The sequence below is a fragment of the Esox lucius genome, chromosome 1, assembly GCF_011004845.1.
Source record: "Esox lucius isolate fEsoLuc1 chromosome 1, fEsoLuc1.pri, whole genome shotgun sequence".
NCBI classification, from domain to species: Eukaryota; Metazoa; Chordata; class Actinopteri; order Esociformes; family Esocidae; genus Esox; species Esox lucius.
The window spans coordinates 18799931-18944109 of NC_047569.1; the positions used below are offsets into that span (position 1 = coordinate 18799931).

Consider the following 144179-nt stretch of genomic DNA (forward strand, 5'->3'; position numbering starts at 1 on the left):
ATATACTAATTTACAACAGATGTTTTAACAATAATAACAATTTATCAGATTTTGCTTAGCAATGTTTCTCCAAGAATGCAAATTCTTGGGTGCACTTTTTTCGTTCTCCATTTCATAGTTTTCTTGAAGACAGTGCTGACTGGTTCCTGAAGGAACAACTGTTATAGCAGGATTCGCAGTTTGTGGCCTCGTGACGGACTGAGACTCCAGTGAGTTTGCCTTTCCTGTGCAGTTGACCCCACTCAGTTCACCAACTTCATTTCCTACGCTGGGCCCTTATCCTAGAGCAAAGGGTCTTTCAAAGGATGTCAGACAATTCATGGTGAGAAAAGTTGCCCATGCATAGTATTTTACAGGCTCTTCAAAATAATTATTTCCAGCAGAACAACCAACTGACGTTTTAAATAGCTCTTTGCATTAGCCATATATGTCTAGCCAACATGTTGAAATCAATGTTGTGTAATGTCTAAATACTGATAAGATTTTCATTTTTTCCCCCAGCACTTTACTATTAATAACAACATTAGCAGCTAAGGATTGTTATTTCTCAGAACAATGACAGGACATTTTAACATCTGTTTTTTGACAATTTTCACAATGTTTATTCCAGTTAGCCTTCTTTTAAAACATCCAAGAGCCTCCTAGCGGAACAAAAGGAAAATAACACTATGGACTAGCCTGGCAATAGGAAGCCTCGTTAACATTTTCAGAAATGTTAAAATGTGGTAAAACTATGTGCTATGTCCTGTATGGCAATTGATCAAGCAAACTCGGTTTATGTGGCATAACCCCGTGTTCAAAAGCTCTATCAAGTGTAAACATATTTCATTGTTTGGCTGCTCATTTAGCATGGTGCAGGTGAAGCAAGCTTCTGTTTCATGCAGCACACAAGGGCCTTGTTTCTCAGCGCCATCGGGCGTTAAGATTGTCCATCGAAACATCTCACAAAAATATTTGTTGCAGTCAAGTAGTTTCTCAGACTTCTTTATAAGCCTTTGCACATCTCCAATTCATCCAGACCAGTCCTAAAGTCCCAGACTAGTTCTTATTGCACATTAGCCTATGGCTACCATCTAGCAAATGTTGGCACTGCAAAATAACTGGTGGCACTAGCATCACAAGTAGGCTTGTTAAATTTGCAGCAACCTGATACTGTTGCAAACACAATGAAGGAGTATTCTTAAAAAGAATACAGGTTCCCACAAAAGGACATTTCGCTCAATCTTGAGTCTCCCGCAATTAGCTAGCCAACCCATTCAAATGTTCCCTTAGTGCTGAGGTGCAGCTTCTAACACTCTTGTTGTTAAACAAATCAGTAAGGCTGTTGGTGAGGCCCTCTGTTGCTTGTCAGTGGATATGGACTTGTGGCTGCTCACCACCCCAAATATTGAACCCGCTGAAGTTACAGTACCATTCACTGTTGTTGCTCCCAGGAAGGCAAATGGTTTCCTCTCAACGGGGGTCAGGCCTAGCTGAGAAAATGTGTCATTTTTTTCACCCTCTCCCTCTTAAGGACAGTATTTATAATTATACATGTTTGGTCAAGTTAAAAAAAATGACATTGTTTAGGTAACAATTAATGGAAAAGAAGACCGGGGTCCAGATTTTGAAATCAATGAACATTAGTGACAGGGAATGTTTGTAGATTATTGTGCTACATTTCTTTAATCAAAACTAGCTTATAAAATATTGTGTGTTTGCCTTTGACTTATATTTCACGTAAATTTTGAGCTATTACTGGGTTTGCTTATGATGCCAGCAGAATTTCAGCACCAGGGAACTGGACAGCTTATCCAATCAGATCTTTGAAAACATGAAACATGCCACAACAATGTTTATAGCTGTCTAATTTACTAGTTGACTTGTAAATAATGCTCAATCTGGTATGATCATCTTGATGCTTTAGTTACATCAAAAGTTAGAAATGAGCAATTCTCCACTGTTGGAAGAAGTTGTTGTGCATATTAATAACTTAATTACAGTACATGCAAATAACTTTAAGTACTTTCACTCCACTCCACAACTCCACAACAAAAGCACAATCTGGCATTGGATTTGTAGGTGTCAGACATCTGTGAGAAGTTGCTGTTAAGACTGAATTAGATCGAAAACCATCAAGGAAGTCTGCTTAAGTGCAAAAAGTGAAAAATCTAGATGTTGGGCAAAGCATTTCACCCATGCCAGTCCATTTCTGTTCAATTCAACTTGCATAACATTTGGCATCTGAACTATAAACCTATTTCCAAATAAGTTGGGGCGCTGCGTAGAGGTTCTGGAGCAACATATGCAATATAGTATAGTATGCCCAAACTAAAACTGCTTGCAGTTAAATTGCAACAATTTCTGGTGCATTATCGAAATAACGCATCTGTGCATACTTTTTGGGTCAGGATAGACAAAAACTTTGCTGGCTACAACCTTCAGTAGCTACGTTATAGTAAGCCTAAAATAAAACTGTTCACGGTTATATTGCGACAATTTCTGGTGGATTTTTGAAATACGCATTTGTGCATGCTTTTTGGGTTAATATAGGTTATAACACAACCCCTTGAGCAGTAAAAGAGTAGAGGTTTCCACAATTCTCTCGTCTTTTCCCTTGATGAAAAAGTCAGTTATCGTCACATATATTGATAGTTATTGTCTCAATATCATTCATGAACGAAAGGAAAAACAAACGTTGCTGTGCCATGAAATGAAATTGCTTCGGTAGTATAAAGTTCATCTTCAGCTAGCAATTGCTCAGTTCTTATGACTATTCTAATAAGTAAGTTTACTAGAAACTCGTAAGCCAGTTACTGGCTAATAAGCTGTTAAAACAGCCAGTGGCAAAAGCCATACAGTTCATATATGCTATTTGTGGTGGAGGTAAACTTAAACATAAATGTTAATCAGTTTAACACCATGCTTAATGGTGTCTCGCAAAATATTCAAACTTGCCATGATGTCAATACAAAATCAAAAATACAATACAAAATCAAAATATCGAGATGCTATACTGACACTAGGTAAATGTAGAGCTCTGTGGCGTTATGGTTGAAGACACAGCCTTTCATGTGGGAGACCTGGATTCAAATCCATGGAGAGCCACAGCTTTCAATCGTGGGCCGGCTGAACTAGGCTTTTCTGGTTCAGGGAAGGATTTAATTATTTCAGCTAGACAATGCCAAACCACATTCTGCATGTATCACAACAGCATGGCTCCATAGTAAAAGAGACCTAAACTGGCATGCCTGTAGTCCAGACCGGTCCCCATTGAAAACATTTCCGCATTATCAAATGAAAATTACGACAAAGGAGACCCCGAACTGTTGAGCAGCCGAAATCCTTTATCAAGCAAGAATGGGAATATATTTCACATTCAAAACTACAGCAATTGGTTTCCTCAGTTCACAAATGCTTATAGAGTTTTGTTAAAAGAAGAGGTGATGCAATGCTGTGGTAAACATGCCCCTGTCCCAACCTTTTTTGAAATGTGTTGCTGGCATCAAATTCAAATAACATTTCTCAGTTTCAACATTGGATAGGTTGTCTTTGTACTATTTTCAATTAAATATAGGGATAAATGATTTGCACATCATTGCTTTCTGTTTTTATTTGAATTTTACGCAGCGCTCCAACTTTTTTGGAATCAGGGTTGTATATGAGTGATACAAATATTCTAGAATTAACATCAGTAATGGATTATAAACAATATTCTAACTTAATTGTCCCTTTTCAGAGAGGGCACTTGACTCAAAGTAGAGGGCACTTAAGACAGAGAGATGCAATCCAATCTGCATTCCAATCAAACTTCAGGAATATTTCCAAGAAAATATGTCATTGTGGACCAGAGGATGGTCATGGTGTTGTTAGTTACATGATCTGCATATTCCAAATTTTACAGAAGCTTATCTTTCTACTTCTATCACTTGGCCCTAGACACTCTCTGAAATGAATCAGGTCTGTGCCACATCTCTCGTCTATTGGCAGGCCCTGGCTGCGACCCCTGGCACTGTGACTGCTGTTAACATCATGGGCTGTATCAGAGTTCTACACACTCTCCTGGGAATCTAAAAAAAAATGTTGTATTTAGTACTTTATGGCAGCAATGCTTTACAGCCATCTCTGATTACATCGACTGGAGTAAATAAACTCTGTTACTGACTCTGAACTGTAATTTCTTATTTATTTAGTTTAAGGAGGAGGAGAGATGATCTGTAGATGGAGATACCTCCCATTCCAGCTCTGTTTCTAACTCCTCAGGGGCAGAGAAAATTGGAGCATGGCACCAGGGAAGGCAAGGCAGGGCGGAATATGACATATTTTCACGCTAGCTCCCGTCAAAACCAAAATGCAGTGCTGTTAAACACAAAGACTGAAACTTTTAAACCCTGATTTCAGGGGATAGTTCTGGTCTTTGGATGGTAATGAAGAGAGAGCTTGTGAGGTTGGGGATGGAGAAAGACAGATGGAGTATGTATAGTGCTCCTTAACTTCAGCGATATACTGTGAACTCCTGTAAAATGTGTCCCTATATTTGGACAATTCATTACATTACATTCACATTTTGTTTGTGTTCTGTATTTGATATATCGGAGTGTGGTGTTAAAGTGCAAACTGTCAGGTTTATTTTGAAGGTATTTCCATCTACATTGGCTAAACCATTTAGAAATACCTGTATAAATTACAGCACAATATGTACACAATCCTCACATTTCTAGTTACCCCCAAGGTATTTGCACATTAAAATATTTGTATGCACTTTGAATGATTGAAAAACATCAGAGCATATGAAATGTCCATACTATCGTGTATAGGTGCATGTCCGTTATTAGGAAACTGTAATATATCTGTGAAATATGGAGTAATTAGTTAATTGTTTTATCTAGTGGCACATGTCAGGATAAAATCATGTCATTATTTTCTCCCTGATTCCTTCTGTGTTTGCCGCACCATGCTTTTTTCGGTGCAGCAGAATCTATTGATTCAGCCGTTATAAGCCATTAAGGTAAATGCGTTACCAGAATGCTGCCTTATGTGGTCTTTTTGCTGAGGAAGTGTGCCTGGACGTGACAAAGGTAAAACATTTGTATGTAAATATTAAACCGTTTGTGCTAGCTTGAGCTACAGACAAATCCGTCACCAAGTCACTAGAGACCAGGTGATTGGTGCTACAGTCTAATTTAAATCTGTTCTAAACTGGAGAGTCTGTGGTATATGAGTCTCTAGAATGTGTTTAGTTTTGCTGGACATCCACAAGCCATTTTATCAACCAAAAGGTAACCTAAGGAGTTGCCACTTAAAATGGAAAATCACCTTCAATAGGTGCACTTTATAGGTGCAAATGAATTCCTTAAGAATTAACAGTTGGAGCTAAAAAAAAGTATTAAAATATATTCCACATGCAGTAGAGTCTCTGGAACAAGGAGGTTGTTTTGCTCAAGAATGCCCACAATCTGATCTACAAAGATTAAGTCAAGCACAGTACTGTCAGTCAAGTCAGTTACCTGATCTTAAGTAAAAAAAGGCACTAAGATAATCAGAAACTGAAGATTGCTGTAGTACAGGCCTGGCAGAGCATCACCAGGGAAGATATTCAGCATCTGGTTATGTCTATGGGTTGCAGAGTTAAGAAAAGAATTGCAAGCGAAAAGTTTGAGATCAAGGACTGAATATGACTGCAGTGCAACTTGACATGTATAATCTGTCCAAATACAACCTGCATAAAATGCAAATAAAAACAGAATACAATGATCTGCAAATCATTTGTTCCTATATTTAATTGAAAATAGTAGAAAGACAACAAATCAAAGGCTGAATCTGAGAAGTCTTAATTTTTATGTCCATTTTTAATTGGATGCCAGCAACACATTTCATGAAAGTTGGGACAGAGCCATGTTTACCACTGTATTGCATCACCTCTTCTTTAACAAGAGTCTGTAAGCATTTGGGAACCGAAGAGATCAATTACTGTAATTTTGAAAGTGAAATGTTGTCCCATTCTTGCTTGATACAGGATTGCAGCTGCTCAACAGTTCAGGGTCTCCTTTGTCATATATATATAATTTTTTTTTTTTTGCACAATACGCCAAATGTTTTTAATAGGGGACAGATCTGGATTACATGCAGGCCAGTTTAACAACTGGACTCTTTTATTACGGAACCATGCTGTTGTGATACGTGCAGAACGTGGTTTGGCATTTTCTTGCTTAAATAAGCAAGACCTTCCCTGAGAAAGACATCATCTGGATGGCAGCATATGTTGCTTCAAAACCTGTATATTGTTCAGCATTAAAGGTGCCTTCACAGATGTGCAAGTCACCCATGCCATGTTCACTAATGCCCCCATATTATCACAGATGCTGGCTTTTGAACTGTGTGCTGATAACAAGCTGGATGGTCCCTCTCCTCTTTAGTCCGGAGGACACGGCGTCCATGATTCCCAAAAACAATTTCAAATTCTGATTCATCAGACCACAGGACAGTTTTCCACTTCGCCTCAGTCCATCTTAAATGTTTTTTTTCTTTGCATGGTAGAGTTTTAACATGTATTTGTGGATGTAGCAACATACTGTGTTCACAGACAATGGTTTTCGGAAGTGTTCCTGAGCCCATGCAGTAATTTCCACCGCAGAATCGTGTCTGTTTTTAATGCAGTGCCACCTGAGGGCCCATAGATCACGGCAATTCAATATCGTTTTTTTAGCCTCATCCCTTGAATACAGAGATTCCTCCTGATTCTCAGAATCTTTTAATGATATTATGTACCGTATATGATGAGATCCCCAAAATCTTTGCAATTTTATTTCTGGTATGTAATGTACATTTACAGAGAAGAGGAATGCTCCTATCAATTCCACACTGTGTAAATAGACTCGGTCACGTGTGTCCAAATAATTGGCAGGGGGAAGTATTAAATTAAAAGGCTGCAGTCATTTTATGAGGCTAGCATTTAAGAAGGTAATGACATCCCTATAAATTCACAGGCCAGCAAGCCACCTGATTTGTTGCCACTCATCACGTTCCGGGCAAAAGCTTGTTCACTATTCAGGATGGAGACCTTCTTTGCTGACTGCCTATTTAACTGGTCCTTAATGCAGCTTTCAAGCCCAAAGTGATGACTATGTCATGCATGTCTTTACATTTCCACCGCTTTTCCTTTTCATCCCATATGTTTACATCTATGGAGCAATAGAGATGATGTCTCCATATATGGAACAGACCAGCGGGTTCCAGATATTTGATAAGCCCTTTGTAGGGTATATTGACACACGGCTTGAGCCCACAGTGGGCTGCTGGCTAGGACAGGAGAGGGTAAATAGGCTGCTGGCAGTCGCACATCTCCCAAGACTACTGAAGACTTTTCTGTCAGGATGGTTTTCCTTAGGTAGGATGCTGTAGGTCACCTGGTTTAAAAAAATTGTCCAAGTGAAGTAGTCACTTGAAATTAGACTCTCTCTCTATGCATACAACTCTCTCTCTCTTAGGGAGAGCAATGTTGAGCTAGCATGAATGCAGCGTCATCTGTCGCCACCAAAATTCTTTAATTGGGGAAGCCCAAGTGACAGTGGTACATACCATATACATTTTGAGATTTGATTTGATTAGGTTTTTTCCCCCTTTTTGCCACCCTCTATGAAGGCCACTTTTGTGAAGACTGTTGTTGCAGTATGCCCAGTGTCTCCCCGCTCAGCTGTAGAAGACTGTAACTCCTTCAGAGTTGTCATAAGTCCCCTGGTGGCCTCCTTGACTTCTCGTCTGGATAATCAATCTTTGAAGACAATATATTTTTGTTAGGAATTACTAGCCAACCTGATGTCATGTGAAACACCTTAACTGGACTCCATTCAACAAACTAAAGACAGTTGATTGCACAACAACTGATTCGGTGTGTCATTGCAAAGGGTGTGAATACTTATGTAATCAATTTAGAACAATTGTTTGCAATTTTTTTTTCACTTTGACAAGATGGCCATTACTTGTTAATCAGCAGCAAAAACTAATACAATTCCTTATGATTTCATGTTGTCACATAATAAACATAGAAATATTCCTATTGGGGCTGAATAGTTTTGAGGCACTGTTCCTGCATTCCACTTTGTAATGATGAAATCAAATAGTGCTCATCATGTGTGGGCATGTTTCTCGGTATGAGTATAAAAGTGTGAAGTGGGAAACAATTCTGCCAGACTGCTCAATGACTCATTTACTCTCATTACACAAACATAAGGGGCTGAATCCCAGTATAGGCCTAAGCTATGTGGATTTAAATAAAGACTTGAAGACATTTTCTTCATTAAAAAAGTTAGAGTGAGAAGTTGAGACTACTGCCTTTTAAGAAATCCTAAATCATCCCTGGACAATAAATCTGGAGACCGCTCATCATTCAACAGCATTTAAAAGAGCCCTTAAAAAAGAAAAACACAGTCTTAAATGAACATGCTGTCACCTCTCATTTGGGTCTAGCTGCTTTGCTCCATAAGTGTGCTTTTCCCTAAAAGAAGGCTGAAGGCAGTGGGGATCTCAGGTTTACCGTGCCATGCATTCTCAGGCATTTACTTTGGCCCCCGTCCCCCCAAGACATGTCTGACAGCCTGAACTCTCTCGATGTGGGCTTCTCACCAGACTACAAAAAGCATTCATCTGTGCCTTCAGACAGACAAATCTGGATCTAATAAAGGACCCCACTATTGATCCCCTTCTCTTAGGAATAGCTACAACTTCTGACCACTAGAGGTCTCTCTGGTCTCAACTACCGGAACTCAAACAGAGCAAGGACCGTGAATTTGTGTTGTTAAATGCTTCCAAATGAAGTTGAAGAGAAGAAACAGTACTAGGACTGGCGATTAAATGTTAACATTTTGTTTGTGTCATTATATGATCGGCAGAAGATTGACATTAAAGAATCCTGGTACCCTTTCACTAATTATATCCAAAAAGAAAGAGGATTCTGGCATTTGTGGATAAAGCTGTATGTGATCTAAAACAAGTCGCTTGAAATAAGGTATTCTAATCAACTTAAACATGAAAAGAGGGCAGCTGTTTCCTAGTTGACAGATTTTAACGTTTGAGCTTAAACTAAAAGACAACGCCAGCAAAAAGCAAAGCCCACCAGCTCGCTCTCTCTGACAGTATCTCTCTCTCTTCCTCCTTATTTGCCTGCGGCACAAACAAACATGTGAAAGGGGAAACAGACGGTGCAGTTTACTGATGCCGAGCCAGCCAGACAAGAGGGCAGAGCATTGTTTTTCCAAAACATTTCAGTAAAATTAAAATAGGTCGCAACAACAAGACACATTCTTCCAGAGGACAGGGAACAGATGACTTCAAAGGGGGAGAGAGATAGAGAGGGAGAGAGAACAAGAGAGAGAGATTAGTGGAGGGTAGGGTTTGTGTGTAAATGGGAGGGCAGTGCCCCGAACGGCTGGGCAAAACCATAGCATTCCCGTCACTGTCATCATATGTATGTGTATTTATTTGGTGAATAAAGTGTCAACACATGTGCTGCTCTCTGAGTCTGAAAGCAAAACACACTGAAGCCAGTAGGTGGCCATACAATTTCTTGTATTTTTGTTTGTTTGTATGTTAACATAGTATAGTAAGCAATCTGAGCTGTGCTGAGTCACATAAGTTATTTAGTGTAAAAAAAAAAAGTTTTGTGGGGTATACACTATGATTTATAACATGCATGCATCACGGTTTCCAAATGTTGCCTGCCACTTGAAACAGCACAACACCGTCACGCAAATGACAGGCTGAGAAATGGCTGAGAAATGGGGTGAGAAAAGGGGTAAGAAATGGCTGTTGTTTGGCATTCTACTGATAGAGGGCACAGTTGAGCTTTGAAATGAACCAAGAACCTGAAGTATGTCTATCCACTGTTACTAAGCCAGTCATAACAGTGCATCTTTTGATGTAATCCTTGGACTGCAATGAACTGGCAATTACCTAAAACAAACAGACCTCTAAAACATGTTACACTGAAATACTCATTTACAGAATTGACATGTGATTGGATTAATCAGACAGAATAATTAAATTATAATGTGGCCATTAACATACTAGTAGAAATGGGGTTTGAGTTAAAGACCAAACATGCCTAGAGTTGAATGTTTGATTACAGTTTGGAGAGGCGTCATCACAGAGTATAGTGTTAAGACATATTGTAGGACAATTGGATAACTCTAGAATGCAGTTGAACATTCAGAGGCAAAACAAGCTCACAAACGAAACATTGTGAAAATGTATAGACCTAAGGTGTTTGGCTTTTTGGACAGGGACTGATGACCCTCTCTGGTCCCCACAAACAGTTCTGGTGGTGACGACGAACAGGCAGAAGGATGAGAGGCCTAAATTAAATCAAGACAGAGAACAAAACACATTGACACCAACGCTGATAACAATTCTCACACTCAGCAACATAGAGAAAGAGCTTGTGTGTGTGTGTGTGAGAGAGAGAGAGAGAGAGAGAGAGAGAGAGAGGACTAAAAGGGCTGTAGATAGAGAACACAAAAGGGAACGGGATGGGAGGAAAGGAAGAAAGGGGAAGGACAGAGGGCAGCCCGTTTCCTCACAGAAAAAAAAAATCACAGCACAGGATGGACTTTACATCCTTAAAACATCAACTTTGTGCTAAAAATATCCCAGGCGCTTCACAGTACAAGGGTGGGGTGGAAACTGGGCTGAGGTGGGGGGTGGGGCATGGGAAGAAGAACCAATTGGAATAGTCAGGAGAAAAGTTAGGGAGACACACTACTCCAGAGAACCGTTGTGTTGGGATAAGGCTGTGAGTAGTGGTGAGGGGTATTGGGAGGGGGCATTATATATGTAGGTATAATCTTACCCTCTGGCTGTTTCTAACTCTTTAGTAAAGAACCATAACTCAAGTAAGATATCCTTCTGTAAATTTCAATCTCTGGCTTTATAAACACTTGGTCTGCCTGGTCTGGTGGTGGGAGCAGAGCGTTGGGAAGCCATGGGTTAGGGGCTGCTGCTGTTCTCAGGGTAAGCCTGGCAGGCCTCAATTGTTGGAAAAGTGTCTTGTTCTGAACTCTGCTAGAGCAGCTGGAGTACCTACAGTACAGTGCAGGGTTGTGGAGCTATGTTCATATCCATTCAGATATGTGGTGAGGGGAGGCATGTCTTTCCTTGGACAGACAAGTTGACAGACCAGCCTCTGGACTGGACACTACCCAGAACCTGGTAAAAATCACTCACTGACAAGCAGCAACGTCTTCCCTCTCATCGTCTTATAAGCCTAGCTGTGCCTTCAAAGATCACAGCCTAGATGAGTCAAGTGGGCCTGACAGATATGCTTGTGCCACTTATGTTACTATCAGCGTTGACATGTATTGTATGAGTGTCCAAAACACCCAGAAAAGAAAGTCACAAGGAAAGCTGAAGTACCTTGTCATTTGACTCTGTACAAAGCAGACAAGCCACTCCAGCTGACCCTCTGATCGGCTCTCTTACACCCCTCTTTAGCCCTTTTCTTTCTTCACCAGCTTTCTCTCATATCTCTAATGAGTGTATGTTTCACAGCATTCATCAAGCCCCTCTTCTAATTACATGACAAGCATCTTGTTCTGGGCGGCTAATGAAGAGGAATATTATTGTTGGCGCTGGACAGAACAGGAGTGGGGGTTTGCGTGGGTGTTTGTTTTAGACCACTGCCAGCAGCTTATCAAGGACACGCAAGGACTCAGCATCTCGTTCTCCCTCCGTTTTACTTCTCCTCATCTCCCCCTTCTTCACATTTGTGTGTTCTGATTCTTGTGCTAACATTTTTCAGCATTTTCTAGTTAGGTAATTCACACTGACACATTTTGGTGCTAACTCTCACATTGGTGTATGTGAGCTAAGTAATTCCGGCTTGAATTGAATTGTAAGAATAAACATATTGTGTCAAACTCAAACACAGTTATATTAAAAGTAATTGTATGTGTCTTATTACTTGCATGTGGCCTGGTTTTCATGTATTTTTAATAAACACCATCCCCAAACAAGCCAAGTACACACATTGCCTCAATAGGTTTCAAGGGGCACCGAAAGTACTTCAACTTTTGAAACTTTGCTCAAGCAGTGAGGTGGCCAAAAATGTAGAGGGTAAGTCTGGGAAACAGCCTGATCTTAAAACGTACATATTTTACACATTTCTTTCTATGTTCCACCCACTTGGATAAAGATTTGGGAAGCTTTGGGTGCCAGGACGTTCACCCAAAAAAGCTCAAAAAGTAGTCAGTTGTTCTCACTTCTGGTCCTCTTTCTCAGCAAAGATTCAGTTACCTTCTCAAATAATATGGTCAAATGATTACAACTGGTAACCAAGTTAAACAAAAAGCTGTTACTGTGTCCACATGCATTTTTCGAACTAAAAGATCATGTAGCTTGCTATAAACAACCAAGCCCAAATAGGTCACTCTGCAAATCTGTGAAAAACGCCAATACACAAAAAAAATAACAATACTGTTAATTACAAACTTTAAAGGACCGCTTAGGTTTTTGTTAAGATGCCATGGTAACTATAACCTATGCAGAAGAGACTGTAGCAAAGACTGTGAGTTGTGAATTAACACGTGCAGCGGGTCATCCACACACACACACAAACATACACACGCACAAACATACACACACACACACACACACACACACACAGAAGCTTTTGGGAAACTCAGGATCTGTCGCTCTAAACGTGGAGAAAGATCCCCAAAAAGCCACTGACCGGAGAGGGAAGGTAGGGAGAGAAAAGTCTGAATAGAGAAAGGAAGCAGACCTCTCAGACTGAAGATCCTTGTCCCGGGCCATCCCAAATCAAAACCTCCAGAATCAGGAACCATCTGGATCATTTGAATGCTCCCAAATCATCAAATACAGAGGATGTTTGTCTGATTTTGTAGGCCTATTTAGGCCTGTTGAGACAACTTGCAAAAGGGATTGGTGCTTTAATTGAAGATAATATCTAGAACTAACATCTCTCCCAAGACCTCTGCTTCAGTCAGCAGGCTACAAAGTCACATTTATTTGGGTCAGGGTGAAGCCTAACCAATGTCACTTCTGTATGAACCCACTCCAACTAATACAAAGGGCCTTTCCATGACACGAGTACTGCATTTATTTGAGGGTAGGAACCCAGTGTTGGACTTTCTTTTCTCTATGCCAATACAGTATAGCTTCCAGGTACATTTCTGGAAAATACCAGATAGTCTGGTCTATTTTTAGAAAAATAGGCATGTGTAATAAAATAAATGGGAAATACCAGAGACAATTTATGGTCCCGATATATCTTCCCAGATTTTTAAACAAACTAAAACTCTACTATTGTGATTGCACATTGAAATTTTGCTAAAATATAAAAATGTTACTTTAGTCATTGAAATGGGATTTTATCTAAAAATATATCTTCAAAGATAAAACAAGTCTTGAGCAGAAATAGTAGGTCTATACCACCCAAAGCATCACAGTACGGAAACAAACACACAGGGACCAAAATAGACGTTCTCTTCTCACAAAGAGCTCCTTCTTTGTAGTTGGTGTAGCAACATCTGCAAAGCAGTTTCTTTGGGGGAAAGGAAAGGTTTCGGGCATCATTTCAAAGAGAGTGGCCATCTCCTGTGTGAGAGGAGTGGGAGGCGAACTCCTGATTCTCTTTTACCCTACAGAATGCAGCACATGCAAGGAAAACCTTCAGCAATCAGAATGCTGTTAATAAAAAGCCATTAATATTGCCTGTCAGCTCTATCTTTAGAAATCCCAAAATGAGAAAGTGAGACAAAGGCTTCTTGGTCCACATCCACTCCCCACTACAGGACCAACTGGGGAAAGGAGGAGGATTTTGGGATGGGGTGTTGATTAAAAACTGATCAAACCTTCTGATCAAACCTTTTCGTATTGAACGATTGCAAGATTGATAGCTTGTCTATCAAAATTCACACACCATGAATTGAAACTGATTGACATCAAATTGTTAATGATAAGAATGTTGCTGCATGGATGTTAAAATTTAGCAGTTGTGTTTTTTGTCTAATAATGTTATGCTATGCAAATCATATTTGGTCCTATTATGTAGCCTATCATTTTGTGATCATTATTTGATTCAACTTTGAACTACCTTCATTAAACAAGCCAGAGTAGCATGCTTGGTATGGCAGACTAAAGACTGTGAAGATGTTGAATCTGTAGCCAAGGCCTTGATTAAAAAATACATATTGTAAATGAAAGATAAGAACAATACATACATTTTCTTGATGCAATATTTCTTGGTGATATTCTTAATGACTTACTGATGCTCTTCTAGATTATTTATTGCATTGAATGTATTGTAGGACCAGGCGCTTATTTTTCAATTCGATTAAAACCCCGTAAAAGTTTGTCAGATGTTGTTTATACTTTACTAGGATTACAATGAGAAAGTGCCAACCCTTATGAGCTCAATGAGGACTGAGGAATGCAAAACTTTATTGACGCCCATAGACAACAAATGTTGTGGAAAATTAGCTCAGCCGGACTTTCAACCACTTTTAAAATATTTAAAAAGTCTGGCCAACGTTGGGTGTAGAATTCCTTTAATTCCCCAAAGGGTCTGTCTGACAACTTAGACAAATTGAAGACAAATGATGGTAGGGTAGGATTGGAAAAGAATGTAACAAACCTGAAAGCAAAAAAGAGACATCTGTAAAGTAAAGAATGGTGAAATACATCATTACAATATATACAAATTCAGTTTTACTAAAAAAAAAAAGAAAGGAAAGTGAGAATGTCAAGTAACACCATGGTTTTAGTGAAAGGAACCGTTGGTAATAAAAACGTCTCACCCTGTGAATGATGGGATTTACAGGTGATGATAGTATGGGATTCCCTACCTGTTTTATGTAAAGCATGACTACAGCTGACTGAGAAAGAACGAGTGAGAGTAACTGAACAGAAAAAGGTGGCACAATAATGGGGAGGTGAAAGGCATGATGTCAAGTGTTGAGAGCTGCTTCATGTGGAACAGAAGTGTATCGGGGCATCGCCTTTGAACTCCCAATGCTGCTAATTGAAACAGCATTGAAGGGGCATCAGAAGAGATCTGGATCGCATTCATCCCCCTTTATTCAATTTAGCTTATCATAGGAGCTTGACCCAGCTCCTCTATCCACATGGCAATAACTCATCCCGACTTCTTCTGCCCCTATAGTGTTGCCCATGTGTGCCCCTGAGGCCAGATGAGAAGGGGGGTTATGTCAGTGCTTCAAACGGTGCTCTGAGAACGCTGCCTTCCCTGGCCCAACCCAGCTTGTCATTGGGCTTTTCATCGACCAGAGCTCTATCCTCAACTAACTTGAAAGGTCCTTGTGTTGAACACTTTCTAGTTTAAACAGCTGTAGGCCAGGAGAAAATACACAATGTCACAAGCTCATAAAAACCTTCTTCTGCCATGTCAGCATTATTTATTTTTTTACAGATATATATAGCATACTTAAAAAGCCAATGAACAAATAAATATAAGATCATGGTATTAGCAAGGGTGATGAGTGGCTCCTTCTTTTTCCCAGTGGTTAAGGTTTGGCAATCAGAGCTAATAGCTGGATTTTGATCTCATCAAAGACTCTGAGCCCCACAGGTAGCATGTCATGCCTTTTAGTGGCTTCTGTCTAGCCACTCTACCATAACGGCCTGAGATGCTTGTCCTTCAGGCAGGTTCCCTCATCTCTGCAAAGATACTGTTAGAGTGGCCTTTTAGTTCTTGGTTACCTCCCTGACCAAGGCCCTTCTTGCCCGGTTACTTGTCCAGATGGCCAGAAGTAGGAAGATACCTGGTTGTTCCAAACTTCTTCTATTTTATAATGATGGAGCCCACAGTGCTCCAGGGAACATTAAATGTTTTTGCATTCTTGCCAGACCACGTAAGCGGAACTGGCCAAGAAGAGTGAATGTCTCTTACTGACTGACTGGCTGACTGAATGACTAAATGAATACCCATTGTAAAATAACAGTGGTTAGAGACGCGAACTGCCATTTGTGTGACTGGTCATCGATCCTCGCCTATGACAGAATGAAGTATGCATTAGGATTTGTTCAGAATAGACAAAAACGTCGCTGGCAACAAGCTTCAATAGGCACGTTATAAAAAGCCTAAAATAAAACTGTTTATGGTTATATTGTGACTATTTCTGGTGGATATTCGAAGCACGCATTCGTGCATGCTTTTTAGAATAATATTGAATACAACCCTTTGCGTAGTCTTTTCACTTGACGAAAAAGTCAGTTATCATCACCTATATTGAAAGTTATTGTATGTCATTCACAAATGAAAGAAAAACGAACATTGTTGTGCCATGAAATGACATCTTTGGCAGTGTAAAATGTATCTTCAGTCTCACTAGCAATTGTTCAATTTTTATGACTAATCCAAGTAGTAAGTAGATACTAGTAAGCCTATTACTGGCTAATAAGCTGTTAAAATGGCCAGCGGCAAAAGCCATACAGTTCCTAGATGCTATTTGTGGTCAAAGTAAACTTAATAAGAAACGGTAGTCAGTATAATACAATGCTTAAAGATGTCTAGATAAATATTCAAACTTGGCATGATGTCAATGACAAAATGATCTAATGTCGAGATGCAATTTTATGACTAGGTAGTATGTCCCAATTAGTCCCCACAGTAACCTCTTTCTAATTTAACACATTAAATGTAGTGTATCAACACTGTTATACCTGTTGTTGGTTTGGATGTTAGCTAATGTAGGGAACTATTTTTGAGAACAATGGAGTTTCAACTAATTGGTTCAACAAAGCAGAACATTCAGCACATGTATAGCTTAGTGGCGTAGAGGTTAAAGACACACCTTGTCACATAGGAGACCCCAGTTTGAATCCTGCCAGGGCAACAACATTCCTTCCTTCTAATTGCAGGACAAACTAGCCTTGGTTCTATTTCTTGTTTTTCAAAACCTACCCCAGATTCATTCCTCCATACAATTTTGTCTCTGAAGTCTACAGAAAGGCCCTTGGACCACATAGCTGTTTTTTTGCTCTGATATGTAGTGTAGGACCTTATATAGAGAGGTGTGTGCCTTTCTAATTCATGTCCAATCAATTATATTTCTCACTGGTGGAATGAAGATCCATACCTCTAAATGATGATCAAAGGACACATGATCCTGGAGATCAATTTGGAGTGTCATAACAAAGGATCTGAATACTTACTATGAATACTAATGTACATTAAATATTACAGTTTTTCTTTTTCATCCATTTTAAATTAACTAAACGTGGAGAACACAAAGGGCTCTGAATACTTTCTGAAGGTGCTCTAGGTGCTTGTACTGTTTATGTTCAGGTGCAGGAACTAAATAAGCAATAACAGGAGGGGTGTGGTACAGGGTCAGTGTACCAGGTTGAGAAATGTTCTTATCATGTAGTGCCCTGTCACAGCTTAGCCATGGTGTATTGGCGGTATAACACAATCCCCCAGGGGCCGTGTTGTTATTAGAAGTATTAGCAATTATAATATCATATTACCAACACAATTAGAACAGGAACAAATATTAGACCGCATACCCCTAGTATACGGTCGATAATTTATTTTATAGTACTGTATATACGAATGAAAGCTCAAGCAGTAACAGATAATAAGTGTCTGTACTCTCAGCTCCGGTTGGGTCTCGCTCATGTCAAGCACAGGAAAAAAACATACGCGTTATTAAATGTGTATGCCAATATGCTTTCAAAACAGAAGGATATTAAGGCAAGTGAATGTAGATCTGTGGAAAACACCACGGAGATCTTGAGTGTGTCTCGGTGATTCGAGGGTGGGACTTAAATCCGACATGTGCATATTCCTTCCTCCTTGGACTCGCTGCAAGCCCAGGTACAGCATCAGTTCACTGAGGCTGTCTAACGCTGAACTGTCATAGCAAAGAACTCACCACGCATCCACCAGCACGAAGTTTCACTGACAACACACCGGGTAAGTTTACAGTTTATAGGCCTACTCTTACCAAGTTTACAAACCCAGTAGATAGGCCTATGTTGGTAGAAATTACATTGTTTAGAGAAAAAAATCTTGTTGTAAAGTTCGAATCGAAGATTTTTGCGTTAACCGATGGGAATGGTGTTATAAATAAACCGTAATATAGTGAGTTTTTAATTGAACCGAAAGATCAGCGTCCTTTTTTATCAAATAGGCTACATAAAAATAGTTTGTTTTTACACAGCTTAACAATGTGTGACATGTGCATTTGTATTATCAGGTGCTCCTCTGTTTGGAATCTCTGCTGTGCCACACCGACCCATTCATTTGGAAAACATGTTAATATAAATGTTATTATAGCTGTATACCCACGTTACCCTGTACATACCTTCGACAGATAACCGCTTTTTCTGTATGTCATCACCAGTTACACTAGGTGTAAATGATGATGACATTGTGTGACGTGTGCTAAATGTGGTCTAAATCCGAGGTCACTTGTCCTTTTTCAAATAGTCAGCTCCCCTGGAAACGCTCTCAGCTCAGCTGGATTCCTGCTCCCTCTATCTGTTGATTTTGCTGCTAGTAAACACAGATAATGAGATGCTCAAATTGAGTGGGAGGGAAGGAAGGAGAGTGAAAGACAGGGAGGGAGGAGAGAAGTAGGAAGGCTGTGGAACATCAGGCAATATCTCCACTCAACGCTGGAGATAGTGACTAAACACGATCCGCCATTATCAGAGGCCAAGCAGTTAAAATGTATATTGACATTTCCAAATGTGGACACAAAATCATCTGAAATGACAAATATTTTTAACCGGAATGTTTTAGGCTAGATTTCCACGTCTGTCATTCCGTTGTTGTCGTAAGAGGACACATTTCTATTGTAGTTTATTAAATGTCCTCTATTTAGAAACCTATTTCCATCAAGTAATCATTTATGCTAAAGGAAACATTGCGTGCAGGAAAAATGCTAACAATGTTGTTTGAAATGTCTGCATTAGTTGCTTATGTTACACAGGGCACTGCCAATAAACACACACACACACACACACACACACACACAAACACAGTGTGTGTGTAAACAGTGTTTCACTGATGGGGCCCCACCCTGGCTGTTTGTGTTCTGATTTCTTACACAGGCCTGTGACTCAATCCAGACCCCATGATGAGTTACTACATGGATTCAGTTTCCTCCTACCCGGCCCTTCACCCCTGTGACCGTCTGGGCGCGATGGTAAGACCCCTGGCCGCCATAAATCACAGCGCTGTTATAGCCGGCGGATGGCCTGGCTACTTACCACACGCCACATTGTAGCAGGAGTGTGCAGGAGTGTGCAGGAGTGTGCAGGAGTGTGCAGGAGTGTGATAGCATGAAGAATTAGATTCCATCCACCTACCTGCCGCAACACTATCCAAGTCAACGTATTTCAACCCTGAAATATGCTAGGTTTACACAGAATTTCGACCCCTTGATTTGTAAGAAATGCTATTTTATTCTAGAACAGTATGGAACAGCGGAGAATATAAGGTACACATCTTTGAAGGAGGAGGGATATGATTATGGAATAAAATATGTTAGAGGTTAGTGCATTCATAGAAAACAGAAACCTTGAAAAAAGACCAAGGTCTGAGTTGCAATCTGGATTACAAAAAGATCTCTGCAAAATAATGATTACCATCAACCATGTCCCCAGTATATACCAAGACATGTAAGTCTCAGTCATTGCTGTCGTACAGAGTCAAGCAGAGCAGCACCCAAAACAGCAAAATACTTTACCACGTAATTTCTACTTGATGTGCTACATAGCAGTCTATTCATAATCACACAGTCTATTTAACTGCATCCAAATGAAAGAACCATATGGATACAGGCTTGTCAGATCACAGCAGTCGGGAACATTGGGATTCCTGTCAGGTGAGCTCTGAAAGGTGAATGCCATGAAGCGCTGACGGAAATGTTACCATTTGTATTCAGAATGCAGGCCCATTAGACAAAGCAGACGAGGTCACATGCAAATAGCAACCCAAACTGCCCCCTGTACAAAACATGGAGTGATAAAGCTCGATCACCTCTAATTGGCTCAGGCGGTTCTGCTAGCATTTAGAATTGAGATAACTGTACACAGGGCCAGGTGTGGTCAAAAGGTGAACCCTCGTTTGTACTTCCTTTCCTATTTCCTTTTCCATTTTAGTAGGGAAAAAGGCTTTCATTTTCTTCCCCCTCTGCTTTGCTGATGTTATTATTTTGCGCAAAATGATGTTCATGTAAAATCAATGGATTGTCATGTTTTGTTAGCATGTGTTGTAAAATGGGACTATTGACGAGGCTGTAACTGAATTGCTCCTGACTCATAATTTCACATCATCTGTGCCTGAAGGTTTCGTCTGTACAGCGGATGGAAGATTCCTAGAAACCTACTTTTGATAGGCCTTTAATATCACGTAACAGTGCCCATAGGACTTCCTGCCTTCCTTGGTTATCACTCTCCTCTCCCCGCTAGACTAGACTGATAACAACGTCATCGGCCCACGTAACCCCTAGAGACTTGCATAGATTAGGCTCCCCAGTCCCCTTTCACTATTAGCTGGCTGTAAACCTGACTGCCTACTGACAAATCCACATCGCTATCCAGGAATCCTTAACAGATGGGCACTCAGTCAGGCATAATGATCTGAGGTCTCCAGGCCTAGTCTTTAGTGTAGACAGACTGGGCAGTAGCCAGTTAAGTTGTGAGATGACAAGAGCCATAATATAGAGACTATTGTCAGAGCCTGAGCTGATACATGCTGATACTATAGAGGCTCCTGTGTTTCCTACTACAGGTCTTCTCTTCCCTACAAGGTGTATCATGTCCAGAGTATTACTACAGCATGAGCACTTGTATCTTAGTGCAGGGCTGACAACAAGCAGCCTGTTTCCTGAAATCAGCCTGAAAGTAGTCTTTTTAGGCCTCCCCAAACATTTCCAGTAATATACAGAGCCTTCCTTAATTACAAGGAAAATGAAGTAGTTTTTAAACATTATACTCAAAATGTTTCTGTTTGAAATCAAACAATTGCTATGAGATTGAAGTATAGATTTTCAGCTTTTATTTGAGGGTAATTGTGTATATATTGGTTATGCCATTTAGAAAAGAAAACACTTTTATACATACTGATTAATATAACAACTAAATTAAACATGTTAAGTATTTCTTTGCATATCCTTTGCATTCAGTAGCTGCCTGGAGCCTGCGACCCACTGACCCAAACACTGGGTCTCTTCCCTGGTGAAGTGTGTACTGCAGCCATAATCAGCTGTAATTTTTTCTCATGAAAACAAAAGTAAACATACTGGAAATAGATATGTGCTATCGGATGGATGGTGATATTTACCTTTTGCCATTATTGGTATCATACATTTCTGGCTTCCCGACCATCTGCTCCTACGAAAAGACAGCCCAAAGATGAATCTAGTTGCCTGTCTCAGTGCATAATAAATACATTATAACTGCTCAATATTACATGTGGTTACTGAGTACAATTATGAGTCTATGGAAATTTCTCCTGAGTACTCCTTAACTTTTAATAACAGTAGTTGTTATCTACTGTCCTGCTATTTTCTGTATCCACATAGATATTATAATCTGGTACTTCTACCAACTATTCAGTTACATCTCCTCTATCCAATCTCAGATATAAACATGGATGTGACAACAGGATAAAACTATGATAAACCTATTAAGCCAAATTTAGCCGCAAAGGGAGAGCATAAAATCTAAATCACTCAAATATTGTTCAATATTTTTTTTTCGCTTTTTCCCCGTTATGACCAAGCTTGTTGGTTTTCTTATAATATGTCAGTAAGTGTTTTCCTTTAAGAAAGTACAGTGTCTATAGAAAGTCTACACACTCTTGAACTTTTCCACAATTTGTTGCGTCAGTGCTGCTGAGATTTATGCAAGTAAATTCTGATTTTTTTTTGTCCACACACCATTCCTTTTAAGGAAAAGGTTTATATTATTGTGAAATCATTTAATTTATATATACATAAAAATGAAATATCATAATTGGTTAATTCTTTACAACATTCTAATAGCAATCCTAAATAAGCTTTTGTTGGAACCAATCTTCAAAATTACGCACCAAGTTAATTGGATTCCTCCGTTATTAAATTGTGGACATTTACGTGATTTCAAAATAGATACAGCAGTTTATGCTGTTATTTATGCTGGGTATTGAATTGCACTCTACAATGCGCACAAAGGACCATTTAAAAGAACTATGGGACAACGGTTGGGTAAGTTGCAGATCAGGGGATGGGTTTAAAAAGACATCAAAAGGCATTAGAATTACCATGGAGCATGGTCAACACAGTAATTATTAGGAAATAATAATGACTACATCAGATTATTCTCTCAAAACTGGAAGACAAAGTAAGTAGCAGAATGATCAGAGGTGGTACCAAGAAGCCCATGGAAACTTTGACTGAGCTATGGGCTTTTATGGCCAAGACTGGTCAATGTTTGCATGTGACAACAACATCCCGAACACTCCACAATCAGGCCACCATGGTATGGTGGAAGAACATTCTTAAAATCTCTGAAGGAAGCTGAAACGCTGACTAAAGTTCACCTTTCAGCATGACAACAACCTGAAGCAACCAGCCAGCGTGCTTGTAAACGATACATTATCTTTTGAAAAATACTTGAGCCGTTAGAGTAGTTTGTGTTAATGACACAACTGAGTCGCCACCTTCTGAAACACCTTCTGAAATACATTCGGAAAGTACACAAGGCAATATACTTTATTTGTGAATTTCGGCTCAGTAGGGAGCAGAACCAGAGTTTTAACATCCTGTTGTATTGTGTCTATGCAGAGGCAGAGTGGAGGGGTGGCTATGGGACCACCAACCCAACTTCCTGGCGTGGTGGTTCACCCTCAGCAGCAGCAATACTTCCCCCCATCCAGACCCCATTACCCTCAGGATGTCACTCTGCAGGAGGTCCCGAACGGACACGACCTTGTACCAACAGGTAAGAAAGCATCTAAGACGGAACAATGTTTGGCCTGTTTGTTCATATCACTGATCTTAATACAGAGATTTAGGCAAACAAAGTCACATATTACTTTTGACCAGGCAGCACGTGTATACTATAAATTTAATCTACGTTGAGGTTAAATGGAAATTAGATTGGGGGCAAAATTGACTCTTCATTTTGAGTTGCATATTCACTGCAAACAAAGAACTTTGTGTGGAGGGGCATGGCTAAAATGAGCTTACCCAAAAAAGCACTTGTAGGCTTTCTTGAACTCTTTGCTTGGTCTTATACATGGTGAGCAAACTAACACATACTCAATCTATTTCCATTTTTAAAACGTACATATATGTAGACACGCAAGCACTCGCACACACACACACCACACACACTTACACGCCATTCCAATCTTGCTCCAGAGTGCTGCTTGGAGACCGACCAGTTGAGAGGCCTGGGTCTTATGTGGGTGTACTCCTCCCTGGGGACCGTGGGGACGTTGACCTGAGGGTCGATACCTTTACCAGATGCCTCCTCCTCTCTGGATGGCTACATGCCCCACATTTTTTCTGCCTGCACTTGTTTTTTTTCTTCTTCCTGACGTTTATTTTAAACTGGAACATTCCTCCCAGTACGTTGCCTCTGTTTGACTCTGGCCTCCCTCGTTCTTAAGAGTGATTTATTCACGGGACTGGGACACACGCCATGTGGGGGTGGAGGGGGGGGGGTTCTCCAGCCGGGCACCAGCTTTCCTCTGTCACCTCACATGCTGGATGCAGGGACACGGAGGGTACGAGGGGCCAAAGGGCGGCAGTCTTTTTTTCCCACGCCTCGGCGTCCCTCGGGGGGTTTGGGTCAGGCTGGATCTGATGGGATTTGCTGTTTGTTGCTGGAGACACACTCCTTTGGAGCCTCCAGTGGTTCCAGGGCTAAACCGTTGACATAAACATCGTCAAGTGGAAAAAAATGACCGCCAGTTGACCTCATCCTCTCGTTCATGATGGTGACCTGGCAAGTTACTAGTTTTCACAGTGCAACCACCTGTAGACACTATTACAGTCACTTAGTTACCCCAGAGAGTGTCATTGTTGTTGTAATTTGCGTATCCTTGCAATATATGAAGCGGGAACATCATATGCAGTTCTGTAACCCGTGAGACACTACACTCCCTGAAACGAATTAATCTGACCCACGTGTTTCTAAAACAGAACCATTTGCCCTTCTAAAATAGTCATTTTGAGTTAATCACAAACACATATCGAGAAAATCATCAAGTAGCGACAGAAATGCAGATATCTTCTTTGGTTAAATGTGCCACCAACAGATGCTCTTTCTTTTCTAAGGGTATGTTTAAGCTCTTTCTGTCTTTACCATGTGTAAGCTTGGCCCGCATATGAAGCCATTCTTGCAGCTTGCTTAACTTTATGCACGTTGGTGTGTGATTCCCTTTTATATCTTACATCAAAAGTCTCAGCACACAATTAATCAGTGCCATATTTTAGCTTTGGAAAATTAACCCATTTATGTTTCCTTTCATGGAACCAATGCAATTAAACCCAGATACCATCTCAACTGCTGATGACTCGTGCTTCTTTTATGAGAATGTCAGCTTTTGTGTCAGTATCTGTCTAGAATGTTGAATGAAATGTACCCTGTGGAGTATATGCTTCTGTTTCACTATATGTACATGCAGCACTAACTGCTGAAAATGCTGCATACATTTCAACACTTACAGCTTGGCCCGGGAGTGAAAATGTTCTCTACTTTTTGGAGAGGAACACAACTCAAACTTTGAAAGACTGGGTTCCTCATACAGTACCGTAAAATCCTTTTAGTTTACATAAGATGACTTTGTTAGACTTATGTGGATTTATAGCATGTTGAGAGGGCAAAGAGCAGATGTGAAGAAGGGATATGTTGTACGTGAACGGGTCTTTGCATACTTGGCCCTGAGTCTACTGTCATAAACGGCTTCCTGACGTCTGCCTTGCCCTGGCACTGTTTACAGTAACCCCCTGCTCTCCTTTCCCTCCACTCATCTCTTTTCCATTTTTCTCTTGTTCGCTCCTCTAATACACTCTTTACATATAAACCTGGCCATTCTAACAATGTCTGGTCTGAACATAAACGCCCACGTAGATATGCACAGTGTTTACATGCTTACTCAACTTGTGGTAGCTTCTCACACCTCACATACAGTACACCACACTTATCCACCCATTCAGTAAAGAAAAAGCCCTCTCACAAACTTCCACTCCCAGGCACTCATCAGATCACCGTATATATATTACATGCCATTTAGTACACACACATCTGTGATATTCCACCCAGAGACCATTGGTCTGTGTTTTATTGGTGTGATTTGACAGCTGGACAGTAGGGGGGGAGAAGTCACAGGGCCAGGGAGGAGAGTACTGCGGGGAGGAGGGGAGTACAGGGGAAGGAAAGATATTGGGGATGGGGGGGGGGGGGGGGTCGCCCCTGACGAGGGGCACGTCCTCACGAGCGCAGGCCCATTTTTTATTTTTTTTGTAAACTGGCGTCCTGCGGGGGCCTGGAGGTTATGGGAAAGGAGGAAACAGCGATGCTAATCAGGCCGGTGCACACTTCCCCCAGCAATAAAACAAAACAAGAGGGGAGAATGGAAAAAGGGAGACAATTCTGGAGTGAAGGGTCGCAGGGCCACACTGTTTGTGGTTGTAGTAGCAATGTTGCCGTTGTTTTTAGACCAGTGATAGTTGATAATGGCATTGGGTCCAGAGAAGGCACAGTTGTTAGGGAAGTGTAAACATAGCTACTGTGTCTAGAGAGCCTCTGTAGGTAGCTCCATAGACCCACTGTGGGAAGACTTGGTGGGATCAGTTCATCATGCAGTGAATAGCCAGTTAGAACTAAAGCCGCCTCATCTGAAAGGTGGAACGTAAGTGCATGATCCTAGGAGCTCCGCTGTAAAAGGGTTTTTGCTTGGTTAGTAATACCAGCCGTCATCCAATGCGTCAGAACTGAACAATGGCTCAGTGTGCATAACAGTAAATGTGTCTTAATATAGAAATGGTTACCATAATCACCATCATCATCATATGTAGACGTATGACTTTTTATAGTGTGAGCCAGAACCACATTGGCTTTTCCCATTTAGTGAATGTAAGTGAAGACCAGGTTATTACATACCGTTGTCTGAGTGAGGAGACGAGTGCCTTTCCTTCATCTGTAGTGGTGGGAGGAGCCTGGGAGGCTCAGAGACTGATGGGGTGGGGTAATTGAATTATCTGCACAATGGACTGATTGGGGGCATGTGGTGGCGATAATGGAGGAAGACACATCCTTTTTAGTGAGTCCAATTGTTCAGAAAGAGGTTGTCCTTTGTTCACGGAGGCCCAGAATGTCCCACGCATACTCAAAACATACAAGTTCACGTGCACACAGATCAGGACACATATCGACCCCCCCCCCCGACCTACCCACGCACACAAACACACCCACAAACATCCTGTTGCCCTGTCTCTACTGGAGTCCTGTGATCTCAGCAGGATAGCATCCAGCATACTGTGTCCCCAGATAGAGCATGAGACAAGGAACCCACAAGGATTCCACTGTCCCATGTGTGTGTGTGTGTGTGTGTGTGTGTGTGTGAATTTTCATGTGTGGTGTGCGTGAATGGGCGACTGATCAATTACTCTGTAAGTGGTGCTTGATACAATGGAAGCCAATCATGTCTTACCATACCCATTCCCTGGTTGTGACAAGAATATGGTTTACTTTGATAACTTTCATTGCAGCAAAAAGACAAAAAAGTCCCACATGTTGCATTTTTAAAGCAGATAAGGAAACAACAGCCCTTGAACAATTCTCCAACTCATCCACTGGTCTAAGCAAATCATCCTGGCATAGTGCACATTTTTTTATTCTCATGTTAACTAAAGACAAGAGTCTGGTCTAATGGATAACATTTAGAGAGGGTCAGACAAAAAGATGAACTTCAGTCACCAGCTGTATGAATTGAAGGATATAGGTCATTGGTAAACCTTTCAGTTAGGTAGCTGTCATTTAACCCAAGGTAGCAGCAGCAGATGCTCCAGTTACGTGTTTGTATTAACGACAGGGAGTCAGTGATCACAGATGTGCCCGAGAAGTAACTTTGCTTTATACAACTGCTAAACTGCAGGCTATCACATGAACCCCTAACTGTCAAAACCATGGCAACAGCATTTACCAGGTGATAAAGTGAGACATTGAAATCCAAGCGCACGTTGCCATGAGACTTGATGGAACAGCTGCTCAATAATATGAAAGTAAAATGTTTTTACTTGCAATTATTTATGCAGCCTTTTTAAATATCACAAAGTAGTTATTTTTTAATCTCACAAAAACTGTAGAATTTATTAATTATGGTGTCTGTTAATTGTTTTGATAATATTTTGGTGACGATTCCCTTTAATAGGCTTTCATAATAACCCTAAACACATCAGATTTACTCTCAGATTGTCTTTATAAATCATTGGTTTTATTAAAGTGCTCTTATTTCCTCTGCTCATGGAAACGAGTTTAGCCAGTAGAAATTTATTACTGAATGAAAACTAGGGTATTCACCTGTTTGAAAATGGAACATCCCCTCTAAACTTAATGCCACCTACAAAATATTTAACAAAAGTTATACAGATTTTGCATTTTGCAGGATGAAATCTCTTGTACCGTCTCATTTCAAGCATCTCCAAATAAAACTAAAATAAACTAACAATATATTGTATCAGTGGCAAACTGTGACCATTGGACCTAGGCCATCTGTCTGGCTTTCATTTGGCTCCAGTGCCACCCAATCTTAAGCTCTGGTCATTTCTGTCTCCTTCGTCAACTATCTTAAAATGTAGGCATAGCCAGAGACATGCTATTGAAATGTTAAGTCCTTCTAATCAGATGGCTTACATCAAATGGTTTACCACATAATCACTGAAGTAGATTGGGTGTTTGTTAAATTATGTTTCTAAACAAAACATTTATGGAACAAATATGGAGCGGACTGAGAAAATTTACATTGGACAGGGAGGGGGAGTTTTGACTGTTCACATACCCTGGCCTGAGAGTTGGGCTGCCAAAGAGACAAAAATAGCCAACCGGCAGAGAATAATTTGTTATTAGTGACAGGACACTTCATAGACACATTGAAGGATTTGACAGTTAGTGTTCTGAATAGACTGTTTACACTCCATGTAGTACAGGCAGATTTTATAAAACACATCTACCAGTGCGATAGAAAAAAACTGAACAGCAAAGAAACATCAAGATAAAAAAAATTGTTTTTGCCAGACTGCGTAAGCGGAGCCGGCCAAGAAGAGTGAATGTCTCTGACTGACGGAGTGACCGAGTGAATGACTGGTTAACAATTGTTAATTAATCAAGTGGTTGGAGAGGCAGTCTGCCAAACTGGAGAATGGGTATCAAATCCAGCCAGGGACAAAACTAATTAGGATTCGTTGAGGATTATCTAAAACTTCTACTTGAGTAGCTGCATATAGTAATTAAATAGAACAGGTTATGTTGCGTTGGACAAACTGCAACCGATATGGCTAACGTCATAAATTGCTGGAAGTGTTGGACTCTCTCACCGGTTAGAGCAGGTTAGAGTTAGGGCAATGAAACCTATTTCTCTCTCCCAACTATCCTGCTTGATAGAGGATTGTGAAGAAATACATTAACTATGTGAAAAACTAACAACAAAAATACATTATGTTGATTGACAACCAAGTAGTAGACATATTTATACCACCACTCATGATCTTAGACTTGATTTGGAGACTGCTATAGGACCACACAACACCACTGCTCTTGGGGGACAGCGTTTCTCATCCGCTCAATCCAAACTTGACTGAGTGAGAAATATACAAAGGGTCTATGTGCGCTCTGTGAGGAGGGCCAGGTGACTGGACCCTCAGAATGCAATGCTTGATGGGATAAGTAGTTCATGTTGCCACTCACTCTCCGAAAGTTACACAGTATTGTTCCCTTTTCTTTCTTCCAGTACCTCAACATTTTGTAAAAGTGATTTCCAAGCTTTGAAGGAGATTGATCACTTGATAGCTTTGCGGACTGATTGATCATTGCAAAAGTCCAGAACCAGTCCATTTCCCTGTTGCAAATTGACCTAATTAGTTTAGAGATGTTCCACCAGGTATTTTTTTCCTAAAATCCCAAAATCTCATGGTTTAGTTTTTTGCTCTGACATTCATTGTCAACTGTGGGAGTTTATATACACAAGTGTTTGCCTTTTGAAACCATGTTCAATCAGTTGAATTGATGGACTCTAATGATGCTGTAGAAACAGCTTATAATCAACAGAACAGAATGCACCTGAGCTCAATTTTGAGTGTCATAGCAAAGTATCTGAATACTTGCAAATTGCAAATGATGATACTTATGATATTTCAATTTTTTATATAAAAATACATATTTTGGAATAAGGCTGTAACATTACAACATTTGGAAAGGATTTTTTTTCCAGATTCAATGTACATGTGCTACCAGCTCTTACATACTGTACAGTGCATAGTAGTATTTGGACTATGGCACACATTGTGTTGTTTTGGCTGTAGCACACATGTGTCTGTGCTCTAAACGAGGGACAGCTCTAAATGCAATCCATAGACATCCCCAGACACTGTAGATATCTTCCCTGGTGATGCTCTGCCAGTCCCGCATTGACGCATCTTCTGTACCTGCTGGTTTCTTGGCATTTTTGCCATCAGTTCTGTTCTCAGCAAGTGAAATATATGCTTTGTTGCCATTACAGAACATTCCACTTTTCCTCCCTGTAAAACTCCTCAGTTGCTTTAGCAGTGTGATTTTGAGTCATTATCCTGCTGCAACGTGAAGTGACATCCAATGTGTTTCCAGGCATTTGCTTATCTTTGAGCAGACACAATGATTTTGTACACAAAATGTTTCATCCTACTGCTGCTGTCAGCAGTTTCATCATCAATGAAGACAATTGAGCCGGTTCAAGTGCCAGCCATAACTGCCTGAAAAAATACCCCCTTGCAATTTATTTTTACAGATAAGTTGGTATGCTAGTTCATTGTATTTCACCACACTTTCCTCTTGCCATTACTTTTGCAGCCCGGCATATCTAGTTCTGCTAGTGAATTATCCTGTAAAGTTATATAATGGCATACCCACGCCTATCTCCTGGAGATTGACCTGATCTATCTGCTTTTTACGTTATTTGAATAAAGACATCTTGCCTTTTTAACTGCTTGTTGTCTCATCTCTGTCTCGAGTCATGATCTAACAATAGTGAATTTTTGATAATCCACTGTAAATGCCTTCCCTTGTCAAACTTAATGGATCAAACGGTGGATTATAGCCCATTAAATGTGTAAACTATGTACAAAACATGCTCTTATTTCAAAATGGTTAATCTGATTTGGAAATAGCCTCCGTTTAAAGTTGACAGTCTGTACTTCAGCCCCATCATCAATGTATCATTTAAATTACAAAGTGCTGGAGTACAGAGCCAAAACAACAAAACTTGTGTCACTGTCTGAGTACTTATAGACAGCACTTTTAGAAGTGAACCAAGACTGTTCTCTGTCCAGTTTCAACTGAAATTGTACTATAATAATACTTTTAGCAAATATTCTGGTATTTTGCACCGGTTTCTCGTGCATTTCCGTGCAAATGTGTCACTATTTTCATCCCTCACCAGTTTACATTCCAGTGACATCAGTGCTGACCAGTGTCAGGTGTGGATTCACCATGTCTAAGGGTTTTTACTGCAGTGCATAAAAACTGATATTCACTGTGATGTTGAGGAGAACCTATGGCTAAATGTTATAGATAGACTGAACATTTCTTTCATTGTTGGAATTAAAAGTATATCTTGTTTATATAGGCTACTTTTAAGATTTGTATAGACAGAAAATCCATGTTGGAAATCACTATGATTTTGCATGCAATGGTTAGAGAAGATGGGATAGAAATTATGCAAATTACAGCTTTTCTGTTATTTTGATGCATGTTGTACAGTAATTACTTCCTGCATATCAAATGTGGATTTTTATACCTGTCTTGTATTATTTGCTATTGGTTTTACTGGTTGTTAGAATGTCTAAAGTGAGAGGATTTAATTATTTTGTTTTAGTGATTAAACCAATGTATTCATTATATTTCAGAAAACAAACAAGTGGTTTACCTATAGATGTTTCGGAACCAAATGAAAGCACAATCGTCATAAACATGTATGTTACGTATAATGGAGTAAGAGAGGGCATAATGCACCTCCAGTTGAACAGGCCACTCTGCTAGCTCAGATCCAGTTATTAGAAACACTATTATAATCACCCTTAGGCACAAAGGACGGGGCTGTCCTTTTAAGTGGAGATACAAGGAGCTCATTAAGCCAAAACAAAGAGGGGCAGTGAGAGGGAGAGGGGGGAGAGTGACAGACTAAAGGGAAGTGCGAGGTACCCTTCCCCCTAATACACACGCCTGTGATGGTCCCTTGTGGGCACGACCGCAAAAGCCACACCACTTCCCTGCCTAGCGTTTCCACTTCAGCTCATATCTGTACAGTGAAACATTATCCAGGTCTGCTAATGGTGTAGGATCCCTATTTAAAAATCCATACATGATCAATAACATGGCTCCCCTATCTCCCAATCTTATTTGGATATATTGCAAGGCATATGCATAATCATATTGCCTTGCATGAGCCATATTGACTTACCTAACTAGGTTACTTTGTGTATGCAGACCTGCATAGACTGGCTGCTTTAGTTGAATCCAGTCCTATTGCATTGTTTGTTGGAGGAATTATTTCTACAGCATACACACAACAAATAGCTGTCTTCTGCCACCTGTGATATTGTCTTGGACAGGTCTTCTTTGTGTTGTCAACATCACTAGGTTCCAGGAGAGACCTGGATGTGACAATTGCAATGGCAATCTGTTGCCATGGTAGGTAATTTCCCTTATGGCTGTCATTGTTTTAAGTGGAGCAGCAGCACTCCCTTCCCTCACTCAGTTTCAGACCTTCTACTAAGTTTGACTAAAACCTGTGAGGCACTACAAAATCTTGATTTTCCTTCATCAGAGCAGCCTACAAAACCAACAAAAAAATGAATGGAAGGATTTAAAGTGTTTTTCTTTTACTATGTTCTATGGATGTGTTTTTAATTTTTTTTAAATGCATCAGGTTATTTCTTTCCACAAAGTTTCTGCCACAAACCCTGCAATAGCGGTCTCTCGCAAAACGACATGTCTTCTCAAAGGCCTGAGAAGCAGTTCTGTAAAAGAAACACTTGTTTTTTAATGATCAGTACAAGGCGAACAGGATATACTCTCAGGTGTTTACGAGGGCAGGTTACAAGTTATGAGGACTCTTGGAACCTTTGAATTGGACACAGACAGTTCCCTTAGCTTGGGAGACTTCGTCTTCTGGTTTATACACTGGTTGATCTTACACACTTTAAAAATCCTTATATAATCTGACTGTACTGTATGTATTCTGTGACAGTCTATACTTTTTTGTAGAGTACTTTTTTGTAGAGTACTTCCTCTGTCCAGTGTAGAGCTGTCAGGATATTTGATTTTCACTACACGATTATCGTGGCCAAAATAATTTACGGTAACGATACTATGGCGGTATTTATAGAACATTTGAAGAACAAAAATGCTATCAGTCAAATTCATCTTAAACTTTGTTTAATGTTCTTTTTTTTCTCTTTTGTTGGAAAATGAATTACACTTAAAATACGAGTGTATGGAGGTAGAGACAGTCTGTAACAACAACTGTACAAATACAAAAATAAAAGCATACAAAAAGAACAATTACACTTCATGGATAGTGAAAAGGCAACCAGATGAACTGATAAACAAAAGATCCACAAGGCCTAACACCGAAAGAAGTTAGTAAAAATACAAAACCTTTTCACCTTGTGAATAGGCTATGAAAAGGCATTATTTAAAACGCTAGCATTATTTAAAACACTTTTCTTTTTATTGGCCAGTCTGAGTAGAAGGCCAGGATCCTGGAGTCGCCTTTTCACTGTTGATGTTGAGACTGGTGTTTTGTGGGTATTATTTAATGAAGCTGCCAGTTGAGTACCTGTGAGGTGTATTTTTCTCAAACTGGACAATCTAATGTTTGTCCCCTTGCTCTGTTGTTCACCGGGGCCTCCCACTTCTTTTTTGTTTTGGTTAGATCCAGTTTGCACATCGTTGTATGAGATCTTTAGTTTCTTTGCAATTTTTCACATTTTGTTTCTGGCCATTTTGAGCCTGTAATCGAACCCACAATTGCTGATGCTCCAGATACTGAACTAGTCTAAAGAAAGACAGTTTTATTGCTTTAATCGGCACAACAATTTTCAGCAGTGCTAACATAATCGCAAAAGGGATTATCCTTTTCTAAAGATCAATTAGCCTTTTGAAATGATAAACCTGGATTGGAACACAAGAGTGATGGTTGCTGATTATGTGCCTCTGTACACCTATGTATATATTCTCTTAAAAATGAGCTATTTCCAACTACAATTGTCATTTACAATATTAACAATCTGATCAAGTTAATGTTATTTTAATAGACAAAATTTATTTTCTTTCAAAAACAAGGACATTTCGAAGAGACTCCAAACTTTTGAACGGTAGTGTATATACCGTCAAAAGTTTGGACACACCTACTCATTCAAGGTATTTCTTTATTTTTACTGTTTGTAGACATTGTGGAATAATAGTGAACACATCAAAACTATGAAATAACACATATAGAATCATGTGGTAAACAAAAAGTTTTAAACAGATCAAGATACATTTCGTATTGTAAACTGTTCAAAGAAAAATTCCTTTGCCTTGATGACAGCTTTGTACACTGCATTCTCACAACCAGCTTCATGAGGTAGAAGCCTTGTCTCTTAGACTATGGGATTATAGAACATTGACTGCCTTCTGAGATCCTATGATGTGTGTAAAAACTCTAAACATCCACAAGCACTCACAATATTAATACAATTTACAGATACAATATTATATACAACAAATAAAATCCAGTGACCCTGTGAATTAGAAAAATTGTCTGAACATGTGGATCATTGTCCCCTCCCCTCTGCTCAAAGATAATTAATGTTGCTTTTTTTTTTTTAAGAGAGACTCTCAAGTGACTGACTGACTCAAAAATCACCTTGCATTATAAATAATGATTCATTATTTTTTTTTGATCAGTCATTCAGCCACAGTTTATCATGATGCATGGTGTGTTTGATCCTGTTGAACACAGCATGAGGCAAGAATGTAATTGAATGGTGAATCACTGGCGCGCCTCCCCTCCAGATGTCATAGCCTACATGCAAGGCTCCACTGAGGGAACTGCCTCTTCCGCGCTCAGTCAGAGCGAAAGAAACGCCCTGACAGAGATAGAGGGAGGGAGGGAATTAGTGAGTGAGAAAGAGGAAAGGAGAGAGAGCGAGCGAGCGAGTGAGTATCGGAGAGAGAGAGATTGACAGAGTTTGAAGAAATTGCTTTTGATGGAGATAAAGTTAAACGAGAAGACAGGAAAAACGTAATATTGTTTTTGAATAATTGAAAACGTTACTGGAAGGGAAGAAACCGATTTTGCATACATTTTCACGGAACTATTGTGTTTAGAGAGAAACACATTAAATCCAGTTATCGAACAAATTGATCTGATGATCATGACGGCAGCTGTCGATATGAAACCGACGTTAACAATCATAAAGTCTGAAAAAATGGACGGTGAGTAAAGAAGCTTTTATAGTTCGATTGTAAACATTGTGTTTAAAGTAGCATACTCGGTATGGTTCCTATTGGCCGGCGCATATCGGATTGCATTTCACACTTGGGTCAACTTTTCTAAGGCAACATGCAATCCTATGTAGTGCAGCATGTATCGTATTTCCCTATGATAAAGTCATAACGTAACGGGACAGTTTGCCCGGGTGCTATCGGGTGAACATGCATACCATTATGTTGTGTGTAGTGTAAAGGAACAAGACAAACATTTTCGAACTGTTTCCCGACAGTCGATAAAATCATAGTCAAGGGCAAAATGATGTATTTGTTCTTACAGGATTTTTAGGCAATTCAGGCTATGGTAGGCTACCCTGCACTACACGTTATCCTACTATAAAAATTGCATGTTGCAAATGGAATGCTATACCCCGTTTACATAATCATGTTTCTTAGGCTATTCGTCCATATCAGACAGATGATCTCTGGAAATTATGGAAAACCTTAAGTACACATAACATGATCTCCATTTGTTCCACCAAAAATGCACATAGGATCGTCTGTCAGTGGTATTTTTCATACTTTTCAAATTATTTTACTCTAGAGATTCAGCCTTCTCTTTCATGCCTTTCTAGGCATTTATCAGTTTCATCTCATTTGCAAATCACAACCAATTTTCCAGTCTTTTTCTCTGGCCACCCAGACTATCCCAGCCCAGTGTAGTGGTGTCATCTCAGGCATGTTGCTCTGTCTGCATGGAAGACCACCACTGGTGCGCAGTCATCAGCACTCCCCCTCTCTTCCTCCTGCTCCTGCTGAGTGGTTTAGCTGGCGTCTCCAGAGAGAACCAGATGCAGACGAGGGTGATGAGTGTGCAAGCCTGAGGGCTGGATATCCTGCCTGCTGCCCATAAAGCCAAGCCAAGTTGCACTGGTCTAAGGCATGAGGTGCAAGCCATCACAACACTGTGTTTGTCTTCTGTATTTAGTCATCTGAGTTTTAAATCGCTTCACTGTGATCCTATTATTTTACAGTCAGAAATGTAGGCAGATTGAACTTTCTTCCTACATTGATAGTGCATTCTGGGCATTTGTAGCTAACAAAAGGATAATAGACTCCCTACAAAACTGTGCCAACTGCCAATGTGATAAGTCATGATAGGGTGAAAAATACAGTACTTTGTAACCTGATATGCATACAAAGGAAGAAAATGTAATCGATCTTTCAGGTGAAGCAATGGTGATATATTCACCACCTTATCTCAAATTACACCCAGAGGAAGAGAATACACATACCAGAGCCAGATTAATGTAAGGGTTTTGGGCAGAAAGACCAAAATAGCATTCTACTATAACATTCTTTATTAATAATTACATTTGGGAAGGCCACAAAAAAAACTCTAGGCCACTATTGAATATATGAAAAAGAAAGTATGTAGATTTTTGTGTGTTTGCAAAATTGAATTGAATAACAATCTATTTAAAGTAGCGTATCTTTGCATCTTGATTTCAACTTTTTTGCCATGGCAAGTGATGGATGGGTGAGTAGTCTATTAGTGGGTAAGTCATTGAACCGGGAACGTTTGTTTAATAGCCTAATGTAGCCTGTCCATGTGTTTTTCTTCACTCTGAGCTAAAATTTGCATGCAATTTGCATCTCAGTTTGTCAGGATGTATCATTGTCAGTAATTTGTGTGATATTTAAATATATTCTGCCAATGTCTTCTGTCATGTAGCTTAAATAAGATAGAACAGCATGAAGTGCATTTAATATATTTTTTTAATATGTTTGGACTTGCTGCAGAATGTTACTCATATTTGAACATCTTAAAATACCTACACTAAAATACTAAAATACTACACTCTAAAATACCTCTATGCCAAAGGTATGGCTTTTCTTCAGAAGTTAATGTACCACTGCACAGGTAAAGAGGTTACAACAAATTGCATCTTGTTGTCTTGATTTCTTTACTAAAAAGTGTGTGTCACTGTGTGTATGTGTGTGTGTCTATAAAACAAACCAAGCACCATGGTTTATTTTGTCCTGGAGGTAGAAACTCTCACACACACACACACACACACACACACACACACAGGTGGAACACTAGTATTAAATAATTTTGCTGACATCTGCAGTGGGGTTGCCAAAATGTAACACTATCTTACAATGCCGGTCCCCTCTTTCTCCGGTGACCATGTGAGCTATGGTTTAGCTGTAGCTGCCAAGGTTCTCTACGTCTGACATACTGTACACATTACATCCACACCTTTCCAGTTGTCATATACTGTAGCTATCTTCATTCACTGTAAATGGGAGTGTAGAACACTGGCCCACAAATGAAATGAACCCCTCCTGCTCCAAAGAGGATATTGCGATAATCCTATATGGGTGAGTTAATGGTAGGGCTCTTGAGTAGTGGAAGGGGTTTTTAAGTTGTCTATTCTAGTACAGTGCCTTTAGTGATTCCTAGTCAGAGGTTCAGGAATTCTTCAAAAGGCAGGACAATCCTTGTCCAGCAGGAAAACAATGTTTTTTTAAATAACACAAACAATTATTTGCTTGGTTTAAGTTAAAAATGTATTTGGAGATCAAAGGTGACCTCCAATTGTCATATCTCGCAAAATCAATCCACTTCTTAACACGCTGCTCGTTTAACCAGGAAGTACATCCCGGCACAAAAGCGTGATTGAAATTGTAGGGCCCCGACCTTCCATTGGGGTTGCCAGAGTGTGCGAGACAAGGCAATTTTCATATTGGGCCAAGTTACGCCTGGAAGTATCCCGATTTCAAATTCTACATACGTTTTCAAAAAAAATCGGTAACAATATAAACTGAAAAGGAACTTATGTAGGTTCTTGCAGTAGTACTCTGTGAATTAAAAAAAATGTAAGACTGTGATGGCCTGACATTTGATCAGCTTCTCTTTGTTGATGAACAACAAGTGAATTTGAGGAGCATTCAGTAACATAGCCCAGAGTTTATGGCTCTTTTTGACTAACATTTGTTGGCTTGCTAATAGCCATTATTATAACATTTGGTCTTAACTAGCTAGCTATGCAAGAATGAGTAAAATTTACTGCAGAAATGTTTAACGCTTCATTTTAAGCCTTGTTTGCTTACGTTCTGCTAGCACTGGCTAATTAACTTGTGACAGTATTATATTAACAACGTTTTGTGTTAACAATTGTAGTTTGTTCTTTTTCTTTTTGATAGGAAAAAATAAATGTAGTTGTGCCACCACATGGATTTACTATAATATATCATAGTATAATATAATACATATTATGTTGTAATAATAGTGACAGCCTTGTGGTGTTGGCTAACATTCATTGGATTGAATGTGTTGTTATAGCAACACTTGGCTTAGTAAATATGATGTACTTCTGGGCTTGACTGAACCATGTGTTAATTACACAATTTGGTGATAATTATCCTTTTTGGAAGACAACACGAGCCAGCACTGCCCGTCCATACAGCTACAAGGTTAGATTTGGTTTCTGAGTTTTCCTGTCCAGGATGGCAATAAGCTGCGACATTATTTCACCCTGGTTATATTGGTTCACCCTGGTTAGGATCCTATGCCAAGACCTCAAAGTCACAGGATGTAGAGCATAAAGAACGATTACTGCTCAATTGATACCAAGCCAGTACATTACGTTAAAGACCACTTGGTCTATTGCCAAAAATAAGTGTATATGCTTGACTGCTGCGGATTGCTTTCGTCCCTTTCATACATAAAAAAAAAAATGGTCTGAATGGTAGAATACTCTATGTTTTAGCAATAACCATACCTACTTAATCACCTGGATCTGCAGTGTGTAATGATGGTAGTAGAAGCAAGCAAGTGCAGGTTTAGTTTGTGCATGAATGAGATGGTAACTGGAGAGAGCGGTAGTCTTTGAATCAAACATGGATGCTATGAACTAGCTCGCAGTAGCATTAGCTAATTGAAAATGCAAAACGGCATATTTGAACCTTCAAATTCATTACTGTCTAAATTGCTCTTTATTATACTAGCTGTTTGGTGCTGTAGTGTGTTCTTTTCATTTTAACATTTAGTTCTGTAATTCTGTATTCTATCATCTATTGATTAGCCATTCAGTATCTCCTAATATGAATTGTCTTGACATGGTGACAACAGCAACCTAAAGATATTATATTATATATAATTTGGTCAAAATATATTTGAACCATGAAACAACTGAGAAACAACATTCCTACTGTTTTACCACTCAAATTAAGTACTTTTTTTTGTTAACTCTGTAAATCATCAATTCCCTCGGACTACTTAAAGATATTACAGAAGGTGGTTGTTTAATCAGGGATTAAAAAAAACCTTTTACAAATGTTTATATTTAACTTGGGTAGAAATTGTCACGATTATCAACAAGTTACGATCATACTGTACTAAGGTAATAGTTTTTCCTTTTTGTCTCTCTACACAATAGAATAAAAGAGGTGTTTTAAAATGTTTTATCTTTGTCAAAGAGCAGGATGTCTGTTTACTGAAACCTTTTTAAGCCTTTTTCATTGTCCCATTCATTACTCTTTAATGCTTATGAAGCTACTCACATAATCCAGAAAACAAGTTCATAAATGTTCCTGAGGAGTGCTTCTTTGATAGTTACTTCATTCCCACATTTGAAGCCTGATTCTTTGGAATTCAAAAACAATTATATTTTTCTTTATATTATAAAGTTCTGCTTTGTTTGTTATGATATGTACTATACATACTTTCCAGTCCAATACAACGCAGAGCATGGTACAGTGGATAATTATTCAGTCTGCCACCTAGCCATAACAAAATAGTACATCTTAGGAGTGGTGCTGCCAGGGCTTGAGATACTATAAGTCAGATTTCCTTCTCAAGATGGAGGCTGTCAAATTTTATAATCTCAAAGTTGGTGACCTTTGGCTAATTTAAAGTATTGTAGCTAACTTACTTGAATAACCTATGGAGACATCTGTTAATACATGTATTCGGTATACCTTACTTGGTCTAGGATCCCCTCTTTCTGTTTGTTCGTCAGGGTCCATTGAATTAGAGGAATGTGTGTGAGGCAGGCAGGCCTGCTGGGTGGGAGGCTCTCTTTTATCTGATTAAGATGTGGTTGCTTGTCTTAACTGGCATGTTGCAACGCTGGGCCGGGCGGCTGCGCTGAAGACCCCCTATGCCAACCCATCCATGCCAACCAGGGGCCAGGAGCCAGAGATTGGGGCATGACTCGTCCCTCCCCAAATGGCTAGCTGTTGGCATGCTGAGGTGTTTTCCTTCTGGGTAGGGTGTGCATAAGCGAGTTTCGGCTGAGGGCTGGTCAGGTTGTGTCAGCTCCTTCAGTAGTGCTGTGTCAAGTGTAAAATGTGCCGATGTTTGAGTCCACCAGGCCACTTGGCAGCTGTGCAAATAGCGGCGGGGACATTCATCCTCTTCTGTGGCTTGCTGCTGCTGAACTCATAAGAAAAACCATGTTTGCTCAGGTCCATTTTTCGTTTAATCTTTGCTATGTATTGGCCTTCCATGTTCTTAGATCATAAGCACGTTTTGGTGTCTGGTATTTGGTGCATTGCCCTTAGCAACTCCACAGTGTTTAGCTAAACAATATCTACATGATGCCAGTCAGTTGTGGTCAGTAGGATTTGTATGGCCAGTCTACGAAATGGGTAATAATTTAATCTGATTTGAGGAAGACGTTTCAAATGTTGAGCTGTTGGTAGAATGGGTTTCTATGAAGAGGTGTACTTTACTACTGGCCACAATAACCCAGGGTCTGAGAGGAATGAACTGTGTCACAAAAATATCATGAAATGTGTATAGCCTTTTGAAATATTATGATGTGTGGGCAATTTTGAGATCTCTCTTGTGCCTGCATAGGAAATATTCAGATGTTTTTCTTGTGATTACACACTTTAATTCTTCCTTTTAGAGCTTATAGCAAATTCGTACTACAGAACCTTTATTTAAATAAGTCCTGTTGCCAGCTATAACATATATATAAAAAACAATTTAACACCTTTGCTACAGATACCCCAGTGGATCTCTGTAGAGTGAACACATTGCATCTCCAGGTGTTTTGTATCAATGTGAGCTGTGACATAGAAGGTCAATGGACACTTTCTGTTTCATGTTATTATTGATAGTAATTGACCTAGGTAGCTAGCAGGTTAACTTGCTCTGAAAGAATAGGCAGATTTAGTTTCAAAAGGTTGTAAACATATTGTCTCCAAATTATGGAATATTAGTTAGCCTGTCAGCATGTCTTCTCATCTATATCTCCTGTTGAACACCTTTGCAAATTGCAGCTGCTGGCAGGCAGATTTATCTGGTACTTTGTGAAAACGTATTTAATTAATTACAAACTCTGCAATAGCAGCTATAACTAAGCAATAGATGCATGTTACTCGTTTGTTTTAGAAATGTTTTATAGGAAGCTGTGTGTGTTGAATTTGGGATTACTTAGCTTTAGCTTGTTATTGTTTTACCAGAAACAAACATTTTACATTTTCTAAGGATTGATTTAGTAATCCATGCATGACTTTAGTAACGTGTTCTTTTGTTTAGTCAACTAACTGGCCCAAAGAGACAGATTATATTTTTTCCATGGCAAAAGCTGCAAGCAGGTTTTCTGCCTATTGTAGAGCTTTGTTGACACTACTCATTTCAGTTACAAATGTTAATAGAAAAGTGTATTCATTTATTTAGACTGAACCGTCATCCTGATAGCTTTTTTTGGTATGAATAGGCTTTTAGTCATACAAAAGTAGGCGTGTAACCTTGAGATACTTCAGAGCGTGAAATACTGTAGTAAGCATTGGGGGAGTAACAATTAGCCAATCACAAGGTGTGGTTTTGGGTTAACGGTTCGGTTTTGGTAAAGTAGGAAAAACAATTACTGTTACTGTAGTCTGTTAAAAATGCACCTCCTTCGGTCCTTCTGTCTGGGGTGTATTTATTTAGCCAAATAAAACTAGTTAATATTTTCTAAATTATGTATTTTGGGTTTAGTTTACATATCCGTTAAGCCCTATGACGATATGTTAAATCAAAAGTTGATTTCTCTAGAGTCCCAGGGCTGCCCAACCTTGTTCCTCAAGATCTACTATCTTGTAGGTTCTCTCTTCAACTGTAATTTAGCACACCTGATTTTTATTAATAGATAGAAAAGGATAGAAAAGCTAAATCAGGTTAGTCACAAATGTTGAAGAGAAAACGTACAGGACAGCAGATCTCCAGGAACTGGGTTATGCAGCCCTGCTCTAGACCAAGTCAGAAAAATAAGAGTGGATTCATCTCTTGAATTGTAGCCTTCTACAATTAGTATTTTTTACTTTTGATCTATGGCCTTTCTCAAAACAACAACTAAAATGAAGAAACAGCACATCCTTGAGATGAGAAAGAAAAGGCAAGCTTGGAGTTGTTGTAACTACATCCCCTCCTCTAACCATCTCTTCTATCCCCTCTGTGGGCCACATGAGCATCTCTGTCTAAAGTCATATCGGTCCTTGATGTGGCAAACGCCAGGTGCGGCCCTGTCTCATCACAGCCGTCTGTCAGTCACTGCATCACAGCGTCAGCTACATGACTGCACACCACCTGCTGCCTCCTATCACGATAGTCTCTGAATTACTTTGCTTTACAGTGCTGACAGGGAACCGACTGTTTGTCTTCATGTTGGCCAACCAAACGATGGCTCTGTCTGGTGGTGTGACCAACCACCTCCCATATTGTTTTACAGGTTCCTATTCAAAGACTGTTGTATAGACATAAGCCTAGCCCTGAATTTCAAAACTAGGCTATAGGCATTGCGCCTTTAAAAGCAATTTTAGATTGGGCCAATTCATATGCAGTTTCTACCCTGAATGGAATTTCCCCAAAAGCAAAACAATTGCCTTTTACCTCCTTTCGAATTTAATCCAGCCCTTCTTTTTCCTAAAGGACAGTTCTGTTATTAACACCAAGGTTCAGCTGCTTAAACAAGAATTGATGGGCATTTGTCTTACAGCAATCTGCCCGTATTTACCTGTTTTGTATGCATTTTCTGTTTTCACCTGTTAGTAGCGTCAGCATGTGGGCTGCTTTTGTAATCAGGCTGTGAAAATCTCACCAGCTTTAATGTATGTCGACACTACTAGACCAGAGGGATATTAACAAGCATATGTGATTTCTTTAGCAGAGATAGGTGTAGAGGTCTCTGCTGTAGGTGAAACACTCAAGTCAAATGAGAGGTGGATTCTCTCTGTACTGGAAGCCCAAGGATTTAGACTAAATTGTGTAATTTTTACAGTACAACACTTACTTGGATAATTGTGACACAATGGCAGATTTGTTTTGTAGAGACAAATGTTATAGTGTAAATGGAAAACGGGTGAAAATGGAAGTTGTCACAAGCCACATTCCAAGGTAACGTGGGACATATTCAACCGATACTTCTTGGTGCCAGTGTGTCACGGTTGTGTAGTGGCGGAGAGGAGGAACCAGGCGCACGCAGAGCATTCGATGTAGTATTTTAATGTCCACTAAACACAGAGCACTTAAACAAACGGAACAAAACCAAAGGCTGAAACAAAACAAACCACTCACCACTGACGTGAAACATACGGTGACAGGGAACAATAACCGACAGGTGAGGGGAGCAGAGGAGAAACATTTAAACACATACTGATGACTAATTGGGACCTGGTGTGCGTGATGATTGGCGACAAGACAATGAAGGAGTCCGGGGTGAGTTCGTGAATAACTGGAAACCGGGAAAAAGCGGGAGATGACGGAGCTGTTCGTCACCTCATCGTCACAGTGTGATACTTCTTCTCACTCTGGCACAGAAACAATTCACAAACAGCAGACCTAGTTCAATAGAGAAAGACAAGTTAGTTACCAGGTAAACAACATTGTCAGCAAGTTTGTATGTCTTCCAGTGGTCTGGCCAAAGAGCAGTGCAAGTTTATCCTTGCTTGTGTGAATATTTTTATTTATTTACATATTATGTTAATGTTATTTAAATGAAATTGTGTTCACAGAAATGGATGTTTATAAATAGGCTCCTGGTTTGGATTCCAGAAGTTTGGAACAGCTAGATTTGTTAGCTTGGCCTGGTTTTCTCTGTCTTCATATGCATCTGATAGAATGGCCCGGCTGTCGCCAGACTGAGTGTTGCTAATGACAATTACTGTGGGTGTCTGGAGGAAGCCCATGGTTTGTTCTAATGAGAACACTGTTCACTTCCTTTACTACAGAACTGCTGGGACAGTTTCTCATAAAACCACTTTAAGAGGTCTCTACTATGTGCTACTGCCTCAGCTCACAAATAGTGAGTAAATATGACAGAATGCATTTTTTTATAGCCTAATTGCTTATGTCATGTTTACCCACATGTCAAGAGAAACACAATGTTACCCCAAGCAATCTATTTATTCTCTGGTGGTGTGACTCTCAACCACTCATTGTCTGCCAATATGTGCTACATGGGGGGAAAAAACACCACTGCCTCCACCTGTTTGGTTGGTTTCCTTCCGCTCAATGCCTATGGGAACTGCTATTAATAATATTATAGGTTGATATCGTTATTAGTAGTTTTGTAGACACAATCATGTGATGGCAATGAGGAGGAACAAAACCTAATGCCAAGACTCATTTGAGTATTGTTGTGCATAATGCTGGGTCACAACCAGGTTGTCATGGTGGGTCACGACCAGGTTGTCATGGTGGGTCACGACCAGGTTGTCATGCTGGGTCACGACCAGGTTGTCATGGTGGGTCACATGGTTTTTTAACTAATCCCTTCAAACAGTGTTGACAACGTACATTTTAGAGTAATATAAACCACAAACCCTTGCGCAGTGAGAGGGTTTTCCACGATTCTCTCGTCTTTTCACTTGACAAAAGTCAGTTATCCACACCTATATAGTTAAAAGTTTGCATCAATGTAATTATTTATAAAAGAAAAATGAAAGTTTTTGTGCCATGAAATGAAATCGCTTTGGCAGTATAAAGTTTGTCTTCAGTCTCGCTAGCACGGACTCAATTCTTATGACTATTCCAAGTAGTAAAATACTAGTATTACTGACTTGTTAGCTAAGAAAAAAGCCATACAGTTCATAGATGCTATTTGTTGTGGGAGTGAACTTAATAAGAAACTATAGTCAATTTAACCCAATTCTTAATGGTGTCTAGCTAAATATTCAAACTTGGCGTGATGTTAATGCGGGACAAAATGATCTGTGACAAAGTAGTATGTCCCAATCGTCCCAATACTGGCATACTAGCTTACTATGTACTAAAAAGTATGTACTTCATCATCACCCATGAAGTACGTACTTGCAGTACGTAGTATGTAGTATGCGATTTGAGATTCAGCCAAAGACTTCCATTGTGATTTCCCATCTTTCCAACAGCATCTGACCAATTCCTTTGCTTTCATCTCATGCTTGCATCACCAACAAGTCCCTCTGCCCACTTTGCTACCCTTTATTGACAGCGAAAGGCCAATGATGTTTCAGCTCTTGAATCAAAAGCCATCTAAACGCAAGGTTAGGTTTTTGTGTACATGACGTTTGTGTACATTTCCACCAGTTTATCTTATCCATCTTTGGCACATATTTTGACCAGTATGCAAACACATATCTCAATTATATGTAGTGTTGCGTATAAACACTTGATAAGGCCAAGATTGAGGTAATGAGATAAAATGATATAGTTTGCATTCCGCTCAGTCATTTGAACATACCTCTGAAACCAGTGCTACTCCGAATAAATTAATTTTCCATTATACATTTGACTGATCCCCTCTAATTTTAGGCAGTAGCGCTTCCTACCATATTTCACATTTGTGTTAAGAAATGTTACTTACTGAATGTAGCAGTTATGGCTGAAAAGAGGACCAGCATAATGTGTTTGTTAGAATGATACTAATGTGTAAACTGTTTGTCAGTTATGTTGTGTGTTTGCTTTAACGCTTAAACAATTCACTCAGAGATTCCCTTGTGTGTTTACAGTAGAGCTGGGGCCAGTAAAAACGACTACTTGCCACTATGCTCACTCCACTGTACCTGGTCTACTCTCTAGCATGTAGCATGGTAGACTTTTGGAGCAGCCAGCCAGAGCACTGGTTCATTCACAAAGATGGAACAGATTTTTGCCACATGTTCATTACATTGCGTTGACTGGAGTCTTGAGAAAAACTGAAATATGCTGTAGGCGTTTTTCATAGAGAGCAGGGAAATTGCAGTATTTGTATATCCTTTTTTGTAGTGTGAGAATTTTTGTAACTCCTTTCTTCTATTTGAAAGAAGTGTAAAACCATCTGCTTTTTCTCTGAGTGAAGTATTAAGTTAATGACCATGAGCAGCAAGACTTGTATGGGGCTGGCATGGATGGTGAACATAAGTGACTAGTAGAAGCTTTGTCTCTGTTTTTCCCCTTCTCCAGAGGGCAGGGAACTTCCCCTAGCTTTCAGTAGAAATACACACATCACCCACCAGGCATAGCCAGCTAACGTCATCACACAATAACTGAGCCTGGGCAAATAAAATGGACAAGTTAATGCACTTAGTCTACATCAGATGCTAATGTCATGTGATTTCAAAGATAGATAAAATAAGAAGAATCAGAGCAGCTATAGGGCATTTATTTCTGTTAGCATTTAAGCCTGTCTTAAGGCTGGCAATTCACACTCTGATAATTTGACATAAATTAAACTGTCCCAGGTTTGTGTCTGCAATAACAAAAAATTTTTTTTAGCTAATATAACTTGTTAAGTCTGCGTTATTGGGAGACCCTGGAAATACATTGCGTTCCTCTTGTGTATTGTAGTCATGAGTGCTGACGTAAGAGGTTTGTGTTCAAAAGTGAAAGGAAGCTTCCTGTGTAGGATGATACTGACATGAGTTAACTAGCTTGATACAGTAGGTTAGCTACCCATCTAGCCTAACCACTTCTAACACAATCGTCTTGCTTAGCTTGTTTCATATACTTACTACCCCAAAGACATTGTGATTGCTATCAAATATTAGTCTGTCAGTATCTTTTCTCTACAATAGAGTCTGCAGTGGCTGATGGGAGTCTTAGCAGGACTGCTGCTATGTGAAAATACATGTTGGCTAGCTAGTTACTAACTCGGAAACTGCTCCAGCACTTTTGACCAAGAACAAGGCGCTGTCCTCGCATGTCCTCGCATGTGACAAGATCTATATTCACTGTATGTCTTTGCTGAAAGAGACAGACTCATTCAGCAGCAGTAGTAGTACTAGTAGCAGCTAGCACTGGTATGAAGGTTGAGGCTAAGGACCAAAGGGTTGTGCAGGGAGTGGGTTTCCAGAAGAGATGACGACCTTATACAGTGAGAGGGCGTTCTGTAGACAGCAGAGGAGTCCCAAGAATAGCTGTACTGTTCCAATAGGGAGGGATGGATGGTGGTAGGGTGGGATATCCTATGACCTTACAGCAGGGCCTACCCTGTCTTGGCTCTCCTCTGGTCCTGGCCCACAGTCGGCCCAGCTTTGACACCACTACCCTGCCGGCAGGCTCCTCTACTGAGTGCCAAGCGACTACTTCTATTCCTGTCTCTGGCCTTAGCCCTCTGTATTCACATGGAAATCCAAATAGTGGCAGAACAAGCAGTCCTCTCAGGAGTTAGACCCCCCCCTCCCGTGACCACCACTTAATCGCCCTGCCGGGTCTGAATGTCTCCCTTCATGTCAGCAGGGTTTATGACCTCACACTCCCAGACTGGGACTGATACGAATCTCCAATAAAGAGTCTCAGATAGCAGCGTCCTCTCTGGACAGGGGGTCCCTGAGTAGTGTGGAATGACTTCAGGGGGTAAACCCATAGATGGATATTTTCCGTAAAGCTGAATGCCTAAAACACTCAACCCCCCAGGCATTATCTATTGCTCAGCAACGTGTTATTCTCATATTTAGATAGAAATAAATCATCCCTTTATCGCTTTAAAAGCATTTAACTGCAGGAACATAAGAATCCACAGAAGTGACAGACTAGTGGGCACACACATTCACGTTCCTTTTAATACCTACTTCATAGCCACATAGCTAGCACAAGTATCTCTTTGCTATCTCTTTTCCTATGTGTCGATGGAAGTTGCTCGCTCCATGCATGTTGTTGCATCATCTGTCTTAGGCTGAGGAGAGTAGTAGCAGTGGGTTTATGAATGAACACAGCAGTCTCAGCCAGAGGCAGGGAGATGGCACTGTTCCCGCTCTGATGTCACGCACTGAGCGTTTGTGAGAGCAGAGGGAGCACTCTGAGGACTCCCATTCATTCATCTCCCCCACTGAGTCCTGTGATCGACTCACATTACAACTCAGTGACTCATCCTTCCACTCTCCTCTGCCCCCACCTACCCAGTCCACCCTGCCGGGCCCCAGCCCCACGATAGTTCCGTAGGGCTGGGGCACCGGCCACAAAATCTCAGTGTCACATCCAACTCCCGTGAAAAGCCAAGGAGACTGGCTAATTGTGTCCATGTATATGTCCTCTGTCCTGTTACCACAGTTGGGAAATCATTTGTGTTATTAGCCCTGTCGGCATATTGTTAAAATGCTTCTTCTGTTTGATTGTATTGTTCATAAATGTACTCTTTAATATTAAATGATGTAGGTGTTAAGGATATTGACGAAGAACTAGTCTACATCCTGAAGTACTTTTGTTATTTTTGGATCTAACCTGATGTTGTAGCACTCACCCAAATACATTTTCAAGATTATTTCTTAATTTTCTCAAAAGTTATTTTATGAAATGACACATATGGAATTGTGCTGTAACAAATAAAGTGTTAAACAAATCAAAATACATTTACATTTTAAATTATCTGAACCGGTTTCATCAGGTGGTCACCTGGAATTATTTCCCTATAGTCTTAAGCCACATATGCTGAGCACTTGTTGGCTGCTTTTTCTTTACTCTGCAGTCCAACTCATCCCAAATCATCTCAATTGGGTTGAGGTTGGGCAATTCTTGAGGCTAGGCTATCTGATGCAGCATTCCATTACTCTGCTTATTGGTCAAATTGCCCTTACACAGTCTAGAAGTGTTTTTTCGGTCATTGTCCTATTGAAAAAGAAAAGATGCAAACCAGATGCGATGGCGTATCCCTGCAGCATGCTGGCTTCGTAGCCATGCTAGTTGACAGTGTCAGCAGCAAAGCACCCCCACACCATCACATCTCCTTCTTCATGCTTTATGGGGGAATCCACACATGCAGAGATCATCCATTTACCAACTCTCCCTCTGCATCATAGATAACTCTGGGTCTTCCTTTCCTGTGGCGGTCCTCATGAGAGACAGTTTAATCATAGAACTTGAAGGTTTTTGCGACCACACATGAAGAAAAGATCCTGAAATGTTCCATACTGACTGACCTTCTTGTCACAACACAACTGATTGGCTCAAACGCATTAAGAAGGAAAGACATTCCAGATAATAACTACATTGAAATGCATTCTAGGTGACTACCTCATGAAGCTGTTGAGAGAGTGCAAAGAGTGTTCAAAGTTGTCATCAAGGCAAAGGGTGGCTACTTTGAAGAATCAGCAACATTCAATGTTCTTTGATCTGTTTGCTACTTTATTGGTTCTATGATGTGGAAAATAATAAAACTAATAAATCTGCTAGAATGAGTAGGTGTGTCCAAACTTTTGACTGGTACTGTATATATACAGTTAGGTCCGGAAATAATTGGACATTGACACAAGTTTTGTTGTTTTGTCTGTTTACCAAAACATGTTCAAGTTACAGTTAAATAATGAATGGGAGGAAGGGTTTAGGAATTAAAGTTCTTTAATATGTAGCCCCCTCTTTTTCAAGGGACCAAAAGTAATTGGACAATTGACTCACAAGCTGTTTCATGGACAGGTGTGGGCTATTCCTTCATTATTTCTTCATCAATTAAGCAGGTAAAAGGTCTGGAGTTGATTCCAGGTGTGGCTTTCCAATTTGGATGCTGTTGCTGTGAACCCACAACATGTGGTGTTCACAGCAGTTCACAGGAGTTCTCAGTGCAAGTGAAACAGGCCCTCCTTAGGCTTCAAGAAATATATATAATCCATCAGAGAGATAGTGGGAACATTAGGAGTGGCCAAATCAACAGTTTGGTACATTCTGAGAAAAAAAGAACACACTGGTGAACTCTGCAACACAAAAAGGGTGAAGAACACTGTTCAGGAGGTAGGTGTATCATTATCCAAGTCTACTATAAAGAGAAGACTTCACAAGAGCAAATACAGAGGGTTCACCACAAAGTGCAAACCATTCATAAGCCTCAAGAATAGAAAGGCCAGATAAGACTTTCCCAAAAAACATCAAAAAAAGCCAGCCCAGTTCTGGAACATTATTATTTGGAAAGATGAAACTAAGATCAACCTGTACCAGAATGATGGGAAGAAAAAAGTATAGAGAAGGCTTGGAACGACTTTTGATCCAAAGCATACCACATCATCTGTAAAACACTGTAGTTGCAGTGTGATGGCATGGGCATGCATGGCTTCCAATGGCACTGGGTCACTAGTGTTTATTGATGATGTGACAGAAGACAGAAGCAGTCAGATGAATTCTGAAGTGTATAGGGATATTTTGTCTGCTCAGATTCAGACAAATTTTGTCAAGTTGATTGGGCAACGCTTCACTTTACAGATGGAAAATGACCGAAAACATACTGGGAAAGCAACCCAGGAGTTTTTTAAAGCAAAGAAATTGAATATTCTGCAATGTCCGAGTCATTCACCTGATCAAGCATGCCTTTCACTTGCTGAAGATAAAACCCATGAACAAACAACAACTGAAGACAGCTACAGTAAAGGCCTGGCAAAGCATCACAAATGAGGAAACCCAACGTTTGGTGATGTCCATGTGTTCCAGACTACAAGCAGTCATTGCCTGCAAAGGATTCTCGACAAGTATTAAAAATGAATATTTTATTTATGATTGTGTTAATTAGCCCAATTACATTTGAGCATCTGAAGTAAGGGGACGGTGTTTGAAAATGTTTGCAATTCCTAAACGTTTCATACGATATTTTTGTTCAACCCCTTGAATTAAAGCTTGTAGTCTGCACTGTCCAAATATTTCTGGACCTAGCTGTACTTTTTAAATTAAAACAGGATTATTATTCAGTTTGGACACAAGCACATTGGTTAACTCAAAAGTAAAGGACACAAGTGTTTTTACTGGGTTTTTATTACCACTTTTTCAGCTGCTAGGCCTTTGGGGCGACGTGAACCCCATTCTGCTCAGACAGAGGGAGCAGTGTGTTCCTTTGATGGGGGCGCTTGTTCTAAGACAGCTTTAGGCCTGCGTAGGCGAGCATGGAGCTGGCGTGAGAAGTGTGAGGTGGTTCAAAAATGTAGTAAAACTCCACTCAATCCATCTTAAATTGCAACATGCTCTCAGTCTCTGCCTTTGATAGATATCAAAGCCCAGTCTCAGTTTGTCTCTAAGCAAGCAGAATCTCATCCTAGCCAGCAACCACTTTCCACTAACACTACATACCTACACAACAGCCAGCAGCCTCAGTGGAGTCTGTCAAGATAATCATGCTGTCAGGGACACTTTATGTTCATTTTTTATTTACTTGTTGAAGAAGTTACCGAATTAGATACTGCTTGCTCTCTGTTGTTGAGGGCTTTGTCTGAAAATAACTGAGCCTCTTCAGCGCTTTTGCAATGTAATGCTATATTGATACTATAGAAGTACTAACCAGAAAAATAAAAACAAAACAAGACAGTGCATATTCCAATATGAATTATAATCCATTCTCTCAAATGGTGTAAAAGGAAGTGTGGAGGCCTAATCATATTATACACCAGCAGAGTGCTACGGTTTAGCTCCATTTGGGCACTCTACATAATGTGACCTGTCAGCTTCTAGTGGTTAGGCAGAGGGAGAGAGAGCGCCTTGGCTTCCAGTAAAGCAGTTTTGTGTTACAGTTCCATAGCCACAGAGGAGGGACAGCTGTTGTGCATTCCAAGCAAAAGTCTGCAACGTTGACGAGTAGAGAAAACATGCTGCACGTTGCCCAGGCCATCCCTTCGCTGGGCTGACTGATCAAACCAGGGCAGAGATGCCAGAACATCTGGAGCATTGTAAAACCAAGGAGCGGTGACAGAATGTCTCCAATGTCCCTCCAGGCTTCTGTGTGATCTGGTAGAATCTGCCCCACACAGCAGAAGGGTGATGGCGACACAGCGTTGTTGTCAGGGTCCTGTTGTAGTCTTCTCTTTGAATGCAGTGTAATGATTTCTAAATTCAGCCACTGAAGATTGTTGCCTTTCTGTCTGACTCTGTCTGTCTCTGTCTTGTCTTTATCTTTGCAGGCTGTTGCCATCTTAGTAGAAATATAGCACTATAGCCTGCCCTGGGGGCTTTTGCTCTCCTCCATCCCTCCATCCATGGCATGGTAGAGTCTAATTAGATCATTGCAAGTCATCGAGCATCGTTTACAGCCATCAAAGAGGGCTCTGTCTCCTGCTGGGTGCTCACTTGCTGTGAGTAGAGAACAGTGGGCTTGTGTGTCAAGACACCCCTTACCCTTCACGCACCCCCCTACCCCCACCTCGCCAGTCTGGCAGGGCTCAGGGTCACTTCCTCACCTCATCCCTGACCTCTGACCCTTGCCGTTTGACCCCTGTAGTGTCAGGGTGACAATAGGCCCTGTGTATGTGTTTAGTGGGGGCATGGTAAGGAGGTCACAGTGATTCCTGATAGGTATCAACCCCACCCTATGAGTCCCACCCAGGGTGTGACTGGATCACCAGTGAGATTGTCCTTTCAAGGCCTCCTAGAGCCATTCTACCACGACCATGTGTGAGGCATTCATATATCTTGTAGCCAAACAAACAATACTTTAAGGCACTTGGAAAACGTTCAGCTAACAGCGGAAGCTGGCGCATGTGTAATTTGTGTGTGTACAGTGCAGACGTCTGTGCCATATATTATAATTGATTCTCTCCCTTGTCGATATACTTTCTGTCTGGACAGGATGTAATTGTTCAGCCAAGTGCTTCATTGTGTTGGTAGTGAGTCGGTGCGGGATTGCAAGTCAGCTTACACACCCATACTTGTGTGTGCCTGTTCAGGAAAATTCCAGTACCAATAAATGTCTATATCCATGACCTTTCAACTGTTTTACTTGTTCCAACTGTAATGTGATTTGTCCTACCTTGCTAGGTAATTTGTGTCTTTAGGGTGTGTGTCTCTTAAAGCAATTTGTCACAACTGCTACAGTTAAAAGGGCTTTCTAAAATAGGTTTCATTGATTGATTGATTGTCCCTGTGTTCTGTGCTCTCGCTGTGAGTCAAACTGCTGTTCTATGTTTCACTCTTTCCCTCATTCTCCCATGTGACTAACAGATCTAGAGTGTGGAGACGTTCCCCTGCTCACTCCAGGGAGTAAAGAGATGATGTCTCAGGCCCTGAAGGCCACTTTCAGTGGATTCACAAAGGAACAGCAACGACTGGGCATTCCTAAAGGTGAGGTGGTTAACAAGGGCTTGCTTTCTCTTTATGTCTCCCTCTCTTATCTTTCACATACATGCGTATTTTTGGTTTACCCTCTGTGACATGTTTCTCATATACACTAAAAAACTAAATTTTTCAGGTTAGTATGATTAAAGATTCTCTAAGTGGTAATATTATTTAAAATGGGAAATGAAATGTACTTCTTGTTCAGACAGACCATAGGAACCAGAGAAAGACGAGTAGAAAGACCGAAATAATGACTTCTTGATTTAGGCAAACCACAGAGGTTGTCATTGTTCTTTTATAGGACTCAACATGTCTGTGTTTAGGTGTCCCCGGCCAGTCTGCAAATAGATGGGGTTTACTATCTATTTACAGTGTGCAGATGAAAACATAGTTTCTACCGACACCACTTATCTGCATCACCTCACCTCTCATCGCTAATAGGAAGAACGTGGCCAACGGAAACTGATACTTAAAGGGAATGTGCTATAGAGACTGTTGGGTGACCCGATTACTGTGGTAATTTGTTGTAGTAGGGGATTAAAATAGAGGGCTGTATAATCATGTGACCTTAGACTTTTGTGACCTTTGCCTCCTTCTTCTCCATCTCCCTCAGACCCCAGGCAGTGGACAGAGAGCCATGTGGGAGAGTGGTTGACGTGGACGGTGAATGAGTTCAGCCTGAAAAACGTAGACTTCCACAAGTTCTGTATGAATGGGGCCAGTCTGTGTGCGTTGGGGAAGGAACGCTTCCTGGATCTAGCACCTGACTTTGTGGGTGACATCCTATGGGAACATCTAGAGATGCTTCAGAAAGGTATCATGGCAGTACAGTTAAACCTTCGTACAACGTAACAATCACAATCCCCATATACTGTACTGGCTGTAGTATGTTTAAGGCACAGTTATATTAATGTAGTCTGTGCAAGAAAAAAACAATTCAAGCTTTGGAACGGGTAGCATTTACACTGTAATCTGAGGCAACAATGAAAACAGCACTTTCCCCCCTGATTATTCATCTTTAATCAACCATGTTCAACAGCACCGTATGCGGTGTGGTCATGGCAGTTATAGGATACATTAAACCAATTACAGAATCAGTGATGGCTTATCTATTTTTCATGAAGAAGACACAAAGCATTTCCCTGTCAACGGTCTGACCTCCACCTTCCAGGAATCCCGCTATACCTCAGACTACTTTGTCAGTAAGTATTACTGAGGAAACTATACCTTATGTGCAGAATCTGGCTTTAATGCACTGTGTTGCCCCCCACAATGATAATGGGGAAGGGACTATGAATCATCAGGACACGCAAAATTACACTGATTGGCTAAATGATGGCTCCAAATAACAAGCAATTTCCCTTTTTAAATGCAAAGTTTGAAAGTTCACATCTCTCTGTTTTGATCTGAAGTAATAAAATTCAGTAGATTGGTCCCACTCGGCAAAAGGACCAAAGTGGTCTTTGGTTTCCCATGACGGATTCTCGGCAGTAAAAAAAAGTTGTTGAATTATTATAATTTTTTTCTTTGACTCCAAGTGACTGATCTGGAAACAACTCCATATCTGCCCTGTATAGGCATGGTCATTCAACAGTGATTTCAAGAATAGTTAAAACACATGACCCATAAACATTGACCTGATTGTGGTCTAACACATGAGGTTACTTAGAAATGTCCTTGTTTTTGAAAGAAAAGCTGATTTTTGGTTAAAATGAAAATAAATGAAGGAAAATAACATCAAATGTATCATTATTACTGTGTAGACATTGTTAATATTGTAAATGATTATTGTAGCTGGTTACGGCTGATTTCTAAGGGAATATATACATAGGTGTACAGAGGCCATTATCAGCAACCATCACTTCTGTGTTCCAATGGCATGTTGTGTTTGCTAATCCAAGTTCATCATTTCAAAAACCTAATTGATCATTAGAAAACTATTTTACAATTATGTTTACACCCCTACAAACTGTTGATGCTGATTAAAGAAGCAATAAAACTGGCCTTCTTTAGACTAGTTGAGTATCTGGAGCATCAGCAATCGTGGGTTATATTACACTCTCAAAATGGACAGAAACAAAGATGGACAGAAACTTTCTTCTGAAACTCAACAGTCTATTCATGTTCTGAGAAATGAAGGCTATTTTAAGCGAGAAACTGAAGAGTTTGTACATTGCTGTGTACTACTCCCTTCACAGAACAGCTAAAACTGGCCCTAACCAAAATAGAAAGTGGAGTGGGAGGCCCTCGTGCACAACTGCGCAGGAGGACAAATACATTAGTGTATCCAATGTGAGAAACAGATGCCTCACAGGTCCTCAGCTGGCAGCTTCATTAAATAGTAACCTGCAAATCACCAGTCTCAACATCAACAGTGAAGAGGCGACTTCGGGATGCTGGCCTTCTAGACAGAGTTGCAAGGAAAAAGCCATAACTCAGACTGATCAGTGAGAAGAGAAGGTTATGATGAGCAAAAGAACACAGACACTGGACAAAGGAATATTGGAAAAGGGTTATATGGACAGACAGATCTAAGTTTGAGGTGTTCGGATCACGAAGAACATTTGTGAGATGCAGAACAAATGAAAATATGCTTGAGGAGTGTTTGATGTCATCTGCCAAGCATGGTGGAGGCAATGTGATGGTCTGAGGGTGCTTTGGTGGTGGTAAAGTAGGATATTTGTACAGGGTGAAAGTGATCTTGAAGAAGGAAGGCTATCACTCCAATTTGGAGCACCATGCCAAACCCTGTGGGCGGTGCTTGATTGGAGCCAGTTTCCTTCTACAAAAGCACAATGACCCAAAGCACAGCCTCAAACTATGCAATAACTATTTAGGGAAGAAGTAGTCAGCTGGTATTTTGTCTGTAATGGAGTGGCCAGCACAGTCACCGGATCTCAACCCTATTGAGCTGTTTTGGGAGCAGCTTGACCATATTGGTACGTAAGAAGTGCCCACCAAACCAATCCAACTTGTGGGAGGTGCTTCAGGAAGCAATCTCTTCAGATTACCTCAACAAATTGACAATTAGGAGCTAAACCGCAAGGCTGTAATTGCTGCAAATATAGGATTCTTTGACGAAAACACAATTATTATTTCAATTTAGAATAATTTATTCTAACCTTGTCAGTGACTATATTTCTTCATTTTTCATGGAAAACAAGGACATTTTTAAGTGACATCAAATGTTTAAATGGCAGTGTAAATACATTTATGTCTGTATTGTTTTTAGTCGATGTTGCAGACATTAAGATTCAAGAAATGCCAAGGCATCGATCACAGAGCTGCGCAATAACTGGCACATTTATATGTCATGACCTGTTTGTGTTCTTGATAGAATTTGTCACGTATGCTCATTGCAATGAGCAGCTCACCCACGCCACATCTCAGACACAATTGGCCCAGTTTTGACTTATGAAATATGTCTTGTCATGAGAGTTAGTCTATCATTCGTGGGGGACAACACGTTTACTGTTGTTTTGATAATATGTTATGTCAGTCAATTTTTATACATAATGAAAGATGTCATGTAACCATAGGCCCATTATTTGTGATAGGATGTTTTTTTGTTATTGCAGTTATACAACTTAATAGAATTTTTCATTGAGTTCTCATTTATTTTTTCTTCTCTCACTCTCTGCCTTTCATTCTTCTCTTTCTCCTCTTGGGGTTTTTCAGGCTATGGCATTGAGCATGCACAGTGCGTTCCTCCCTCTGAATACTCAGAGCCAGGCTTCATCACTGAGTCCTATCAGACTCTTCACCCAATCAGCTCTGAGGACCTTCTATCACTCAAGTATGAGAGTGAATACCCCAGTGTCATCCTTCGAGACACACCCCTTAACCCTCTGCAGGGGGACTACTTCCCCGTGAAGCAGGAAGTTGTCTCCCCTGACAACATGTGTGTGGGCCGCATCAGAAGAGGTAAGGTCTCGCACATGAGATAGTGAAGTGGAGAACGTGTGAGGTTTTGGGTGGTGTTTAACATTATCAAGGGATGTGTAAAATCTACTCTATTTTAGGTGCCCTATTTCAAAGATGAAAAAGTCAAAGGGGGTAAGGCACCCTGAGACATAAAGCGAATGTCTATCAGGAGGTAAAAGTTGTGAACTTGTTTAGTCGTATGTCAAAGTGTCTGTTAAGACGAGGTAATGTAAAGTGACGTTGAAGTTACTCCATTTTTGTAAGGCCTCAACAATAAAAAATGGATAGCCAATCCATTTCACAGATGCTAGAGAGACATTCTTTGATGGCCAATCACAGATTATGTTTACAAAACACGAATAGCTGCTCGCTAGTAATTGGGTTCCCAAGGTTTCTTTTCACTCTTGAGACAAGTGTGCAGTCTTACTGCAGAGAAATATATTTTTGACTTTCAAAAAAAAATCTAGATTTTCAGCAGAGCAAGCATTGGATTTGGCAGTGGATTCTCGTTCCCCAATCTGGACTGAAGCAAAAATTATCTTAGACTCTAGAGGGTTTTAAAAGTATATTTATGTTTTTGGGTTAGCTGACTTCAGTTAACGGAACTTAAATGTAACAGAAATTAGTTAGTCTGATTGGTTGTCTGATCAGTTAGAGCATCTTACGAGTAATCACAAATTTGGTATATTGAATCCTGTGGTAAAATCAAGTCTAATGAACTAAATCATTAGTGTTTGTGCAGTATATTCCTCTGCATAAGAGCTATGTTATCATGGCAAAGTACATATTTCATTTCCATTTCCTCAAAGTATGCAGAGAGATTAATAATATTTTTGCCTCTAACTACCATAATGAAAAGCATTCCCTGTTAGCAAAATGCAGAAAACAGTCACCACATGCATTTGTTGTTGTCACTGTTGTTATGGATTTGCATTATTCAACAATGTATATCATAAATGTTGAGGGTAGTTCACCTCAATCCTTGGGCTGGTTAATGAGTGGGCCTTGTCTCAGTTGTGCATAAGACTGAGACTCTGAATACATCCATATGCACAGCATGTTTAAGATAAGTACTGCCATTGTGTTGTTATACATCTTGAGGTCTAGCTAATTGTTGGGATCACGAACATCTTTGTGTGCGTGTTATTTCGCTGATTCTCTCAAAGCTTGTTCTGCCACATCAGTGTATGTACCATGATAGAAGAAAGGAGGCACTATGGTTGCCTTGTGGTTCAAGCAAACCCGCCAACATTCGAGAGATGAAAAAGTCAATCATTTGTGTAAGAGTGAGATGTGAACAAAGCCACACGACACTGAAGAGCTGTCTGTCCCTATTGCTTTTATGTAAAACAGCCTTAGCGAGGTAACCTTCAAGAACAACCACTTTTTCATTTTTTTTTCATTTGAGTTTCTCATCTCTGTTTCTCACATATCAACCTTTACGTTGTTCTAAACAAGGGCAGAGAGGTGTCAGGAGTCAGAGCGTTTCAGAGAGAGTGGGTTTCCTTTCTCATGAAACACTCTGTTTACTTTGCCACATGTACATCTTTTTGCTTTCCCACTGACAACTTTGAGAAGACGTAACATTGTGGTTTACATTGATTACAATAAAGCTTGGATTTTCTCCTTAAATCCACCCCCTGAACAAATTAGTGAGTGGTATCAAAGAGTTTAGAATAGGGTTAGAATACAGGTTGTCCCAGTATACGGTGGACCAACTAGGCATTCGCCTGCAAGGTATGTCCAAGCCTTGTACATAATGAATCTTAGGATTTTTGGCAGCGCACTGTGCTTTCCCAACGTGGGAAAGTATTCATGGCACCACTGAAAATCCACATGTGGCTTCAATTTGTGCAATTGAAGACTTCATCATCAGTTAAGGCACTGGATTATCTTTCGTTCTTTAATAGCTCTCAATTGAAACGCTTCTCTTATCTTTGCTAATGCCAGAAAGAGCGAGGCGATTTGTAATGATCTTCATCCAATTAGACAAAACCAGCAATTTCATAAGCTAAAGTGAGTGTGAAATCGAAGGGCCATACACTGCATAAAAAAGAACAAGGAACTTAGGGAGTGAAAGTTATTGCCCATTTAGTATGTTTTCCATAAATATGGTCCTCTGTCATTTTTTTTTTAAAGGTATTGGTCATAAAGATTTATGGTCAGCCACACCACATATGTAATTGTTTACAAATATTAAACAATTAAATTAAAAGCCTTCCATTCTTCCCACTCTCCCTGTCAGGTAAGCTGGGAGGACAGGACTCGTTTGAGAGCATTGAGAGTTTTGAAAGCTGTGACCGTCTGACCCAGTCCTGGAGCAGCCAGTCGTCCTTCAACAGCCTGCAGCGTGTCCCGTCCTATGACAGCTTTGACTCAGAGGACTACCCAAACGCCCTGCATGGAAACAAGCCCAAGGGGACATTCAAAGATTATGTCAGGGAACGCTCTGACCTCAGCAAGGACAAACCTGTCATCCCTGCTGCAGCACTGGCAGGATACACAGGTAAGATAAACACGATCATTTTATTATTGCTAAAGAATTGCAGTTTGAAAAATGTGAGATCACACTACAGTACAAATGTTTATCGCTCTTTGTGATTGGGGTTGCAAAGGTTGAACTAGTTCCTGGAAAGATGCTATGCCACCCAAATGAGCCCTATATGTTTGTCAGGCAGTTGCAGCAGATGTACATTCTGTTGATGTTCCTCAGTCTAACTAGGTCTCTGTAAACGGCAGAGACCCAGTATAAATTGTACACACACCTCTGCGACACTGTAGGCCTTAATTCATGCGCTTTACCGGAAACAAAGACGTTTTGCTCTCAGACACTTCTGACTCTTCTCCACTTCACCTCATCTTGCACCTCTGACATCTGCACCGTTTTATCTGCGGCCTGCATCTCAACCTATTTTCCAAGTCGTCTTGGCAACATGATTGCAAGCTCAAAATGGTACCTGCTCTGTGTACTTAACACGAGTAGATGTATCTGTTCATCTGTTAAGGCCTCTTTCTAACTACAGTGAACTGAAGATAATAATCATTGGTTGTCTGTTTAAACGTGAAGAAACATCTTAGAAGTAAAAAAAAAAAAAAGATCCAAGGTCTAGCACATTCTATTTTAGTCTTTTTAATGGCAAGGTTTTCAATTAAAAATCAAAAAATTATAACTTTTTGCTACTTCAAATATTTCTCACTAGCCCAGAGTTAGTTGAACACATGGATACTATTTTGTTTATCTCTGTCTGCAGTGTGAAGGTTATTGGAGCTAGCATTATGGTAAGCGTAGCACAATTGCTAGAAGTCTTTAGCTGGGAGATTTGACTTTTTTGTATTTCGTAAAATTTTTCAAGACATAAGGACTGGAGGCAATGATGGACAGGACTCGAGACGCTAGATTGTTGTGTAAACAGATATTGGTAGCTCGATACTTCCCCTTCCAAGGTAGTGTGAGTCACTTTTTTGATAGAGCCCCCCTGGAGTTCTGTTGGAACTGTATCTAGTTTCTGTGCAGTGTGCACGCATATCGCAACTGACACACGCAATCTTGCATGGCACATCTTGAGAGCACTGGTGTAAATTCAAACACTATGAAAATGATTGTGCAAAGAAATATTTGTCTTTCTAGCGTCTTATTCTCTCGTAATGTAAACAAGCCCTTATTTTAGGGACACTTGTGCAAATTGTGGAGGAGTAAATAAACGTGCAAATCGAGAGCCTTGGGCTAAGGGCAAGGGGTTCCTTAGGGACTGAGCAATAAGAAATACCATCCAAAGACTTCCAGCAATAGTGCTAAGCTAACAATATGCTACTGTGCCTTCACCTGCCTTCAAACTGCACACAGTAACTTAAAAAATTTCTCCATTACTCTAAGTAGGAGATCATATATGCGCTTGTTGTCCATCTTGGGCTTTGGTGAGTAGATGTGTGTTCAGTTGTAGTCTCAATGTTGAAAAGGACATAAAAAGAGAAATACCAAAACACACAATCTACACCACTGACAGCATTTAAGTTTGATTGCATGTGATATACAATTGGCGTCCTATGGTAATTTGTGATCTGCAATGTTGTCCATTCTAATCAACTGTGTCAATTAGTTAATTTAATTGCATATAGATACCTTCATTAGATCTACTGTACATTAGAAATGTATCATCAGATGAAAAACATTGATAGTTGAAATAACTGAAGCATTTGACATGGCTAAAGTATGAATTACAAATATAATGCCAGCTAGTGGATAGGCTATTTGCTACACATTATTCAAGTTATTCAGTTATTAACATATCTTTAAAACAATGTTTATCAAGTAAAATTTCAAAGAGCTTGGGGATCTAATCATCTACGGTACACAATATCATTAAAAGATTCAGAGAATCCGGAGAAATCTCTGTTTGCAAGGGACAAGGCCGAAAACCGATATTGGATGGCTGTGATCGTTGGGCCCTCAGGCGGCCCTGCATTAAAAACAGACATGATTCTGTAGTGGAAATCACTGGATGGCTCAGGAACCCTTTTGAAAACCACTCTCCGTGAACACAGTACGTTGCTGCATCCAGAAATGCAAGTTAAAACTCTACCATGCAAAGAAGAAACGATATACAAACAAGATCCAGAAATGCCGCCACGTTCTCTGGGCCCAAGCTCATTTAAGATGGATTAAGGTGTTTTCCTCTGAGACAGTTTTCCACTGAAGTGGAAAACTGTCCTGTGGTCTGAAGAATCAAAATTTGAAATCAGTTTTTGGGAATCATGGACGCTTCATCCTCCAGGCTAAAAAGATAAAAGGAACCATCTGGCTGGTTATCAGTGCACAGTTCAAGAGGCAACATCCATGATGGTATGGGGGTGCATTAGGGCACATGGCATGGGTGACTTGCACATCTGTGGAGGCACCATTAATGCTGAACAATATATACAGGTTGGAGCAATATGGAGACAATCTTTTTCAGGGAAGGCCTTTCTTATTTCAGCAAGACAATGCTAAACCACATTCTGCCATATTACAAGAGCATGGCTCCATAGTAAAATAATCTGGGTGCTAAACTAGCAGTCTGCAGTCCAGAACTTTCACCCATTGAAAACATTTGGAAACATTATGAAACTAAAACTGCATAAAAGAAGACCTTGAACTGTTGAACATCTACAATCCTAAATCAGGCAAGATTGGGAAAACATTTCACTTTCATAACTACAGCAATTGGTCTCCTCAGTTCCCAAACGCTTACAGAGTATTGTTAAAAGAAGAGGAGATGCAACACAGTAATAAACATGCCCCTGTCCCAAATTTTTTGAAATGTGTTGGTGGCATCAAATTCAAAATGGGCATATATTTTCCCAGAAATAATAAAATGTCTCTGGTTCAACATTTCATATGTTGTCTTTGTACTAATTTCAATTAAAATATAGGGACTAAATGATTTGCACATCATTGCATTCTGTTTTAATTTGCGTTTTATGCCATGTCCCAACTTTTTTGCAAACAGCGTTGTATAATTATTATTGGTCTAGGCTCTTAGAACTTTTAGAGATATGCATTACAACAGGAAAAAAATGGTAGGAAAGTGTCTGCTTGGTAAAAATGATTGCTTTAATCTGGAATTACACAACATGCTGTCCTCCTGCCAGGAGAAAGATCACCTTATTAGTGTCCTAACAACAAAAAAGTCCAAATGCGCTAAAAGAGTAGAGCATTTACATAATTTCCCTAATAGCTGTATATTGAAATGTGCATGTGTTGGCTTCCTGTCCCAGTAGGTTTTCGCTGACAGTGTGTTCTCTGTCACACCCACTGATGATTTTGATACAAGTTTGATGTTGTGATAAGAAAGGTGAGGGATAAGTGAAGCTCAGTAAGCAGTCATCTCGCTCGTTGAGGTTGACTGTTTTCTCATTACCATTCAAACTTCTTTCACCTCTGAGGATAGAGCAGGCAACCACAGCGTCTTGGCCAAATACAGCCTCTCCTCCCCCTCTTTTTTCTCTCTTTTTCAATCTCTCTATTTTGCTCTTGCTATCCCTGTCCTTCTCTTCCCCGTTCTCTAAATATATATTTTTACACCCCTCCACTTCTTAACGCTGTCTTCCCAGCTCTTTTACACCTTGCATAAGGTACAGACAGGATGTAAAAAAGCAGATCCAACACAGTTATTTGAATGACTGGCCCCATCCTTTATTGTGCATGGGGACATTTAAAGTATTTTGGGGGATTTTGTTTAGTTTTTTGGGGTTAACCTAGATTTTTGCATGATAGCATCAGGGTGTTGATTACCACCTATCTGTGCCACTTGTTTCAGTTGCATGCTTTGTTGGAATGTACCGTATTTCTTCATCTGGAGGAAAGCTACTTTAAATAGATGTAGCTAGTTATAAGTTTCTGACTTCTGGATATTGATAGTCATGTCCTTAACTGAGTAAAGAGGATTGAATTACGTGCAATTCTCAATCCACACTCCCATTTGTACATGGTTTGTTTAGTGTAAGGCTGCATTCAGAAAGACAGCCTGGGAGGCAACGGCCCAGATCTGCTACAACTTTTCTTAACATATGCCGCATAGGCAGGTGTGATTTGGACTGGATGGGGTTGTATCTGTACAGAAAACCACAAGACCAAAGAGTATCGAGTGCAGCACAAACCAAACTTTGTTTTCCTCTCTTAGCTGCTCATTTTTTTTCCAACACAAATGTCAGAACCCTTGCAGTGCAGCAGGCAACCACAGTGTCACATTTGTTTAGTTTATAAAACGTTTTATCAAATTGTAGGTAAATGCAATTCACTGCAGTGCATACCTGAAGATTATAGACAAGAGAGCAGACGTTGTTTGCCAATTAGAAATGTAACGGTTCTAATGGCTTATCTTTGGGAGTCTACAGGGTACACACACACACACACACACTCACACACACACACACACACACACACACACACACACACACACACAGCCATTGCCCGATATGAAGACGTTCTCTCATTTAAACTGCAGTGATTTCATTGCCAAGGAATTCATACAGACAAAAATACACTCCAAACCCCTGCTCCACATACTGCTGAGGGCAATGTGAAGTCAAAGCGATACATGATGAATGGAAGCCTTGTCCATGAAAACACTGCTTTCTCTCCCCTATTGTGCCTTGTACAAGTCTGATTTAGAGAATATTTGTCATTTTACAGTGAGATGAATGACCCCAAAACAAGCAGTTAATGAGAAGCATGAGGACAACAGTCAGTCACAGATATGCTGTGTTTACATGCAGCTGATGATGATATGGTGTGTTATATTGATCGGTGTAATACTGAAAACAGGGCTTCTGTCTCTTCATTCTAAAATGTCTGTCTTTTCTTTGCCTCCTGGTTGGGCTGTGCAGGCAGTGGTCCCATCCAGCTGTGGCAGTTTCTCCTGGAGCTTCTGACGGACAAGTCCTGTCAGTCCTTCATCAGCTGGACAGGAGATGGCTGGGAGTTCAAGCTTTCTGACCCTGATGAGGTGAGATTTTGAGACCCCCAGCACTGACCTCACATGGCATGGGGGCCCTAAACAGTTGAAAGATGTACTTGATGTTTTTTTAATGTGACATGAACTTCATCAGTATTGTCTCTCTTTGACTGTGAGAAACCTTTGTGGTATTGGGTATATTTTGTTATGTACTTGACAAGGTATGTGTGTAGTGTGAGGCTTGACTTTGAGACACAGTATAACAGGGTGCCTTTTTACTCTATGACTCAGGTGGCTCGCAGGTGGGGGAAGAGGAAAAACAAGCCCAAGATGAACTACGAGAAACTAAGTCGAGGCCTGCGTTACTACTACGACAAGAATATTATTCACAAGACGTCAGGGAAACGATATGTATATCGCTTTGTCTGTGACTTGAAAAGCCTGCTGGGATACACCCCAGAGGAGCTCCATGCCATGCTGGACGTTAAGCCTGATACCGACGAGTGAAAACAGAGGGTTTAGAGAAGAGAATAATAGGAGAGTGAAGGAGCCGAGGGGACTGGGACACAGAGAGTGGTCTTTACCATCTGGTAAAATACCATTTTGGAACAAGGTCCATTTTGGAACAAAAATTTCTAACACTTTAACTGTGACCTGTATCCTTTGGGCTTTTGTCAAACAACTTTTAAAAAGGAAGCACACATCAACCACATTCAGAGTATGGATGCATATTCTGTTACGTTGGCAATGTGATATCCGTATATACAGGTATTACTTAGCAGCTCAAGGCTGATGGAAAGCTGTAATTTAGAACAGTTTGTCCATTCAGCCTAAGTAGCACAATAAACTGACATTAAGGAAGGGGGCCAGGTGAAAGTAAAGTATTCATTGTAGGGAAGGACATTGCATGGATGGAGAGTTCCTGCTATGAAATCTGTTGCCAAATAAGGAAATTAGTCAAAATAGATTATATTTACATGCTTACTGTCTATCTGCCTCACTGCACACAATAGGCATGGCTAGAGTTCTCAACCTGGACCAAAAAGTGTTATTTTAATGTTTTACTTTTGTTTCAGAAGGATGTGTCTGCTAGGATTACTGTTGAGATTGAACTCCTGGTGTACAGTACTGTTGAGTCTCAGTCAAACCGGGTTCACCCATTGTTTTACGTTGCTGAAGATGTTATGAAACCAAACGTTAAACCATTTAAGGTTAAGTTAGTCTCCTCTGCGTAAGCCTGATATCTGAAGCATGCTGAGTTGGTTATCAGAAGACACTAGACACTGGCTTTTTTTCTCATTTTCATAAGTTGGATGGAGCGTTACCTACTCATATCATGAGTGGGTGACAGACAACTGAAAGTAACCGTTTCTTTTAAAACTGACGCTTTCATTGTTGCACATTTGCCTGTCTTCCACCAGGAGTATATTGCATACATTAATGCCTTACCACCAGTATTAAACGTTCACAGACACTTTTTATGTTTAAAGGTTTTTGGACATGAGAGTCAAACATCCCTAATGCATACTAACACATCTTTACACTGTGTTTTTCAAGTCCCCATTTTAGCATTTCTTCAGACGGGAGAAAAACGTTGTCGACAGGTTGAATTATGGGCCATGTACTTGAGTGATTGTTTTTGTAGGAAAGTCTAGTAATGTTGGGTAGTGTACAGTTTTTTTGTTTTGATTTCACTGTGTTATGCAGTGTTTTGTGAATAAAAGGAAGCCCTGAAAACCTGGTAATGTATTTTGAGGTACATGGTGGTAGTAAGAGGATACGATAAGGGTTTGAAGCTAGTATTGGAACCTGTGGATAAAGGAAAAGGAAAGGGATGTGAGGAAGACTGGGTATTTCTGGGAGGGGATCGTGAAGTGGGGAAGATAATCAGTAGTGTCTGAAAGAGAATTATCATAATTATGACATGAGGGTGAGATGAATACGTGTGCTGTTGTACAGCTTTGAGGCTTTTGTTAAACTGAAGTGTTTCTATAGATGCTCTCTTTCACCACTGTCTTAGGAAGTAGAGATTTATAGGAAATAGTACTACCATATACAATCGGGCTAAAGGACTACTGGTAATACAGTATGTGGTATTTTCTTGTCATGCTTTGTACACGCTTTTCTAATATTACTAAGTCAGAAAGGCACCGAAATCCATATGGAATGATATCTGAAATTATATGCCATAAATACTGTATATACCCGTGCAGCTTTCTCAAGATCCACATTAGTTGTGCTGGTTCAGTTTTGAGTAATGTCGTCAGTGGGAACATGACTGTACGCAGGCCTTATGGGAAAAGCCAAAGTCAAGTCAAAAAATATCTTAAATACAAATGTTATTGTTTACAGAGGCTAAATGTTACCCATACTAATGGAAATAGCGTCTGAAATATCTGTAAATACAGATTGCATTTCATAACGGTTTATTAAGACTCAGATTAAAATAATAAGCAAGAGGCAAAGCAGGAATAATAAACAAACCCATGTGAGGTCTGGCGATAGATATTGCTCTGGGTATGTCCACCATCTTGGAGGACAGGGGCCGTTATTCTGCCACAGTTACAGTGTCGATTCTGCAATGATCTTTTGATTTGCTGGAAAGCACTCAGTGTTGGAACTCAGCAAAGAGCTTTTGCTGGACTGAGTTTAGTTCCCACTTGAGATTATAGGAAAGAGATTTGGTCTATATTAGTTGCTTTTTGGTTGGACAACTGGCCGCAGGACAGGGTAGAATTTTCCGGTGTCAGTCAGCACAAACATACACACTTGGAATCTTGTGTAGAGACAATTGAATGATCTTCAATTAAACAAATCTATCCAGTCTCTCTGGTTCCATCCTTTTATGCACGCTACAGTTCCAGGATTCAAATCACTGATTATTACTGTTCAGGTTTTTTACTCCAAAGAATGTTTATATTATGTTAGGGGTAAAGATATTTAAATATATGCTTAACTTGTTGTTGATGATGTCCTCCAAGTCAGTCACAATTTTAAGTAGACCAAAATGTAATGTCTTTGTCCTTTTAAATCAAACATACTGTGTCTGTTTGGACTTCAAAGTCAAGTTTGTTTAGCTGTCAAGCAAAGTCTCTGTCAAACAAAATCTACTATTAGTTAATGTCATATATGTAAAGTCATAGACACAAGTACTGCATAGACCTTTCTAAATGGATTAAATACTTACATACACAGATACCTTGCGATAATATTAACATATCTCAGACTCCATTAGGAAACCTGTTTTTGTTATGGATGTTGTTTTTCTTGTATATTTTATAGTTTTCTGTATTTTTGTTAATGAGATTTTTTATGCATTTAGTTTACAAACATTTGAATATTTTTCAATAATTTATATTTTATAAAAGAAAAAATGAGTTTGCAGACAGCTGGTGCTTTCATGGGAAATAAAGGTAGCGCAGAAAAGAAATTTAGCAACTTTCTTTTGTTTTTGAAGATATAAAGAATAGACCTGTCTGGCTGATGCTGGCCCATCATTGATTTCTGCTGGAAAGTTTTATAAACTGTAACTTCTATTTCTTAATGTACATCAAAAATGTTATGTAAAAAAAATATATGTGAACAAATATTTCATACTGTTGTGTGTTTTGTGTGGTTATTTATTTTATTACTAGAGAAAAAATAATCTTTGAACGGTGGATGTGTAATGCTGTTTATATGTGCATTATATAAGTATAATTACTGTCATACCACTGTTAGCCATAAAATTATCAATTTCCTGGGATCCATTTTGGCTCAACAGCGCCACTGTTGTAATGCATTTTGAAATATCTATTATAGAAAGCATATGCAAAGATTGCAGTCTGATTTCATGGCCTTGACTACTTGCCAATGTCATAGTTAGTCTATCACTTTTTGAACAGTAGAAGATCCTTTGAAGATGTTTCCATGTGATCATGTTGATAAGTACCTTGAAATATAATTTAGTTGTTGCCTCTCACATTGCATTTGAATTACTCAGGTACTAAGCTAGTAATTACAGCCATTAATCTATTTGGGTAAGTCTCTAACAGCTTTGGACATCGGGACACAGAATTCTTAACTTATTCTTCTTTGCAAAATAGCTATGTCAAGTTGAATGGCGTGCTTTGGCGAACAGCAATTTTCAACTCTTGCATTGGATTGAGATCCAGGCTTTAACTGGGCCACTCCAGGACATTGACCTTTTTGTTTTTAAACTACTCCAGAGTGGCTTTGGCTGTGTGTTCAGGGTCATTGTCCTGCTGAAAGAATTATCTTCTCCCAAGTCCGAGGTCTCTTGCGGTCATCAGCAGGTTTTCTTCTCGGATTTCTATGTACTTTACTGCATCCATTTTGCCCTCTATCTTCGCAAGCTTCCCAGGCCCTGATGCAGAAAAGCATCCCCATAGCATGCTGCTGTGACAACCATGCTTCACGGTACTGTAGGGATGGTGTTCTTAGAATAATGTCCAATGTTAGCCTTGTGCCAAATGTTATGGATGTTGGTTTCATAATACTGTACATTTTCTTCCATTTGTTCTCAGAGTCTACCACATGCTTTTTGGCAAATTCTAGCCAAGAATTGATGATTGAATTGTTTTCAATAATAGCTTTTTTATACCACTCTCCCATGAAGGCCACATCTGTGAAGCACCGGAGCTGTTTTTACAGTAATCACAGTGTCTCCCAGCTCAGCTGTAGAAGACTGTACTCCTTCAGAGTTGCTGTACGCCTCTTGCCGGCCTCCCTGACTAGTGCCCCTTCTCACCCGGATACTCAGTTTTTGAGTACAGCCTGTTTTAGGCAGCTTTACAGCTGTGCCACATTCTACCCATTTCTTAATAATGGACTTTACTGTGCTCCATATGATATTCAATGCCTTGGAAATGTTCTCATATCCTACCCCTGGTTTCTGATTTTGAAGAAACGTATTCAGGATTAGCTTTGGAATTGTTCTGACTGACTGTGGGACCTCCCTGACACAGGTACATTTAACATGAATCGTGAAACACCATAACTGAACACAGGTGGACAACATTTAACTAATTATGACTTCTAAAGAAAATTGATTGCAACACAGCTTATTCTGGTGTGTCATAGAAAATAAATTATTTTCAGTTTTGTATTTGTAATTCATTCAGAAAAAATTTGCATGAAAAAAAAATTTTTTCCCTCAACATTATAGACTTTTTGTGTGTTGATCAGTGGCAATAACTCCAAATTTTTATTTCAGGTTGTACCCAAATAAATTGTAGAAGGTCCAAGGGGGGTGAATACTTTTGATAGCCACTGTATGGCTAATGTGTCCCAGGTCAACCAATGTGTCACTGCCATAGTGATAGGTGATGTCAAATCAGTAACTGCTACACTGAGCCCATTCATGTTTTTATAACCCTGTAGACTCTTATAAATTCCACTTGAGATAATACAAGCTGAACCTTCTGCCCTGGACAACAGTAAACAGCACGGCTTTCTGGCTTCTATACAACAAATATACATCAGAGTCTTCCCCTCACAGTCATAGAATGGTCTGTACTGAGCTGAAATTAAAAAAAATGCTCTACAGTTGTTCCTGGGACAATGTCTAAAGGTTTGAAACTATACTTGAAACAATAGCCATATTGAAGATAAGCGGACGAGTTTTAGAAGAACATTGAATGAGATATAATTTCCTATACACGTATTATAGCCACTGTCTCTGACCTAATAATATCATTATTTTTACTAGCATTTGGTTACAACATGAACAAGTCATTCCCTTCACCTGCAACTGTCCATAAATTTAGTAGACAGGATGTAGATTCTGACACACACCCACACACGTAAACACATTTATTTCAGGCAGTTTCTCCTGGGCTGGAAGAGCTTGTTCTGGACACAGGACTGCTGAGGTTGCGCAGGTGGTTCTTCTCCCATTCCACCACTGTGATCCTGAGATATAGACCAGACACTATCAGGAGGCAATGCAGTCTTTAAACATTCTAGAAGCTCTTTGAACTCCTCACACCTAAGAATCAGGAATTTTACCAGACACATCATAATATAATTTGTACTTGCTGGTTTTACATCCAAAGAGTAGGGTGGTGTAATTTTGTTTTTATCTCACTTAACTTAGAGACACTGCTGCAAAGTGAAAATGGAGAGAACAGAACAGTGTAATAGAAAGTACAACCATTCTCCCCCCCCGGCGATGCCAACGTTATGTCAGGAGATGGATATGTCTGCATTTCCCGTGAGAGTAAAAACCTGTGTCGCTCACAGCTTACTGCACTCCAGAAATGGAGAGAGGCGCATTTGACAGACAACCCAAATATTTATCTAAAGGCCTTGCTTGTGAAGGTCCATCTGTCTCATACGCCTAGTCTTCACAGGAGTGAGACAGGATGAGGAGAAGGGTGGAGCCACTGAAGCATCAGTAAGAATTTGATTGAGATAGCTTCGCTACACTGTCTGGTGAACTGTCATGTGGAAAGATTTTTGATAAGGTTAAAAGACAACATTGCCATTGAAAAAGTAATCTGGTGATATAAGCTTTGACTGACTATGTGTTAAATTTACTGCCATGACACAGAAACCTTAAGGATTTTTTACTCTTTATTCTAGCACTTTAGGAATTTTAAATCCTACATGACTATGGCGTGCAGCCCGTCAGCTTTAATTTGAGGTATATTTAATTAATCATTAAAAAACTATGAGCACTTTTTGCAAACAGTCAGCCAATTTTCAAGAACCAAAAATATTTGGAGAATTGTCTTCAATGCCGTTTCTTATTAGTCAGGTGTGTTTGTTAGCATGATTAGTGCATGCACAAGTGCGCTGTTAATGTCTAGTCTTGATTCCAGGTCTTGAATTTGCATTTGGGAGGTTTCTGTTCACGGTTTCTGTCAACAAAGGACTGTGAATTGCTGGCCGTGACGCAGATTCATGAAAATGAATCGATCAGAGATGCAATCGCTTGTTTGGTACATTATGAAGATTAAAGAAAGCACCGGTGAGCTAAGCAATAACAAACAAACTGGTAGACCAAGGAAGACCACTGTAGTGAATAAAAAAAGAATACTTTACATGGTGAAGAAACCTCAGCAGTCCAACATATCAGGAAAACTTTCCGGAAGGTACTGTAAGCATTGACGTTTGAAGAGTACACAAGCAGAACTTTAGGCGTAACACCACAAAAGTCAAGAGGCACTAGTGACCTTTAAGAACAGAACAACTAGTTTGCAATATGCTCAAAGTACCAAAAAGAAACTACACACTTGTCTACATTGACGATGTGACTGCTGACACTCACAGCAGTGGCAGGCTGATTTGTTTGTAGAAAATGTTCTGTACATTTTAAATGGATGACAACATCAAAAATTTGCACTTTAACCACAGTCATGGCATCATTCAAGTTTAATATCGCTGGAATACAGTTTATATAAAAAACACAGTCCAAAACATTTTCACTCTATGTTCTTGACCACTGAGCAATTGCATAGTTGGTCAATCCGATTTGATGAAATGTTTGCTTAACTACTGTTCAAATTCCTTTGCTATGTTCTTATTCCTTCCAATTTTGTTCAATTTGACAAAGATGTTGCAACTTGTTTGTTGAAAATAATATATCCTTGGTAACGGCCACCACCACTAGAAGCCTATTAAGTGGCTGAGAAAAATGGTTAGCAAACCTTGTAAAGTTGCACTCTCAGACTTTTGCAATTAACAAAAAGAAATGTACCTCCCATTTTAGGCTCAATGTGTAATATGTTGTTTATATGTACATTATCTTTGAGTAGAATCACTATCATACCATGGACTGCATTTTTTATGACTAAATTACTCTTGCCAATACATTGTATTTGACAGGATGAACACTGATGAATACTGACCCACTAACTCAGAATTCAACACTAGGACTAGGACTTGAGAATCTAAACTCAGACTTTGGCCAAAGAGACTCGTGACTTGACAAATTCTAACTTTACTAGTGTTAATTAAACCTCTAACTGCTTGTTGAACTATAAAGTCAGACAAATTATTCCACTTCAACTCAATATTATAAATAAAGTGTTAAAGCAAGCTCCAGTAACTTTAAGTTCAAATCTAATTTAAAAATAACATAAAATTCTTGTGATTTAGTAAGCCACTTTTTTTGATATTGGCTTACATATGTGATTGCATACATATTTTGTTTATTTTCTGTGCCTTTGAGTGGCGCCGTGGTGCAGCTGTGTCACTGAGACCAGGTATTTGCATCCTGGACTCAGCATACCAACAACACTCGTGGGGTCCAACTTAGGGCGGCACAATTTGGCTCAGCCCTGCCTGGAGTGGATGGTTGAATGTTGGACAGGGCTGCACTGTCACGCTGCAATAGACAGTATCTTATGAAGTTGTCTGACCTTCATCATGGTTCCGGCTTCAACCAAAATCATCCATAGAGACTGAGAATCAACACAATCACTGCAGTTGTCAGAGACTGAGTGAACACCCAGAAAGCAGTGACAGCTTTTAAGATATTTGAGTTATGGGATATTATTGTAATTAACCAAGAACAGAAACAAACAAACTTGATTGACATACAGCAAAGACATTAAACTGACTGACTTCAGATTTGGTGGAAAAAAGGTAGCCAGGTTTTAAAAAAAAATGTGTCTGTGTGTATTGCGCTGGAGAAGATGTGTTGACCCACATGTCACTGCAGGTGGAGAACTGTATTATACAGGTTTATTAAGGTCAAGCCTGGGGCATCCTCTGCTTGGGCTGCAATTTGCATTTTTATTGCTGTTATCTCATCCCCAGTTAATATGCCATTGACTCCCAGATGCACCTCTGGTCCTGATGGTAGCCATGCTGAAATGAGAGGCAGTATTGAGGCCAGTGGGCTGGACGCCCTCAATTCATGAGGGCCTGGGTACCAAAGACCTGGCATTCTGCGCAGGAAATGAACTGGCTTCACATGGTAATATGGACTTTCCATTAGTAATGGTGATTGATTTACAACCCAGGCACAACAGCACCTGTCAGGGACAGGGGCACAATGAGGATGTAGAGGCTTCTTTGTGAGGGAGTTAAGGAGGATATGTGTGCTTGAGCGGTGACTGTGGTGGTCATGAGCAGGTTTAGGGGACAGTGAAGATAGTTGGTGAGGTGAACAGGTGGTCGTGAAGATATGGAGGCACTCTTTCGCATTCATTACTAAATGGCTTGCAGAACACAAAGCGGTAATTTAGGACCTGGTCATTTTTCTTCTCTCCAGAAAAACAGTCATTTTAAATTGGTTCCTAAGAAGCCAATTCATCACTTGAATATGGACAATGCCTTTTGTATTTATAGGTCCACAGTTGTTTCAGTTATTCACCAAAGGAGTGTTATCCCTATGTTTGCAGTGGAGTGGTTTTGTGTGCAAGTGTGTATGTTTGTGTGTGAAGGGATTTTGGTCTCTCTCCAATTGTAAGACTGAATGTTTTCACTTCTCCGTTACTGAGGGTCGACGGGATTCTGCAACTTTCCCAGGACATCTGCTCTGAACGCCCACATTAGAGCAATTACCCAATCAGACGGCTCTGAACAACCCTCAGACCAGTGTGTGCCATGCCGTGATTGGCTGCTAGAGCCAGGCCCAGAAAGGGAAGGCTGAGGCCTGAGAATTTCCCCAAAGTTTTCTTCTCTGCCTTGGCTCTCGACAACATCTGCTTTCAATCAGAGTCAGCTAGCAGGCCCCTTTCTCTTCTCCCCCTGTCTGGCTTTCTCACACACACCAGGCACAGACAGGCCACCCCCTCAACTCTTGCTGCTGCTGCTCACCCCTCAAAGGCCTAGAGCCTTCTTGCTCTCAGCAGCAGAATCTCCCTTCCCTCTGTTCCCTTCTTGCTTGTAACAGCTCCTTGAATTACATGCATGTGGACTATGACGATTTCTTTCAATTTGTATCTTTTCAAATAATGGAAAGGTTAGCCTAATTGTCTGCCTTCGTGGTAGGGATATGAAGTCTGTCAGCAAATTCAGTTGATTTCATTAAATGTTATGCACTCATTATTGCGATAAATCAACACAATCTTCCTTTTCAAATGTCCTTGGCAATAAATATAACTTGCTTGAGAGTTTTTTCCATTGTGGGTGTGAGAGCAGTGGGTGGGTGAAGAGAAAGTGGATCAGATGGGAATGTTTTCAATGAAGGCTGAGTGAACACACTTGCATGCACACACACACATGCACACAAACACAGCTAGAACTTGGAACTGCTGCTCACAAACCATGCCCCTACTGAAAACACAGGGCTAGCTTCAACTCCACCCCAACACACACACACACACACACACATTTAATTAAAGTACTTCAGCCTCATGTGTGGTCAGTTCTGCATAGCGCCTCTTGCGTGACTTTCAGCCATGCAAATCATGTCAATAAACAGTTAAAACCCTGCTTATAATAACAGGTACTTTCAATACATATTCAGAAATAAGCATGGTAAATCACAGTAGGCGAACAAAAACAATCTAAGGAGCTCTTACTGGAGTTCCCAACAGTTTTCACAGGAGGCTGACTTACTCTATGGGTCAAACGTTAAACGTGAGAAACAAGTTTATTGAAGAGGAGTTTAGTGAGAGAAAATTCAAGGAAACCAAGACCAACTAATACGTACCTTACAACTTGCACAGGGCAGAAAAATTCATTGATCAATAACTGCCAACCGAAAAAGTTAGCTGCAATGTCAGGGGTGTACTACACCACAATAATGTGAGTCACTGACTTTAAAAGACAGAAGGAAAGCACAATCCCATCAGTGTTTTTGTGGGTGTCAGAGAGTTCCCATGAAACCATTCTGTTTGCTTCTGTGAATGCTTCAAAACATTTCTGTTCTGCTAGACTTTCTCATCAACACAGAAATATCCAGTCATGCAGATGATGATACCAATGAATCTTTAAGGGAAGAAATTGATATCTACCGAAGTTGCACTGAACATACCTACATTGTGACGCAATGTTCCAAATAAGTATGTTTTTAAAATATCCACAGCATATTAGTTATAGGTTTAACATAATATCACATTGATGTTCATGCAATTTACATTTGACCTTGTCTTGGAGGTCTCCAGAAAATGTAGAAAATTGCCTAATTTTAAAACAGCATTCTCAGCATGCATATTTTGGCCAAATATTATTACAGCAACATATGTTAATGTGTGTGTTAAGGTGGGGGGAGCATTTACCTAAATAAGTGCAGAACTCCCTCATTGTGCATGCAAACGTATAACTTGCCGTAAGTGGTGCAGAAAGCAGCAAATCTAGCACAAATCTAGGACTCAACAGACGCAATCTTCATGAAAGTGTTTCGGATCCCTCAGGGGAAAAATAGGATGAAATCAAAGTTTGATGCATTCCATCTGGGATGAAACCTGATGCCACTATGTCCAGGTAAGACTGTGCTACAAGTCTAAAGTGACTGCACATACGATGGGAATATGAATGTGAAAATGACATGAATATAGACATTGTAGTTAGATGCCTCCAAAATATACAGTTACTGTGTGGCCTTGCAAAATTACCAAAGAAACTACAGGGACTGACAACAAAGTCCAGTAGTCATCAACATGATACATAAACCCCACATTTGTCATCCACTTCACACCTGATGGGCACCTGCGGGAAAGAGAGTGGAGCCAGCTAGTTTACGCTAGCTTGCAAATGTCATCTACTGGATGATAGCTGTTTTTCAAGTTGTTAGGGGCAAACTTTCAGCTTTCAGCTCAAAACAGCAAGATAACACTGGTGAAGTAGTATCAGTAACTGAGTACAATATGTGACAATATGCTGAGCTGGTAAGACAGTACCCTGATAGATAACTCATACACAGAGCACTACAAGTTTGCTGGGTGACTGATTCTGAATATTAATACACTATCAGGTAGAACTGCTAGTTAACACAAGCAGTGAATCATGTGGCTGCAACTCAATAAATAACGCATGCAGACATTGTAAAGAGGTCAGTTGAATTGGGAAGATGTGTGATGTAAGTGACTTTGACATTGATGTGTAGACTACCTCACCGTGAAGTAAATGCCAAACGCGGTTCCTCCCTCATTCTACATAACCCGCTTTATGGAATATTGTACAGTATTGTGGAAATGTTTAGTGCAACATTTGCGAATTTCACAGTATTAGTATTTGTTCTGACATTTTCTAAATGTCAGCAAAAGTGGAAAATGTTTGTATTTTTGGAACATATATTTCATCCCATACCCCCCCCCCCCCCCCGCCCCCCACAATGGTTCCACCAGCCTCTTCCCACAAAAAATAAAATGTGTGAACCTTAAAAGATGTCTCCACAATGTTCACACCAGACTGATCACACAAATCCTGAAATGTCATACAAAACTCTTCTGGGATTTTTCTTGAAACACCACTTGAATTACTTTGGCAACCTATAGTACAAATGCATTATAATAATCTCGACTGGCTGTTTTTTTTTTTGTCATTTAAAACAAACTAAGAGATATTATGGGATAATTCACAGAAGCACAGATGCAACAGCAATTTGCTGGGTAATCTTGGGAGGAGGTAGAGATTGTGCCTGAGCTTCCGGCCCATTGACCTATGGCTCTCGGCTCCAATTACTCTCTGCCCTGCTCCTCCTGAAGCCCTAACTAAAAGCTGTTGTAATTGAGTGCCCGGTAGTGTGGACTGCTCTGGATAATTACGGGCCTGCCTTTGACATGACCTAGGAGTAAATCTACTGTCTCTGTCTGGAGAGGTACAGGGTCAAACTGAAGAAAACTGAAGACTGAATTTCTCAGGTATGTCCTCCCTCAGACATACAATGGTCAGTAACATTGGAACCCTGGCCATTGTTTCAGATGACATTGCAAAGATATTGTCATTATCTGTTTTCCCATATTTGCTCTATATTACCTCTCACCACACCACACTTCTTCTCAAGGGGTAGCAGGTAGACTAGCGATTAAAGCATCTGAGCATTGCCCAAAAGGTTGGTGGATCAAATCCTTGAGGTGACAAGGCAGTTAAGCCAAATGGATCCCCATAGTTATGGGTCTTTTTAAATGGCCCTTTTTGGTGAATGTTGGGAACCAAATCGCTTTGGTGAAATGAGAGCTTAATTTGGTCACTTTTTCAGCATTATGATTATAAGTTATAAAATTATTCACCAAGTGTTGCATGTTCACACAGCAGAAACAACACATACTTGAGAGAGTGCATTTTAGTGTTCCTGCACATTTTTCTATTAGTCATTAAAAACAACAGCAGAAAATCTAATAATTAGGACAAATAAAATGTAACCTATTTGAACATGCATTTCATGCTCTAACATAATTCAAGCCTAGTTTTACCTTTTCATTGATGGTTTGCACTTTTTTCTTCAGGAGATATTTTAATGAAGAGCCTTTAGGGAACTAGCTCTTTCAGGTGAACGGAGACATATAAGCTCACTGAAAAAGACTCAGCATGCCCGTCATGAAAATGTGTCGGCTGACAAGACGCCGGGATGTAAGCACTCCAGTAACCAAATATTAGAACACGCACAGAGAACAAACATGGGTGAATGTGAGTGCAGTATGTACTAACGAAGCAGAATGGGAAAGAAAATAAAGTAATAGTCAGCATCTGCTATCTCACACTCCTTCGTGTCTCTTGTGAACTGTGTGGCCTGTTTCTTGTCATGCTTTCCATTATGAGATTTTTTTAACATTGTTTATGTATGTTTTGAATCCGTAATAGGCCTATACCACTATAGCTCCCATAACATTTATTTTCAACTGGTGCTAAAACACAAGCACAAACTGGTGACAGTTATCTGTAAGCAGCTGAGAAAAAAACGTAAACATTTTCACAGTGTAATTTTACTGTCCTCATGAGGAATTCAAACCTCCCTTGCTCATCCAATAGATACACTGAGTTAAATAGTCTGCTACAAACTTTGTAATCTCAGATGTTATAGCTTTGTGGGAAAGGACAAAGGTGTTTAGAGTATACGTGAACACATCCATACATAACATGAATTAACTCATGTTCTTCCAATAACACAGGAAAATATCTTCTGACTGCCTTGAGCCATAAATGTACACAAGAAAATATTCCCAACTAGATCGACCAGCTGGCCAGTGACCTTGACAGTGGTCAGGGCAGCTCCCAGAGCACCATGTGAGTAGTCCACTTGGATTTAAGGGGTCCCTTAGAATGAGAATGCATGGCCCCGGCATCTTAAATGGGCACCCAGTTTTAGATGTTGTAGAGTTAGAGATGTAAACTGCTGATTAGATGATATCCAAAGGCCTAATTGACATTGGGCAGCAATAAACTTTTAATGAGCTGCATGTCATTGTGGCAGTAAATAATAAACACTTTACCATTAATTTTAAGATAACACATACATGTTTACTGAGTACACACCACTTTCAGTTTCACTCACTCTCTCACCACACACAAACACACACAAGGGCGCTGCTCAAAATGGTCCCCTAAAAATTTGGGCACCAAACAGAACTACAGCCTTTGCTCTAGGTTATTCATACAATACCGGTTAAAAGTTTGGTATCAACGATTTCCTTATTTTACATTAAATTAGTTTGAAAAAGAAATATTGCAAAATGAGTAGGAAATATTGTAATTGACAAGGTTAAAAATAATGATTCTTAACCCCCTTAATGAAGAAAAACATTTTGAGTACCGTGACGTCGCCCGGTATGGCGCAGCCGGGGCCCCACCCTGGAGCCAGGCCCGGGGTTGGGGCTCGTATGCGAGCGCCTGGTGGCCGGGCCTTCCCCCATGGGGCCCGGCCGGGCTCAGCCCGAACGGGCGACGTGGGGCCGCCCTCCCGTGGGCTCACCACCCACAGGAGGGACCATAAGGGGCCGGTGCGAAGAGGATCGGGCGGCAGTCGAAGGCAGGGGCCTAGACAACCCGATCTCTGGACACGGAAACTGGCTCTAGGGACGTGGAATGTCACCTCGCTGGCGGGGAAGGAGCCTGAGTTGGTGCGTGAGGTTGAGAGGTTCCGATTAGAGGTAATCGGGATCACCTCTACACACGGCTTGGGCTCTGGAACCACACTCCTTGAGAGAGGATGGACTCTTCACCACTCTGGAGTTGCCCATGGTGAGAGGCGGCGGGCTGGTGTGGGTTTGCTCATAGCTCCCCAGCTCTGCCGCCATGTGTTGGAGTTTACCCCGGTGAACGAGAGGGTCGTTTCCCTGCGCCTACGGGTCGGGGATAGGTCTCTCACTGTTGTTTGTGCCTACGGGCCGAACGGCAGTGCAGAGTACCCGACCTTCTTGGAGTCTCTGGGAGGGGTGCTGGAAAGTGCTCCGACTGGGGACTCTATTGTTCTACTGGGGGACTTCAACGCCCACGTGGGCAACGACAGTGACACCTGGAGGGGCGTGATTGGGAGGAACGGCCCCCCGGATCTGAACCCGAGTGGTGTTCAATTATTGGACTTCTGTGCTAGTCACAGTTTGTCCATAACGAACACCATGTTCAAGCATAAGGGTGTCCATCAGTGCACGTGGCACCAGGACACCCTAGGCCGCAGGTCGATGATCGACTTTGTTGTCGTCTCATCTGACCTGCGGCCGTATGTCTTGGACACTCGGGTGAAGAGAGGGGCGGAGCTGTCAACTGATCACCACCTGGTGGTGAGTTGGATCCGATGGCGGGGGAGGAAGCTGGACAGACTCGGCAGGCCCAAGCGTACTGTAAGGGTCTGCTGGGAACGTCTGGCCGAGTCTCCTGTCAGAGAGATCTTTAACTCCCACCTCCGGCAGAGTTTCGACTGGATCCCGAGGGAGGTTGGAGATATTGAGTCCGAGTGGACCATGTTCTCCACCGCCATTGTCGAAGCGGCCGCTCGGAGCTGTGGCCGTAAGGTCTCCGGTGCCTGTCGAGGCGGCAATCCCCGAACCCGGTGGTGGACACCGGAAGTAAGGGATGCCGTCAAGCTGAAGAAGGAGTCCTATCAGGCCTGGTTGGCTTGTGGGACTCCTGAGGCAGCTGACGGGTACCGACAGGCCAAGCGGGCTGCAGCCCGGGTGGTTGTGGAGGCAAAAACTCGGGCCTGGGAGGAGTTCGGTGAGGCCATGGAGAAGGACTATCGGCTGGCCTCGAAGAGATTCTGGCAAACCATCCGGCGCCTCAGGAGAGGGAAACAGTGCCCTACCAACGCTGTTTACAGTAGAGGTGGGCAGCTGTTGACCTCAACTGAGGATGTCGTCGGGCGGTGGAAGGAGTACTTCGAGGATCTCCTCAATCCCGCTGACACGTCTTCCATTGAGGAAGCAGAGGATGAGGGCTCAGAGGTGGACTCGTCCATCACCCGGGCTGAAGTCACTGAGGTGGTCAAGAAACTCCTCGGTGGCAAGGCACCGGGGGTGGATGAGATCCGCCCTGAGTACCTCAAGTCTCTGGATGTTGTGGGGCTGTCTTGGTTGACACGCCTGTGCAACATCGCGTGGCGGTCGGGGACAGTGCCTCTGGGATGGCAGACCGGGGTGGTGGTCCCTCTTTATAAGAAGGGGGACCGGAGGGTGTGTTCCAACTATAGGGGGATCACACTTCTCAGCCTCCCCGGGAAAGTCTATGCCAGGGTTCTGGAGAGGAGAATACGGCCGATAGTAGAACCTCGGATTCAGGAGGAACAGTGTGGTTTTCGTCCGGGCCGTGGAACACTGGACCAGCTCTATACCCTCTACGGGGTGTTGGAGGGTTCATGGGAGTTTGCCCAACCAATCCACATGTGTTTTGTGGATTTGGAGAAAGCATTCGACTGTGTCCCTCGCGGCATCTTGTGGAGGGTGCTTGGGGAATATGGGGTCCTGGGTCCTTTGCTAAGGGCTGTCAGGTCCCTGTACAACCGAAGCAGGAGCTTGGTCCGCATTGCCGGCAGTAAGTCAGACTTGTTCCCAGTGCATGTTGGACTCCGGCAGGGCTGCCCTTTGTCACCGGTTCTGTTCGTAATTTTTATGGACAGAATTTCTAGGCGCAGCCAGGGGCCGGAGGGTGTCAGGTTTGGGGACCACACAATTTCGTCTCTGCTCTTTGCAGATGATGTTGTCGTGTTGGCCCCTTCTAACCAGGACCTTCAGCATGCACTGGGACGGTTTGCAGCCGAGTGTGAAGCGGTGGGGATGAAAATCAGTACCTCCAAATCTGAGGCCATGGTCCTCAGTCGGAAAAGGGTGGCTTGCCCACTTCAGGTTGGTGGAGAGTGCCTGCCTCAAGTGGAGGAGTTTAAGTATCTAGGGGTCTTGTTCACGAGTGAGGGAAGGATGGAACGGGAGATTGACAGACGGATCGGTGCAGCTTCTGCAGTAATGCAGTCGATGTATCGGTCTGTCGTGGTGAAGAAAGAGCTGAGCCGCAAGGCGAAGCTCTCGATTTACCAGTCAATCTACGTTCCTACTCTCACCTATGGTCATGAGCTTTGGGTCATGACCGAAAGGACAAGATCCCGGATACAGGCGGCCGAAATGAGCTTTCTCCGCAGGGTGGCCGGGCGATCCCTTAGAGATAGGGTGAGAAGCTCGGTCACCCGGGAGGAGCTCAGAGTAGAGCCGCTGCTCCTCCACATCGAGAGGGGTCAGCTGAGGTGGCTTGGGCATCTTTTTCGGATGCCTCCGGAACGCCTTCCTGGGAAGGTGTTCCGGTCCCGTCCCACCGGGAAGAGACCCCGGGGAAGACCTAGGACACGCTGGAGGGACTATGTCTCCCGGCTGGCCTGGGAACGCCTCGGTGTCCCCCCGGAAGAGCTAGAGGAAGTGTCTGGGGAGAGGGAAGTCTGGGCATCCCTGCTTAGACTGCTGCCCCCGCGACCCGGCCCCGGATAAAGCGGGAGAAGATGGATGGATGGATTCTTAATTGAAATAATAATTGTGTCCCTCAAACTTTGCTTTTGTCAATTATAGCCATTATAGCCTTGCAGACCTTTGGCATTCTAGTTGTCAATTTGTTTAGGTAATCTGAGATTTCACCCCATGCTTCCTGAAGCACCTCCCACAAGTTGAAATGGCTTGATGGGCATTTACCATACCATCAAGCTGCTCCCACAACAGCTCAGTAGGGAGCTTGAGATCCGGTGACTGTGCTGGCCACTCCATTAAAGACAGAATACCAGCTGACTACTTCTTCCCTAAATAGTTACTGCATAGTTTGAGGCTGTGCTTTGGGTCATTGTGCTGTTGTAGGAGGAAATTGGGTCCAAACAAGCGCTTTACACCGAGTGTGGCATGGTGTAGCAAAATGGAATGATAGACCTCCTTCTTCAAGATCCCTTTTACCCTGTACAAATCTCCCACTTTACCACCACCAAAGCACACCCAGACCATCACAATGCCTCCACCATGCTTGACAGATGGTGTCAAGCACTCCTCCAGCATATTTTCATTTGGTCTGCATCTGACAAATATTCCTCTTTGTTATCCGAACACCTTAAACTTGTGTTCTTTTGCCCTTCTTAATCTTTTCTTTTTATTGGCCAGTGTGAGATGTGGCTTTTTCTTTGCAGCTCTGCCTAGAAGGCCAGCATCCCAAAGATGCCTCTCCACTGTTGACGTTGAGACCAAGAAAAAGTAGAACATATCAATAGTAATTTTGTACTGGTGTGTGTAAAAAGGTTGTAGGATAGTTAGATAAATCACACTTTGTCTATGCATACGACCATTGTGAATTCCATTAATAGGAACCAATGTTGGATAGTTTCTACACATGCTTGATTAATGAGTCCCCTGGAATAATTTTTTACTTACAAGCCCAAGATAGTCATTGGCATATTGTTGCTTGTTCCTGGTTCATGACTACAACACAAAATCATCATCTTCCCTGCCTATTTTCTATGGATGGCAACATTACACACCCACGGTGTATAATTCCATATTTACATAATTCTTTCCATGGAAAGTAACATCTAAACTTAAGCCATGTGGCCAGTAGTATTTTTTCCACACAATCATTCTGTATGACTAAGTAGAAACATCAGCCTTTTTTTCCTGTGTGAAAATGTGTGATGTCACTAGATGACGTGCCAAGCATGTCCAACGTTGTACAAACTCTGACATATGACCCAGCGCCCCCTGCACATACTCTTCCCACTGCTCCCCAGACAGTTACGCTGCACATTTAAAAAAAGCCAGATAGATAAAGTGAAAAAAGAAAGGACTTTTTTGTTGAGCCTGGTTCCCAAACACGTGTGGCCTAGAATCAGGCAACAATAAACAGGGCCCTTTAAGTGACTCAGCCATAGTGTGAACCAGACATACAGTGCCTGACTACGCCAGCTGGGTACCACCCCGCTGAGCCAATAAAACATAAAAACACAAGATAAAAAATACAATGTAATACATAGTATCAATAGGAAGGAAATGTATGAGAAAAAAATAAAGAGCATAATGAGGTCTCACACCAAAATTGCAAATATTTTTCAACACATACTGTAACATTGAGTTCATTGGAGTCTAGAGAACCTAGATTAGCTAAGATAGCAAGCTCAGGATTGCCCAGTGAGCAATCGCTGGCGGGTAGCCGGCGGCTATAATGTCGTACAGCAAGCAGACCACCAGCTTTTGCCGCTTTTCTCCTGATCTCAATTTGCATAAGCTAATTTGCATCTCAGGCCGCTTTCCACCAGCGGCCCGACTGAGGTTGTGCTCTGCTGTATCTGCTTGTGTTGCCATTTTCTTCCAGCAGAGATGCTATTGTACCCTTTTATTCTTGTACTGATTATTTATTTAAATATTGTTAAATTTTGGTCAACATTGGTAGTTTATAAATAAAATAGACTTTGACTATTGCACTATTGCTTGTGTAAAGGACCTTTGTGTAGACATGTACAGTAAACACATCTCGCCATTGCTTACCATAATATTTTCCCGAACTAATGGCCATTTTCCACTACATGGTACCGGCTCAAGTACTTGTCTATAGCCTCGACTTTAATGTTTCATGGGGGACAGTTCTTTACTCTGTTTAAACACCGCCGTGTCCGCAGATGGCCCTATAGAGAATTGCACATGTGTAAGGCAAGACAATCGCCATTTGGATCCCATGCTGTAGTACGGTGAAAACTAGAAGGAACATTCATTTTAGTGACTTGGTTCTCTCATCAACTCTTGTTCAAAGTGTGGTAGGTATAAGCTATGTGCTCTGAATTGAACAATACAACATGTGGATTATCACATTGTTTTACTACAATTGAAACAAACGAAGATCAAGGATTTTTTGGATATCAGACCGAAAATTGTTGAACACTGAGTTACCTACAGCTATGGTGAGTTCTGTTCTATTATAAATAACTTGCGTTAAGTGTTGTTAGGTTACTGAGTAAGAGCGTAATGACTGTTTTGTGCTTCTTCGCATATCAACAGTTGAACAGGTATGGTAACATTGTTAGCTAACTTGTCTAAATTGTGTTTCTTAGCGTATCAACAAGTTAGAATTTTATAATATGTGTTTACTCCTTGTAACCTTTATCAACTGATATGTAACGTTGGCTAAATCGTGTTTCTTTATGTAACGTTATCCACATCATGTGGATAACGTTAGTCTTGGCAGTAAATTCAGATAGACTAGCTAAACCTGGACTTGTTGCAATTCCGTTACTGAGGTGTCTGTGTATCCACATTGTTCATAGCTAGCCTGTGTGTGTCTTATGCTGCCGGTTTTTTAAACCTCTTTTCTAAACATTGCTTTCAGGTGATGACGTTTTCTGTAGTTTTGTTCCCGGAGGAGGATGACTGTGTGGCAGTAGTTCCACGCCTGTGGCTCAAAGGAGGACTTTGCTACTGGCCACCAAACAGCATCACCAGCAGGAACTCCTTCAGCCACGATAAGTTTGCCAGAACTTGTTCACCACCTGTAGACACCTGGGAGGCTGTCCCTTATAAGCTCATCAAGCATGCAGGTGAATTTGAAAACATAATAACAATTTGAAACTTGGAAAGAAAATATGTTTTGCAGGGTAAATATGCTTACAAAACCTTCACTTTTCCTAGACACGTGAGAGACCGGACGTGTGTATCGCCAGAGGAGTGAAAATCGTTCCAGCGTGGGCCCCTACCACCCCAAGGACACACATCTACACCACAACACCCTGTGGATTGCAGCCCTGGAGGTATGTGAATTACATGTTGATCTCATAATTGCTGCAATGTTTACTTGGTTTCACCGTATTTACCTGTTCACCTACTTTTATGTTTATTTTTAGGATGGAGCAAGCACAGTACTCCAAGGCACCAGAGAGGTACTCCACGCCACCATGTAGAGGATGGCTACATAGGTAAGTGTGGGTTCATTCACTTAACCCAGATGCTTAACTTGTTATTAAAGCATGTTGCTTCCAATTTTATTTGTCAATTTCAATTTATTTTTAAGGGCAAGAAAGCAGTGGTAGGGGGAAGTTTTAGCTCTGCACATGTTGGCGGACACTGCGATTTAAGTTCTGATTGTAAAATAACCAGATATTAAGGACTGAATAATTAACTGTCTTGTCTTTACTTTCAGAACATTTGGAGAAGATCAAGTGGCTGACTGAAAAAAAGGTTGAGCTGAGGGCACAGCTGGCTGTACAATCAGGTAAAAACAAGACTATAGTTACGCTAGCATCTTGTCTTAATGAAACTGCATTTGTCTGAACGTGTGCCCTTTACTGTAATGCAATACTGTTTTGTTTATTTCACTATTAAGCTATTGACATTTCATTGTGCTTTTTTAACTTCTGATAAACGTCTGACTGAAAAGAATGTCAAGCCAAGGGCACAGCTGGCTCTACAATCATGCAAAAACAACACTATAGTTGTGCTAGCATGTTGTCTTCATGAAACATTTCATTTGTCTTGAATGTCATGCAATTCTCAAAATTTTGTCAGACCATTTAAGTACAATATCTGATTACTGTATTACAGGAGCCATAAGGAAGAATCCTTCCAACCGGGATGCCACTGATGAGGCTGTCCAGAACCAGGTCCCCTGGTTCCCCAAAAGGGCAGCTGACCACGCAGGTGGGAGATGTTGCGGCTGTATAAGGGACCTGCCGTGAATATGAATGACATCTCCTGCACAACCAATATTGCTGCTCAGCTGCAGTACTGTATATATATGCCAAATGAAATTAAGGGAGAAACGAAAGGGAAAATGTACAGATATAATGCAGACCGAAGAATTTCCCTTGGCTAACTTTTGATGCAAAAATGCACAAAATCGCATTAAGAACACTACCCGCAGGAGCCTCCTTGTCTTCACTGCTGAAGACATAATCCGGATCTACACAGAAGTTGCCCATTGGAGTAGTTTAACCCTAGCCAGGTAGCAGCGAAATGGTTGTTCTCTTAGAGGGCCAGGAGGACAAATGTGAAAGTGGCCCGCAAACATGCCAGATCTGTGACAAACACACACACACACACCACTTCCCATGTTTTTATTCTCTTATTAGTGATTTACACTAATTGAATATAAATAATGTATGATGTTTGTCATTTAAATTGAGATATGCATTGCTTATTTGAAGCATAATAATACATCGATTGTTTGTATTAAGTTATGTCCCTGCAATTTATCATTATGGGCAAATAAAGAAAATGTTTGTTTGAAAACATTACTTGTTAAGGTTTGGATTTTATGTGCCCTGTATGCTACATTCATGTATTTTACCAGTCACATACCTTTTCAATTGATGAACTGCACAACTTGAGGATGTTTTTAGAGATGGTAGAGATGTTTTATACTCGTGCTGCAATTTTGTGGCCTGTGCTACAAAACGGTCAACCTCTGTAGCAGATGTGCAAAAAAGGTTAACACAAAGCCCTGCAGCCATATTCTATTTGCTGAAATCTCCATTGTCTGCACTCTCAACTGCCTTTAGATTCCACAGACTAACTTTACATAATGTTTTATGGACATATAATATTTTTGTAGTTAACATTAATTCTGTAAATATATTCCATCTTCCCTTGATTAGTTAACTTTCATCCACTTGCTAATAGTAGGCTATGCAGTATTTATTGTCAGCACACCACTACCCCTAAATTGTTGAAAGTAAATAAACAAGTGTCAAGGTGAGCATGACATAAAAACAACTTTCCTTAGTACCAAAAACTGGAGAGATTCTGAATGAATGGTCTCAGATCCCTTGAGGTGTTCTCCAACCTCACCAAACATAACAGAAGAAGCAATTGGCAGGGGCCAGGGCACAAGTGCAGGGGCGCAAATAATTGTGACACATATTTTGAATAAAACATAGTTATTTTGTGTTTAAAATAATTAAGTTCTTTAAATAAATTAAAGGTTAGATTTCTCATATATTTTCAGTGTAAGCTGATAAACAACATTACATATGTTAATTGCAGCACAGTATTTGATAGTTTTAAAATCCTGTAAAGTGGCGTCAGTGGGGGTTTGGTTACTAACAGAGAGGTGTTGCGATGAGAACTGTCAGAGAGGGATTGGGTTCTTAGGCCTGATCCATACAAAACACACAAAATACACAAAACTCAAACAAAATTAACAGCTGATACCAAATAATGTGAACCTGAACATTTAGAAGAAATTGTTGACAAAATTATTGAAAACTTTCAGTCATAGCCTTTCCTTGGGAGAGGCTGGGCAGCAGCTCTAATGAAAGTTGTTGTTAGTATTTATTGGGCCACTGTCATAATCATTTATTGAAATAACCTTTTTAGAGATAAATTATACATTTTGATGCAATTATTTAATACTGTTTCATATATTTAATATTTTGAGAATCTTAATGCAGTTGGCTAATAAAATGTGTAATTTTGGCCAACAGTTTTGGCATGAAAGTTTACTGTATTGAAAAAGTGAATTCTGGTTGTACAACAGTGCTTAAACATAACTGTACTCTATTTTTGGAATTGGATCAAATGACCAGAGGCTGAAGCTCCGGAAGCCAAGGCCTAACTTTGAACAGGACTGACAATCTTGCTAGGACACACTAGAAGGACAACCACCCACCCTCCTTCCCTTCCAGGCCATTCCCATTCCCACATCACGGGGGTCGAGCAAGGCGAAGCAGACTCACTCCATGGCAGTCTCATGGGCCGTTGCTGTTGGCTGGGAAAGGCCAGAGCCCACTGTTCTCACATTCTCCCCCTGCAACTCAGCAAGCAGGCTCTGAGGCAGATGTATGGTTAGGGTCTTGGCCGGTGCTCCAGCCTCCAGCCCAAGTAAAGAGAAGAGAAAGGGAAATCCAAAAAAGTTAGTGATGTCAGAAGTATTACAAAGTGAGGAAGTATTACTGGAATCTATAAACGTTTGTCAGTTAGCCTACCATAACTTTCAAGATATTTTGTATCACATTACATATTTTTCAGATTATCACAGGCCTTGTCTCATGAAAAATATAACTCTGCTGTTTAATGGATCATTCAGTCAGAGATACTTTTGGGGAGATGGGAAATGTCACTGGAAGCCTATTAACACGCATCGGTTTCATTCACTTGTACATTGTCAATGGACCACATGGTGTTTGTTGGGACCACATCTCTGTCATGGTGCTGAAAACATCTCAGTATCATGACACACTTTTCTTCACTCCCTGCATGCTTGTCTGTATGCCTGCCTAAACACCCGTGACACGGCTACTCATCTCTCCAAAGTGGCAATTCCCTCTCACTCACTGACTGTATGGAATCCAAATCCTCTTTTGAATTCCATGCAGTAAGTTAACATTGTTGCAAACTATTGTCCACCAGATGCCCGTCCTTGATATCCTTTTCTTTGCTTCCATTGACCCCACTCATTCCCAGTTCCCTTCTACTCACAAGGCAGGCAATGTGCAATGCAACATTACTAGATGCACACTGTCGTCTAATGTCACTTTTGATTCTCAAGCTCTAGTAATAATATGACTGAGAAATATCTAATAATATTAATAAAACTGTGAGAGAAATCTATAGTTGTGCTTTGCCATACAGGCAAGAACACCTAATAATTGTAGTTTTTGAAATCAATAATGCTATTAACATGATTTTGTGAATAATATCTACAAAATCATGTTGTTAAATTCCAGAAGTTTGCCCATTTACCCCAACCTGTAAGGTCTATTCACCAGTTTTTACACAAATCTTTTTTGTTTAATTATTATTAGTGTAATCTTCAACATGACACTGTGGATGATATGCTATCCGTTATTTACTTTTTTCCCCTGAAAAAGAGATGTGGCCTTGATTTTACAGATCCCGGCAAACAGACACATTGGTATCCTTATATGGTGGAAGACTAATAATTATTTATTATCATACAAAGTATAATTTTCATCAAGTGGCTCCACCTGTGCTCCACAACTCCAGCCAGGAGGATATTGAACATCAGTGCTCTCATACCGAGGTAAACAGACAATCATGATATAGAAGCCTACCTCGTGGCATTGGAGAGAACAGCACAGAGAGAACAATGGCCCAAGGATGACTGGACAGGGCCCCTGTCTGTTAAGGGGGTGACCCAACAAAAGCACAGCTAAAGTGTTACTGACATTAGTCATTGGTATGTGTTTAAGCTAAGTTGGTCAAGCTAACCTTGTTACAACAGATCATCAGGTCCAGTGTATATGTCCACTAAATGTCCTACCTCGTATAGCAAGGGTAAGAAAGACCACAACCAAGGTACACCCTTGGTGGTCAACAAGAAAGGGGAAAAGACCAACACTTTACCCAATCCTGTAGATTGTAGGAACTATAGAAAGCATGTACCACAGTCCCAGACACAAACACAGTGTTTTAGGTGTAATGCTAATAAATACATGGCCAGACAATGTTTCATTGAAGACGTCCCCATGTCTACAGGGTCCTCAGATACCCCTGAGCCCAAACCAGTATGTTATCCTACTGCCCAAGACCTTCAAAACATCTGCCGGGAAGACCACAAAGGTCATCGGAGTCATCCCCCACCTTATGGTCCCTGGGCTGCCTACAGTACAGGTGGGCCAGAAGTGGGAGAATGCCTGGGGGGTATAGCATGGAGGTCGGGGTACTTCCTCAGATCTTTACATGGGGAGAAGGCTCCCTGACGGAAAGACTATATCATCTACTCCAGGGTGAGAGCACTTGTAAAGGGTTTGAGAGTAAGGATTGGGGTTTCAGAACCAGAACTCCGACCATGACAGTTTAAAAACTAAAACCTCTGACCATGATCGGGAGCGCCCTCCTCCGGATATCAACACCTGGGATTGAGTTCTTTTTGAGGAACTGATGGGACAGTTTGAGGCCGCCGACCACAGCTACCCTGATCTCTGCCACGCCATGAGGAAGGTGAAGAGGATGGACAGTAGTGTCGGCTCTGAAATTTTATGAACTCCCTATCACGCCATGACACCGGGGCTATTATATTAGGTGGCAGAACTGAGACACAGACTGTATTTAGCACACAAGTATATACTATTTAGCATGTGCTATCCACAGGAAAAGACCACAGAACTATTGGCCGAGAATCACAGGACATCGCCATGTACTGTAACTCATGTGATGTTTGCCAGCATATTACACCTAAACAGCACTACCATAACCTCCTCATTCCTCTCCGTATCATAGAGACCGCGTTTGATTGTACAGACCTGGACCTGATGGGCCACTGCCATGCATGGTGTTCGGACATCCTGGTGGTGGAGTTTCAGTTGTTGATTCCGCTGAGAGTGAGGGACAGGAAGGCCACAGCCAAGGAACTCCATCTTATATTCTCACGAGTGGTTCTCCCATCCACCATCCTCATCCCTACCGAGGCCTGGGAGAACCAACCCTGCCCTTATCGACTTCATAGAACATGTGACCAGCGGTGTAGAATTAGGGGGGAACGGTGGGTTCATGACCCCCCCTAATAATACAGACAGATCAATGTGAACCCGCTGGAAAAGAGTGAAAATCCTGGGATCTAGTGACCCTGACTCCACCAGTAAACAATGCAAACACTATGCTGTTGCATGTGACATTAATGATGCACTGCATGGCAGTGACCTGGCAAACATTCACAGCACAAGGTTAATCAGAATGATCTGGGGAGACGAAAAAACACTAGAAAACACCCTTAGCAGTGTGTTTTAATGTACAATCAGTGAACATTCCCTTAAACCTCTTAGCCTAATGTACTTATTTTGTGAGGATCACTTCCAGATTCATCCATGGTTTTATATTACCGATGTAGTGAAACATTATAGTAAACCAAGTAGCCTACACACACACAAACACACCTTTTATTTTAGCTGTGATTGCTCTTTTCACTATCTCTCCAGGTTAAGTGGAACTCTGGCAGGAAACAAGCTTTATCAGACACAGTGCTTTGCATCAACACCCAAAAATCATATCCGTAACACAACACACTGCTCTGTATCATCAGCGCAATCATATCACCAGATTTGAACTAAAAACATAATAAGAGACTTTTACCTCATTACAAATTAACATTTCTAAGACACACAGACATACACTCACCTAAAGGATTATTAGGAACACCATACTAATACTGTGTTTGACCCCCTTTCGCCTTCAGAACTGCCTTAATTCTACGTGGCATTGATTCAACAAGGTGCTGAAAGCATTCTTTAGAAATGTTGGCCCATATTGATAGGATAGCATCTTGCAGTTGATGGGATGCACATCCAGGGCACGAAGCTCCCGTCCACCACATCCCAAAGATGCTCTATTGGGTTGAGATGTGGTGACTGTGGGGGCCATTTCAGTACAGTGAACTCATTGTCATGTTCAAGAAACTAATTTGAAATGATTCGAGCTTTGTGACATGGTGCATTATCCTGCTGGAAGTAGCCATCAGAGGATGTGTACATGCTGGTCATAAAGGGATGGACATGGTCAGAAACAATGCTCAGGTAGGCCGTGGCATTTAAACAATGCCCAATTGGCACTAAGGGGCTTAAAGTGTGCCAAGAAAACATCCCCCACACTATTATACCATCACCACCAGCCTGCACAGTGGTAACAAGGCATGATGGATCCATGTTCTCATTCTGTTTAGGCCAAATTCTGACTCTGCCATCTGAATGTCTCAACAGAAATCGAGACTCATCAGACCAGGCAATTTTGGTGAGCTCATGCAAATTGTATCCTCTTTTCCTATTTGTAGTGGAGATGAGTGGTACCCGGTGGGGTCTTCTGCTGTTGTAGCCCATCCGCCTCAAGGCTGTGCGTGTTGTGGCTTCACAAATGCTTTGCTGCATACCTCGGTTGTAATGAGTGGTTATTTCAGTCAAAGTTGCTCTTCTATCAGCTTGAATCAGTTGGCCCATTCTCCTCTGACCTCTAGCATCAACAAGGCATTTTCGCCCACAGGACTGCCGCATACTGGATGTTTTTCCCTTTTCACCCCATTCTTTGTAAACCCTAGAAATGGTTGTGCGTGAAAATCCCAGTAACTGAGCAGATTGTGAAATACTCAGACCGGCCCGTGCCACGCTCAAAATTGCTTAAATCACCTTTCTTTCCCATTCCGACATTCAGTTTGGAGTTCAGGAGATTGTCTTGACCAGGACCACACCCGTAAATGCATTGAAGCAACTGCCATGTGATTGGTTGATTAGATAATTGCATTCATGAGAAATTTAACAGGTGTTCCTAATAATCCTTTAGGTGAGTGTATATATGATCATAGCTATAATTACAGTTAGAGTTAAAATGGAAAATGACGCAGCAGTAACCCTAATTAAATGATGAAGTTCTCCCACCCCGACACTTGAATCCTAATCTAAAGATAATGTTCTTTTTTTGTGAAATCAGCAAAACATTTGAGGTTAGAAACTCAAATCACTTATTGGACTGACACTTACTGACAAAGCTATGAGTAATTATCGTTTTGTGTTTTTTTTTGTACTACTTCTATCATGGCAGCAACAGACCCAGCTGTCAGAGTTTGGGACATGCTTCCTCCAAAACCTATGCCAAGCCACTGGTAATACTTTATCTGAGGTTTCCCTAATTATTACTATCCTATTCACACACAGCCTGGCTGTTTCACCATGCCATGAATTACATGTAGGCTTACTCTTCTTGTATGTATGAAAGGCAGGCATAGGAAATGGCAACAACCAAGCCGTGGTTTTTACATAATTCTATCAGCTTTATCTCTGTAGGAATTAGTAATCTGCAGTTTGCAAACAATTTGTTATTTTTGACTAACTCTTTTTACTGACTAGAGAGTAACGGTTCTCCAGCAGTGTTTCTTGAATGGCTGTTCAAGTTTGCAGAGTAAAATTGAGCAAGCTGTAGCAGTATTATAGAGACAGAGACTGCAACTCATTTGATTTTATCGTTAATTTGAATGACTGTTTCTTTCATTCAAATGGCTGACAGAAGAGTTCTACATAACATCACTGGCAGAATTCACATGCTGTCCTCCAGCAAATTGCTGCGTCCAACAAATGTTTGTTCTACGGTCGCAGACAAAAATGTATCAATCCAGGCAGACACGTTTATAATTGATAATTGGACACAGGTTCCTATAATGGATCCGGTTAATTTGATTATTTATTGTGATGACAAATACATTATATGAAAACATACAGTGAGATTTTGATAAAAACACTTGTGAATGACTGAGTGACTTATTTAATTTCATAGTTTATTTTAACTACCCGTTTGTTCATTTGAACGGCTTAGAAGGTTCTATAACATCACTGGCTGGATTCATACGCTGTCCTCCAACTTTACTAAGTGTATCCAACAACAACTTTGCCTCACATGTGCAGAGAGAAATAGACCAATATATAGGGAGCAGTCCCCAAGAAAACGATTTTGAAGTTTTGTACTGATAATTTGACGCAGGACAGGGTGATAAATACCATACATTGACTATTGAATGATGTAATAGTAAACATTTTATAGAACCGACAACTGAGCCTCTGCTTAAGTAAAAAAAAAACTTGTGAACAACTGAGACAATCAATTGAGTTGTTTCTTTTGTACAATGAGCAATTTATAATTAGCCGGTAGGGCAAATGCCGTGTTCTGGGCGTTGCTGACACAAATTAACAAAATCTCTTGAAAGATGTGTTTCTTGTCTTGGAAAGATTAAGAAACCAGGCAAGCCTAGTAAAGCAGGCCCGCAATTAGACAGAACTAATGTTGTTGCCCTGGCTGGATTCATTATGCAGGGTTTTATGTGACAGACTGTGTCTATAACCACGCTATTTAAACAGTTGCACGTAATATGTGTGTGGAGGTGTGGTGTCTGTTTACTTCCTGCATTGTCAAACCAATTAGTCGGAACTCCAGTTCTCAAAACTAGTTCCCTACATTACCTATTAACATCCAAACCAACAACAGCTATAACAGGATCGCAACACAGTGATTTCAAATGGTCCTTGTCGGTGCAGTCCGTCCATCGCATAATAACCGTAAACATTTTTACTTTAGGCTAACTATAATGTAGCCACTGAAGCTTGTAGCCAGCCAAGTTTTAGCCTACCCTGAACAAATCCTAACACCTAATTTGTTTGGTCCGTGGGTAGCATAAAGTCCCAGTCAACAGCATGGCTGTCCACGTCTCTAACCGCAACACTAGCTTATAGCTGGCATGAATCTCAAAACTGGTCCCCTACATTATCTATTAACACTCAAACCTGAGATGAGGTGTGGATCCCAGGTGTGGATGGAGGACCACCAGATCAAGACCCTGTCATAGCCAGCCCAATCGCCAGACCTGAACCCCATTATAAATGGAATTTGATCAAGAGGAAGATGGATGGTCACAAGCCATCAAACAAAGCCGAGATACTTGAATTTTTGTGCCAGGAGTGACATAAAGTCACCCAACAGCAATGTGACAGACTGATGGAGAGCATGCCAAGAGCTGCCAAGAGTTGGCAAGAGCTGTGATTTAAAAATCTGGGTTATTAATTTTGCTTTATTTCCTATTCAAACTAATTTGTATTTTCATGGAAAAAACTAAATTCCTAAGTGAATCCAAACTTTTGAACGGTAGTGTATACAATTATAATTTCAAAACTGCATTTTGTGTTTAAGGGCTGAAACCATTCAGGGTGACAAATATACAATAATAACGGAAATCAGGAATACAACACTGTGTATACCATGACAATCAGCAGCACATTATATTTACATTTTGCAAACATTCTTATCCAGAGCAACTTAAGAGTGTAAGTGAACTCTTTAGTGTAAGGAGCTCCAACAAGAGTAGAAAAAAGGAGGGGGGGGGGGTTGTAAGAATCACAGACAGAGGAAAGCAGAAAGTGGTTGAATCTTAGTGTTACCAAATATCCCAAACTACAGTTACATGTAATCTGAATGACAACAAGGTATTTGCATGTCTTGTCAGAAGAAGCCTCGGCTGTCAGTTAGACAAGACATCTGCTCATGAAGCCTGGTTCCAATCAAGTTTCAATTACATTTAGCTCTCCAGGCACTCAATCATCTTCATCACTGCGCATGGTGGCAAAATACTTTAGAGTCCTCTTCCAGGTAGGTTTATTACAGTTTCATTTATTTCCCTATTTGTAGAAATTTTTATTTTTTTCTGGCGTATAGCTATATAATCATTTCAAAACTTATGAAGGTCAACAACTTTTTGTCTCTTTAGATGTGTATTCTCTGACTATGCCCCTGTAGCCAGATAACTACGGCATTTGGCATCTTTGACCTCACATGTTCATACCCCAGTGAAACAGTAAATCGTGGTAAATCGTGGTCAGTTATTCTGGAGGACAGTTGAAAAAGGTTTTAAGAAATGTGGATTGCAATGCGATCCCGGTGCTCTACTCATATTCTACTTTGCTTCAACAGATGTGAATACAGTACACCTGCTGTACATCCTGTGCATGCACACCCCACAACAATGCCGGCACCGAGGGAGAGAGGGATGTGAAGACAAAGAAAAGGGAGGTGAAGGAGGAGGTGGGGGACAATAGTCCAATTGGAAACATATCCTTTGAAACGTGTCTCATCTACACATTTTATCTGTGAAACAGGCAAGGAGAAAGTAATCCTCCTTTTTCAAAGTGAAGCTAAATTTGGAGCCGAGACCATGCAGACATTTTGGACCAGCTGAGTTGAGCAATCGTCAATTGCTGCTACAACCCAGCCCAGCCCAGGACCCTCACCCCAGTTCTCTCCTCATCTCAGGTGCTTTGATGTGCAGCTGTTGTGTCTTAGCCACGGCCCATCAACCTGCTATCTCTATTTTTATCTGCATGGACCCAGATTGGATTGAATCCAGATGGGCACCCGATCTCCTCCTCTGGGAAAGCTGAGGTCTCCTGCTGATTGACAGAGGGGCCCAATAAGGGACCCCCTGTTCCCGGAGATTTAAAACCAAAATATTACAACAATCTAATCAATAAACAAACACTAAAGAAATAACATTTGTTTACACTATTAAATAATATAGATGCAAATATGATGTACTGCAATACAATTCTGGAATTGCTCCCAGTTGAAAATCCAACTGTGCATAATAGGTCCAGCTGTGAATCTAAAGGAAAATTAAGACCAAAAAGTATTCTACAGATGTTAGAGACACAGTTATACAAATGCTTATATTAGGAAAAGGGTACAAAATAATATCCAAGTTATCAAAACCCAGAGGTACTGTACCTTAAAACGCAGCACCCAAACAGGAAAGTTAAAGCAACAGAGAGGACAACAATCACAGCTACAGAGTTCTGTGTCTGTAATGTGAGTAATGTGTGGAGTAAAAGTGATTAAACCAACCTGATTCTTGAGCAAAAATGCCAAGAAGAATGCCACAATATATTTCTGACAATGTGTGCAAAGCAGGTTATTACTTAAATACTTATAGAAGGAACATATTGATATTTTGTATTTTTCATATAAATATTATGGTTTTGAGTGGTAGTGTTTTAAAATAAAATATTTAATAGATCAAAATGTTAATGTAAAATTTGTATTTCAATTTCTATTTATACTCAGCCTGATTGGAGGGTAATTACTTTTTACCCATGTGGGATTTTCTGAGACAGTTTTCTGAGACATCCAAGACATCTGACGTAAGTGTCCAGTGTGTTTGATAAACCAGCTGGACAGATGAAACAAATAATTATCTGCATCTTTGTTAGGGAAGCTTGTCTGTGTGTTTGTTGTCCTCACCAGCAGCTTGGCTTTTCTACCAACTTCAGTTGGAAAAAGCTAACCATTGATGGCTACTGGCACTCTGGAAAGTTGTGCATATAATGGATAAATCCTGGTTTCAACTTCACCATGCAGATGGCAGAGGTAGGGGATGTTGTGACACATGAGACAAATAGTGGTCACTCCAGATAATGATTAAATCCCCCTAATATATTTTTGAACAAAAGATGCATATACATTCCCAAAGAAATCCATAGATAAAGGCTACATTAATGTATGGTACGTGGCTGAGTTCTGTTGGGGCTTTTCAGTGTATACTGTTGTTCTGTGCTGCTCCTGGAAAAATAACAATATCCACTCTAACTTGTGGAGTGGTGAGTTTTTAGCCTTGACCACTTAATGGTTCCAGTGTAAGTGAAGGGGTCAAATATAAGAATGGTAGAGCTTAAGTACTCTGGGCCCAGAGTTCCAGGGTTAGCCCAACAGGAAACCTGGAGGATACACCTTATTAGGCCTCCACTTCCTACTACTTTGAAGCATTCCGAATTTATGGCACAGGGTTTGCTGCAAATCTGATGAATTTCCTCCCCTCCAAAAATACTTTTGTTCATGAAAAAATAGAGCATTGGGAAAAGAGAGAGAGAAGAAAAATAAAAGAGAGGTGAATAAAATAACCATCTGTGGGGCCTGGGCACTCACCAAAGCCCAGCCAAGAAGTCTGGAAAGAATCACATCTTGGTTCTGTACATATTCTGTAGTCCTTACGTAGAACGTAGAAGGATATTAAATTAATCCCATTGTGTAAAAGCCCCTGTATATCAATGCCAGTAGGTGCAGATTTTCACTACTGTAGGAATATATGCTGACTGAAAATAACTCTCTGAATCCCTCAAAAAACTCACACCTAGCAGCACCTCAAAACATCTTAAGTTCTTCCTAGCCAGTACTATAAAAAACAACTCAGAAAATTCACAGCTTAAACTAATGATAGACATCAATCCGGATGCAGGACAGTTTGGAGAATAATTTGTGCATTTATGTCTGATATCATTTGCAAACATGTGGAGTCTATCAATGAGCATTTGAGCTACGTGGAAAATGTAATATGAAATTCAATGAAGATGCCCTTTGGGTAATACAAGCCCAAAAACCTCAGCAAAACAGAAGAAATATGAATAATTTGGGAAAGTCCTAAAATATTTAACTTTAGTAGAAAAACAAAGACTCTCATGGCTCTCTGCCAATGTTAGAGCAGAGCAACAACTTCAGTCAATCTTAATAACTGTCAATCTTAAGAAACCTGTCGACATGACCTATGAAATTCAGACTATTTAGGCTTGTGAGTTTTGGTTTTGTCTTGCGTGGGCGAGGAGAGAAGGCAGCTTTGTTTCTGCATAATCTGCAAGCTAAAAAAAACAGCTCTGTGTTTCTCTCTGACAACTACGTTCAAATCCTTAGTTGCAGTGGCATTGTGCCTCCAGGTTGCAGACTATCTTAACTGACTGCTCTGTGCATTTACCCACAATATTTTTCACTATCAAAGCCTAAGTAGATGATGTTTAACATACCAACATTACAGATCAAATGCCATTACCAAGTGTTCTCACAGCGAACACTATTTATTGTTCAGGGCAATGTGATCAAACCACTTTTAAGGTTGTTATTGCTTTAATTGATAAGGTAATCAGAACTGTAGAGTTGCATGTTAACAAGATACATGTATGGCGCTCAGACAAATATACACAACATCCAGGTCACTCTCTGTGTTGTGGCTGAACCTTTCCGGGGTTTATCTGGCTTTACCCACTGTACTATATGGAACAATGGCTCCTTCTGGGCTTTAGACACCATTATCTCTGGTTTTGAATCAGATATAAACAATGGCCTACATGAATGGCAAAAACACGACAGAAAAATCTAGGAAAACTATATTTCTCTGACTGACAGAAGTATAGGTGCCAAATTGAAACATGTTGATTGCATGCCAACATTTTATATTTGACTCGCTCCATTGTTGTTCTCTTGACCTGAGTGGAAGGGCATTCTGTTCACATGCTAGTCTTGGTATAGTATGTCTATCTTGATCTGTGTTTTGAGAAACCCATAAATGTTAAATAAACAAATAAACCCCTCTTATGTAAGGAAATTATATAAACCTGGCTTGTGTTGCAGGCATTTAATTTAACAGCTGACTCATCATGGATGAGATGCCAGATCTATAAGGTCCTATTGAAAAGTGCACATTTAACTATCCCGAACAGTGAGGATACTCGGATTTGCACATAAATGGAATTTATTACCTTCCTTAGCCTCTCTAAAATGTGTAACTTCTTACACCAAAATGACTTCTGTTGAGCCACTATACTTTATACAACAAAAATGACCCATCCGTCAAAAATGCCTTTTCTGGTTTGTGGTTCAGAAATATTCTTTTGCAGGTCCAAACGTTTCATATGAAGACAAAACAAAAATCTGTTGAGACGGATAGACATCTACTACGAAATGAGGAAGTGGAGCAGGAACTGTCCCATCCCCCCAAGTGAGCATATCATTCGTTGCTAGGTAGGCTAACTAGCCTACATTTAACTCACAAGAAAATGTCTGCCTAAAGTAACCAGAACAGGACAAATTAAAAGAAAGGGTATTGTGAGTAAATAAACCATTGTGCGTCGGGGCTGAGGGAGTGGTAGGTCTTCAAAAAGCAGACGCAGGAAGGTGCATGGTATTTGTGACACTACTAAGATGATAATACATAAGCATACTGTACATAGGGCTATAATGTTAAAATTGTTCAAAGACACATGCCCCAAATTAATGTAGGAGATGGATGTAAACAATATGATTCATTAATGTCTGGAGACATGAATCCATTCATGTTTTTTGCAGATTATGTTTTGGCTTTCGGGAACTAAATATATCCGTATGGGTTGGGTTGCAGCACTAGTATATGGTCTTAAAGGGCTCTTCTTTCGTCAATACCAGAATGTTACCATGAAGAGGGATACACAAGAGTACACTTTGATGCCCTTTGACCACACATCTTTCAAAAGGACTATTTTCGATTGAACAAGGGACACACAAATGAATGTCCTTCATACCAGGCTGTTCTGTCACCAAGGGTGATTCAACTACAAACTTGTTTGGTAGGGGTAAAAAACACAAGGGGGCTCTTTTATCTGTGCATTAACCTTAAATGCAATACTTTTTATGCAAATTGTAGGATTTATCAATCAGAATGGTTTCTTGAGAATTTACACACAGCTATGAAAATACATTACGCACAGAGCCAAGCGGTCAAATAAGGGAACTTATTCTGAAATGTAGACTAGTTCAAGTGGAAAATATGTATTCAAAATGTGTGAAAAATAATGTAATAATTTTCGGTTTTGTTGTTTTTCCACTGCACCTTCCATTACATATTTCTTAACAGGCTACCATATTTAATTTGACCAAATCAGTTAATTTGTAATGATAATAATCCATATAGTCATTTGTTAAATGAAAAATATGTAAATAAAGCCTTATTTTAATAAATGTTTTAATTATTTCAGTGAGAAAATTAGAAATCAAATCGAAAGCTCATTTTCCAATACAAGATTTACCATAATTTCTGAAACTGCATTTCACAAAGCTCATTGTTTGAGACAAATGGAACCCATTTGCAGAAAGTAGTGTCTCGATAGATATAATAATTTCCCTTCTTTGAAGACATTTTAGAGATGTGTTCAAAGAACCCCCCAGGCACTTTTTCACCTTCTCCAATCTGCCATCTCACCCAGGATGACCAAGCTGATAAAAGCTTGATTACACTTTACATACACTGTCGGTCAACAGGTAAGTTAATTTATCTGCAATTCATGGGTTACTAAAATAATAAGAGCAATAGAATGAACTCAACATAAAAGGACTATCCCAAGAATATTATGCGAACAAAGCAGACTTCAACTCTTGTGAAGGTGGCAGGTGGAACCCACGACGCGTTAATCCTGCAAAATCACAACAATGGCTACATGAGTGGGGGTCTATTGATGATTGTTGAACATTCATTTAAAGAACAGCATACTTCCCAATGCAAAAGATATAGAAACTGTCCTCTCTTCAAAGTTCTCTTTATCTCTAGTGAACAACGGGATGAGCCAAATCAATAATGAATAATTACAGTTCCAAAAAAGTTGGAACTCGGTGGGCAATGTAAATAAAAAGAGAAATAAATGTGCAGTCATTTTAACTCTATATTCAATAGAAAATAGCACAAAGACAATATATCAAATGTTGAAACTGTGACATTTTATTGTTTCTTGAAAAATATATGCGTACTTTGAATTTAACGCCAGCAACATATTTAAAAAAGCTGGGATAGGGGCAACAAAACACAGGAAAAGTTGTGCAATGCTAAAAATGCAAAGAGTTTGGGGGATCTCATCATCTACAGTACATAACATCATTAAAAGATTCAGAGAATCCAGGGGAATCTCTGTATGCAAGGGACAAGGCCGAAAACCAGTATTGGATGGCCCTGATCTCCGGGACCTCAGGTGCCCGAAGATCAGACAAAAACAGACACGATTCTGCAATGGAAAGCACTGCATGGGCTCAGGAACACTTCCGAAAACCATTGTCTGTGAACACCGTACGTCACGTCATACACAAATGCAAGTTAAAACTCTTCCATGCAACGAAGAAACCATACATAAGATCTGGTACCGCCAGCTCATTTAAGATGGACTGAGGCCAAGTGAAAAACTGTCCTGTGGCCTGACAAATCAGAATTAGAAATTATTTTTGGGAATCATTGACACCGTGTCATCCAGATTAAGGTGGAAAGGGACCATCCAGCTTCTTATCAGCGCACAGTTCAAAAGTATGGAGGTGATGGTATGGAGGTGCCTTTGTACACATGGCATGGGTGACTTGCACATCAGTGAAGGCAACATTAATGGTGAGCAATACACTGAACAGCCATAACATTATAACCACTGACAGGTGAAGTGAATATCACTGATAATCTCTTTATCATGGCACCTGTCAATGGGTGGGATATATTAGGCAGCCAGTGAACATTCTGTCCTCAAAGCTGATGTGTCAGAAACAGGAAAAATGGGAAAGCGTAAAGGCCAAATTGACAAGGGCCAAATTGTGATGGCTAGATGATTGGGTCATAGCATCTCCAACACTGCAGCCCTTGTGGGGTGTTCCCGGTCTGCAGTGGTCAGTACCAATCAAAAGTGGTCCAAGGAAGGAAAAGTAGTGAACTGGCGACAGGGTCATGAGCGGCCAAGGCTCACTGGGGCACACAGACGAGCTACAATAGCTCAAATTGCTGAAAAAGTTAATGCGGGTACACATAGAAAGGTGTCAGAACACACAGTGCATTGCAATTTGTTGCGTATGGGGCTGCGTAGCCGCAGACCAGTCAGTGTACCCATGTAGACCCCTGTCCACTGCCAAAAGTGCCTACAATGGGCACAGGAGTATCAGAACTGGTCCATGGAGCAAAGGATGAAGGTGTCCTGGTCTGATGAATCACGTTTTCTTATACATCATGAGGATGGCCGGGTGCATGTCGCTTACCTGGAGAACACATGGCAACAGGATGCACTATGGGAAGAAGGCAAGCAGGCAGAGGTAGTGTGATTCCTTGGGCAATGTTCTGCTGGGAAACCTTGGGTCCTGCTATTCATGTGGATGTTACTTTGACACGTACCACCTACCTGAGCATTGCTGCAGACCATGTGCACACTTTCATGGCAACAGTATTCCCTGATGGCATTGGCCTCTTTCAGCAGGATAATGTTCCCTGCCACAAAGCAAAAATGGTTCAGGAATGGTTTAAGGAACACAACGACTTCAAGGTGTTGACTTGGCGTCCAAACTTTCCAGATCTCAATCCAATCGAGCATCTGTGGGATGTGCTTGCACAAACAGGTCAGATCCATGGAGGCCCCACCTATAGCAACTTACAGAACTTAATGGACCTGTTGCTAACATCTTGGCGCCAGATACCACAGCACACTTTCAGAGGTCTAGTGGAGTCCATGCCTCGACGGGTCAGGAAAGTTTTGGCAGCAAAAGGGGGACCAACAAAATATTATACAGGTGGTCATAATGTTATGGCTGATCGGTGTATATACAGGTTTTGGAGCAACATTTGCTGTCATCCAGACGTCTTTTTCAGGAAAGGCCTTGCTTATTTCAATCAGACAATGACAAACCATATTCGGCACATATTAAACAGCATGGCTCCGTACTAAAAGAGTCTGGGTGTTAAACTGGCCTGCCTGCAGTTCAGACCTGTCAGCCATTAAAAACATTTAGCACATTATAAAACGAAAACAGCGACAAAAGAGACCCCGAAACGTTGAGCAACTGAAATCATATATCAAGCAAGATTGGGAAAATGTTTCATTTTCAAAACTACAGCGATTGGTCTCCTCAGTTCCCAAACGCTTGCAGGGTATTGTTAAAAGAAGAGGCGATGCAACACAATGGTAACTTTTTTTAAAACGTGTTGCTGGCATCAAGAAAGGGAGAAAATGACTAATCTAAATACACAGTCTAACGAGAACAGAAACAGGTGAGAACAATACACAGGTGAACATGATCTATCTAATCAACTGAACTGGGAACAGGAAAAAGACCAAACAAGGACATGACAATCCCAGAACACACAGAAAACACGAACCGGAACAATCCCATTTGTCTGGGACCGTTACGACGTCATTAAATTCTTGATTTATTTGCATTTTATGCAGTGTCCCAACTTTTTTTTGGAAATGGGGTTATATTAATTTCCACTTTCTGATAATTGATCCAGGTGTGCTCAATGGCATATGCTAACATTTTTATGTTGTATTCATTTTCAAATTTATACATTTCATAATTTTATCTTTAATGTTCGTGTGTTCATTTTTCCTGAACTATTCTGTGACATTTATCCAGAAAATGTCTAATCATTTATTGGTTCACAGAGTATGGCAATTTCTTTTTTTAGCTGCTTTGTTTACGAACATTTCCAAACTTGAGACCAATGTCACCTTACAATAACAGATGACGAGTTCCTTTAGATCCCATAGCGCCCGTCAATGGCCTTACTTTAGATTCCCGTAGCAGCCGCAGCTTTTTAACAATAGTATTTTTGTAAATATCACAAAATATACCTGATAAAAACGTGTTTCTGTATTCCCGTGGATGTAGTCATTAGTAAGAAATCAGAAAAAGGGTATGTTGTCATTTCACTTTTTTTTGTTTTTATAATTTCTTTAATCAAAATGCTAGCAGCAAGCGGCCATGACTTTACAGAAGAGGCTGTTTCTCTGCTGTTTGGTGATACGAAGTTGGAAACGACATTGGTCTTTGAAAGTGATAATGATTTCGTAGTGAGTAACAAATACACTGCAGACATATGCTTGTTGTTGTCTATTTTTTATGCTGTGAAATGTTGGTTATATCTTTTAGATGGCAGTAGTATCCCTGTCGTGATAACTTGATAGGCTAGCGCATCAGCTGTGGAGCTCGAATGGTTGCGTCCTCAGTCTAATTGAAAACGTTGCTGTATTTAGCTGTGTAGTCAGATAGCTAGTTGAATGTTTTATCGCGTTTCTTTTGATTTCATTCACATGTGTAAACAATAGTTAAATAGACAACTAATTGTCCGATTCAGTTCGCATGTCAGACTATAGAAAAGTTGTCAGGCCGCAAATGAGTTTCTCTTGAGAGGCGACGAGCTCACTTTCACAGCCTAGCCAAGATTGGAGCCAGTAATGTGCTTTTCTGACGATGTCGTCACTTAAGCATGATAATGACCTGCATCTTTCCAACACAGGCTACTTTCAAAGTTTGGAGATGTGTGTGCCTTATGCTTACTTTATGATCACGTTAGTTGTTTACCTCGAACGATTACTTGCTCAATCTCGCCCAAAAAGAGTCGCAGTTTTGTTATGCAAATTTAGATGTTCGTTCTTGTTAGTTCACTATCTGGTTAGTCTATCAGGCTATTTGAGAAATTGTGTAGTGCCAAATGGCGTTAGGGTTAAAAGTGAGAGGCCGATTATTTTTTTATTAGAAGTGTCTACAAAATGGGAGAAAACTAATTATATTTTTCACATCCAAGTTACATGGATGTGGTGTCAAATTAAAGATGATGTGCTCATTAAAACAAATAACTTGTAATTTTTATTTGTCCTTTTATGCTATATCTTTCTGTTTGAAATGTGTGAAAAAATATTATTCATTTTGAGAATTCTCAGTAACCTACAGCAGCATTCTAGAATTCTATTGGGTTCTAAAGGGTTGTTTTAAAAAATATATATATATATATCATACAGAATTAATTGTCAACGTAGCATTTGTTATTCAATAATAAGAGAGAATTGGTCAGGGTTCTGAATACGTCTGTAAGGCACATACCATTACAGTATGTATTTTTCGTATAGAGATACTATGTATCAACCCTCCATGCAGAGGTGTACCAAACATAAAAGTTTGTCAGTTGTCTAGAGAACTTTATTTACAAATGTATTAAAAAAAATAAGACTTATACTAACAGCATTGTTGTCTCTGATTATAGAGATTCCTGCCAGTCTCACTTATTAATCCAGGTCCCCAAAGAGGATTTTTGTTGTGAAACAGGAAGCTACCACCCCCTGTGGGCTTTGCTTCATCTTTGAGCATGGCACACTTCATATATTTTCTTTTTTTTCTGCCATTGTTTTGATGGGTTCCTTTTGTGAATAGATCAACAGTGAAGTTTGAAAATATTTATATTTCATGAGAAACAGGGTCAGTGTGAGAAAGTGGAATGTAGAAATGACTTCATCCATTAATTCAAAGACAAAATGTTTGATTTAAACATGCTAGAATGAGCAGTGTTTTCCTACAACTATGAAACAAGTTTTAAAATCAACAATTATAAATGACATACACAAAGTTCATGCAAGATTTCAAAAAATCAAGAAATGCATTCAAACTACCCAACAAACTTGAGAACTGCAATGATGCATGGCAGACCACTGATATGTATTAATGACGGACCACATCTAAGCTATTACTGGAAATGATGCAAGCGGCAACCTGGAGAAGTACAAACATTGTGAACAAGGGTCTCTAGAGAAGCTGTTTGACAATGCATCACAATGAGACCTCAGACAATAGAACCCCAAGTCACTGACAACATTCCCGTCCTTCTCCAGCTCCAGATGCTTGTCTCAACCCAGGATGGCCGGATGGTGTGAGAAAATGTGTGTAGGCTTGATAACTTGGAACTTGTGGGTGCTTTAGCCAAGGTTACAGCCCACCTGGATGTAATAACGCCCAGTCAAACAGGCGGGGGTTGAACTCCATTGCTCTTATCTCACTGTCATCTGTTGTGAGCCTCCCAGATGTTTCCTGTCCAGGTTAGTTGCTGCTGCTGTTGTATGGTAGTGTATGGCACTTGGATGAAACATTCACACTACCTTTTGTCTGGGACCTTAGTGGACAATGGCTCAATGAAGCGGAAAGAAGCATGACATTTGGTACAAACATTTTTCTGGTAATAGGAAACAATCTTAGATAGGATTTTGTTTCAAACTAAAAAATGCATTGCTGTATTTTGGCCACTATTGGCGCAATGGAGCCAAAACAGATTAGCGAAGATTTACTCATTAAGGTGTCATGTATGTGACAGTATCTGCCCCATGTCATCAAAACCAATCGTTTTCAAACCAGGAATTTCATGGCTGATTGGTATGATAGTGATAGCGATTCTACTTGCACATCTAAACAAGAATTTTCACATCCAGCCCAAATCGGAGGTAAAATTTTTTTTTTGCGCAGAAGGTCCAGATTGCATCCTTGACTAAGAAACAAGTAATTGCCAAAGTTATACATGGATGCCATAAGATCTGGTATTTGACCATAACAAACTATTGTGATTTAGATAAAAGCATGACATTTGGTGCAAGCATAACTCGGATAATAAAATTAAAAAAACTAAAGTTTGCTGATCTAAAGAATTTCCCAAGAACTAGAATTCTTTATAGCTTCCAGTGTAGATGGCAAGTAATTTATAGTCATCGGTCCTGCTTTACATGCTTGAAAGTTTTTCTAAAAATGAGCACCTAAGCCCACTGTTCAGGGATTTGAATACTTTAGCTTCATATACGTATATATACATATATATTGTTCAGAACATGCTGCTTTATGTGAACATACTTAACATTTTCATGCAATTTATCACTTTTCAAAATGTTTCTCCCAAACATGAAAAAGCTCATATGGTGTCCCAAGCACATTTCACAGTTTAACATATAAGTAAAACTAAGGACATATAATCTACAGAATGATAACACAGATGTCTATTTGTGTTGTCATTCTGTACTTTAGCCCATACCAACCTCAGTTTACCACCCACAGACAGACGGTCTAGTTGAGAGATTTAATAAGACCCCTTATCTATTCTGAAAAAGGTGGTTTGCAAAGATTGGAGAGATTGGGACTTATTACTTTACCTGATGTTTGCTATCTGGCAGGTCCCTCAATCCTCCACAGGGTTCTCCCTCTTTGAGCTTTCGTATGGGAGACAGCCCAGAGGGATTCTGGACATAGCAAAAAGACCCCTGGGAAGAGGAAGGCTCTACAGGTAAAACTGTGCGGGAGCATGTGCGACAAATGCAAGATTGGATTGAAAGGGTAACCCCGATCGTCCGACAGCATATGGAGGAAGCGCGGACACGGCAAGCACACTTGTAGCAAGGCAAGAAGGACTTTTCAACCTGGAGACAGAGTACTGTTGCTTGTACCAAATCTATAAAGTAAGCTTTTTACTCATTGGCAGGGACCCTATGAGTTAATTGAGCAAGTTGGTTCAGTAGGCTAGAGTTAGACAGCCTCAAAGGCGAAAGCCTGAACAGATATACCATGTTAATCTGTTAAAACCATGGACCGATACAAAAGCCTTTGTAGCAACAAAGTGGGAGAGGCCGGACAAGCGGGGGTCTACACAGAAGGTCACCACAGAAATTAAGAGTTTGGGGAAGCCACGCAAAATGTGAATATGGTGATTATGGGACCCACCTTAAGAGACTCTCAGATGAGGGATGTAGAGAAAATGTTGGCCAAAAACATGGATGTGTTTTCCTCCACGCCAGGATGGATGCAAGTCCTCCAGCACGAGATCATTACACCCCTTGGGCTAAAAGTAAAACTATGCCCCTACCCAATGCCTAAGGCTAAAAGCAGGTGGATGTTTTGCAGAAGTTAAACTCCATGCTGGAACTTGATGTTATCCACAATTGCTCAAGTCCATGGACAAGTAATACTGTACTAATGTACTGGTCCCAAAACCAAACGAGTAGCTGAGGGTTTGTAATGATTTCCACAAGTTGACCAATTTGTCCAGGTTTGATGCGTACCCAATGCCACGGGTGAATGAAATCATTGAAAAGCTAGGAAAAGCTAAATATCTGACAACCCTTGATATAAACAAAGGGTATTGGCAGATCCCACTATAACCAGAAAGCAAAGAGAAAACAACTTTTGTAACTCTGGGGCGGCCTGTACCCTTACAAGGTAATGCCATTTGGGCTGTAATGTATGCATAATTTCAGTGCCTAATGGACAAAGTATTTCAGCCACATGCTGAATATGCTGCAGCATACATTGATAACATAGTGATCCATGAGGAAACATGGGTGGAACAGATGGACAGATTTACAGCTGTCTTACAAAGCTTTAGGGAAGCTTAATTAACAGCTAACCCAGAGAAGTGCCATGTTGGCTTAACAGGAGCAAGATACCTGGGCTAAGTTGTAGGAAGGCCATTCATCGTACAGACAGATGCATCCAATGTGGGCATTGGGGCTGTGCTGGCGAGGAGCACCCCCTAATGTACCTTAGCTGAAAACAGCTACCCAGAGAAACTACTGTAGGTATGCAGTAGTTGGAAAGGAATGCCTAGAGATCAAGTGTGCAGTGGAAGCCCTGTAATATTACTTACTGTACTGGGCTGCAGGTTTAGCTTTGTTACAGATCATGCTCCTCTGACATGGATGAAAGCCATGAAGAATGCTGAAGTAACCAGATGGTTCCTTGCACTTCAGCCCTACAAATTCCAAGTGGAACATCAAAGTGGTACAATGAATGCAAATGCTGATGGGCTCTCAAGAGTGCATTGTGGATCGAAGAGTTCTACTCAAAGCGGATGATCAGGTAGGAAGTTCGCTCAAACCAGTGGGTTTAAGAGGATAGGTCACAGATGAGGTTGTTGCAAGGGTTACATTACTGGTGGAGTGGGCTACTTGTAAATTGTTGTGGGTTTGCATTGTGGAGGTATTTCATGTTGTGATTATAGTAGGTGACCACTGCTGGAGGTGGTGCTGCTTCTTTTCCGGTTCAGTGGAAGAACACCCTGTTTGTGATGTCCGACCTCTGACCCGGAGAGGAAGTAGGCCATCTTTAAAGAGAGGATGGTTTTGCACATGGGGTGGTGAAAAAGGTGTGTTTGAAAGTCTGATAGGTGTTGCAATATTTAGTGTGAATTAGAAAATAAATAATACATTTTGAATAAGTCTATAGAGAACAGAATGTAAATCTGACAGGCCACAGGTTCAGCAAAAATAAAGTTAACACAAACTCATAATACTAGTGGATGTAAGAGTTTTCAACACACTCTTGGCCATCCTGCTACAAAACCAACACCTATACATGTCCAAACATCTTACAGTTTAAGCACTGGAGTGTTTTTTGCAAAACAAATGTTTTAACAAATGAATGGAGCTTATTACACAACAACAATATCGACAGACTTCTTTCTATTCACTGTGTGCATTAAACGAGACACACCCACCACCAAGATCCAGCAGGATGACAAATATAACACCTTTCAAAGGAGCCCAAGTCCAAGCTGACGACTTTGTGTTTTCTCCATTGAAGTGATACAATGCTTTTTTCTGTTCTTCATTAAGCAAGACCAACCAACTCCAAATGACCCTAACCAAATCCACCTCTCCTAGCACGTCCTAACAAAATGCAGGTATGTATCCTTAAGAGTAAAATCACAAACCAACAACAAACTGATTGTCCACGGCCACTTTATCCATCTTCTTTCCATTCAGTGTTGCAACTTTCATCCACTTACAGTTAATCGTGTTTGCTTAAAAAAATAAAAAAATACAACAACCTTTAGGAAGGAATTGACTGTGACATATTTAATGTTAACCTAGCTACCACCTGGTTTCCAAAAAAGTAGGGACACTGTGTAAAAACACATAATGCAATGATGTGCAAATCATTTAATCCCCACAATGAATAGAAAATAGTACATAGACAACATGTCAAATGTTGAAACTGAGAAATGTTATTGTTTCTTGGAAAATCCATGTGTATTGTAAAATACTTTGAATTTGATGCTAGCAACACGTTTCCAAAAAGTTGGGACAGAGGCACCAAAAGACTGGAAACGTTATATAATGCTAAAAAACTAATGTCACACAGTTAACATGATTGGGTCAGGTCAGTAACAGAGGATGGGCCTGTCAAAAGTGAGGATGAGGAGGGGATCACCACTCTGTCAAAGACTGCGTGGACAAATAACGCCACAATTAAAAAATAACGTATCACAACGTAAAATGGCAAAGGGTTTGGGGATGTCATCATCAACGGTACACAATATCATTATAATATTCAGAGAATCTGGAGTAATGTCTGTTTGCAAGGGACAAGGGAAAAAAACAATATTGGATGGCTGTGATCTTCAGGGCCCGCAGGTGGCAATGCATTAAAAACAGACACAATTCTGTACTGGACATCACTGCCAGGGCTCAGGAACACTTCAGAAAACCCTTGTCTGTGAACACAGTACATCGCAGTATCCGCAAATCCCAGTTGAAATTCAACCATGCATAGAAGAAACCATACATAAACAACATCCAGAAACGCCAACCCCTTCTCTGGGCCCAAGCTTATTTTAGATGGACTGAGGCAAAGTGGTAAACTATCCTGTGGTCTGATCAAAATGTGAGATAATTTTTGGGAATCATGGACGCCACACCCTCCGGACTAAAGAGGAGGGACCATCCGGCCTGTTATCAGAGAACAGTGCAAAAGCCAACATCCATGATGGTATGGGGGTGCATTAGTGCACATGGCATGGGTGACATGCACATCTGTGAAGGCACGATAAATGCTCAACATAATATACAGGTTTTGGTGCAGCACATGCGGCCATTCAGATTTTCAGGGAAGGCCTTATTTCAGCAGGACAATGCCAAACCACATTCTGCACATATAAAAACACACATGGATATACTCATGCTTCTGTGGCAGTGTGTTCACATTGTATTTAGATTTCTAATAGCAGCCAATCACTGCTTGCATCTGTCAATATTCTGCTCTGATAAATTACTATATACTATCCCTTTTGGTTTTGCATTCTTGACAATACAACAGCTGACCACAGAACAACCACCAGGGATAATTATTTTAGGTAAAACTTTTTTTCAAGGATAACCAAACATCAATTGCCTACAAACAAACTGAACAGCCACAGATAGTTATCTGGTAGCTCCAAAGATAAAACCACCCTCATCTATTGTCAGATGTGCCTCTGTATTTGCCTTCCAGTTGTAAAGCACTGTCAAAGTTGTAGTAAACTAATAATTATAACAAATTGTTTTTAGTTGATCAAGCAGACATTATGTATCTGTGAAGCATTTATATTAGTATAATTTAAACTGCAATATATATATTTATATATATATATATATATATATATATATATATATATATATACTCCCCTTAAAGATTATTAGGAACATTATTAGGATTATTGTTCAATTTCTCATGAATGCAATTATCTAATCAACCAATCACATGGCAGTTGCTTCAATGCATTTAGGGGTGTGGTCCTGGTCAAGACAATCTCCTGAACTCCAAACTGAATGTCAGAATGGGAAAGAAAGGTGATTTAAGCAATTTTGAGCGTGGCATGGTTGTTGGTGCCAGACGGGCCGGTCTGAGTATTTCACAATCTGCTCAGTTACTGGGATTTTCACGCACAACCATGTCTAGGGTTTACAAAGAATGGTGTGAAAAAGGTAAAACATCCGGTATGCGGCAGTCCTGTGGGCGAAAATGCCTTGTTGATGCTAGAGGTCAGAGGAGAATGGGCCGACTGATTCAAGCTGATAGAAGAGCAACTTTGACTGAAATAACCACTCGTTACAACCGAGGTATGCAGCAAAGCATTTGTGAAGCCACAACACGCACAACCTTGAGGCGGATGGGCTACAACAGCAGAAGACCCCACCGGGTACCACTCATCTCCACTACAAATAGGAAAAAGAGGCTACAATTTGCACAAGCTCACCAAAATTGGTCAGTTGAACACTGGAAGAATGTTGCCTGGTCTGATGAGTCTCGATTTCTGTTGAGACATTCAGATGGTAGAGTCAGAATATGAAAAGATAATGAATGAGTGGAATGAGTAGGCTGATTGAATGAAACACAACTTTGCATTGATCTAAGTGTTTAGTTCTATTTGTTGTCCAGCCAGAAGGGTGAGTATAGGCTGCAACTGTTCCAGACATGACTCAGTGGCCAAAAAAGTGTGCTCTGATCTGTCCACCACACCCTGCCTTTAGCTAAGTATAAGTAAGAGAGATGACCAAACACCCCCCGGATAGCCACAGAACTAGCTCACAAACAGGAAGCAGGGGGAAATTAATTAAAATAGGAAGTAAAAAGACAGTGGAAACTCTAACACATACACAGTGGATGTGGTGTGCAGGGTCTGGGACAATAGAGGACTCTGGAGAGGAGTGGACGTGTGTTAAATCTGGGGCGGGGAGGAGGGGTGATCCACAAGCCCTTGAACAAGCTCTTACCTTTGAGTGCTTAGACAGGATTCCAGGCCAGGCCAACCTTAAAGCATCATCACACCCTTTCCAGACAGACACCTCCAGAAGGATATCCTCACACTGCGTGGCCAGACATTCATGATGTGATCATGACTATGTCCTCACTAATACTCTCAAACTATACTCTAGACCTAGAAACCAATTCCACTGTATTTTCTTTTCTATTTAATCATCTAATCTAGGGACTGATTTAAACCTGGGACACCAGATGTTTTTTTTTTTAATTATCATTTAGAACAGAAAAGCAGCAGGATTCAGACTTTGCAGGGTACAAATTGAAATGTGGAAGTATCACCTCATATTTGGACATTGGTAGGTGGATGATAACTAAGATACTGCCAACACGTTGTTGAAGTAGATTGCATTAGCTTATTTCAAGGAAAACCAATCAGTTGTTCTGGAAAATTAACACATTACACACTCAAAAGTCTTTAAGACTCCTCTCCCCGGGTCTTCCCCGGATATTTTGAGATCTTTTAAGCTTATTCTGGCTCACCTCACTCAACTGCTGAAAATTTTCATGATAAGTTGACTTAATGAATCAGTTATACCAGTTCAATGTTTAAAAATAAATTACGTCTTGCGGTGTCCGAGGAGAGGTTTAGAAATGTCCTGCTATCAATGTACATTGTATTAAACAAAAGTTGACTTAAGATTCAGTCACTGAAATGGGAGCTTCTGAAGTGCAGAATCTGAATGGTATGTCATTTAGCCTTTGAAGTCAAGGTTTTGCTGTCAATGAACTTGAGATCATATAAAAATTTGATCATTTCCATGTCCATCTTCTTGTCTAATGCAAATACATGCTTATGCATTAACAATGACAGGTGTAATTTTGACAAGAATAGCAAGAGATCTTTGGGTTCAAGCTTCAATTACATAATTCCAATCGACTCTGACAGACTCAACTATGGTATACAAAAGGATAATCGTCTCAGAGATAATAGACATTTCAAAGTAATTTGAAAACTGGCACTCTCCCAAAGAAACAAATGGCCAGGTCAGACCGGGGACAACAGAAAAACAGAATATTCAGTTAAACTAGGCTATGTACAGTGGGGAGAACAAGTATTTGATACACTGCCGATTTTGCAGGTTTTCCCACTTACAAAGCATGTAGAAGTCAAATTTTTATCATAGGTACTCTTCAAATGTGAGTGATGGATTCTAAAATATATGATTTTTAAGTAATTATTTAGCATTTTATTGCATAACATAAGTATTTGATACATCAGAAAAGCAGAACTTAAAATTTGGTACAGAAACCTTTGTTTGCAATTACAGAGATCATTCGTTTCCTGTAGTTCTTGACCAGGTTTGCACACACTGCAGCAGGGATTTTGGCCCACTCCTCCATACAGACCTTCTCCAGATCCTTCAGGTTTCGGGGCTGTCACTGGGCAATACAGACTTTCAGCTCCCTCCAAAGATTTTCTATTGGGTTCAGGTCTGGTGACTGGCTAGGCCACTCCAGGACCTTGAGATGCTTCTTACGGAGCCACTCCTTAGTTGCCCTGGCTGTGTGTTTCGGGTAGTTGTCATGCTGGAAGACCCAGCCAAAACCCATCTTCAATGCTCTTACTGAGGGAAGGAGGTTGTTGGCCAAGAAATCGCAATACATGGCCCCATCCATCCTCCCCTCAATACGGTGCAGTCGTCCTGTCCCTTTTGCAGAAAAGCATCCCCAAGGAATGATGTGTCCACCTCCATGCTTCACGGTTGGGATGGTGTTCTTGGGGTTGTACTCATCCGTCTTCTTCCTCCAAACACGGCGAGTGGAGTTTAGTCGCATCTATTTTTGTCGCATCAGACCATATGATTTTCTCCCATTCCTCCTCTGGATCATCCAGATGGTCATTGGCAAACTTAAGACAGGCCTGGACATGCGCTGGCTTGAGCAGGGGTCCTTGTGTGCGCTGCAGGATTTTAATCCATGACGGCAAAATCGGCAGTGTATCAAATACTTGTTCTCCCCACTGTATTTAGCATATACTGTAGTGAATGATTGTTATTTAATCTTTTCTTCCCAGATTGCTTGGGCAAACATTGTATTCTGACTGGGAAATAGGTTGAGCCTATGTACATGTTCTATGTACATTTATTTCCATTTATTGTAACTGTATGTTAGACTTAATATAAAACATTTCCCCAACTCGTGCTTATGGCCTTGTGACATCACAGCAACTCTGAGCAGGTTCAGGAGATTATGCGATTGAGAGGTGTCCAAGCAAATCTGATCAAACCATTTTAAATCTTATATCACGCTGCTCGCGAAACCAGGACGTACATGCCATCACTAACATGCTGAGAGGCCAGTAACAACTGTGCTTGCACGGGCCAACCTAATGCAAGAAGTCGCTTGCGGCCAAAGAGGCAAGGCACAAGCAAACCCTTTGGGCATTGTCGCTATGCCACAACCAGGATCTGAAATAGCCGCAATGACGCAGCCCCGTACTGAGATCCAATACATGTGCGCTATTTAGGAGAACCCCACGATATACTCTGCAGTGTCACAGTGCAAAGGGTAAAAAAGCACTGTGGTGTTCTAGTGGAGGCAAGCTTTAACTGGGAGCCAATGGAGTGGAGTAGCATGGTAATGAAGTGCAGGCTGTGGTATTCTGTATAAGATGTGGGGTTTGATGGCACAAGCCGGATGTCCAACCAACAGAGAGTTGCCGTAGTTCGGACGGAAAGTGACAAGTGTAGCTTCCTGTGTGAGATCTGATTGTGCTTTATGAAATGTTGTGTAGCATTAACCTTCAGGAGAGACACAAAGTCAACTCTTTGATGTCTGTGGATAGGGTGTGGTTTTACACACACTTGGGGAACAACGCTGTGGAATTGTCAACTGTAATAGAAAGGTCTTGAAGTGGCCCGGCCTCCCCCAGGAAAAAGAAGTGTAGGGCAGGAGAAATGTATTAAAGTTTGCTGGGGTTAGAGGAAGAAGCTTGAAATTTGGAGTAATAGAATGTGGCTTGAGTGTAGATAGAGAGGAGGGAGTGAATGTATGGTAGGTCACCCTGCAGGTTTGTTTACCTCCAACATTTTAAAGCTGACTGAATAAGTCTCCAATGGCATCTAGTGGACAATAGTTTAAAACATGTTATCCTTGAATAGACAAATGACATTGACCGCATGAAATTCAAATGAGGACATAGAAAAGTGAATGAGACCAATAAGAGAAAATCTCCACTTTGGAGAAATAAGTCAACAATGACCAGACAGCTTCAGGCTATGGGAAAACATAGTCAGTTTAACATGCCACATCTGGAGTAGCAATGTTTTCTTGGGTAATATATGCCTCCATCAGAGCCAAAAAGTAAAGAGAAAGAAAGGCTGGATATACTAAAATGATACAATGGCTCAGCGCAGAAAATAAACACTGAGGAATTTAGCAAAGGGACAGATTAATATGAGTTTCCTTTTGGGATGGAGGATTATTTGCTTCTTTCCTATGCACAATAGGAATCACCATCGTTCACGTTCTTAACAACAGAACACAAAAACAAGCATATGTGAGATAATTGTATTTTTCGGTAATTGAGATGAGATACAAGCAAGCAAATAGGTCTACAACAGAACTGAAAGGTCTCATGGGACCAGCTAAACCAGATGAGGCAACATGTGGAGAGTATAGGTCAGAATGTACAGGACCTTTCCCTTTGTTGCGGTTAACAGTTGGGTCATGGTCTTCAGGCCATTAAAGACCCCCTTGGGTTTAGGACTGTAACCAGAGAGTTGGAATAACAGAGTAGGGAATACTTTTGGTGCCTCAGACGGGGTGGGCAAAATCCAACTCCCTGCTCTTCTGCAGGGTCATGGGGAAGGGGGTCTCGCTGGAGGTGGGTTAGGGTCAGAGGAGTCCCCCTCCCTGAAAGCATATATCACAGAAAGAGTTTAGATAGGCAAGGATCCCAGAGTGGAGAGAGAGAGGGTCTCTTTGAGTTACTGCCACAAACCATGTCAGGCTTTAGCCGGGAGATCAGGGAATCAAAGGTGGACACACCAACTGCCTCAACTACTTAGGTAGGGCAATGCCCAGAGCAGACCAGCATGCAAGCAGGCCAGACCATAAATATTCTAGCCTGCATCTATCCCTACTCATATGGGACCCCAGACACATTATTAATTTCCACAGTGTAGATCATTAGCTTAAAAAGATGGGACTGGGTAGACCAAACTCCCTTAAATTGAGCAGTAGTACTTCTGCAGATACATTTAAACAGGTAAGACATGGTAAAGACCACATAGTTGGCAAAATAAATTGTTGTTTAAAAATCACTCTGGTATTCCAAATGTAAAATTGCCCGTCTTTATATACCATTCACTTTTTAATAGTAGTGGGCATCAACCCAGGCAAGGGCAGAGGGAAAAACCATGTACTATATGCAGGCATAGCACAGATCAGTGTGTTTTACCCACTAAACTCCATAGAGATTAAATCTGCACTACAATCAGAGTGTAGACCAACACCCTCTCACCTACAATCTCTGATGTAGCATGCACCTCTTTGCCCAAGCAGTGCAATGGAAACATCGAAAGGTCACCCTGGGTGGCGGTTGGTAGCTATTTTTCAGAGAATGAATAGGAGAAAGGTAGTAAAGAGGACAATGAGTTGATGATTTTGCAGTGTGTGTCTACTTATGAAGGTTTAAGCAGATACACAGACTTTTTTCAAACATCACACCTTCATGGGGAGCCGGTAAACAAATGCTGCGAATCCCTTGGGTGCGGTGCTCGGCGAACCACAGAGCCTTCATTTGTTCCCTCTAGTCTCAGCCTGTGGGTGTGTATTTCAGTCACTCTGAAGACACAAAGGTACCATGACACACATACACACACAAGGCACCCTGCAACAAGGGGACCAAAATAACAGGCACCTGTTGCTCTAACCACAATGTCTACAATGAGGCCAAATTAGAGCGTCGCCTTAGCAACAGCAAACTCAAACACTGTGCAACGCTGGCCTAGAAAAAATACATTACATTTAACATGAAACCTATGTTCTGCTTTGTCAGTATGAACACTGAATGATCTTGGGAGAAAGAATAAGTCATGTTTTTAACAAAAATCTTCTCTTATGGTACTACATCCACTTATACTCAGTTAACCTATTACCCACAGTTAATGGAAATGTCAGCAATTTAGTTTAGTGAATTCTACTATCCAACTGACAGAAATTGTTTTGCCAAACCAACACAATAGTAAATAGGATCAGTAGACCTAACCACGCAGTCTCATCCATGAAATATGCAGACAGGCTGATGGAGAGTAGACGTAAGGGGCTATTCTTTAGTTTAAGCTGACAATACAAGTTGGTATTACAGTGACCATGGACACAAGTCACATTAAGGTTAGCATCAAAAATAAAAACAAGAAAGAAAAGAAAGTCCTGACTAGTTCAGCCAGGCCTTGTGTAGAAATGACTGTGGTTAGCCAAGGACAGGGCTTAAAGGACAGCTATTCATGTACTAAGTCTAGATACCTAGCAGCCATTAGACAAATGTTTTGGGTAATTACCATGACTTTATAACACAAGAACAAACAAGCATTTGAATGATACTGAAATGCCATATTGGCGATCTCCCACATGTTAGCCAAGTGTCATGTAATAGATTCAAGCTTTGTCAGTGGGACACGATAGTGAACTTGGGCCTTATCCTAAAACACATTGATAATCCAGGAACCTATGCACGGGTCCTATTTATGGATATATATTTTAGGTCTGCATTAAAACCATCACACCAGAACCACTGGGAACCATTAAGCCATGACTTTCTGTTAATTTCTGGAGCATTATTTTATTTCATAGCTACAATGAGATTGTCAATATGGCATTGCAATATAATTTAAAATCCCAGTTGTGTGCCATAAAGGCAAAAAGGTAATTACATAACATCAGCAAGCCAGGGGTTCTAACCTAAGACGTTGCACACTGGAGTCCGCGGTAAGTACCAAATCTAAGACGTTGTGCACGCAAGTCCATGTTTCTAACCACACTGTGCAACTGAACAATGAATATTTGGCAGTATTTCAGAATTATTAAAGACATGCATGCAAAAAACTGTATAAAACAGGACACATAACTAATTTTATTCAACAAGCTAACTTGCGGATTCAGCATTGTCTGTCTGGAAGTAGCCTAATAATATATTACACACAGTATTACACTGCCATAGAGTCAACATTTCTATGTATCACCAACCGTATATTGAATGAATATGTCTTCATAGTTTTGGTTTACCTGTTGTAGTGGGGGGGCTTTAAATAATTAATAACACACAAAAGACGCCTGAGTGGCATACCTCAAATTTGGATAGCTTGTGTACTGGTAAGATGTGTTGTGATGTTCTCTCACACTTCAAGGTCCCTTGGAAGAGCTAGCACATTTAAAAAAACTGCATGGAAATGTAAAAATAGAAAAACATTTGTTCCTGAGTTTTGCCATTGGTTAAGGTCGGCAGAAACGGTCGTTACTTCTGTTAAATCTGTCAGAGATTTCCCCTCATTTACATATTTTCTGACTTGCTGTGTGCCTATGGCTTGGCATTTCAGCCCATTAGCCTCGCTACTACTTAAAGGATAGACCACCCAAAAATCTGCCAGATTTGTCAACTCTTTTCTTACCTTGAAAATAGTGTAATAGTCTAAGTAAGCAAAACAGCTTTCAAATTTTGATTACTGAGTGGGTCTATGCCTATAATGTTAGTCAGGCACAGGCCTAGATGCTGTATGACAGTAACATATCTGCCTACCTCTTTGGCATATCGATGGTGTCTTTGGTTCTTGTACAGCATTGTATGGGGCTGTGTTTGAGCGGAAATGACGGTCTGCTGTTGTTGTGTGTGTCTGTCTGACTTGCTGCCAGGTTTGCTTTAGGATACATTATTGGTCAACCCCTGACTACAAAAGTTGTTGTGTGGTATGTGCCCCATGAGCTGGTATATTGGGTTGGATTTATCATCATCAACAGCCCCCCCCCAACTGTCACGTATAATTTGCACTCTGTACTAATCGTATCTTAAGGATAGATTGCAGTTGTTCTGGACCTCAGCAAGCCTCACTGAAGGAATTGTGTTTCCTCAAACCGTGCATAAAAGGAGTTGTGTTCGTCAGTGAAACGTGCATCATTGCTATTTCTCCCTTTGTATTCTGTCATGTGTCACAATCCTCCCGACACATGCATTTGGGGTTAGAACTGTGGTAATTACACTCCAACATATCCCTGTATTCTCTTTTTCTATCCCTGATAGCTTTCCATAGGTCATATCTGGATCTCCTCAAGGCCTCCCAGTATCCAGAGCTATAGGCGGAGGGCTGTGCTCTGAGCTTAGCTTGGTCATTACCATTTACCCAGGGCTGTTGGTTGGGGAAAGTCCTGACATTGACCATCGGGATGACACTGTCGATGCATTTGGAGATATCTGGTGAAACAGATTCCAGCGTTGAACTGTCTGAGAAACCGTTTATTCCTGTTTTAGTCATTGTCTGTAGGATGGGAGGAGCAAAACTGAGGTGTAGTCTGCCTTCACAAATGCAGGGCAGGGGTTTGTAACCATTATTTGTGAATAACAATGGTCAAGAGTCTGATCGCCCGGTTGGAGTTCATGTGCTGGTGGTATTTGGATAAAACTTTCCTCATATCTGCTCTATCAAAACTGCTAACAATAATAGCAGCTTCCTCAGGGTGGGCGTCCTCTGGTCCATCTACAGTGGGCCAAAAAAGTATTTAGTCAGCCACCAATTGTGCAAGTTCTCCCACTTAAAAAGAAGAGAGAGGCCTGTAATTTTCATCATAGGTACACTTCAACTATGAGAGACAAAATGAGAAAAAAAAATCCAGAAAATCACATTGTAGGCTTTCATGAATTTATTGGTAAATTATGGTGGAAAATAAGTATTTGGTCAATAACAAAAGTTAATCTCAATACTTTGTTGTATACCCTTTGTTGGCAATAACAGAGGTCAAACGTTTTCTGTAAGTCTTCACAAGGTTTTCACACACTGTTGCTGGTATTTTGGCCCATTCCTCCATGCAGATCTCTTCTAGAGCAGTGATATTTTGGGGCTGTCGCTGGGCAACACAGACTTTCAACTCCCTCCAAAGATTTTCTATGGGGTTGAGATCTGGTGACTGGCTAGGCCACTCCAGGACCTTGAAATGCTTCTTACGAAACCACTCCTTCGTTGCCCGGGCGGTGTGTTTGGGATCATTGTCAATGTCACTTTTCATCTTCAATGTCCTTGCTGATGGAAGGTTTTCACTCAAAATCTCATGATACATGGCCCCATTCATTCTTTCCTTTACAAGGATCAGTTGTCCTGGTCCTTTTGCAGAAAAACAGCCCCAAAGCATGATGCACAGTAGGTATGGTGTTCTTTGGATGCAACTCAGCATTCTTTCTCCTCCAAACACGACGAGTTGAGTTTCTACCAAAAAGTTCTATTTTGGTTTCATCTGACCATATGACATTCTCCCAATCCTCTTCTGGACCATCCAAATGCTCTCTAGCAAATCTCAGATGGGCCTGGACATGTACTGGCTTCAGCTGGGGGACACGTCTGGCACTGCAGGATTTGAGTCCCTGGCGGCGTAGTGTGTTACTGATGGTAGACTTTGTTACTTTGGTCCCAGCTCTCTGCAGGTCATTCACTAGGTCCCCCTGTGTGGTTCTGGGATTTTTGCTCACCGTTCTTGTGAACATTTTGACCCCACGGGGTGAGATCTTGCGTGGAGCCCCGGATTGAGGGAGATTATCAGTGGTTTTGTATGTCTGCCATTGCTCCCACAGTTGATTTCTTCACACCAAGCTGCTTACCTATTGCAGCTTCAGTCTTCCCAGCCTGGTGCAGGTCTACAATTTTGTTTCTGGTGTCCTTTGACAGCTCTTTGGTCTTGGCCATAGTGGAGTTTGGAGTGTGACTGTTTGAGGTTGTGGACAGGTGCTTTTTATACTTATAACAAGTTCAAACAGGTGCCATTAATACAGGTAATGAGTGGAGGATAGAGGAGCCTCATAAAGAAGAAGTTACAGGTCTGTGAGAGCCAGAAATCTTGCTTGTTTGTAGGTGACCAAATACTTATTTTACAGAGGAATTTACCAATAAATTCATAAAAAAATCCTACAATGTGATTTTCTGGATTTGTTTTCCTCATTTTCTCTCTCATAGTTGAAGTGTACCTATGATGAAAATAACAGGCCTCTCTCATCTTAAGTGGGAGAACTTGCACAATTGGTGGCTTACTAAATACCTTTTCACCCCACTGTATTACTTCATATAGGACTTCCAGTGCACACGTTTTATCTGCCTGCGGGGGTATTATAGACTGCTGTCATAATAACTGAGCTTAATTCCCACGGAAGGTAGAAGGGCCATATCTTTGCAGACAGTAGCTCCAGGTCTGATGCACAATGTATAGCTAGCACTGCAACGTCCATAGTCTATATTTAATTAATCTGCTAAAGTAAAAGCTAATGATGACCAATTACAGTTAGTGATTAATGTATGTAACATTAACGTAACATTAACCATCAACCTTCCTACCTACATCGCAGTTTGCAGTGTTTTCATATACAGCTGTAAAATAGCTCCACACAGGCTCTTCTTCCATTCAGCCATAACATTCATGCATGCAGTGAATGTAGGCCTATGGGTAGGATTGGCGGTGGGCGCTGGTAGTCAGAGTGCACACCGCGGTGTGTGTGTTCGTTGTTTGTGTTCACAGTCACAAGCAACAGCAGCGAACCTGGAGAAGCTTTTAAGTGTGAATGGCAGCAGAAGATTGTTTGCAAAGAGTGACAGTTCTACTCTTTGATGAAATGGGTACAACCTAGAAGAGAAACAAAAACTGGTATCGATCCTATTGATGCTAGAATCAATCTTCAGAAATGAGACATCATATCTGTAGTATTGATATATTTGGATTGATCCGCCCACCCCAAGTAGGCATACTGATATTCTAATCATTCACATGGACCGTTCTCTACATTCGGAAGCAGCAACTCCAAAACGCGATTCGTTCCATTAACTTTTTCCCCCAATGGAAAATCTCCCTTAGACTCCAAAAGTCCATTGAATATTTCAAGACAATCTACAGTGAACAGAGAATGCAAAGAAACTCTTAAATTATTGAAGAAAACTTAGTTCACGATTGCCACTGCGAGGGCTGGGGGGAAGTGGATCAAACCATTGTTAGGCAAAGGGCAGGGGTATTAAGTGTCTATATTCAGCACAAGTGCTTTCATTGCGTCTTGTTACTATTATTGAGATTACATAGTTATGTGTTCATTTATATACTGGGGGGGACAAATCATCATCATGTCCCCCATGTCCCCCCCGGGATTTCCGCCTATAGATATGGGTGAACATTAATCAAAATGATGGGAAGGCAAAAGTTTGCAAGAAAACAGGAACTCCAGATGATCCAAAGCATATCACCTCATCAGTGAAGCCTGGAGGAGGTAGTTTCATGGTCTATTGATCTATATTGATGATGAATGTTGGCAGCAACAGAATGAATTCAAAAGTATGCAGAAGCTAAATGGCTACCAATGTACAAGAAAATGCCATCAACAGATTGGGCGTCACTTCCCAATGCAACAAGACAATGGAAAGAGGATATAAGTGGAAGGTTTTAGACTGGCCAACTCAATCTGGTGATCTAAATCTGATTCAATATGTATTTCACTTGCTCAGGAGGTGACTGATATTAGAAACTCCCCAAAATCAGCAACATCTCAAAATGGCTGCAGTAAAAGCTTGGCAAAGCATCTCATGGAATGATAGTTTGTCATGTCAATGGTTCAGAGACTCACTGCTTACATGGAATGCAAATGATTTGCAACAAAATACGTTGATTTGTCCAAGTACTAATGCTTTCATGAAAAGGGGTGATGGTACTCTGATAGTACTGCGTTTCTAAGTTGGTAAAACATGTGTTGAGTTAACAGCAAAAATAGCAATTTTGACTTTACTGTCCCAATACCTATATATGGGACTGTACCATGTGTTCAAGTATGTAATAATACAGAAAATTGTGCCTGGATTGTACTTACATTTTAACATGACTCTCTCATCTCATCTTCAACCGCTTATCCGGTATTGGGCCCCGGTGACAGCCGTTTCAGCAGGGGACCCCAAACGTCCCTTTCCCGAGCCACATTTGCCAGCTCTGACTGGGGGATCCCGAGGCGTTCCCAGGCCAGTGAAATATAATCTCTCCACCTAGTCCTGGGCCTACCCCGAAGTCTCCTCCCAGCTGGACGTGCCTGGAACATCTCCCTAGGGAGATGTCCTGGGGGCATCCTTACCAGATGCCCGAACCACCTCCACTGGCTCCTTTCGATGCAAAGGAGCAGTGGCTCTACACTGAGTTCCTCACGGATGACTGAGCTTCTCACCCTATCCCTAAGGGAGAAGCTAGCCACCCTTCTGAGAAAACCCATTTCAGCCGCTTGTACTCGCAATCTTGTTCTTTTGGTCATGACCCAGCCTTCATGACCATATGTGAGGGTAGGAACGAAAATTGAGCGTTATATCGAGAGCTTTGCCTTCCAGCTCAGCTCTCTTTTCGTCACAACGGTGCGGTAAAGCGAATGCAATACCGCCCCGGCTGCTCCGATTCTCCGGCCAATCTCCCACTCCATTGTCCCCTCACTCGCAAACAAGACACCTAGATACTTGAACTCCTTTACTTGGGGTAACACCTCATTACCTACCCGGAGGAGGCACTCCTTCGGTTTCCTGCTGAGAACCATGGCCTCAGATTTAGAGGTGCTAATCCTCATCCCAACCACTTCTCACTCAGCTGCGAACCGGTCCAGTGAGTGTTGAAGGTCACAGACCGATGATGCCAAAAAGCAGCGATGAGATCCCCAGCCGATCGAACTGCAACCCCTCCCCACCCCGACTACGCCTCGATATCCTGTCCATAAAAGTTACAAACAGGATTGGTGACAAAGTGCAGCCCTGGCGGAGGCCAACCCCCACCTGGAACGAGTCCGACTTACTACCGAGAACCCGAACACAGCTCTCACTTTGGACATACAGGGATTGGATAGCCCTCAGAAGGGACCTCCTCACCCCATACTCCCGCAGCACCTCCCACAGTATCTCCTGGGGGCCTTCTCCAGAAAACACATGTAGACAGGATGGGCATATTCCCAGGCCCCCTCCAGGATCCTTGCAAGAGTAAAGAGCTGGTTAGTTGATCCGCGACCAGGACGGAATCCGCATTGTTCCTCTTCAATCTGAGGTTCGACTATCTGCAGAACCCTCCTTTCCAATACCTTTGAGTAGACTTTTCCAGGGAGGCTGAGAAGTGTGATACTCCTGTAATTGGCACACACCCTCTGGTCCCCCTTTTTGAACAGGGGAACCACCACCCCAGTCCGCCACTCCTTAGGCACTTTCCCCGACTCCCACACAATGTTGAAGAGGCGTGTCATCCAAGACATCCCCTCCACACCCAAAGCTTTCAACATTTCTGGACGGATCTCGTCAATCCCTGGAGCTTTGCCACTGTGGAGTTGTTTGACTACCTCAGTGACTTCTGCCATGGAGATTGACGATGCTTCCCCATCAGCCTCCAGCTCTGCCTCCACTAAAGAAGGCGTGTTAGTGGGATTTAGGAATTCCTCAAAGTGTTCCTTCCATCGCCCAATTATCTCCTCAGTTGAGGTCAACAGTGTCCCATCCTTACTTTACAAAGCTTGGATAGTTCCCCGTTTTCCCCGGTGTCGGACGGTTTTCCAGAAACACCTTGGTGCCGACTGAAAGTCCTTCTCTATGGCTTCCCCAAACTCCTCCCACACCCGCTGTTTTGCCTCTTTCACAGCAGAGGTCGCAGCCCTTTGGGTCTGTCGGTACACTGCAACTGTCTTAAGTGTCCTCCGGGATAACATATCCCGGAAGGCCTCCTTCAGTCGGACGGCTTCCCTGACCACCGGTGTCCACCATGGTGTTCGAGAGTTACCGCCCCTTGATGCACCTAAGACCTTTAGACCACAGCTCCCCGCCGCAGCTTCGGCAATGGAGGCTTTGAACACTGACCATTCAGGTTCAATGCCCCCAACCTCCACAGGGATGCCAGAAAAGCTCAGATGGAGGTGTGAGTTGAAGATCTTTCAGACGGGGGCCTCCTCCAGACATTCCCAGTTCACCCGCGCTACCCGTTTGGGTTTTCCCGGTCTGTCCAGAGTCTTCCCCCACCCCCTGACCCAACTCACCACCAGATGGTGATCAGTTGACAGCTCCGCCCCTCTCTTTACCCGAGTGTACAAAACATGCGGTCTCAGATCCGATGACACAATCACAAAATCAATCATCGACCTTCGGCCTGCTCTGGTACCACATACACTAATGAGCATCCTTATGTTCGAACATGGTGTTCGTTTTAGATAATCCATGACTAGCACAGAACTCTAACAACAAACGACCACTTGAGTTCAGATCAAGGAGGCCGTTCCTCCCTATCACGCCTCTCCAGGTGTCTCCATCATTGCCCACGTGTGCGTTGAAGTCCCCTACTGGAGCCCCATACAGAGATTCCACCCCCACAACCTGTAGGCGTAGGGTGGTGACCCTCTCATCCACTCCAACATAGCGGCACTCAACTGGGCGCTTGTGAGTATCCCAACCCCCACCCGGCACCTCACACCCTGGGCAACTCCAGAGAAGAATAAAGTCCATCCCCTATCCAGGAGTACGGTTCCAGAACCGAGACTGTGTGTGGATATAAGCCCCACCAGATCAAACTGATAGCGCTCCACCTCCCTCACAAGTTCCTCCTTACCCCACAGAGAGGTGACGTTCCAAGTCCCCAGAGCCAGCCCCTGCCGCCCGGGCTCCGTGGCAAACGCGGCCACCAGGCGCTCGCCGGCGAGGCCTCCCCCTGGGCCTGGCTCCAGGGTAACTCCTCCTCTTCCTCGTTTGTACATAGTTTTTATTTTAACCCTATGTAACGTGACTGTATGTCTAAAATTATGCTAAAGTATACCGAAAATACACAAATACCATAATTGTTCCTTTTTGTGTGTGTGTGTGGGGGGGGGGGGGGGGGGGGGGGGCATTTTCTGCCTTAGACTTAGCATCCTTTCAGAGAATTTTGAAAGACCTTGGTCTGGGAGTCTTACTTACATTTCAAACTATATTTATAGAATATGAATATAAATATTCAGTTCATTTATTGTTCCTGTACTCTCCTGCTTGTACTAATGAATACAGATTCAGAGTACAGAAAAGAAGGTTATCAGCATACCAGTGAAATACATTTGCAGTAATTGCTTATTTTAATTTCTAAAAGTCTCTGACAAGCTGACAATTAACAACAGTGCTCATGTTAGGCTTAACTCTCAGCACAGTTTCCCTTATTCTCATAGCAAATAGGAGAACATGGCCAAGCTTTGTGTCATGTATCTCATTAGATTATTGTTATTTTTACTCCTCCTTTTCCACCTCCTCTCATTCTTACTCTTCCTTTATTTCTCTCTGATGTTGTCATCCGTTGTTCCAAAACACAGTTGAGCTTAGCTGAATCATTTTAATTCATCCCAGCATCCTTAATGCATGTTGAATAATTATGTTTGTTAATGTTTACACCTTGGTGACTGTGTTGAGAGTGTTTGAATTGCAATAATTTGAGTTTGATGTATTGAATGGCATTGTGTTCTACAAGCCAAAATAGTGACCTTTGTGCACTATAAAAAGAGTGTATTGTTTAGCAATTAAAAATATTAATAAACTGGTGAATAGTGCTTATGGGTTTGGGTAAATGGTCTTCCTTCTGGAACTTTGCAAACTATTGTTAATAAAATCAGTTTTACTGTGTTAGCAATTGTGAAAAACTAGGATCTTCATGAAGTGCCTTAGAAGTTTGTTCTGCTTCATGTTGTGTCTGTGAGAGAGGTTTCTAAAAAGTGTTAGGCCACTTGAGAAAATTTCAATAGAAAAGCCCTTCATCTGGTTAGTGTGTATTTTCTCATTAAACACCATTAAACATATAACATAATACATTTAATGCATACATTTCTTGTTTAGTCCAAAAGGTAATGTAGATATTTAGAGATGACTGCATGAAATATCGTATAAATATTTGATGAAAATACAAAGGTTTAAGTGGGAGACCCAAAAAAGCTGTCTGTGTCTGATGATGAGTATTTGAAGGTTGCCTCCTTGAGGGGCAGAAGGATATCCAGATATCCAGTGAAGCACTTGGTTGAGTCATCTGTCTCCAAAATACAGACTTTGACTGTGAGAAGAAGTCTTACAAGAAATGTCTGTCTTGGACTGCTTGGAAAAAACTTTAACTTTTAGCATGATAACGACCCCAAACACTGTGCAAAAACAATTAAGATCTACTTTGAGTTGAGGTTTGCAGATGGAACACTCACAGGATTGATTTGGCCGTCTCAGCTCCCCAATTCCAACATAGCTGAAACTGTATAGGATCACTTGGAAACAAAAGAATATACATTTTCGTCACATTACAGTGTAGTGGTTGTCTAAAATTATCTAGTGAGGTTGGGGCTCCTCTAGTGGTATGTTTAAGAGTTGCATCACAAGGCAGGGGATCTTTGAATTACTGTGGTTATATCTTGTTTACATTAAATTAAAGCTGCTGGGAATATTCCAATGCCATTTAATTAATTTAGGTAATAAGTGTTATTTTTTCTTGGATCCGTTCTTTAGCATTTCCATGTCTAATTGCCTCTTCCTATGTTAAATTAAATGGCATGTCTACCATGAAAATGTGTGTGTCTGTCTGAATGAGAGAGGAGGGGTTATCCAGGACCCTCAGTTGTAGTAAATGAAAAGCTAAATGGAAGCACATGTGCTGCTCTGTGCTTTGCTGTGCAGGGGCGGAGAGGAGAGGGAGCTGATATTATGAATGAGCGTGTTGCTGACGAGTAAATGACAAAAATCAAGGGGTTGCTGGTGGCTGAAAGGGCATATGAATGCTAACACTTACGAAAGTCAAGCGATTTATCAAGTCCATGGGAACACTGGCGGGAGTGTTTTTGAGTAGGCTCAATCACAAACAATACTATCAGACAAAATATAGGCTTGATCTCTTCTCGAATATGACCACAAATGTCCAGTGTCAGTTATTCAGTGCTCTGTTAGACTCATATACTCATTAACTATGAAAAGTTAATTTCCAAAAAGATATATCCACAAATGTTTTGCTTTTGTGATGGTGTGTCAGTGGTACGAAAAGGTGATTGGTAATCAAGGTTTATGTATAGTATATAAAGCTAAGGGTAAAAGAAGATTGATAATAAACAGAATCAGCCACAACCTATATGGTGAGTGGTGTGTGTGTGGGTGTGTGTGCAGCATCACTATAAATGTGTATATATGTTATGTATGAATGTGTGTGTGTGTGTGTGTGTGTGTTGGAGGGAAAGTACACACAAATATGTCTGTGTGTATGGGTATATTTGGGTGTGTTCATATTCTCATTACAAAGGGTATAGTGTAAAAGAGGAGGCAAATGCCAGTAGCTGGGTAACCATTTGAAAATGCAATTCCTGCCACGCAGTAGCATAGAGAATATGTCTGTCATTTGAGTGGCTGGGGTCATTCACTATTTCCAGGTCCTTCTGCTGTAGACATCTTGGATGACAGGAAGCCTGGCCCCAGTGATGAACCAACCTCTGAATTGCTTCGCAATTGAGGGCAGTTGTCTGACCAGGCAGACATGCAGCCTGTCAAGATACTCTCCGTGATGCAGCTGCAAAACCTTTTGAGGATCTGGGGCCAATGCCAGTCCAGAGAAAATGACAATGACACATTTTGATGCATTGTGTACTGGCCCCCTTTTGGGAAATGTACCCATAACCCTAGCAATGCAAGCATATAGCTCTACTAAGTAATATTACCTTTATTCAAACAGTCAAGATATTTAAAAAAAGATGTACTTTACATTAAGCAAAAAGCCACAAGGGGGTTTGGTATGAGGCCAAAACACTATGGGTAAGAGCTGTTGTAAAACACAACAAATTGCGGGGTGGCTGTATGCAGTACTCAGCTGTGGTATATTGGTAATATACCACAACCACCAGAGATTGGTTATTTTTATTATAAACCAGCGATGTGTTTGTCTATCCTGACCCAAAAAGCATGCATGGATGCGTACTTCGAATGCACCAGAAATAGTCACAATATAACTGTAAACATTTGTATTTTAGGCTTACTATAATGTAACTACTGAAAGTTGTAGCCAGAAAAAATCCTAATGCATAATTTGCTTCAAACGCAGGACATATTGATTGCAGGTCCACATCTCTAACCACTATGCTATTTAACAAGGGTCAGTCAGTCAGTCGCTCTTCTTGGCCAGTTTATTAACTCAGCACACTTAGCTTACAGAAATCAAAATATATAGTTCTCACCAGAGCAGAAAACATGTCTATCCTACTAAATCTACACAGGCACATGCCACACAGGTAATTATAGGTGACTGCTCTCTACTTACATGCAATGAAGTGCACCCCACACTTACAGTCCACTCATTGATTGTGCAGTTCCCTTCTCAATGCTACCCCTGGGCCTGCTGCCAAAGCTGTACATTCTGTAATTTAGGGCTTCCCATCCTTTTTCCACAAGTGCATCCTATTTTACATTTGATGCATTCAAAACTGCATCCCAAAATGTAGAATTTCTACTGTTCAAATGATAAAGCTGCACCCAACCATCTCTATCCCTTTAAGGAGAGATCATCTTGCCTTAAAGGGATAGTACAACTTAGATTCATATTTGGAAGACAATTCTGCTTGCTCTGTGTTGTTCTACAAGGCCCACAGAGTCATTTTTCATAACAAGCCCTTATCTGACCCAGTCTGGATCCAGCATTATTAGCACCATCAAAATAATCCAGATTCCAATCACTAATCTAGTATCTACAATACATTCATCACATATGATAGCATATCCACATTGAAGCAGTGGAATTTTCCCTCATATTGCATTGAATCCTGCACACTGAAATCAGAGTACGCTGTGGTTTTATATTTATGTGAACTCTGTTGTGACTATGTCAAATCTTTTCAGTTGTTCTGTCATAATGTTCCTACAGCAATCACTGGCTCCATCATGTAAAGTAGTATGTGGATGTGCTTCTCTGTTGACCGTTGAACTAGTCCCAAGGCCTGTCGAAAACGGTGGGATCTATTAAACCATATGATATTCTGCCATTATGAAAGAAAGACCTAGCATGTTGGTATGAACTTAAGGCCTTAAATCAAATAAAATGTTTCCTACTTCCAAAATCCCTTCCCTGAACACTGTCACCCGAATGCGGGGCAGTAACACATTTTCTGTGCATACAGGTGTAATAATTCACTCCACACAATTGTCAGGTCCCAGTTGCAGAGCGAATGGGAATTTCTTTGGGAATAAAGGTAAGGAAAAAAGGGGAAAATGCTTTTGAACGAAAATACAAACGAGATCAGGCAGGCAAGAATACACATGACAAGTAGGCAGAGAATCATCAAGGCAGGGGTTTAAACACAGGTAAATCTATCCAAAAAGTACACACATGCTTGGTAGGGTTTGAAAGCAAACAAAAATAGTTCACACTGGGGGGAAAAAAACAAAGAACCAATATAGAGGGCGCTAACAAAACACAGGTGTAAACAATAATGACAAAAGGACGTTCAAGAACAAAGGAAAAACAGAACAAGCTATGTTCAAGAACAAAGGCAAAACCCAAAACCGAACAAAAACAGAACCTCACAACAGGCACAGGAGGTAAAACAACACAGTTCACTCAATTTCTATAAGTAAGAAAACAAGCATGGAATAGTTTAGGGAATCATTGTATCAAATTAAAAGAATATACACTATTCTTCAATGGTTTAGGATCACGTTTTTGAAAGAAAAGAAAAATGTTTGCCATTAAAATAACCTCAAATTGATCAGAAATACAGTGTACATATCATTAATGTTATAAATGGCTACTGTAGCTGGAAATGGCTGATTTTCAATGGAATATAGACATATTGAGCCTATGTATTCAATGGAATACAGAGGCCCATTATCAGCAACCATCACTCTTGTGTTCCAATGGCATGTTTTTGTTTTCTAATCCAAGTACATCCTTCTAAAAGGCTAATTGATCATTAGAAAGCCCTTTTACCATTATGTTAGCGCCACTGAAAACTGTTGTGCTGATTAAAGGAGCAATACAACTGTCCTTCTTTAGACTAGTTTAGTATCTTCAGCATCAGCGTTTGTGTGTTCCATTACAGGCTCAAAATGGCCAGAAACAACAAACTTTCTCCTGAAACTCATCAATCTATTCTTAATCTTAGAAATGAAGGTTGTTCCATGTGAGAAATTGCCAAGAAACTGAAGATCTCGTACAACGATGTGTAGTGCTCTCTTCACAGAACAGCCTAGGCAGAGTTCTTCGTCTGTCCCGTGTCTGTGTTCCTGTGCCCATCGTAATCTTCTCTCTTTATTGGCCAGTCTGAGTTATGGGTTTTTCTCAACTCGGCCTTGATGGCCAACCTCCCGGAGTTGCTTCTTCATAGTTGACATTGAGACTGGGGTTTTGCAGGTAATATTTAATGATGCTGCCATTTGAAGACCTGTGAGTTGTCTATTTCTCAATCTAGACTCTGTAATGTATTTGCTCAGTTGTACACCGGGGGCCTCATATGCTTATGTAGATATTTCATTAAACAAAATCAGCCATTTCCAGCTGTATAGTCAAAAAGCAAAAAAAATTGCTTTTCTTTCAAAAACAATGAAATTGTGGAAAGGGAAGTGAGCCCAAACTTTTGAACGGTAGTGTGTATGTTTTAACAGTTAATTTGGTTGACCAAAAGTGAAAGTTACTAGTATGAGTTCAAGGTAAAGGACATTCATTAGTAGCTTTCTCTCATACGGATCTTTTAATAGTCCTAAAGAGCTCCACTGGGGGGTTTCTTCACTGAACAGACTGTAGTAAATCCCTCCAACTATTCAGAATTCCCATCTACCACAATGAGCATTTACAATCTACAAGCTGCCAAAGCTGGCCATATCAATATTATACAAGTCTTTTTAGAAACCCTACTGCAACAATCCTGAAATTCCTATTTGATAGGGATATTAAACTGGTGTGTTGTATCTCCAGTGGTGTTTGTACATTAGGGTATGTGTGTAGGGTTAGGGTACATGGAATATATGTGGAAATGGTGTGTGCGCATGTATTTTTGTTTGGGGTCATAAGTGGCCTAGTGGTTATAGCATCTGACCAGTAACTGAAATGTTGTGAGACAGAATTCCCAAGCCGTAAAGATGTAATCCTGTCCTTGAGCAAGACAGTTAACCAGAATTGGTCCTGTAAGTTGCTATATAATCTTTTAATATTTTTTTTACTGACTGGAATTGTTACATTATGTTTCTCATTTAGGTTATTTGCGATGTAGCTAGCCTATATATATGGGTTTTCTCCCCATCAATCCAAAAGGAACATTTAGGGTGTCAAAAGTATTTTACAGGCACTATTTTTTTCTATTAGGTTCATCTTTTAAATTACAATCCAAACCCCACTGTCAAGAGAACACATGAGAACATAAGGCTATGAGTTTTAATATTACCTCTATACTCTCACTCAGACAGATTTACAAACTTTCATAAAACTAGCCTAAATCGACTGTCTGGTAGGCCCAAATCTGTTGTTCTCACTCATGAAAATAACGGTTACAGTTAACCAACACAATACAACTCTTTTCATTTGATACCATACATTGTAGGGACAGCAGGTGCAAAAAGAGAGGTAGAGTGAGCAATAAAATGGAAGAGTGATATGAATAGTAGAGTATAAAAACGGGAGATTGGGGAGAAATTGACTGGGATGGACACACTACATCCAGAAGTGAAGGCTCATTCTTCCTCCTCCCCAGAGCACCTGAACTGGGCCTCATCATTCTTGTGCTACCTGCCTGCCTGCCAGGGATTAAGGCTTGGACCTGTGCCGTCTCAGGCCCGATGACAGTGCCCCCGCCCCTTATGTGTGTAATGGGAAGCATCTGGAGCTTCAAGGGCATAGGAGAACCAGACAGGCCCATTCATAACCCTCCAGTGGGTTTTAATGAAGGTGGTTCCTCTACTAGCCAGGGGAGTGTGCACGTAGGAGGGAGGGTCAACTCTCCACCCCCATTTCACCTCCCCACTATATGATAAATATGATACCACAGCCATTTAACTTTAGGTGATAACTTTGACTTCTACAGTTTTTTGGTTTACGATTCCCCAATCTCTCCATCGCCACTTTTCAAATGTACAATAATATGGAAGGTGAATGCTATGAACATAATAATAGTTGGAGCAACAAACGAGATCAGTAAATACAACTAAATATCTGCTGTGTCGGTAACATTCATAGACCCTGAAATCTACCCTAGAGTTGAACATCACAACAGAAGTGGCTCCTGCTATTCAAAAGCTGCAATCATAGGCCCCAGAGCTTTTCATTTACTGGCTGCTGGGGTCTTGTTGAGAAGTGGGGTTGCGGAAAATGTAAATACAGAGTTAATGGATCCCATATGCTGTGTTGTGTTATAGGGGAAAGACAGCGCATGGCAGAGAGACTGAGAAGAAGCACTCTCAGAGGAGTGTTCGGTGCAGTTTTATTTCAGAGTGGACAGTGTAACTTGAGTTGCTGAAGTTGCTGTGGAGAAACAACCCCTACACCTTAGGTCAACTCAAAGGGAAATTCAATAAGTTACTATTTTTTCAAAATTTTCATATAACATTCAGTACATTCATATATATAGGCACACACATTAAGAGTTTGAAATGGTAAATTGTGATAAAACTCTTCATTAAAATTAAAATTATTCACCAATAATTTTTTTTCCACAGTTGTCTGATTCAACATAATTTTGAAGATATCTTTTTGAACTAACTGTACAACGCTGTGCAGGCTGTTGGCTCTCTAACTCATTTATACAGATATTTCAAGTAGTTAGCATACTGTAACTAGCCATTGCTAGCTTTGACTGGTTGAAGTTGAAGTGTAGAATGACAGGGATTATGATCTGAATATAAGTATTTGGACATTGAGACAGGTTTTGTTGTTTTGCTTGCAGCACATGGCGACTTTCAGCTTTAACTGTAATTTCATCCATATTGGATGAACAAAGTACAAAAAACATGTTTTGTCCCACAGTAATTAGCCTCCAAAACAAAGACGTATTGTGGTAATACATAAATAGTGATAGCATGAGGAAAGTTTGATGAAAAATACACTGCTCAAAAAAATTAAGAAACACAATCATCACAGTATAACACCAAGTCAATTAAACTTCAGGGATATCAATCTGTCCAGTTAGGAAGCACAAGTGATTGTGAATCAATGTCACCTGTTTTGGTGCAAATGAAAGTGACAACAGGTGCACTGGAGAGGCGCAAGACAACCCCCAAAAAGGGAATGGTTTTGCAGGTGGTGGCCACAGACAACTGCGCTCTTGTTTTGCATTTTGCTTATGTCCTTGTCACTACTGGTAACATGAGGCGGTACCTGCAGCCCATTCAGGTTACACAGGTAGTCCAGCTCCTCCAGGATGGCACATCCATATGTGCCATTAGAAGATGGTTTGCTGTTTCTCCCAATACAGTCTCAAGAGCATGGAGGAGATATTTTGATCGTTAATTATTTAGTTAATCAAGATCCAATCTGTGATTTAAGTTTTCCCTTAATTCTTTTGAACAGTATAGTTACAAACAAATGTTTCAAAACTCACTAACAGTGCTCTTCGTATCTGGTAACAATACACAAGACATACACACAAGACAATAAACAAGACCTAGACCAATAGATGTTTTGTTCCAAATAACTGTTCCTTCCCCTTTTAAACTTGACTATACCTTTTCACAATAGAGAGACCTGAGGAGCCATACCTTATTAAACCAGTATTTAAAATGAAGTTTTGGCTTTTTGATTGCTGCTTTGGAAAACCTATAACATAACCAGGAATATTTTTGTTTGAAATCATCTTTCTCCGTTTGAGTGTGTTTGACCATCTCTGTCCGATTGGTGCCTTGGGATGTCCCTCACATCAAGCAAACTGGTGTCTTGACTCTGACAAATTTCAGTCTTTCAATCGACCCTCAACAGATGCCATAAGAAAAGGGTGGAAGAAGGAACTGGGCACTAAACTTGGCATGCACTTAGCAGACTGGCAGAATAGCTTGGAATAGATCCACGCATGCTCAATCAACTCCAGACATTTAGTTTCTGAAACTAAACTACATAGAACTTACATTGAACCTTTCAATTAGAATTCACAGAATGAAAGGGTACAGTACATACATCATTTCTAATCATTTCCAAAGACAAAATTCATATCTTAGCTTAGTAAAAATTTAAAATGGAAATAACTGCAGGAAATTAGTAGTGGAATAAAAATTTTTATCTTGCCTGTATGGCAAACTTAGTAGAACTGGATGAAATTAGATAACATATTTGTGAATTGTCAAGCCACCGAAATATGCTGAATAGCAGAAAATTTGCAAGACATTTTTAGCAGTGCCCATTGGAACAACAAATACTCTTGCATGAAAGGTGTTTCTGTATAACATTTGAATAACAAAATGTGTGAAGGTGGTTGGGGCCCCGCTACCAAATATCACCTACAGTAGGACCACAAAAAGGTTTGGGTTTGCCTTATCTTCTCTTAGTTGTAACTTGACCAGGCTGATTATTTTCATGGACCTGTCCTTGTGACCTATAGAGGTGTATTTGCGTAGGTTTGTCTGCATTGATGTAGAACGTTTTGGTGCTCCAGATAGGGGACATTTAACAGCCATTAGAGAGTAATTGGGGTGGCTTGTCCACTGTTTTCCAGATCTCTCCAAAACCACAGAATCAAGATAGCATGGAGGTGGAGACCCAAAACAAATAGATGGGTCCCACTTCTAGATGTATACTTATTGAGAGAAAGGAGAAAAAAGCAGTGCCTGGGAATGTCCAATAATGAAATAAATCTGCCCACAGCTTTTTGCGTAATGAACGTGGATCTGATTTATTTTCCACATGGCTCTGCAGTTCTGTCTGGGTACAGAACAGTGCACGCTCTGTTCAGTGCCACACTCTAGAGGCCAGGTGTAGGGCAGAGTGGCTGAAACAGTTAAAAGTAAATGGAGCGTGCTGGTAATGGATCCCCCTCCAAATGAAACTACTAGCTGTTTTATATATATATATATACTCACTTTTTATGCAGGGGGGAGTGGTGTCTCAAGGAAAATGTCTCTCTCACTAATCAGAGCACAGCATCAGCATCTACAATGGTTTGGTCAAACCATTAGGATCTATATATTTTGAGAATGTTATATTCGAAAGTTTAAACAATTGTAATAAAGTCCTCACAATAGGTTCCGCTATGAAGAAAAATGAAGGGCGTAAAGAGGTCCATTATCAGCAAACATCAGTCCTGTGTTCTAGTTTGCTAATCTAAGTTCATAATTTTAAAAAGTTAATGAGAAAACTCTTTTGCAATTATGTTAGTGCAGCTGAAAACTGTTGTGCTGATTAAAGGACCAATAATAATGTCCTTCTTTGGACTAGACTTTTTCTATTATTGTCATTTTCTTTATTTCCTATTAATTTTGCTATATTTCAAACTGAATTATGTTTTAATGGAGAATATGTTTTTGGTGTAAAGTTTATGGTTGCTTTAATAACCATTATCTTGCTAAGCAACCTGTCATTTTGTTTTCCAAAAAGAATGTGTCAAGTCCATCACAGTCATTTCCATCACAAACTGGATTGTGGTGGAAATGACAAGAATGTTGTGGAAATGAGAACATGTATTTTATTTTGTAAGACTTGCTAATAATCACTATGTATGCATTAATGTTTTCATAGCAAGCTGGAGTGTTTTGAGGTGTGCACAACATTTAAAGCAAAAGTATCATCCAATACGCTGTGTAAAGCAAAAACATGGAGCTTCAAAAATGCAACATCTTGAGAAAGTATGGCCTGGTCAAATCTGCACAAAGAGACATTTTGTTTCTCTTTGTGCAGAAAAATATTGTTTACATACTTTTATTTATTCTTGATTTTCTTTCCACCATACCATGTTTCCACCCATATTTTTGGGTAAATCAGTATATTATATGTAATTTACATTTGATTAGTTTAATTGATTAGTTTAAATGGGAACATCTTATGGTTGTTATCATAATCTCCCAAAAAGGTGTGGTTGAAATATCTTATTTCAAATGATAGATACATCATTGACAGTTTTCGGCTGTCACCAAGGCAAGTTTGCTCAGTGAAGTATTAAGCGCTGCAAAACTTTTAAAAAGTTGATAAAATATAATGTACAAATGAATTGTAATCCATACCATGAAATTTCATTTACAATTAAAATGGATGTTTACTGATGCGATGTACAGGACTTTGGTCAATAGCAGTCTTTGGAAAATGACTTACTATATACAATCCTCAATGGTACTATCGCAACCAATATGAGAAATTGTTTATAGACAAATCAAAGACTATTATGCTGGTAGAATGGAGTCTCAATAGGTTTTAATTTCTAAATGTTTTCATGGCCGAAGTGCCTGAAGTTGCAGAATCAGCAACATATAAACAGATCTACAGAGACTATGAAGGAATGTAAATATAAGGAATAACAAGCACAAGTGCATGAACTTTTGCCATGAATCCATTTGCCCAGTGTAACCTCTGTTAACAGACTGAAATAAGAGAGAACACTTTAGGCAGTTACCTGCAACCTGAAGTGTCACTGAAGTGAGTTAGGGTGAGTCAGGGTGGATTGAGAGAAATCGGCCAACATTGCAACACCAGACATATGCAGTGTCATAATTACCCACACCAAACTACTGGAGCTGTTGATAACTACATTTACTTACAATTCATTGACACCACTTGATTGAGGATGAAGCAGTTGAATAGTAATACACTTTCTGAACATAAAGCAAATTCAATCAAATTGGAGCTCAGTTATTGGGCTTTGGTTACCTGTAATCTGCACTGATATAGCATATTTAGTGTGATACATACAAGGAGTGTCTTTACTAGCCGCCATAGAGGATATCAACTTTCACAGTATGTCAGTGGGGAAAAGTAGACTCTACAGGTGGCTCTTTGAGCACATAAAGCCTGTGAGGTTAGAAAATAGTTTTTTCCAGTGAGAAAAACACCTGGTGATAAAATGGCCTTCATATATAAATTATATGAAGAAAAATACATTAAAAAATATTACCCCATTTCCAAAACAGTTGGGACGCTGTGTAAAATGGAAATAAAAACCGAGTGCAAAGATATGCAAATCATTTAAACCCTATGTTCAATAGAAAATACTACAAAGACAACATATCAGGTGTTGAAACAGAAACATTTTATTGTTCCCTGAAAAATATATGCCCACTTTGAATTTGATGCCAGCAACATGTTTCAATAAAGCTGGGACAGGGGCAACAAAAGACTGGAAAAGTTGTGTTATACAAAAAAAAGAACATGTTGGAACATCTCACAAATAATTAGGTTAATTGGTAACAGGTCAGTAACATGACTGGGTATAAAAAGAGCATCCCAGAAAGGATTAGTTGAGAGAGGATAGGGAGGGGTTCAACACTCTGTCAAAGATTGCGCAGGCAAATAGTGCAACAATTTTAAGAATAACATTTCTCAATGTAAAATTGCTAAGAATTTGGGGATCTCATCATCGACAGTACATACTAGCATTAAAAGATTCTGAGAATCAGGAGAATTATCTTTATGCAAGGGACAAGGCTGAAAACTAATATTGGATGGCTATAATCTTCAGGCCCTCAGGTGGCACTGCATTGAAAATAGACATTATTCTGTTGTGAAAATCACTGCATGGCCTCATGACCTCAGTTGTCTATGAACACAGTATCCAGTTAAAACTACCATGCAAAGAATAAACCGGATACAAACAAGATCCAGAAATGCTGCTGTGTTCTTTGGGTCCAAGCTCATTTAAGATTGGACTGAGGCCATGTGGAAAACTGCCCTGTGGTCTGACAAATCACAATAATTTAAATAATCTACCAAATTTTTGGGAATCATGGATGCTGCATCCTCTGGGCTAAAAAGATAGGGACCATCCAGATTATCAGCGCACAGTTCAAAAGCCAGCATCTGTGATGGTATGGGGGTGCATTAGTGCACATGGCATGGGTGAAGGCACCATTAATGCTGAACAGTATACGCATGTTTTGGAGCAACAAATACTGAGATCCAACATCTTTTTCAGAAAAGGCCTTGCTTAATTTAGCTCCACAATAAAAGTGTCCAGGTGCTAAACTGGCCTACCTGGGGTCTCCTGACGAAGGAGACCCCAAACTGATGAAGAGCTTCAACTATATTTCATTTCAAAACTACAGCAGTTAGTCTCCTCAGTTCCCAAACACTTACAGAGTGCTATTAAAAGAAGAGTACAGTAGATGCAACACAATAACATGCCCCTGTCTCAACTTTTTAAACATGTCGCTCACATCATATTCAAAATGGGCATATACTTTTCCAAAAACAGTAACATTTCTCTGTTTCAACATTTGATGTGTGGTCTTTTTCAACTATTTTCAATTAAATATAGGGATTAAATCATCATTGCATTCTGTTTTTATTTGCATTTTACGCAGCATCCCAACTTTTTTGGACATGGGGTTGTAGAAAAGTATTCAAGTATCTCTCACCTTGTGGTATAAAATATTGGATATGTTAACACTCAAAACTGAAAATGTTGACTAATATTTTATGTTGGGAAATAGTTGTAAGAAAAAAACTCAATAACATGCGTACGCATTCAATTACTGTGCAACTTCCAGATTTCACAGATTTCACTGAAGGAGTTACAGAGGTCAATGGCTAGGCATGGATCACTTATTTGAAAGCATCATTGACCCAGCTACAATTTGGGAAAACATTTGGTGGACAGATCAGACCAAGGTAGAGCTTTGGGGCCAACATTTTAAGTGATGTGTGGCGGGGAGCCAAAACATAAATGAACACCATCTGGTGAAGTATGGTGACGGCATCATCATGTTGTGGGGATGCTTCTCATCACCAGTGGTTGGACATCCTGTTAAAATTTTTATGGAAGCAAAATACTTAGAAAAAGGGGACCTGCTTCAGTTCGGAAAAAAAAGACTTTGGGGGGAAATTCACATTTCAGCAGCTAATGGTGCCATGTCCAATGCAACATTGGAGTGGTTCAGTAGCTAAAAGGTAAATGTGCTACAGAGGCCCTGACCAAGTCCATTTAATCACAATGAGAATCTGTGGCATTAAAACATTTAAATTGTGGTGCACAAACATCATCCAAATCACCCTATAGAAACCTGTTGCAAATCTACCAAGGTCACTTAAACACTGAGTGCAAAGATGAAATATTAGGTGTGTACCGATCTCATCATATTCGTATCCGTAATTTTATCGGTTTGTCAAATGTGATACATGTAATCAAATTGGAAAACCCAGAATTGCATTTCATACGATGGTAAAGCCTATTGTCATGGTTGTAGGAAGCAGGACACGCAGCGCAGAGGCATGTAAATAAACATCTCGTTAATCAAAAGACTGACTTATAGATAATCTGTCTTTTGGAAAACATTCTGGGATTAGTAATATCACAACACAAGCATTGTCTTAATTTGATCACATCGTAACTAAAATTTGGCAAGTTAACTTCCCAATTAACAACAGAAAACAGAAAAAACCTATGTGTATTTGCACTGGAGAAAATGTTAAGAATTAAAGCAGAGCATGTGCGTGCATGGCTTAATTAGTTGAGGCAGTTGCCGCTTCAATCCCACGTTTGCTGGTAAGAAAATAATCTATATCGCAAGTATGTTAGTTATTTCTCAGGGACATCAGCAGAACAGTTATATGTCATACAACACTGTGAAATTTTGTGTGCTCTGTGAACACAAAGAACTTCTTGGTTTTTGTTGCATACCATCCCAACTGCTTAATGTCAGTTTGAAGTAACACCATTTTTAATAGCTTGATGGCAATCTATCAAATGATTCTGATTAACATAAATTGTATTTGGAGAAAGAAATTAATAGAGTTTAGCACTTAGAGAAAGTGAAAGCAGGTGTTGTTACGTGTGTGTGGTGTGTCTGGGAGGGCATCTCAGTGAAATCAGCATGCTCAACGAACATTCCCACCCATATCTTTACTGAGCGCGAATCATCCAATTGAGTGCTTTGCATGCCGCACTGTGTAAGTGCTGTGAGAACTACATTTCAAAATACCTTGTTCACTTCGGTAAAATTGTGGAATTGGCCAGGGATTTGAATACTTTTGCAAGGCGCTGTGTATACAGTCTTTAAACCGTATATAAATAGAGAGGACTCTGCCTGGAAGTGACCACTTGCCTATACTGGCCATGTGAGAAATAGGGATGATGGTTCTTGTGTTAAATAATTCTCCAAGTACCACGGCCAGCCATAAAAGTCTGGGGTTTGCCAGCCATGATTGGAGCTTTGATAGGAACTGAATTCTATAGTCAGATGTTTTGTTGTGATGACAGTAGATGGTCTCTAGCTGTTGGTATGGAAGTGATGTATAATCGTAGTTTCGGAGACTTGGTGAGACTTAATTTCAACAAATCTTGTAGGTTTTTTTGTTTACCTTTTTAATCCTCCTCCTTACTGGGGATGAAGTCAAAATGCATATGGGTCCTTTTCAGGTTTAGCTTTCACTCTGAAGTGAAAGTGCAAGTGGCAAAACTTGAATGAAATATTGCTGTTAAAGGGATAGTTGTTCTTGAAGGCCCATGGATTCGTTTTTCACCAACTAGTGTTGTTCTTTTTACCACAAAGAACCCATCAGTGTTGTATTCCTCCAAATCATGTTTTCATTATTGCTATATACACTGATCAGCCATAACATTATGACCAGTGACAGGTGAAGTGAATAACACTGATCATTGTGATTGCACCTGTCAGTGGGTGGGATATATTAGACAGCAAGTGAACATTCTGTCCTCAAAGTTGATGTGTTACAAGCAGGAAAAATGGGCAAGCATAAGGATCTGAGTGACTTTGACAACGACCAAACTGTGAAGGCAAGACGACTGGGTCAGAACTTCTCCAAAACTGCAGCCCTTGTGGGGTGTTCCCTTTTTGCAGAGTTCAGTACTTATCAATAGTGGTCCAAGGAAGGAAAATCTGTGAACCGGCGACAGGGTCATGGACGGCCAAGGCTCATTGATGCACATGGGGAGTGAAACCTGGCCCGTGTGGTCCGATCCAACAGACGAGCTACTGTAGCTCAAATTGCAGAAGAAGTCAATGCTGGTATTGATAGAAAGGTGTCAGAACACACAGTGCATCACAGTTTGTTGCGTATGGGGCTGCGTAGCTGCAGACCAGTCAGGGTGCCCATGCTGACCCCTGTCTGCTGCCGAAAGCACGTACAATGGGGATGTGAGCATCAGAACTGGACCATGGAGCAATGGAAAAAGGTGTCCTGGTCTGATGAATCACGTCATCTGGATGTTACTTCGACACGTACCACCTACCTGAGCATTGTTGCAGACCATGTGCACCCTTTCATGGCAACGGTATTCTGTGATGGCAATGTGCCTCTTTCAGCAGGATAATGTGCCCTGCCACAAAGGAAAAATGGTTCAGGAATTGTTTGGGGAACACAGTAACGAGTTCAAGGTGTTGACTTGGCCTCCAAATTCCCCAGATCACAATCCAATCCAGCATCTTTGGGATGTACTGGACAAACAGATCCGAT

The 144179-nt window shown here is 40.7% G+C and overlaps 1 protein-coding gene across 3 annotated transcripts; it reads left to right on the plus strand.

Annotated features, from left to right (window-relative positions):
- Positions 1–17713: 17713 nt before the first annotated feature.
- ets1 (v-ets avian erythroblastosis virus E26 oncogene homolog 1) lies at positions 17714–68106 on the plus strand. Of its 3 annotated transcripts, none has more exons than XM_010893306.5 (10): positions 17714–17929; positions 19072–19166; positions 22791–22947; positions 53042–53161; positions 53769–53969; positions 54283–54357; positions 56834–57079; positions 59325–59585; positions 64445–64563; positions 64804–68106. In XM_010893306.5, exons 2-10 carry the CDS (start codon positions 19095–19097, stop codon positions 65017–65019), a joined length of 1467 nt encoding a protein of 488 aa, XP_010891608.1. In that variant the 5' UTR covers positions 17714–17929; positions 19072–19094; the 3' UTR covers positions 65020–68106. The 3 variants fall into 3 exon arrangements, with proteins under 3 accessions (XP_010891608.1, XP_010891607.1, XP_010891610.1); XM_010893305.5 differs by having other exon boundaries at positions 17715–17929; positions 54280–54357; XM_010893308.5 differs by lacking the exons at positions 17714–17929; positions 19072–19166; positions 22791–22947 and adding an exon at positions 34368–34689 and having other exon boundaries at positions 54280–54357.
- Positions 68107–144179: the final 76073 nt, after the last annotated feature.

Excerpts from the sequence above, each read along its gene's own strand:
- ets1 (XM_010893305.5), top strand. The coding sequence starts at position 19,095 with ATGATGAGTTACTACATGGATTCAGTTTCCTCCTACCCGGCCCTTCAC. Across the intron at positions 19,167-22,790 it reads GTGACCGTCTGGGCGCGATG|AGGCAGAGTGGAGGGGTGGC; the intron begins GTAAGACCCCTG and ends GTGTCTATGCAG. Across the intron at positions 64,564-64,803 it reads AGCTTTCTGACCCTGATGAG|GTGGCTCGCAGGTGGGGGAA; the intron begins GTGAGATTTTGA and ends TCTATGACTCAG.